Source organism: Gopherus evgoodei, chromosome 2 (genome assembly GCF_007399415.2).
Source record: "Gopherus evgoodei ecotype Sinaloan lineage chromosome 2, rGopEvg1_v1.p, whole genome shotgun sequence".
Lineage (NCBI taxonomy): Eukaryota > Metazoa > Chordata > Testudines > Testudinidae > Gopherus > Gopherus evgoodei.
In genome coordinates this window covers 58,556,761-58,700,939 of record NC_044323.1, presented here as the reverse complement: position 1 = coordinate 58,700,939, position 144,179 = coordinate 58,556,761, and the positions used below count along the sequence as shown (strand labels likewise).

The window sequence follows — 144,179 nt, the reverse complement described above, 5'->3', positions numbered from 1 at the left end:
CAGGATGAGATTCACTGTATTAGATTATCCAATCTAGAGAGATATCTATCAATTTGACTGTATAATCTGAATAATAACTGTAGCATTGCCCACAACAATTTTTATAAGTTCTTCTTCTTAGCGGATGTGCAGTGGTTTGGTCTGCTGGTTGGATCATTAGCTTCCCTGGCCCAGGCTGGGTACTGACGAGGAGTGCAACATAAATGCTGATCCATGGCCCCTTTTATAAGTTACCTACATGTATAAGATTCCACCATATAAAACTGACTTTTTATTGAAATGTCCTAACTTAGAATGGATTTCAGATGCCTCTGAAGTAGGCAGGTATTATCCCCTTACTACAGATGGGGAAAATGAGGTACAATGAGGCTAAGTGGCTTAACCAGAGTTACCAAGGCAGTTAGCATCAGAGTGGAGACAGGAGTTCTGCAGGAGAGTACATAAGGGGATCATGGCTATGGTCCTGCCTCCTATGAACTGCTGGAGTGTTTTACATTCCAGAGGATATATGGAGAGAGCAGTCTATGGGGAATGCAAGAACTGCAACTGTGCCTGTCTGCTGCGAGTAGTGGTGTTTGTTCCATGGGGTTCCTATCTGTTCAGAAGATGTCATTTTTCTACAAAACGGCATTCTCCAAACAGGTAGGGCGCATTCTGGCTCCACTTTCACTTGTTTGTCACCAGGTTCAAATAAATGAGTCACTATGTCAGAGGGCCCCTCACTGCCCCAGGGCACCCTGTGATTACATGGGCTGCAGGTGTCTAACTCCACCATTGCATACTGCCCTCCTCCTTTGCACAACCCACCAGGTAGTTGGACACACTTTGGCCCTCAATTACCTCAAGAGCCATCTGTTGCTTAAAGGTGTGGGGTATGATTGTTTTTCACTAAAGCCAATTGGTGTGACCCAGAAATATATCCTAATTTTTAGATCTGTCATCACAAATCCAGAGGATGTGCAGATGGGAAGAGTCATACTTTTTAGAGGGCTACCAGATGCGTATAAGATTTATTTTTTTCAATTCAGTTTTGTCCCTCTAATCTCTTGCAGCTACAGTGACCTTAGCTGTTGCTTGTAACAACAGCAGGAAAACATTTTCCATGCATAAAGTGTGATTTTTTAAGCTGATGGTGTCCCTTTAAAGCAACATATGAAACCTTTAGGTGGCAGCCAAGGGTACAATTTGAACTCCTAGATTTTCTCTTGTGTGCGGTTTATGGATTCTAGTTCTAACAATGTAGAGAATATCTATTAGAAGAATGAGTTTCCAGTCCACCCAGAGGCAAAATTAAATAGAAATTTAACACTTAAAGCAAGACATCCACTAAATGTAGATTTGGACACATTGGAATGTGATTGGGACCTCCCTTCCTGGCCCAGCCAGCCACCATGCCTCCATTCTGTTCTCCTGCAAATCACTTCTGAAAAAACACTTCTTCCATGAAGCCTAAAATCCTAGTGGTTCTGCTAATCTGGCCTTCTGCCTCTGGGTCAGGCTCTTATTAGTCCTGGGGCATGCGTCCATGGGTGGGGTGGAGGCATACAAGGTGGTATCTCTCTCCTCACCTCCTTCCTGCACCCTGCCCAATGGTCCATAGCAATAACAGTTATTGTGAGCTGGGACTGCCTGTCTTCTCCATTCCTCCAAGTCATCAGGAAAGGAGAAGAAGGAGGGGGTATCACTCTGCCTTCACCCCCTGCACTGGCCAACAGAGCAGGGCAAGAGCACAGTGATTTATAAGGAATAATGTAACTATACCGAAAATTATGGCCTTGTGGTCTTGGAGTGAAAGTGAGTCACCAGGGAATCATGTGTCTCAGTGCTGGCCCATTCAAGTGGGAGGGAGTTGTCACCCATCCCTGGCTAGCTGCTTATGTAATGTATTGCTTAATTGTCTGCTTTTGCAACAATCCAGAAAAATAAATGGAAAACCATCGAAGATAAACGATAAACATCAAAACCACTTGGAGGTACAAGGGAACATTTTAACAGACAGTGGATCACCCTTTCTGGGAAGAAAGACAAAAGACTGACTCAATATAGCACAGGGTGGAGAAAGAGACTCTGTATCCATTCACTGAGGAAATGTCTAGTTGAGCAAGGGTGTTTCATGAAAGATTGGATCCTGGTTCTGAGGGAGCCAGCAAGCTCTGCAGACTGAACTTTGGAGCGCTACTTTTTTAGATAGGAAAGGTAACTGTTTCTAAGCATAGGCCCTAGTTTGCATTTTATGATTTTGGTTTGGATTGTTACCATTTGTTTTCATCATTCTCTCATTTCTAGTATTCTTTCTAAATAAACCTTCTTTTGCTTTATTATAAATCCTCACAAGTACTGCGCATTATACAGGAGCAGTAATTTGAGGTTAAACTGGTAAACTGGGGTACACTGTTCTTTTGGGAGCAAAGGATCTGGGATTTCTGTGAGTAGCCAGTATCAGGGGCTGCAAATCACAGAAGAATGTTTCAAGGGGACTCAGAGACTGGGATGCACCTACTGTTAACCTGCAAGGCAAAGACAGGGGTAGCATAACCCAGACAAGGAGTGGCTGAAAGGTTGATGGTGTTAGAAAGGTAGCACCCAGTTACCACAGACGAGACTCCCTCTTGCTAGAGGCTGGGGTAACAAGGTAATTCATAGTCCTGGATACCTGAGATCTGTAACAATAAGGACTATCATAGTACCATTTTCACATAAGAAAATTCGTGACTCTGCAGTGTACACGCTGCAGTTCTAGAAATACGAAATCTGAAAGACTTTCAAATAGCGGCAAATATTTAATTTATAATCTTCAACACGCTTTTCGTAATTAACAACTATATGCGGAAAAGAATCAGTTTGTTTACTCAGTAGCAAAATGCAACTACCTCTAAAGTAAAATGCAGCATACGCTCTGTTGCTGTCTCTAGGATAAATTGCAGTATTCATTATAATGGCACTAATAACCTTACACAACAGGGATCAGTGATCCACATTCAGCAGTAATATAAGTAGCTGTATATGTTCCACATCAGAAAACATGTGTAAGGGGCCAAGCAGTTTACACCATTTTAAACATGGCTGTGCAGCTTCCATTTCAATGGCTTGCAACATTTTATGCTGGGCTGAATTTATGGGTATTTGTTAAAGTAAGAAGGGCTTGCTTTATCTGACACCTTCCACACAGTTGCTTTTTTCTTGCTATTCCTTCCACTCTGCATATTGATTAAACTCATGGTGTACACCCACTGAATTCCCAATGACTGCAAGCTTAGCAACTACTTTGCTTTTATAACCCGTTACACCCCTATTGGATCAACTCTCCCCACCTTGCAAGTCATTTCTGAATTTGGCACTGAGAATTCTGTTTATTCCTAGCTGCAATTGGCTGAATTTGGCCAAGGAAGTGAAGAATACCACATCTAATCAAAGTAACAGAGGAACTTAGGTAAGCAGAATGTTGTTATCCATTGTGGAATTTATCGAGGACACAATAAAAGGTTCCCCTACACTTACAAGAAGTGCCATAGGATATTTAAATTATTTGAAGTGGCTACTAGAGTCTTTCACCCAGAAGACATGACAACAGTTTATCTCGTGTAAATTTTCCTTGATACTGGCACTTTATGTTCACTTACCTAACAAAACATTGCAGAATGAATTCGTAGGGCTTCTCTACATTTACAGCGCTGCAGAGGTGCCACTGTAGCATTTAGTGAAGAAGCTACCCAGAGCAAGAGGAGAGCTTCTCCCGGCAGCGTAGGTACTCCACCTCCTCAAGAGGTGGTAATTGTGTAAATGGGAGAAGCCCTCCCATCAACTTAGAGCTGTCTACACTAAAAGTTAGGTTGGTATAATTACATCATTGGATTTTCCATACCCCTATGCTGACACAAGTTTGTAATGTAGGCCAAGCCTCAGAAGCAGAGCTGTTAAATGCACTTGTTTTTAATTAAATAACTTCTCACTGGGCAAACATTCTATTCAGGCATGCAGTCTCTCAAGGAATAATATTTCTTTTGATCCTTTGCTTCATATCACAGTCATAGTCCAAATACCTGTGATCAGTGGATCATTTATGTTCTCTCTCACACTGAGCTAGAATAAGTTATTGTGTGACACATTTAACTTCGTAAAGAATGGCATGCCATTTTTTGTTATGGGTGATTTTAAAATGCTAGTTTGAGAAACATGTTAAAAATAATCTCCCAAGTTACAGTATTTCTGTTGGATTGTAAGATCCTGCTTTGTTTATGAGAGATAACAGTACAGTTCTAGTGTGATGGAAAAATAATTTGGCTGTCAGCTCACATAAATAATATTAGCAGTTGAGGGTAATTGCCCTGTGGTGAAAATGCTTTCTGAAGTGGCTACATTTAAATTTCTAAGCAACTCCTACTAAACTGCCACATTTTAAGTGGCTATGGTTCTCAAGTAATAAAATACCCATGAAATACTCTACAATAGCAAGAAATGCTCTGATTTCATTTTTCTCCATTTTTCAAATCTTAAGATGACTGACTCACTTCAACAAATCCTTGTACAAGGTCTGCACTAATGAAAAAAATGGCTGCTAACAAAGCAGCACATCAAAAGATCAGTATTTTGATCTGTTAAATGTGTTGGGTCCTAACATATCATTAAATACGACTCTTGTACACTCCACTGGCACAATGAAACACTATAATAAGAGTAAAGTTAATCTGTACAGGAGGCAGAACTTTCTCATGGTCCAGTCCAAGACTGTGGAATGAACTCCCACAGCAACTAAGGACCAGCACAAACTTCACTACCTTCCACTCCAAGTGAAAGGCACATTCCTTTGTCCTATCTTTAACATAAATACATAGCAACATGTATATTTAAAAAAAAATACCAGAGCAAGATACTCCTCCGCACACACTTCTCCCTCTGTGGAGAGAATGAGAAAACAAACACCACATGACAGATGCTAGTCAAATTACTTAACGAACTACTGGAAAGTGCTCAGATAAAATGGTGGTGAGCACACTGTAAAATACTATATAGAACAGAATAGTATGTGTGTCTCTATAAAATAGATATTGTCATAGTCTTATAAATAAGAGGATGGTTCACTTTATTCAACTGACTAGTTACTGTACATGTTTACCATCCTATATGAACCATACGTACCCCAACCTTTGGTACACCATAGGTTCCAATATGACTACAGGCAAAAGGCATTTACTTGTTATGTGATCCAAAAACACACAAAATTCCCGTGGGTTTCCAATAATGTCTCCATACTTTTAGAGACAGTCTAAACAAGAGAAAGTTTATTTAACCATCACTCTACATGATTAACTAATGACCCTCCAATATTCTTTTAGCATGAAAAAGCTACTAATTCCTCTCCTTTTTACACGGGAATCTCATTGCCGTGCATGCTCCTTGTTTCATTTTTTTTTAAATTGTAAATACAGTATATTATCCACTCCAGTTTTTTGCAACATAGTCAGCTTATTGTTAATTTTGTTTTTTTCACATATTTCAAGACTTTGGGTCATGCTTTTTATCTATTTGTTTGTTCTACTTCTCCAAGTAACATAAAAAATTGTCTTTCAATGTTTCTCTGACCTACTTTTAATTTTGTTCTGTTCATTTGGTGAGTGTTCATGATTCTGCTCCACTGTGGTACGGTACATTGATGTTACACTGCATGAGATATTTGTTGAATTCAAGCATCAAGACGTCAGACACTCAAGCACTGTGGGCTGAACACAACTGTAACATCTTCAGTTTCCTCAATTCTGCTGAAAATCTTAATTTTTTCTATATTCTTCACATATCATTCAAACAAAGAATTATTGAATGACAAGCATTAAGTGGACTCTGCAAGAGAAAAATCCTTTTCTATACATTGAAGCTCAAATTTTCAAAAACAGCTTCTAATTCTGAATATTTCAGCTTTAGGATATCCAATTTTAGATAGCTAGGGCCTGATTTTCAGAAATGCCCAAGCACCCTAAGCACCAACTAAAATAAACTGGATTTCAGACTTCAAACTTGAGATATAGTGCATGCACGCACGCACGCACTCACACACACACACAGAGTCTTTTTCAGGGAAACTGATGTTCATTTCTAAGTAAGGCACCATTGCAGTTGCATGTATATTTTTTCCTAGATAAATGCTTTTGATCCTCAGTATATCCTGCTTTAAATGATTATGCTCAAAGTTAGAAATCTTTCAGTGATATTTTGATTAACAATCTAATAATTACAAACAGTTGTCCATTTCTATTATCTTTAGTTTTCACACAAGAGGAAAGCAAAGGCACCTATCTTTTTTTATATCATCACCCTTCATCATGATGAACAACACTATTTTCTTTCTTTATTAAAGATACCTAAATCATTTTCATACCATTTAAGTATACTGTCCTAATTTATATCCAGAAATTATTTTCAGAACTGTACATGTTTATCATATCAAGAAGATTTTAAAAACATTTCTCTATTGGCTGATGGTATAATAATTGATCGTGCCTGAGAGAGACAATAGTGTCTCCAGACAGGCTTTATCTAAAGTTATTAACTAAATCACAGACAGTTCATTTTCTCCTTTTTGTTCATAGTGGAAATACAATAGTGTGATTCTCTGTTATATAAAGCAGGTCCATATTTTCTTCTTGACTGTATGCCTCTTGTCAAAGAATCCACATGCCAGCACTAATGTGGAAGTGGCGTCACTGGGAAAGAATGTGCAGACAGAATAACAGTTTTATTTCTTTTGCCAAAATATTCTACCTATTTAAAGATCTTAGAGCAGGCAGATGGGAAATGCCTAATAAAAATACAGGCCAAGAGGATGTAGAGAAAGAACAGGTTAAGATAGACCATCTGTGAAAACGTTTGGAATTTCAGATGTAAGACTTGAATAGTTGGCATAAAAACAATGAAAGCCCCATTATTTCCAGATGATGCAGATGTTGGGTCTGTCTTAAACTATTACAGAGTGCTTTGAGTTTGTAGCAGTAACATAAGATAATGCTGGTAAACATTTACTATCATCATCTGAGTTGAATTCAATAGGTTAACACTCTCAGATTCCCCTGCCTGCGCAAAAAAGAGGTCTTTCCTTTATACTACCTTATAGACAGCTTTTTCAGTGTCAGTATATTGTGTAATGCAAGACGGCTGATTTTGGTCAGACAAATTTGGCAACTCTGTGAATTCCTGAAATCGTTTTAGTGAAAATCGAAGTGGATCATTTTACCACTAAACTTACAAAGACTTCTAATTCGGTACATGAAATCTTACTATAAAATAACAGAGTATATAGTTAGAGATTCAGTTTTTCTCATTTTCATTGGTTATTTTTGGCCCTAGTAAGTTTAGAATAAAATAATTTTTCTGGGTGTATCTGAATTGTGACTGAATAAATTTAAGCAAAAAAATCAGTTATTTCACTAGCATTGAAATAAACATAAAATGTTAAAAAGCAATAAAAGCTTGAAAACAATCTTACTATTTGCATCTCTCAAAACTGGATGACTGGGCAACAAAATGGCAGATGAAATTTAATGTTGATAAATGCAAAGCAATGCACATTGGAAAGCATAATCCCAACTATACATATAAAATGATAGGGTCTAAATTAGCTGTTAACACTCAAGAAAGAGATCTTGGAGTCATTGTGGATAGTTCTCTGAAAACATCCACTCAATATGCAGTGGCAGTCAAAAAAGCGAACAGAATGATTAAGAAAGGAATAGATAATAGGACAGAAAATATGTTGCCTCTATATAAATCCATGGTATGCCCACACCTTGAATACTGAGTCCAGATGTGGTCGCCCCATCTCAAAAAAGATATGTTGGAATTGGAAAAGGTTCAGAAAAGGGCAACAAAAATGATTAGGGGTATGGAATAGCTTCCATATGAGGAGAGATTAGTAAGGGTATGGCTACACTATTGGATTATTCCGATTTTATAGAAACTGGTTTTTGGAAACAAATTGTATAAAGTCAAGAGTACGCGGCCACACAAAGCACATTAATTCGGCGGTGTGTGTCCATGTACCGAGGCTAGCGTTGATTTCTGGAGCATTGCACTGTGGGTAGCTATCCCATAGCTATCCCATAGTTCCCGCAGTCTCCTCCACCCATTGGAATTCTGGGTTGAGATCCCAATGCATGATGGGGCAAAAACGGTGTCACGGGTGATTCTGGGTAAATGTCATCACTCAATCCTCCCTCCATGAAAGCAACGGCAGACAATCATTTCACACCCTTTTCCCTGGATTGCCCGGGCAGATGCCATAGCATGGCCACCATGGAGCCCGTTCAGCCTTTTTTCATTGTCACCGTATGTCTACTGGATGTTGCTAACAGAGGCGGTATTGCAGTGCTACACAGCAGCATCCCCTTGCGTTTTGCAAGTTAGCAAAGATGGTTACCAGCCATATAGTACCGTCTGCTGCTTTGCAAGTTGACAATGACGGTTACCAGTTATACTGTACTGTCTGCTGCTGTTATGGGTGCTCCTGGCCGGCCTCGGTGAGGTCGGCCGGAGGCGCATGGACAAAAACGGGAATGACTCCCCAGGTCATTCCCTTCTTTAAGTTTTGTCTAAAGGGAGAGTCAGTCCTGCCTAGACTATCAGGCAAGCCTACTAAAGAACCAGAGAGGCAAACGGCCGCTCCGGGTCACAGCCCCAGACATCCCGCAGAAATGATGAGCTGCATGCCATTCTAGGGGGCCCCTACAACAACATAATCTGTTGCTTCCCTCCTTCCCCACCCCTCCTGGGCTACGGTGGCAGTTATCCCCCCATTTGTGTGATGAAGTAATAAAGAATGCATGAATTTGAAACAACACTGACTTTATTGCCTCTGCAAGCAGAGATCAAAGCGGGGAGGAGAGGACAGCCTCCAGCTGCTATGATATTCCAGGCAGGACTGAATCCCCATTAGACAAAGCTTAAAGAAGAGAATGACCTGGGAGTCATTCCCATTTTTGCCCAGGCGTCCCTGGCCGACCTCACTGAGACCAGCCAGGAGCACTCACAGGACGACAATGACGGATATCAGTCATACTGTACCGTGTGCCGTCTGCAAGGCAAGGGAAGGGAAGGGGATGTTGCTGCATAGTGCTGCAGCACCGCGTCTGCCAGCAGCATCCAATAGACATACAGTGACATTGGAAAAAAGATGAGACAGGATTTTTTTTCTCTTTGCTTTCACAGGGGCGGGGGTGGGGGGAATGACATATACCCTGAACCAACTGCGACAATGTTTTTGACCCTTCAGGCTTTGGGAGCTCAGCCAAGAATTCAAATGGTTTTTGGAGAGTGCAGGAACTGTGGGATAGCTACAGTTGTCAGTTGCCCCTCCCTCCACGAGCATCCATTTCATTCTTTGGCTTTCAGATATGCTTGTCTCAGCTCCTTAAGTTTCAGCACTGTGTTGAGTCCCTGTTGTGGCCTCTGTCCATCATAGCCTTGGAGATTTTTTTCACATGTTTTGCATTTCATCTATTGGAACCGAGTTCTGATAGAACAGATTCATCTCCCCATACAGAGATCAGATTCAGTATCTCCTGTACGGTCCATGCTGGAGCTCTTTTTTGATTCTGGGACTGCATGGTCACCTGTGCTGATCAGCGCTCTACGCTGGGCAAATAGGAAATGAAATTCAAAAGTTCGCAGGGCTTTTCCTGTCTACCTAGCCAGTGCATCCAAGTTCAGATTGCTGTCCAGAGTGGTCACAATGGTGCACTGTGGGATAGGTCCCGGGGGGCAATACTATTGAATTGTGGCCACACTAACTCTAATTCGAAATGGCAATACCGATTTCAGCACTACTCCCCTTGTTGGGGAGGAATACAGATATTGATATTATGAGCCCTTTATATAGAAATAAAGGGCTTCATTGTGTGGACGGGTGCAGCATTAATTCAGTTATAAACTCAAAATAAACTCGTAGTGTAGACCAGGCCTAAGACTGGGACTTTTCAGCTTGGAAGAGAGATGGCTAAGGGGACATATGATTGAAGTCTATAAAATCATGACTGGTGCTGAGAAAGTATATAAGGAAGTGTTGTTTACTACTTCTCATAGCACAAGAACTAGGGATCACCAAATGAAATTAATAGGCACCAGGTTTAAAACAAATAAAAGAAAGTATTTCTTCATACAATGCACAGTCAACATGTGGAACTCCTTGCCAGAGGATGTTGTGAAGTCCAAGACCATAACAGGTTTCAAAAAAGAACTAGATAAATTCATGGAGGATAGGTCCATCAATGGCTATTAGCCAGGATGGACAGGAATGGTGTCCCTAGCCTCTGTTGCGAGAAGCTAGGAACGGGGATGGATCACTTGGTGATTACCTGTTCTGTTCTGTCCCTCTGGGGCACTAGCACTGGCCACTGTTGGAAGACAGGATACTGTGCTAGATGGACCTTTGATCTGACTAAGTAGGGCCATTCTTATGTTTTCTGTTACCATACAATAAAAAACCATATTGGCCATATTGTTGCTATGTCTGACAAATAGTGAACCACAGAAAACATGAGCAGGAAATGATACCAGCTGTAATTTACAGTGGACAATCTGAAGAGGACCTGTCTTATCTTGAAAGTCTTTTAAAAGCTATCTTGCCCTCCCCCCTCCTCTGAAATTTTTTAAACTAAGATCTTAATTTCTAATCAAAAATTGGAATCCCTGTATGATACCGCAATTAGTGAATACAATAAGTGAACCTTTCAAATTGGAATGAAAAAACAAACAGATTTTATAACAGCTCCTAAAGTCATGTTTATAAAGCTGTTCCCAGTCTGAACAGGGAAAAGAAACACGAAAGGATTGTTTATAGCAAATATCTAGGACGGGGTGAAAGAAACCCAGGCAAATAGCTGTATTTTCTGTCTTTTTATGATCTGCTTGTCCAGAATTATTCCATAAAAAACAGAATCCATATTTTAAAAATTTCAGGCTCAATTCAAAATTATTCATCTTCTTTCTCCATGGGAACAAACATGTTGCTATGGAGATGGACTGTAGCGAAGACAAAATATAGATACAGATAGATTCCCTGGAGGAACTTAATTCATGACATAAGTTAACTACTTGAATAGTATAAGTCCTGTCCAGACGTGTCTTGTTTTGGAGAACTGCTGCTTCAAAGATACAATAAAATATTCACTATCTTCCACTAGTAGTGAGAACTGCTTTACGAACAAGATTAAGCACCCTTTAAAAATAATTTCTCTCTTTTTAGATAAAATGACAGTACAACAATCTTTTTATGGCTACATCAAGCTTTATTACAATATAAGGGGCAATAAATAACAAGTGAACAACTCCCCTCCCCCCACCAGCTAGTGTCGTCTCACCCATATGTGTATGGTCTCTGGGAGGCTCTGTAATAACTGCTCAAGGATCAAGGTATCCAGGATTTCCTCGAGGGTCCGTGCCTCTGGCCTCAGCCAGCGCGTGGCCTGTCCCTCAGCCTCTGGGTAAACACCCAGGGCAGTAATACTGATGTCCATCTGGCCGACCGGAACTTCTGCCGGTACCGCTCCACTGACAGGCCGACCCTATCCAGAATGGCTGCTCTTATGGCCTCATAATGTCTGGCATGCTCCTCCCACAACGCCATATAGGCTGCTTGAGCCTCCCTGGTGAAATAGGGAGAGAGTCAAATGGCCCAGGTGCTCTCCCACCCAGCACCTGCTGCTGACTACTCAAAAGTCCCCAGGAAGACATCGGGGTCATCAACCGGTCTCATCTTACATAGTCTTCAGACCGGCAGCTGAGTGCCCTCCCCTGCCATAAGACTCACCATACATTGCAGGAATTGCCCCTGTACTCTGGTCTGCTCACAGATAAAATCATGCAGGCTCTGCTGCTGTTCTGCCTGCCAGGCCAAAAAGGCCTGTCTCTCTGCTTGTGGGCCTGCTGGAAGTTCTGCAGGGCCTGCTCTGTCTGCTCCTGCTGCTTGATGAGCCATTGTAGGGTCTCCTCCATCGTTGGGCCACCAACCAAGTGGAAAAGACCAAACATTTAGTGGTGCTCTTTGCTGCTCCTCTCAAAAACCAATCGGAGACCTCTCTGTGCAAACACCAGTGCCCTTTTATTTTTAGTGTTTGTTCCCACCATCTTTTATATACAGTTTAATTCAGTGCAGGTAGCCTCTTGGGGGACAGCTAGCTCCTGCAGCTAGCTGGGAACTCCAGCCTAAGGCTCCCCTCTTTCCTATCCTTCCTGCTCCCCGCTTCCTTCCTGTGAGCTTTATACAGCCCCCTGGCCCATAAAACCCGCAGGTTTTTCTTCTTTAGCCCAGCAACGAGCCACACCCTGCCAACTCCAATTAATTCCCCTTAATTGGAGCTGGGGCTAACAGGGCCCTGGCCAGGTCACTATGTGACTCCTTGACTACCCCAACATCCAACATGGACTGAAGCCCCTTTTGCACTGTTTACCAGTTGTGTTTTGGCAACAACTGAAAATTATCTCACACCTTTTTTCCTGGCTCAGACTCTATGTAGTACAACACCAGGTGAGTCTGACCTGGCCTCACTGAAAAGACTGCAGAGAAGACTGGATAAGCTTTTAGATCTGTTTTTCTGGTTCCGCCCATAGGCCTTCTCCCAGTGGCACTTGGTCGGAGCTGGATGATATGAAGACCTGTGGTCCAAGTTCTGGTTTGGGGAAAAATGGCTTATCAGGAGCCCTTCCCAATCCTTCCATGCTTTTAGCAAATTGATATGATACAAACTGGTGTCTTTCTTCTTTCCAGGCTGGTGAGTCTTGTAATTTACAGTGCTGATCTTTCTGATTACTTCAAAGTGGCCTTGCCATTTGGCCAACAGTTTGGATGCGGACGTGGGTAGTAGAAGTAATACCTGGTCCCCTGGTTGGAACTCCCTGATGCAGGTCCCCTTCTTGTAGGCTAGCCCTTGCCTTTGCTGTGCCTTCACTAGGTTCTCCTTTGTGAACTTTCTCTAGATCTTTAATTTTTCCCTCAGTTGTAGAACACACTGATGTTAGTTTCCTTGGAAATTTGCTCCTCCCATGTCTCATCAAGGAAGTCTGGTATTCTCCTTGGCTGCCTTCCATACAATAACTCAAATGGGAAGAACCCTATTAATACCAGTGGAACCTTGCAGATGGCAAATAGGAGGGGCGGGAGCAAATGGTACCAGTGTTGTGGTTCTAGGGCTATCAACTTCCTTAGCATGCTTTTCAAAGTCTTATTACATCATTCCACCAACCCATCAGATTGGGGATGGTACATCAAGGTCTTAAGGTCTTTATTTTTAACAGACCGCACAGGTATCTCATAAGCTGGGACATAAAATTAGTACTTTGACTGGTAATTATTTACTGAGGGATCACCACCCGGGCGAATGCTTTTATGTGCTCTGATGTGAGGGTTGTTGCCTTTATGGAGTGGACAGGGATTGCTTCAATGTATCATGTGCTGTAGTCTAGTCTACTAATATATGTTGGTAACCTGCCATGCTTTTTTCGAAGGAACCCACCAGATACATGCTGATTCTCTCAAATGGAGTTCCCACCACAGGAAGCAGTATCAATGGGGCCCAGGGTACCTTCTTTTGACTTGCCATCTGGAATTCTGGGCAGGAGTTGCAGTACTCTCACACTCCTTTGCAGTCACCTGGTGAATAGAACTGAAACATCACTCTCTCAAGTGTTTTCTCCTGACTGATGTGTTCTCCACAGGATACTACATGCACCATCCATGCTATTTCCCTCTGGTACTTCTTTGGGACGAGAAGTTGCATTGATTCTTAAGCTTTCTGGTCTCATGTTCTTTCTCCACTCTATATGCTTTAACTCCTTTTAGCTTGAAATGTGGCCATTGCTTTAGGAGCTGCAGTTCCGCCATCTCCTGATAAACCTGGGAGAGCTGTTCATAGGCTTGGATTAAGGTTGGGTCATTTCTCTGCTCCTCTATGAATTCAGCTCTGTCAGAAAATAAATCTGTCTTCATCAGCTCACTTAGTCCTTTCTGTTGCTTAATATTCCTGAGGGAAGTTTGGATAAGGTCAGGGGTCCTGTGAGGGCTGCTGCTCCTTCTCTCTCATACTCATCTAGACCAAAGTCTAAGACTCCACTTCCACCAAGTCTCCTATATTGCCATCCGCTTATTCCATAGGCTCCTTATTCTCAGATCTTATTAAGTCCCTAAAGAATCTCCAATCCTATCTGATTATTACTGGGCATGCAAGCACCCTCATAGTGGTCCTGCACCCTTCAACTGCATCCTCTTTGTGGGGTAAGAGTGTACATCCCCATGAAGGCACTGCAAGCATATAGTGTCTGTAGGATCCATTCCAGGTCCTGCCAGAATTGACCTCACCAGAGTCTGGCTGCAACCTGAATCTATGAAGTCTTGTGCCTTCATGCCATTGACTTGTTTGGGAACCCGTAACAGCCCCTTCTTGCAGGCCCTGGAGTCAGCCACCCAGACTTGGCTATAGTTATTGTCTATGTATGGGTAATCTCAGTGGAAGAGGCCTAATTGCCCACACACAAAGCAAATCTGTCACTGAGGGCAGTCTCTGCTTTGTCTCTTACAACCCCTGCTGGCTTTGGAGGAGCTGGGGGTGGGAAGGGCTTCTGCTAGTGCCAGTTGCACTTCCTAGGCCTGGGTTCTGGAGGGGTTATGCTGACACATGCTACCCTTGAGCTGTGGCCGTGGTCTTGCCATGGTCTGATTGCCATGTCCCTTTCCTATACCCCATCCCTTTCTTGCTCTCTCTTCTATGGTCTGTCTCAGCCAGGGTGGGGTTGAGTTACGTGGTGGGGAGGGGTGTCTCCACTTTGGGCCCAGTGGTGAGTATATAGTTCTTGGATAACATTAAAGCCTCCAGGGAGACTTTGGGATGGTGCTATACCCCCTACTCTTGTCCTGGCCAAGAGGGTTTGGATAAACTGCTCCAAGACAACTCTTTAAGCTACTTCGGTTCTCATTTTCTTGTTGGGCCGGAGCCACCACCAACAATGTTGTCTTGAACATTGTGCCACCCTCTAAGGTCATGACGCAGGTGGGAACTTTCCTGTTAGAAACGCTGGCGGTGAGTTTCAGATAAAATATCAAAGCCATCCAAGATGGCTGCCTTAAGCCTAGGGTAATCTTTCAAGCTGCTGTATTGAGGCTTCAATCTGCAGCCTGGGTCACCCCCATCTGGGCTAGAAAAATGGTCCAGCTATCCATGGAGCAGCAGGCCACTGTGTCAACAATCTCAAAGAATGTAACAGATATCTTATCCAGCCCCATTTTTGTTAGTTTCAGAGTGGATACTTAGGGCAGGTTAAGTCAAACTAAGTTATGCAACTCCACCTACGTAAATAACATACTGGAGTCTATGTACCTTAGGTCAACTTATTGCAGTGTCTACACCGCACCGAGTCAATGGGTGAAACTCTCCCCATCGACTTACCTTATGCTTCTCGTTCTGGTGGAGTACTGGAGTCAACAGGAGAGTGATCAGTGGTCGATTTAGTGGTCTTCTGTAGACCTGCTAAACTGACCCCACAGCATCAATCCACAGTAAGTGTAGACAAGCCCTTAGTGTGGGATTCAGACTGACACCTCCTGTACTGGGTCACCTGGCATATTCTGGGGCTATAAAATTGTGGGCCTCTGTTCTACTGGCTGTTGTTGCTGATCCCTCTGCTGTGTAGATAACTCTGTAATGAGTTGCTGCTGCTGCTAGGCTTGCTGCCAATGCTGAGTGACTAGCTGCTAGAGCAGCTGGACATGATGCTGTTGCTGCTCGATGACCAGTTGAGTAGTTCGTCCATGTCTGTCTTCAAATCCCTACCTCCTTTTTTTCTTCTCTTCTCTCTCTCTCTCTCTCTTCCCCCCTCCTCCCCACGCCCCACCCACCATGCCCTTTTCAGGTTGCCAGCATTCTCCACCAATTTGTAGCAAGTTTTACTCAGAGAACAGTATGACGGGTTCACACAGGGTTGCCACCTGGAATTGAAATACCACTGAGCCCCCTGACCCACCAGCCTGGGCTCCCTTTTACATTGTACTGCTGTGGCAAGCTGCAAAGTGCTCTCTAGCCTGCACTTTCACCAGCATACATACAGTTAGGGACACTCTGAGCCTCAGTTTCATGCAAGCAGCTCTCTGACTACCCCCTGCCTGGGAAGGCTCAAGCTAGGTTACCTTTCAGCTCCTCAAGCTCTCACCCTTTCTGGAATATAAACCCCATCTTGTGCTTCACAGGGAACTGTACAGCATAAGCTCATAAGATTCATCCCTCCCTCAATGTGGAGAGAAATATGCCACAGCTTTCTGCCCCTTGATTATGATTTCCACTTACTAGTTTAGATAAAGCAAAAACAAATGTATTAACTAGAAAAGATAGATTTTAAGTGATTATAAGGGATAGAAAACAAATCAAAGCAGATTAACTAGCAAATAAACAAAATAGCAAACAGCTTAATATACTAAATAGATTGGATATGAAGAGCAGATTCTCACCCTAAGTGATGATACAAGCAGGCTGCAGATTCCTAAGGGGAAGCTGCACTTGCTTTACAGCTTGGAATCCCCAGGTGTTCCATTCATAAGCTAAAAATCCCTTTAGCCTGGGTCCAGCACTTCCTTCAGTTCAGTCTCTGTTCCTCAGGTATTTCCAGGAGTCTTCTTGGGTGACGATCAGTGAAGAACCAAGATGATGTCACTCCTCTGCCTTATATAGCTTTTGCATATGGCGGGAACCCTTTGTTTCAAAGCTTGGCTCCCATGCCAGTTAATGGAAAAATACTGACATCACAAGATGGAGTCCAGCACCAGGCTGACCTGATCACATGTCCCTGTAGAGTCATAGCAGTCATCCCTCATGGGTTGTTTGGAGCATTTACAGGAAGGCTTACCATGTGGGAGAGAAGCTTCTCCTAAGGCTATTGTTTCTTCCTAATCGCCCATTAACCTGAATGGGCCCTTCCAAGCCTGCCATCTAGACTGAGAATATTTTGCCTAGTAGGTGTTGCCCAGGAATAACTACATGTGAAATAGATACATAGTCAATATTCATAACTTCAGATACAAAAATGATACATGCAAATGTAACCATACACTTTTCCAAGTATTCTTAAAGAATTTCAATATTGCTTTTTTATATAGGGCCCCATTTGCCTGACTGCCTTTAATAGGTTTTGCAGTGAAAATTTTGATACTTTAAAGTCTCTAAGTTTTCATATGAATACCTCCTTTTGATCAACTGGCTCCTGGACCTTGCACATCCCACATAATCCATCTTTAGGTCTGTTTCTTAGAAACAAATTACTATTTAAAACACTATGGCCAGTTAAAATTCTAAGTAGATTCACTTCACTCTGTCAGGGCCTTGGAGTATATCAGCATTTTCTACTCTTGGGAATATTTCCCAAAATATTTTCCCTTTGTTTCTTTTGCCCATATATCCTGCCATTCCTTTCTGAATTCATTTTTAATTAGATTCTAAAATTCCAGTTAATTTAAAGGGATTTTTAAAACAATTTGCTCGTGATTGATAGCATCTTTTACTACTTTGTCTGCCATCTCATTACCCACAACCTCTACATGTGCTAGGATCTATGCTATTACTATGATTACATCCAACTACATCAATTCTGTTAACAGCAATATTTCATTAAGTATATAATTTCTGCTATCTGAAGCGCCATTTCTGTTCACCAGTAATCCTGATAAGGAATCAGGGAGGATGACCATGGCAGCTGGGCGCACATCTATGACCCAATTTAATGCCAGCATTATCCTTGCCAGTTCAGCCTTCAAAACCGCTACAAAATTTGATAGCCATACCATTGTCTTGATTCTGAGCAAAGGAACACAGAATACTGTTCCCACTCTTCCTGTTATTACCCTCTCTGGAGCCATCAGTATACATTAGGCAGTAGCATCCCCACTTATCACAAAAGTATTTATTTGCTATATCTTGCACATTTAACCCCCTTTTTCCTCTTTTCATTTCAATACACAATTCCATATCTAGCTCAGAATGTAAATTTTTCCAATTATAATGGATTTTCCCAAAGCTACAGATTTTAATCTCTTTTAAGTCTTTCTTTTCACTAAGATCTTTTGTCCAAATTTTAACCCTACTCATCTGAGTCATTTTGAGTTTTTGTCCTACACACTGACAGCTTAATTCCCAGCACTGATCATATATTAATTTAGTGTTTCCTTTTTCGCAGTTTCCAATTACTTTTGCCTAAAAGGTTAAGTCTAAAAGCTTCATTCTTAAAGTAATAGGCATTTCACCCACAGCTATCTGCAGTACACATAGCAGTATTGTGTTGAAGGTACCACAAGCAATTCAGAACACCTGAACTTGGACTGAGTTGAGCTTTCTTAAATTCAGTATTGATGCCAAACTAGAAGTCTGACACCCATACTCAATAAATGGTCTTATTAGCCTTGTGAATTGTATTCCCACTGCTTTCTTAACCATCCTTGGCATCTATAGCATCTCAAAAGAGGAAGGATATATGGCTTAATCCAGAAAATCTGGTACTCTATTGTCATTCTTTCTGACAGAGACCCTTTTACATGTGACTAGGACAGCTGCTGAAGGTTTGCTTCACCTCCTCTCCTGCTGATTAACCACTAAATCATCTTATCATTACCTATACCTTCCTTTATTGCATCTTCAATCATTTCAATCAGAGTAGCATAAACTACTGCTCTGGTTTTCATCAGAAATTTGAGGAGCTGATAGCTTACTTTCAGTTTTCCTAGACCTTTAACCTTACAAAATTTCCCCTCTTGTTCTTTGTTTTTACATTCCACTAAGAAATCACCACCTGTACTTTCTCAGCTCTTACTATATCGCCATCACATTTCTGAATCCACTCTGCTACTCTCAGGGGATTAATATTCCCTCTCTTCACATCTGCTAGCAGTGATTTCACAATTATGAAGTTTTCTCCACTGCTCATTCCTTGCTGCTCCTTCTTCTGGATCAGACAGATCCACCTTTTTCTTTTTCTAACCTTTAACCAAGTCTTCTCCCTGCCATCCCCTTCAACATTTTCTGAACTAGCTTCAGTATCATTCATTAAATCTTCCATCTCTGTCTGTTCTCCTTCCTAGTCCTGTGGAGCAACTCAGTCTTCAGACCAGGCACCCCTTCCCCCACTGCCACCCCCACTGCAAACTGGGTCTGCCTTTCCCTGAGCCAGCCAGCACTCTGAGTTTCCAAGCTACTAGACCCTCAGCAGCCCAGTCATCAAGAAACCCAAGCCTCAGCTTCCCTCTCTTTACTTAACTGTCAAGTCCTCTTTTGAGCAGATCTTCCTGTGATGCTTTCTAAACAGGTTACCAGCTCTGATGCAGACAGACCATCTCAGATCAGAGAAACAGGGCAATTCACTTGTGTTTGAATATCAAAGAAGGGTTGGGTGTGTCAATATGTATTCAGGCCAATTCACTTCTGCTGACAGAAATCAAAAGAGATGCTGACAGTATTATTTTGTATGTCTGTATCTTGTACTTAATTAGTCATAGATTGAAATGTGTGTTAGGGTTTAAATGTGAATTTACTTGATGTGTAAAGCTGCATGGAAACTAATGAAGAATTGTTCCTATTTATCATATTGTGGTTAAATTATGGTTACCCACTGGAGATTGGAGCCTTTGGAATGTAAATGAAGAATTATGTTGGCCTCAAAGTGTGGGTCATTGTGTGCTCAAGAATGAGAAATCTATGAACCTGTGCTGTGATGGAAATGCTTGACAGACTGTTTTCAGCTATAAGAAGGAACCCTGGGAGCGATTCTGAATCTCTGATCTATCTGGATGTTGTCAGGGGGCATTCCAGATAAAAGACAGGGATCTCCAAAGCCATTTTGGGTAACCCTGAGAGACTATAGGAAACTAGCAGATACCACATCACTGCTATCATTTGGACTTACAACCTCTGCTTCATCTGTTATGTACTTTACCTGCTTTAACCTCTCAATAACTCATTTCTTTTTCTTGGCTAATAAATCTTTAGTTAGTTTACTAAAGGATTGGCTACCAGAGTTATTGTTGGTGTAATATCCAGAGCATCCATTGACCTGGGGTAAGTGACTGGCCCTTTGGGGCTGGAAGTAACCTAATGTGAGATGATTTTTGGTTTTAATAACCTTTCATCACAGAAGTTCAGCTTGTTTAAGTGGCAAGTGCTGGAGAGCTTAAGGGGAGTGAGTGGCTCCATGGTGAGTCTAATAGTAATCCAGAGCGTATATTTGTTACTGGCTTGTTGGAATCTAATTATAGAATTCTAAAACTCCAGTTTGGGGTCTCTGTCCTGTTTTCTGACAGTGTGACCTAAGATTGATATGTGACTCACAACTGAGAGAGCCAGACACCAGGGCACCTCCACTTGGAATATGCTCTGCAGCTGCTGAGGGGCAGGGCCCCATTGGTCCAATATTGCTCCTCTATTCCCTTAGACCAGATCTACACTATAAACTTACGTTGTTATAAGTATGTTGCTCAGGACAGGTATACTGACTGAACTCCCTGTGTAGACAGTATTATGACAACAGGAGGGCTTCTCCTGTCGACTTAGCTCCCACCTCTCGGGGAAGTGGAAGACCTACACTGACAGGAGAAGCTGTCCCTTCAGCATAGGTAGAGTCTTCACTAAGCACTACAGTGGCACTCATACAGCTGTGCTGCTGCAATGCTGTAAAGGTAGACAAGACTGTATGCACTTTGTAAATCCCAACACAAGCTTCATACAGCTCTGCTAACCTTTACTAATAGCGTTAATATGCAGGATTGCTTACAGAAGTTATTCTGTCTGAAAGTTTTTTTCCCCTCTCTTGAAAATTGTATACATGTCGCCAGACAAATAAAATCAGAAGTAAAATAATAATACAACATATTTAGCCTCTGAAAACCAGTAGCAGATACAACCCTATTAAAATTCTGTCAAGCAGAAAGTCCACACAGAATAACAGATACAGAGCAAGGCAAGAGAAGATAATAGAGTTCATCAGGCATAAACAATATATTAAAAACGATTAAGTCATCAGACAGTATATTCAGAATAAAACTATATTAGCATTAGACCAGGGGCAGGCAACCTATGGCGCATATGATTTTCAGTGGCACTCACACTGCCCAGGTCCTGGCCACCGGTCTAGGGGGCTCTGCATTTTAATTTAATTTTAAATGAAGCTTATAAACATTTTAAAAACCTTATTTACTTTGTATACAACAATAGTTTAGTTATATATTACAGACTTGTGGAAAGAGACCTTCTAAAAATGTTAAAATGTATTACTGGCACGCGAAACCTTAAATTAGAGTGAATAAATGAAGACTCAGCACATCCCTTCTGAAAGGTTGCCGATCCCTGCATTAGACAGATACAGTTTGGCCACATGCTCACTTCTTAATTCCACACAAACAATGTGGCACTGCCAGATACTTTGGAATGCACAGTTCAATTTTGTGTGTCCACATAATAAATTTTGAGTGACACTAAACCCTAGCAAATAAAATAATAATTAAAAAAGGCACTTATTTGGGAATTTCCATTCTACATCAAATTCCCCTTCCTTATATCAGACAGACCTTGAGCATTATTTGTTTAATTTGAAAGCAGAGATGAGAATAAATAAAGGAACCATTCAAAAGAGAAAGTAAATGCTAGACCATATTGACAGTTCTACAGAACTTGCCTTCCCCAATATAGACATGAAGTATGAGTCCCAGTTTCAGTAAATCCTCTCTTTAATAATGGGAGACAACTCAGTGAAATATTTCCCACCATCAGAGAACACTGAAAGTCAGTGGGCAGATCCTGGTCTCCACTGTGGCCCTTGTTTACACCCCTCTAAGAGCATATAGGGAATACATAATATAACCTAAAGGAATCTTCCTGGTGCTGAAGCAGTGCTGGGATCGTGAATATGCTCCTATGCAACCTCTCTCAGTTCCAGGGTAGAGGCTTCTGGGAACACAGAGCCTCCTACCTATTCTGTGCTGCACAGCAGCCCTTGTGGCACTCACCTCATGACTGCCTAAGTCAGAGTAGCCCCTAATAGTGGGGTGATTTTGCCACTAGGCCACTCCAGCTTCAAGCCACTTTTATCTCCCCATGCCCATCTTTCCCCTCTTGTATTTTGGCTTCTCTAGTCCCCTTCCTAAGAGGTTCAGCAAAATATCTTACTGAGTATATAGGAAATCCAAGAGGAGTTAATCGGAATATCAGATATGAAAAGATTGCTTTACACCTAGAGGCAGGGGAAGGATCCATAATATCTCAACAATTTAAAAAAACACATTGTGGGCTACCAAAAATGGAAGGCCCGATGTTATTCAGAGTATGTGTGCTATAAATACAAAACCACAAAAGGTCTAACTACAGAAAATAGAATACGACAAGGCATACAGTACTGTAGTTTGCATGAAACCTACCTGATAATGAAAGTGATTGTAAAGGATACAGTCATATCTAGAAGGACAGAAATACTAAACTAAGTAAATGGCTGACAGAATGGAAAACAATTACAGAGGAACTTTGAAAGAGGAAGTGACAGTTTGTTGATATATGTAAATTATTAGAACTGGTTGAGAATTTTCCATCAAAATGTTATTGCAACAGAAAATGTTGATTCCCCAAAATCAACATTTTCTGAGGGTAAATTTTGTTTTTGCTAAAATGTCTAAATTTTCTGTTGAGAAAATCCAAATCAAGTATTTCATTTTTGGGTTGGGTTGTCTTGAATTGAAACATTTCAGTTTGTCAAAGCATATTGAAATATTTTGGTTTGGGTCAGTTTGACATTAATCTGTGTCCGCCTGAGTTGTTGTGATGCTTCATAAGAGTTGTAGTTCAGGTAACTCATGCCCCTATTCTCCCCCATGAGTGAAGGCCCCACGACCTACCATGGAGTCTCCTCTAGTTGAATGCCATGATACATCATGGACATCCTGTGAGAGTGGTGCATCATGGGAGGCATAGTAGTCTGGACAATTAGTCTGGCATATAGAGGAGAATAGGGGCCTGAGGAACCCAAACTCCCATGAGGCACTGTGGGAGGTCAGGGGAAGCCCATATTAATGTCAAATTGACCCATATGAAACAGGTTGTTAAAACACATCAAGAATGTTACAAATTGTTTTGGAAAAGTTTTATTTTGACATTTTTCTAACAAATCAAATTTTTGGAACTTTTCTTTTCAGATTTTTTTTTGGGGAGGGATACTTCAACTTTTTGTCTAACTTGGAGGAAAAAACACAAATGTCAAAACATTAGAATTTTCTGTAGGATAAAAATTCTGATTTTCGATAATCGTTAACATGACACTGTAGGCCCAATTTTCCTCTAACTAATACCATTTCAAATCAGGAGCTGATCCACTGAGCTCAAGAGAATTATACTATTGTACAACTTGTGCATCATAGATAGGAGCCCAGGCACTAACAGTGTAAGTGACTGATGCATTTGAAAATGCATTTTAGGCTTTCAAGTAGTTTAGGTACTTCTGAAAATGTTATCTTTTGTCAAAAGGATTTACAAACCTAGCAAAAGAAGAAGTTATTTGGCAGGTGATGAACAAAGAGAGCCAGGATAAAGTTTAAAGAATTGTATAGGAAGATACATGGGAGTATAACTAGAGAGTAATGGAATGGGATGATATTGAGCAAAACAAAATTTAGGTAAATATCAGTAGAATTTTTTAAGACTAAGCATGATTTGACTGTGCAATAAAGTCCCAAGAGAAGTAGTAACCCTGCCACTCTTCAGTTCTTTGGAACTCAATTGCCTAATAATAAAGATGGTCAAATACTTTATAATGGCAGGTAAACATATCTCTATTTCACAGATAGTGAAATTTAGCCACACAGCATGACCTGCCCAAGGTCAAACATCAGCTCAGTGGCAGAGCCAGGAATTCAATCTGTGTCTCTTGACTCTCAGTTCAGTACCCAAAGAATTGGAGATTATATGGAAGCACCTGAATAAACAAGGTGAGATCATTTTTCTTTGAATATAACAACATATATATTTTATATAAGGATAATACCAACAGTGCAAGATTATTCCATCAAAATAAAGGAGACTAGAATTTAAAATATTGTCCAAACAAACAGATATCCTGAAATTCCTTTGGTAAGAATTCAATAAAGTCTTAAACCTCCTGCATCTCACAGAGAATTGGTCCAATGTACAATAAATAATGTCTAAAAGCATATGATGCAATATTATTTAGAAACAAGAGTCCAATGTCAGGACAGATTTGAATTCAATAAAGTTGCACTATTTTATATGCTACAAATGGAGCATGTGACTGAAACCACTGTGAATATTTATCCTTCCAGCCAAGCCACTGGTACTTGATTGGGTCAGCAGGTATTTCACACTTGGATGCCTTAGATTAAAAAAAGTTACAATTCTGGAAATAAAAGTTTGAGACATTAGAAATGATCAAATGGATTCTATTTACATTACATTTATACAAAGTTCAGATTACAAAATATGTACCAAAAAGTATAAGCCAAGCTCTCCAACCCCATTAACTGGCATCAGATCTCCCCCATTTCTCTGATCACCTTCTACAGGACGTCCTCAGCCTTCTCTCCTTGATTTCTTGGTCTTCCCTAAATCTAGCCTCTTCTGTTGCTTTCAGATTGTAGCAGTAACACTTGCTTGGTACATCTTTATTCTATATTCGCATGTGGATCAAGTTCAGCATCATCCTGCAACTCTGACACCAATGGAAACTCCGTTGTATCTGAATGAAGGGGAGAAACCACAATTCCATAAATCCAACAGACCTTAATCTCTTTCTGCATAGACACGTCACCACAGTACTCCCATGTAGTAATAAGAACAATTTAAAAAATATTCTCCCTTTCCCAGTTGTAGGAATAAAACTTGAAGGGATAGTAGATTGAGTGTGTGTGTGAAGGCAACTATGTATGTGGAAAGCTATTGTGAGAACATTAAGTCAAGAGATAGGCTTTGAATTCATTTCTGAACACTGAAATCCATGGCTATAACCCTACCATATAGGCAGTTCCTGTGAATATTCTGTCTCTGGCACTCAAACCTCATGCTTTTGGCTGATACATGCAATAGTTCTATAGATACATAGCTGTGGAGAAACGTAATGATCATGAAGGCAGAGAGGTGATCTTTCAGGTAGTTCAGGTCAATCCTATTGAGCACTGAGAATATTAGCACAGAAACCTTTAACAGTGCAAAGGTTGCTGTGTTGCCAAAATAGACAAACTGCTGTATTTCTACCAGTTAGAGACATTTCTGGGTGTGATGATGCTTCAGTGATATAAATGATGAGACACAGTAATCAAATCTGGAAGTCACAAACAGATGGATCATGGGGGCTAAATCTCTGGGATGTGGAGCCCTATCTACCTATAAAAGCAGATGTCTCCCCTAGAGCCCCACTTACATAAAGCTAGCGGTGAAGGGGAAGCATTGCAGTACGATTAGGAAACAGCCCTGCAATAGTTGGACAAAGTGACCTGAGGGGTCTTTTCTATCTCTAAACTTGCAGCGATGATTCTATGGAAGTTGTATTTTGGTTTTCACTTGGTCTTTCATATTATTTAATACAAAGCTGTCACTAACCAGTACTGGGTCTGAAGAGCACTGTGGTGCTATTCAACATGAGCTAATGATGTACTCCCCAAAGGATTTTTCAGGAAGAGCAAACTGTCAGTGCAATTACTGGAAAGCCTACCTCAAAATATTTCTGATAAGGAGGTGCTCCTTCCTCCCAAGAGACAGGTATCAAAAAGCAAAGCACTAAGATCAAGGAGCACTGCAAAAACTGGAATAACTAAGCATTTGCAGGGATTATATATACACCCTATGGCAAAACAGGTTTCAAAACTAATTAGAAAAAGAAGTTAGAATTTGAAGCTAAAGTTGGAGCCATAATGAATAGATAGATAAGATTAGATTAGATATCACACTGCATGGTTGATTTCATGGAAATGAAGTGAAGGAAAGCGCTGTGGAAGTAGAATTGGCTGGAAATATTCTGATGAAATATTTTCCGCACGCTCATGGCTTGCAGGGTCCTAGACAGCCTGCCTGGTGGGCTGTCAAGAAACGGAAGCCTTGGGAACCCTGCATCTAATTTCCCAGGGCTGCCCGTCTCCCTGCTCCTCAGCAGCACACCAGGCAGGCTGTCCAGGAGCAGGAAGTTGGGAAGCCTAGGAAATAAGGGAGCATATTTCATTTCAGAAATATTGTTGGTGTTGGTGAAACTGGAAGTACACAATTCTTCATTTCAAAGATTTTGGATTTTCAGCCTGATTCAGGACAAAGGTTTTTATAAAAAACAAACAAAAAACCCCACTTTTTTTTCATGAAAGTCCATTTCCTGGCCAGCTCTAGATGGATGTCTCATCACAAAACAATCAGAGCTGGATGAGAAGAAACAAGATGAACAAAACAGAGGCTTGAAAGGGGAGACTACACATCTGAGCTGTTACAGAATCAAACTCTCGCACCCTGATTTGATCCATAACTCCATAAACTCAAGCTACCTCATCTCTGTCCTCTCGTCCCTTTACCATAATTGTTTTCTGCATCATGCTTTGTTGTATTTAACTTAAGGATCAACACTGTAAACACTAGCAACATAGCAATTACTACTCTGAGTGATCCCACTGAGGTCAATGGGAGTATATTTGTGGGCTTGTGCCCCTAGATTGTAAACTTCATGGGTCAGGGCTGAAATTCTGGCTCTACTGAAGTCAGAGACAAAATTCCCATTGACTCCAATGGGGCCAGGATTTCACCTCATGTCTTTAGTTTCTATTTAAAGTGCCATGCACATCTATGACGTGAAATACAAATGTTAAAATAGTGATGTCTCTGCAAAGAGGATATTCAGTCAACAGTAAGGGTCCAATTTTCATTGAGCCTCATTTACTGAGCCCACAATATTTGCAAGTCTTATCTATTTGCATGTGAAGTTCAATTCAGATTTCACAACTGGGTAATCTTTACAAAACCCTAATCTACAGGTACTTACTTGTCCCCTATGTTTCTCATCTCCTAATTGAGAATGATAAATATTTGAAAATAAATAAGAGTTTTCCTTTTAAGAACAGTTTTCTTTATCCAGAATCCTAGTTTCTAGAAACAATCCAATGTTCTCAATGACAGCACTTACATTGATAATCATTCTAATGGGGGAAACAATTCAGCGTTAATTCAGAGTATAATAGGTAAGTGAGACACTTCCCCCCCCCCCCATAAATATGCTTCTAGTATAGGGAACTTCTTAAAATATGTTTTTGGGAAAGATATTTTAGAAGCGTTAAAAAATCCAGGAATAATTTATAAAATGTGAATATATTCTGGTGTCTCAAGCTAATCTACAGTTTTGCCTCTCCTACCTAGGCTTTGATCCAGAATTCTTCCCATCTTATGAATACATGATGCTACATTCTGGGTTGGCAAAAAAGATACCCATTTATATCCAAAACAGCATAGTGTAGCAGAGAAAGTTGTGAAGAGTTTTATACAGTGGGTACATGCCTTCACTTCTGGACTCAAACAGAAAAAATATGGTACAGTTAATATATAGTGACTGGTTTGTCTTTGTGAAACCTATAGACTCAAATAAGTTATATTACTAATAGCTGAAGAACCAAGCAGCAGGATATTACAGGACAATATGTTATGGGGCTTTACATGCTTCATGTATATTCAGTCTCTGGATTCAACCAGTGAAGGGATGTTCTATAGCCCCATAAAACACTCTTAAGCCAGATTCATTCCCAGCATTGGTAGTACAATTCCATTAAAGCCCATGGAGTTAAGCCTGCTTACACCAGTAGTGAATTTGGATCCCCAAATTCTGATGATTAAAATACAAACAAAAACTGGATCGGGAGTGGAGAGAGATCCTTCAGTGGAATGATTACCATATAGCATATTGCTCAAGTTCCCCACAATTCAATAAATGGAAGCAAGGTTCCAATATACAAACAAGGCTCAATTAGCTGGTAATGGGGTTGACAGTTTTCTCAAGATATCTAGAATAATTCAGAAGATGAGCATTGCCAGTGATTTTACTCCATTCTTAACACACAAATGAATGGCTGTTAGAGCTGTACATATGGTAACAGTCAGCTCTTCCTCTTGCTTTTTAGATAATCTCATTGAGCCAAAATTTTAGAAGTAAACCCTGAAATCCTGATGGACAGAGGGTCATGCTAATTTTCTCCTTGATGAGGTTATTACCCATAAAGTGGGTAAATTAGGATTAATCTATAGAACTACACATATACTGACCAGTGTGCCAGGAAAGTGGCAACAATTGGTCAAAAAGCTTTTGTGGAGTTGTTTTAAATGCAATTATTCCTTTGTACTGTGCATAGGTTAGTAGATGTTAAATTTGAGCTTCCCTCATGTCTTCTTTATGTGTAAATCACAACCATTATATATTTTCATATTTGCTTTCCTTAGGTGGAACTCTACCTCTGAGTTAGAACTTAACCAGAAGCCAAAAATGATGAACCAAGGACTCAAAATGGTGTCACTGTGCTGTTGGAGGTGAAATCTTTGTGACAACGCAGCAGATTGAGGTCCAAATACTGATGTTCAGTAAAGACAGTCATTTTTCCTGATAAGATCATAAAGTACACAGCTGAGGAAGGCTACAACACTCATAGGTGCTGGCTGCTTTAGCTGCACCTACACTGAAGTCAATGCATTTGCATCAACATGCAAGCAGAGTTTGTCTCATTTTACATGATTTATGCCTCACTCTGCTCTAGTCATAACACCGAGTTTTTTGACCTTTTTAATATTTCATGTTTTGAATAGCTAGTAAGGTTCTTCCCCACTGATTACAAAGGTTGAAACAAGAGAAGAACTAAAATGTCCATTGACTCAAATTAAAAAAAAGAGAAAATACCAAAAAAGTTAAAGCAACACTAATTAATACAAAACATGAGACGCTGTTACAGATTTGATCTGCTGTTCAAAGTGTTAAAGTTCATAATCAATGCAGTTACATACATTAGTCTATAGATAAATACAGATTGATTCATAGACATACGCAGAAACAGGCTTGTCTCTAGTGCACGTTTGAAGGAAGCAGTCTCAGCGTGAATCGGACCCAATTAAAAAGTGCTTATTGATTTCACAGTGGAATGAATGTATAAACTAGTACATTATGGGCCAGATTTATTCGTAAATTCCAGTGCTTTGTACTGCTCTGCTGATGCAAAACAGCTGTAAACCACCTGAGTTGGTCATTTCAGATGGTTTTACTGCTGTTTTACATCACCAGAGCAGTGTAAACTCTTCAGAAAATACTTACAAATCTGCCCCTAAGTGTATAACAAAAATGAAAAAGTAGGTCAACCGCAAGCACTGACGTGTGCACCATTACGTTATGTGGTTTCATAAACGTATTTTTGTACTGCATGAAGGATGGACAGAAATCCTTTTCTGATAAATACATATCACAGACGTGTCAGTTGTGAAAAACCATTCCATGGCTTAAGTGATGACAATTTAGTAAATGTGATCAAGATGCAGCAGCTCTGTTTGCAAGAGGTCTCGGTGTTGTACTGAACTAGTGTGCATACATGTGTATTTGCACACAACTGCCTTATACTAGAATCAAAAATGCTCATCTGTGTTCATAGGCCGTTAGTGCTAGCAGCTGACAGAAATTCTCCTGTAGAGGAGGGGAGTGTGCTTTTGGAGCAGGAGAATCTGGTTCCGCTCACCTCAGTTATTAAGAAATTTGAGTGACAATAGTGTGCAGTATAGACTTAACTGTGAACTGAGATAGCTATGGATTTGTTATAGCATAATCTATCACTTACAAATTTCAGTTACCATTAAATAGTTGTATAAATCTTGTAAATGTATGTTTTAATCTACAGTCTATTATTTTCTGTACGAGTACATTAACTCCCACTGAACTCTACATTTATTTTTACTAAAATGAAAAAAAAACCCACCCACCCAACAACAAAACCTCACTACTACCCCAAATTGTTCACCTCCGAGGGCTCTGTTGTAGATCACATTTTCCGAAACACAGAATTTACTGTTGTAATTTCTACTAGGAGGGCAGTACTGCCAAACCCAGCTGTTCAAAATTGATAAGTTACACATCCACCTCAAAATCACGAGATTAACTTAAAAATCATATTATTAAAATAATAATATGTTTGGCTCTTTTTGTTTGCCTTTTGCTTTTTAGCCTTTGGGGTTCATGTTTTCCTGAAACTGATTTAAAAAAAATATTAAAAATGAAAGCAGAGATTCTCCCTGATTACTTAACTCCAGGAACTGGAGTTTTAGAAAAAAACAACCCAATATTGCCAGACTTGCAATAAAATTGCAAAAGGTGGCAATACTGGAATGTGCGAGAGTCATGAATTCATATTCCAGCTCTGTCTCTCCCCAGTCTCCCCAGAGACTAGCTGCTGTCAAACTATACCATCCATGTTAGCATATTGAGTGGAATAACTGCAACAGAGGGGCTCCACTACAGCTCTATAGTCTTCCTGTGGGATGAATGTGTGTGTGTGTGTTCCATGCAAAGCCAGATCATTCATTGATGAATTTCAGACCAGGAACACATCAGTCCATGGTGATGAACACAAGGCAATAACCTAAATAGTATACATTCATTGTGCGCATTTTCACACACATTGTTAACACTAGCACATATACACAAATGATGGACTTTGCATATGCAAACTCATGCTCTAAAAAGTGACTATGTAAAGATAGCACCTTCTTGCCCAATAAGTCTGCTCCCTGAGTATATTCAGCATCACATCCACTTATTTTAGTGACTAATACAAAGCCGTGTCTACATGATGGAGACCATACTGGCATAGCTATGGCACCGTAGCACTGACTGTAGCATAGAGGGTTTTCCCCCTTCCATCAGTGTAGGAACACAAGCTCCACAAGCATTCTTCCATCCACCTAGATCATCTACACTGGGGGTTAGGTTTGCATAGCTATGTGGATCAGGGCTGAGGATTTTTCACATCCCGAGCGACACAGCTATGTTCATTTAAATTTTAAGTGTAGCCCAGGCCTGAGTTTTTAAAACTTTTCACTTTTTAGCCCTGTATATTTGTAAACATTTTGGGGCAGAGTTGGTCTGTCAGTACATGTGTTTTCCATACCTAGCATAATAGTAACCTAATACCCAGAGGCTAGCGGGCTACCACAGTACAAAAAATAATAAATAATAGAATCAACAAGTTCTGAGAGAGTGAGCTAGATTCTAACTTGGCTCATGTATCATGCACAGAATTGTTCATTGAGTTCTAGCTGTAGACTTTTTATTGCTGACACTGTGAGCCTGAAAGAACTCAGTTTGACTTGTGGTCCAGATAGAGTTTAATTGGCTGACAGTTAGAAAACTTTTTTATTTTTACTTTTCAGCAGGTTTCATCTGGAAATCATTGACAAGCATGCATATGATCTATCAAGTCTTAGCACATTAAGCAGCTCTAGGATAGTTCTCCCCAGGTCCAAATAAAAATACCAGTCTATTGTCTATAGACCAGAATACGCCTTTAGAAAATGTTTTACTTAAGCACAATAGACTAACTGGCCTTGAATGTAAAAAAATAAGAAACTGTGTGTGTATGCATATGTGCATGCAGGGTAGGGTGGGGTGCTCCTTTTAAGGAACCAAACCTTTAATATTTCTGATTAATGTATTGAAATGATTGACACTGGTGGTGGTGGGGCAAAGAGGGGTCAGAGAGGAAAGGAATAACTACTGCTCACTCCTCCATTGTTAGCTGTAATTTATAGCTTTCAAAAGTGATGAGCGTAAGCAAATTTCTAGTGACATCTTATTTAAAAATAGCTTTAAATGATAGCAGGCCAAAAATTAACTTACAAGTTAATGGCTGAATTCAACTGAAACACAGTGTCTGGATTTTGAAGTGTACAGACTAACTTTTTTGTTATTGTAATTTCTGATTTCATTCTCCTCTCTCTCAAGTGAGGCAAAATGTGGCGAATATATACATCAATCTGTAATGCTTCATTAACAGTGTAATTTTTGCTTATCATGGCTCCCATGATGATAGCATCTGAGTGCCTCACAGTCTTTAATGTGTTAAGCCTCACAATACCCCTGTGAGATACAGAAGTGCTATTATCCCAATTTTGGGGGAATGGAGGCACAGAGAGACTAAGTGACTTGCCCCAGGGCATATAGGAAGTCTATGACGGAGCAAGGTCTCTGGAATCCAAGCTTAGTGCCCTAACGACTGGACCATCTTTCCTATTATTGAGTAATATGTTCTTTTAGGGGATTATTTTAGGTGCCTTTTTAGGAAATCCCCTCCTCTAGAAATAACTGTATTTACTATATAAAGGTTTGATCCTGTCAGGTGTTAAGTGCCTTCAACTCCCATTGACAACAGTGGGAGTTGAAAATGCTCAACACTTTACAGGACTGGACCCCAAGTCTGTTCATTTACAAGGTCTGAATGCTTCCGTGCTTCTGTTAATACTCTGGAATGTGTTTATGCTTGTTAATCTGCCAGATGAAAGCGTGATATATAGTACTATCACTAGTCCAATGATTCTTCATTACTCTCTGTAGGAGAGTTTCCAGTCATATATTTGAGTTGTTCTTTTCTTGGAATAAATAAAGTTCCACATCTGGATTTTCCCTAAATCCTAAATATTTTGACAAATCACTTGATTAAAGACCAAATTTTCAAAAGCGGTCCAAAGATTTGAGCCCACAACTTTTCATGCCTATGGTTCTGATTGTGCTCCCAGTGGGAACAGGAATGGGCTCTTGTTTTTCACATGTACAACTCAAATCATACATACAAATGGATTAACTATCTGATTTACGTGCAGAATCCAAGTTTTTGCACATGTAAAGGTTGGACATGAAACTCTGCCAGAGGAATTGTAGAAGGCAAGATGAATGCCTTTAGGAAAATCTGACCTGAGAGGAAAAAAAATATATTTAGGAACCATCAAGACAGTTGTGCTCCTCTGAGACAATGCAGATACAAAGGCCAGAATGAAGAGTGTGAATGAGAGGCTATGAAACAAATATCTAGGGGAGATTAAATGAATAAAGACTCTGACCACCATTAGGAAATGCTGCAAACAGAGGCGCAGACTTTCTAATTTCCCCAGGAGTGCTTGACCCCTCCCCACTCCAGGCCCTGTCCCCACTCCACCTCTTCTCCCAAGGCCCCACCCCCACCTCTTCCCACCCCTGCTCAGCCTCTTCCTGTCCTGTTCTGCCCCCTCCCCCAAGCACATCCTGCCCTCACTCTGCCCCCAGTGCCTCCTTCACACTGCTGAACAGCTGATTTGCAGCAGATGGGAGTGCGGGAAGGTGCTGGGAGGGAGTGGGAGAAGCTGATCAGCAGGGCCCACCAGTGGTGGGAGGGGATGGGGGGTTGGAGGAGGAGCTGATTGGCAGGGCTGCCGATGGGTGCTGATCACTGACTATTTTTTTTCCCCGTGGGCGCTCCAGCCCTGGAGTACCCACAGAGTAGGTGCCTATGGCTGCAAAGCCTTTTTTATTAAACAGTTTTTCCACCTTAAACAGAATAATATCCACATCAGCTCCTTATATCTGCCCCCATTTTGGAAAAAAAAATACTCAGCCAAAACCTACCCCAAGCAAAGCTTTTAATAACCAAAAAGAGAACTGCCATAGACTCCATCAAGTTCACCAGGAGCTATTTTATATGGAAGACACTCAGATACTACAGTGATGGCCAAGAGCACAAAAACATAAGGTGCAGGGACGTCAGTCGTCTATAAAGATTAGTGCTATTGTTATGGCTAAAACTGTACTGCAGAGTCTTTGGCACTGATAATACTCTGGGCATCATATTGTCAGGCTAATAACTTTACTGATTTTGTTTTAAAACATGATCCTTTAATTCCATTCACAGATTAATGTGACTCTCCAGCTGGGCAACTGAAGCAGTCCCAACAGATGTACAGTAGGCTGTTGAGTGTACTAATACATTTTGGCACATTTCACTTTCATTTTACACTTGGGCTAGGGATCAGATAGTGCTGACCTGCTCTGTGGGCTAAGTCACCACAAAGTGTGTGTACACACACACACACACACACACACACACACACACACACACACACACACACACACACACACACACACACACACAATCAGACTATGCCCTGTATGTGGATTTGGGGATGTAATATTTTCCCCATAGCCTCACATGCCACCAGACAGTGGAAGTAGCCAGGCAGTCCGCCCTGAAGAAAGGCATTAGCAGTTGCACTTTCCCCTCATTTCAGGGAGCTCCAGGAGCAATTGCTCCTCCCTGAGGTGGAATGGCCCATGGAGGGCTCCCTGTAATGTGGCTGCTCTGCACTGCATCAATGCAGGTTTGCACCTAAATGGCTTGACCAGTTAAACACTGGATTTGTGTATGCCGTCTCTGCCCATGTGTCCATCCTGATGCTAATGAGAATCATAGAGACACAAAAGACTATGGGATAGTTTGTCAGTAAAAGCAAACATCCTTAATTGTCATTAGCTCATTTAACTATACAAGGCTTTGCTTGATACTATTATTAGATGACCTCAATTTACTTAGAGTTTGATCCTTCAGACACTTATTAGTGAGCGTAGTTCAGTTCCGCCACCCCCACAAAATCATATTTCCATGCTGAAGTGAGCTATTTGTCATCAAGAGCTGCAGTCACAGTCGCTAGCAATAATGACCTCTGTTGGCACTGAGATGTATGACAAAAATGTGAAACTAAAAACTGAAAAGCTCCCAAAGAAGGGAAAGGGTTGATTGATTTTCCTGTACACTGAAAAATATGTTGAACATTAATCACGCTAAAAAATGACATGTTTATAGAATGTCTGATTTAATGCAATCAACTCCTAAAACAATTTCATTTAAAAGCAACCCTCTCTGTTTCAAATCTCAGTGACAAACTGTGCACCTATTTTAGCAAGAATATCGTCCCTAGCAATGGGAGCACTTCCAAAGGTTTCTAGTTCAGTTTAATTGAGGCTAATCCTCTAAAGGGTCATAGAGTTACCGGAGGCTTGTTTGAAAGTAGGAAAAACTTTGATAAAGCCCCTCTGGACTTATTCTCCTAACAGTTCCTAACAACCCAAAGGGTCCATGACACTAGCAACCCCCCCTCCTCCTCAGAACAAGCCCCAGGTTTTCGGGAAGATACTACAGCCTGATATCTCCTCCAATATCTGTAGGGGGGCTTGGTAGTCCTTCTTTCCCACTAAGTAACATCTGATGTTGTCCCCCTCCGTCCAATGAAGGATAGGAGTGACTTGATATGGCTAATCCCTCTCCCTTTATTATTATTTCTTTAAAAAATGCTACTGAGGTTACAAAGTCAAGCACTCAGAAATTAAATGTCAGAATTAAAGTTGCCCATGCAAGCTTAATCTACCCCCATTGAATTACATGATCACATGCTTTTTCCCCCATGCCAGGAGGCCCTTTCTTTGCAGATCCTGGGGAGGCCATAAACTCCTCTAATTCTGTGCTTCACGGTGTCTCAAACTACTCCTCTAAGGACATGATATGACAGCAACTCCTCGAGGTTTCTGATTCTTTGCCTCCCTTCAATGGGTTTCTTCACAGAAGAGGGCAATGTGGTCCAGTGTCTCTATTTTTTGGACAACTCAGTTAAAACAGATGAGAAGCAGATACCTCCAAACTATAATTAGGTCTTGTAGAACAGTATTAGAATCTTTTACATTCATATGGACAACTATTACATGAACTGAACAAGGGAAAAACCCATGGATTTTACCTCACTTAAATTGCTCACTATTGCAAAAAGAATGCACAGAAAGGCTGCTTTGAGTAATTTCAGAAGATGAAAAAAAACCACTGCTCTTGTCCCTTGAGAAGACACATGGTGTCTGATTATCAAAAGAGAAGGTAGTAAAAAAGAATTAGCAAGACAGAATTTCTATTAACTGTGGGATGTTCAGATAATATTTCAGATGTTTCAGTTCTGATAACTTGGCTACGTCATTTGTAAAATCTAAGGGCTATTTCTATCTAATATTATCATAGTATCTAAGTGCTGCTATTTAGGCTTTTGTAAGCATTGACTATTGAAGTCAATGGGGTACTTGCACATGTAAGGGCTGCTTGTGGGAGTAACAGTGTGTAAAACTGGACCATAGAACAGCCCTGGGCAATGGGGGCGTAGTATAAACAATGGACCTGATTCTCCTTTCTCACCAGTTTTACAACCAGGTAACTCCATTGGCTCCAGTGGAGCCCTTCCTCATTTATACTAGCTAGTGTAAGCTAAGTGAGCATTAAGTCCAATGTGTGTAACAGCCACCAAGTCATTCCGTGACAGATACCAGAGAAAAGGTATATGTGGTCTCCTCATCCCCAAAGCCACTATGGGCAGTGAGACCTGTGGAATGTGCTGCTCAGACAGAACTGACTAGTGAACTTCTGCTGTCAGCAGTGCAAGGGCAGATGACTTTATTGCTTCGAACTGCTGTTCCATATTTCTCAGTCTGATCTTTTTAGGAAGGTGATAATAGCATTCAGTGAGTTCATCTGGGGATCATACCCAGTGCTTCCCGCAACTGGCCTATTTGCTTGTCCATGCACATTTGTAATATACATTATTCTGTTCTGGATTTCCCTGGGCTTTGGATCAGGCCCCACTTTTTTTTAAGAGCAACATTTCAGAGGCTATATTATTTTGTGTGGCAGACAGTACACTGTCAAGAAGGGGCTCCTTACGATGACATTTTGCCAATACATGATGTGGAGCTAATGTTATCATAGGGTCTTATGATTATTTATAATAACTGTAGCTCCCCCTTGCCTCCCAGGATTAGTAAAACCCCATTTATTCTTTGATCTTAAGGGGTTCTGTTGTCTACCTTTGGATCAATGAGCCCTCTGGGTCCAATGTCATCACATATTTGCTGGTCATACTGGGAAATTACTAAGGGCTTGTCTACACTACCACTTAAGTTGATGCAATTTATGTCGCTCAGCCACCCCCCTAAGAGACACAAGTTACATCGACCTAACAACAGTGCTCAGTCGATGGAAGATGCTCTCCTGCCAACATAACTTCTGCCTCTTGCTGAGGTGGCATAATTATGCTGATTGAAGAGCGCTCTTCTCTTGGCATAGCATGTCTTCACCAGACAGACTACAATGACACAGCTGCATCAGTGGAGTAGTGCAGTAGTGTAGACTAGCCTTGAATGATGAGAGGTTTTGTGACAGGGTTGGGGGGACCCCGTCTAGGGTGAGGTAAGTGTGCCTCGTCTCCCTTAGGTATAAGCATGCAGGGTATATGTCTCCATAACCAAAGTCAATATACTCACCTCTTTTAGCAGGGCAATGAGGTCTAATGGCCGAAGTCAATGTATTAGCTCTGCTAAGCGGGGCAGTAGTGCCCAATGGCCAGAGTCAATAGATTCTCCCTCTTGGCAGGGCAGTGGCCAGGGTCAATTGATTTGCCCCAGTTTGCTTGGCTATGAGGCCTGGCCCCAAGGTCCCTGTATCTGCCTCTGTTAGCACGGCAGGGTGGCACAGGGGCCAGAGTCAATAGGTTTGCCTCTCTTAGCAGGGTAGAAGAGCCTCATGGCTGAAGTCAATTAGAACTGCCCCACTTTGCAGGGCAGTAAGGGCTAGTGATCAAAGTCAATGGATTAACCCCCGTTCGCAGGGCAGTATGGCCCAGTGGCCACAGCCAATGGATTCACCGCCATTCACAGAGCAATAAGGCCTAGTGGCCAAGTGGCCTCAGTCGGGGTAGGGGGCCAGCATGTCCAGAAAGGAGGGTAGTGACTGGCCAGGAAGGGGGACCCAGGCCCTCCCTCTCCACTGGGCCCCAGCCCAGGGCCCTGGTAGTGGCAGGAGCATGTGCCACTAAGTCAGCAGGGGAGAGTCTGATCAAAACACACTGACTCCATACTCCAATTCACCAGCTACTGGGCCACTATGTGTATCCCCTGGGCTGCTTCCTACCATGTTTCTTGCCGCTTCGGTCTGGATGTCTTGGCTGTCTCTGGGTTCCCTGGGCAGTGCTGTCCCTGGCAACTCTGTACTTTTCAGAGCCTCTGTGGGTAGCCTGGCATCTGCCTAGGTTGCAGCATCTCCAGCTCCCATGGCCTCTGGCTTTGGCTGATCCGTGGCTGGAACCTGCAGCATGCATCCTTACTCTCCAGCAGTCAGCCTCAGCTGAGTGGAGCTGCTCCCTTTTATACTGGTGAGCTTGGAGTATGCTCAGTAGAGTTGAGAGGGCATGGCTTCCTCAGCCCACAATGTAGGGTTCCCCTCCCAGTCCAGTGTGGGGCGAGTGCGCGCTGTCATAGGTTTCCTTAACATGAAAATCACAGAAGAGGTTTACAGTTGCATTATTCTGATTAAGTGCTGCTGAAGTCTGATGTGCTTTCACTTGCTGAGAGGTGGGTGCAGAGGTGGAACTCTGAAAAGGTTAAGTCATGTAACTTCCTAGAAACTTTTTCTTAAAGCATAAACGTCAAACATTTCAAGACTGATATGTAAGAACTATTCTAGTGGGTGATTTTCACAGTAGCAGTTATGTTCCCAGCACCCCATGGAAGCCAATAGGAGATAGATGCTGTATGTGCCTTTGAAAATCTCCCCCCTAATTACTGGCTTTCCTGAAGGTACACAACACAGGCAACTTCATTTAATCAGCCCTGGTAGTAACATCAGTTTCGTGTCTTTTTTCTTACCACTGAGCAGTTGTCTCCTCTTGCTGCTACAGCCTGATCCCTTGCAGCCAGGTCCTTTCTCCCAAACACTGTGGCTGTCTGAACCCAGTGCATGTATCTGCCTGGACCCAGGCTTTATGCAGGCTATCTTGGGCCTACAGTTAGGTGTCACTGTATGTCAGTCAGGTTCTTGGCCTGGTAACTCTGCCTCCTTTTCCTTGGCCTAGTCCTCACAGGCTGTCCATGTCTCAAGCATACAGGTTAGACAGACCTTTGGAGTCCGTGCAGCCTCGTTCCTTTCTGAAGGCTCCAGATAAGCTTCCAGTGTTGCCAAACAAACATTTCACTTTGTCATTTTTTCCCCAGCCATTGGTTCTGAGCTGGTGCCTCTGGGAGCTGATTCTACTGGCAGGGGCTAGATAACTAAATTCCATTATTTACCAAAGTTAGATGCTCACTATGCCAGTCTGTCACTGATTTTCTCTAGAAGCCATAAGCTACAATCAGGTTTTATGCATTGCATTATTTTCTCTGACTTGAAAGAAAGTTCTGTGTCTGAAATGATGGCAGGATATAGTTCTGGGATACTTGCACTGCTTTGTATTAAATGGCCAAAACCTGCCTGATCACCCTATTCATATGACAAACCTCAGTAATGTCAATAGGATTATCTGAACTAGTGAGCATTTGGCCCTAATTTTGTAAACAGATGACTTAAATTCAGTGATGTAGCGATTACAAGTTAAATTTACCATATTGCACACTTTGAAATAAAAAATAAAAATAAAAAATAACCCCTTTTATAGTTGGAAAATTCTAAAATGTTTTAGAAGTGTTACATCAGCTTTTCATTCATGTTATTTAATTCTACATCTAGTCACCAGTATGAATCCTACATTTATAATATATATTGATTTGTTGACTAAAATACAAAATACATTTTAATATGTTTTCTTGTTTTAAAAATTGTATTTCACTTACTCGGGTCTGCAGAAATCCACTTTCTTTTCAGCTGATCGAGTATAATGTGTTCCAACCCTTGTGTTTCATTGAGAAAGATTTGCTGTCTCCATATGAAAAAGTTGGCAAAGTAGTAACCTCTGGAGCAGAATTTATTCTACTATAAAACTAATGTGAGGTTCCAACAGTTTTTGTATGTATAACAAAGCCCTTTTATAGCAACTTTTTTTATTCCAAAGTTTTTAAAATACAAATCACTAGTGTTTTGTCAATGGAAATGAGTGTAAAAGATGTTGTAGCTCTCTGTTAAAAGTGGGTCTGTTAATCCCAATTTCCACTATTTATATGCAGATCACATTCAATAATCTCAAGATACAAATAATTCTGTATATAAACTCATGAAAGAGAAATATCACTTCACATCTTCTGTGCAACATTCCACGTGGCATCTATTACAGTGTATTAAAATACTGATAATTTTTCAGCAATATTGAATCTCAGCCCTTTAATTCTGTTTGAATACTCCAATTCAGGAAAGCACATACTTAACTTTAATCACATACTTATGTTTAAAATTAAAGAAATGCTTGAAGCTGGGCCTAAAGGAAAAGGAAATTAACCATACAGTAGTACACAGATGAATTAAAGTAATTGCTAATAGAAGTGGATACTGAAAAAAATGCATAAAAGCATATTGATGCTATCCCATATTGATAAAATCATTAAGGTGTGCATTTAAAATATTAAAGACGTTGACATGCCTGCTCATGCTATAAAGTAACTTAACAATAGATAGTTGAAAAACTGAACCATACGTGGTTAGACTTTTATTGTGATTTTTAACTTATAGAACATTATTCTTTCCTTTCCACTGTATTATACATGGACCTCTGAACTTCAGCTTTATGACCGTTCACTGAACTAGAGACCATTTTTTAGTGAAATGAAAGAAGAGAAGAGGAAAGGGCGAGTTATGTTTTAGTCAGGAAAAAAATAAATGCTACTCTTTTGTTTTTTACTTTTCTAATTAGATAAAATAATTTGTCAAGGTGCTTGTGTATCTCAGATTCATCAGTATTTCTGCTGATGTTCAGTGCTATAAATGCACATTTCGCTTCTGGCTCTATTGCCCTTTCTGGTGAAGATGAACCTGAGACATTCAGCTGTGCATTACAAAAAAGAGTTTGTTTTCTTCAGACCTCACTCTTTTCCTAGTTTCGTGATTTTCAGGAACAATAAAAATGAATACAATTAGAGGAAGCTGGCACTTCAGTGAACACTTGCAGGTATAAAATTTGGAAATACAGAACTGAGAGGAAGATTAATCTTGGGTAGAAGATATTAGACTGGGATTTAGAAAATCTGGATTCAGTTCCTCAGCTCTGCTACCAACTTTCTTTTTGACCTTGAGTAAGTCACTTTAATCATAGAGCTGGTCAAAACAATTCCATCATCAAAACTTTTTTTTTTTAAAAGTGCTTAAAAAAATGTTTGTGAATAAAAATTGATTGTCATTTCTGCCCACGTGTGGACTTGTAGGTTCTAAAGTTTTACATTGTTTTATTTTTTACATAATTCTACATTTGTAAGTTCAACTTTCAAGATAAAGAGATTGCATTACAGTACTTTTATTAGCTGCACTGAAAAATACTAGTTCTTTTGTTTTTTACAGTGCAAATATTTGTAATAAAAATAAATATAAAGTGAGCACTATACACTTTGTATTCTGTGTTGTAATTGAAACCAATATATTTGTAAATGTAGAAAACATCCAAATGTTTAAATAAATGGTATTCTATTATTGTTTAACAGCACAATTAATCACCATTAATTTTTTAATCACTTTACAAGCCTTAGTTTCTACTGGGGGTTCCTGCAACCTTTAAGACTGGCCTTCCACAGGCCACCAGTGAGGTACTCCTGCTTTCTACCTGCACAAGGTACACAGAGGCTGAAGGTTGCCCCCACTCCTCCTTCTTGGCCCATTGATCACCACACCAATCATATCCCATAGGTCTTTCCTCCAGTTTACTTTGCTTCTGGCTCGTATCAACCCCCATGAATTGTCCCCCTAAAGCCACAATCTCAGAATCCTTCTCTTTTCCTTGCTTACTTTGCCCCTTGTTCAGGACTCTTGGGGTGTGTTCACCCATCAAGGCTTCCTCTCTCTTCAGTTTGTTGTCCACCTGTGCCTTGTCCATCGCTTACTTATCCTTGGAGTCAGCCAAGCCTCTGCCCTCCTTCTCCTCTAGGTGTCTCTGATCTAGCACTGCCTGCTTCACTGCTCCCTACTTGAATTGTTCTCGTCCCCACAAGTCCTCCAGTATGTTGGTTTTCTCCAGGCTTGTTACATTAGATCTAGGGTTATTACACACTGAACCAGGGTACTATTGCGTCTAGTGCCCTGTCACAGTCCTATAGAAAGAAATGTCTACAAAAAGACAATTCTAATGAAAAACATCCTCTATGATCCAAAATGTAGTCTGATGCCTGTTGCGCAGCCATGATTGTTTTGTGTGTGTGAGTTTTCTGGAAGTAGATGGTTTATTTGCAATGTTTTAAGAAAAACTTACAACTCTTTTTATTTGATGTTGTCACCAGAAATCCAACTCACCTGCGCAAAATTACCACTGGTGTAAAACATCTGAAGTCAGTGTAATGAGTAGTATCAAAGCTGAATATGGCTCAGTCTCAATTCCATCAGCCCTGAGTAACAACATCTTTCTTTCTGCAGGGCTTATGCTGTTCTTTTGAAAAATCATTTAAAAAATGCCAAGATAATTATATTCTACACTTCAAGACATTAGCTTCAGAGATCACAGATTACATTGTTTTGTTGTACAGTGTTCCCTGAAGCCACTCATGTCATTTAATAAACAAAATTCAATGTACGTAATTATTTCTTCTTATCCCTCTCCTGTGGGTGTCTACAGAAAGAAATCAATCTCAAAATGAAGACAACACACTAACAAGTGTCACTTCTCACTAAAGGCAATGGGAATTGAAAGCACTGAGCACCTGGCAGACAGTGCTCAGCAGTTCACAGAATTATTCCCATAAATAGGTCCCCCAAAATATGACAGTCCCAATTAATAAAGACCAATACATACATATGTTCATTTTGGTAGATGTCATACATTTAAAAGTACAATGAAATAAAGAACCCCCCTCCAATAGACACCTTTATGCTATCCTAGGGAACCACTTTAAGGATTTCAGATAATATTTCCAGCACAGTTTGTTTGGCCTTTGGCACACTGTACAATAACAATTGTCCTTTGTAGTCCTGAGCAGTTGTATAAAAAAGATTTCACTATATATTTATATTTTCTTTCCCAGAATCTCCCTCATAGTCCCTTTAGATTCTTACATTCATGATTCTCCTTCTCTTTCTCCTCCTTCTTCAGTTTGTTCTAGAAGCAAAAAAGCTGGCCTAATAACCCACCCCATAGCCATTCCAGATATCCAGTATACACATGGGAACTGAACTGGCATAAGAACATAAGAACAGCCATATTGGGTCAGACCAAAGGTCCATCTAGACCAGTATCCTGTCTTCCGACAGTGGCCAATGCCAGGTGCCCCAGAGATTGAACAGAACAGGTAACCATCAAGTGATCCATCCCCTGTCGCCCATTCCCAGATTCTGGCAAACAGAGGCTAGGGGCACGATCCCCATCCATCCTGGTTAACAGTCACTGATGGACCTATCCTCCATGAACTTATCTAGTTCTTTTTTGAAACTTGTTGTAGTCTTGGACCTCACAACATCCTCTGGCAAGGAGTTCCACAGGTTGACTGTGTTGTGTGAAGAAATACTTCATTTTGTTTGTTTTAAACCTGCTGCAATGGTTCAATTTCTCCTACCACAGGCCACTTTTCCATCACTCCATGTGCAAACAAACTACCTGGACAAGCAGTGACTTTTCCACATGCTGCAGTGGGTTGCTTAAGGCTTGTTCACCTTTTTTTACCTGCCAATATCAATGTACCACCTGTCTCCTCCTGCATATGGGGCAGGAAAAGAACCGTGTGGAGATTGTCAGAGATCAACCTCACTACATTCTATATATGCAAATGGCTGCATACCAGAATTACTTCATCCTGAGGCCAAGAGAAACAACTGTTGCCCAGTAACTTCACATGATGCAGTATGTCTGAACTGTATGGGCCAGAACTTGTCCTCTCAGATACCTTAGTTACTTTCACTGACTTTAAAAAGCAGTAATAATGTGGACTTAGCCACCTGTCCCACCAGCTCGGTCACATAGGGATTTGCATACTCTGTCCTTATATAGTCTTATTTGTTATATGCTTGCTGCAGGTTTTCTTCCAGTGTTTGGGAAATCGTGTTTTAAGAAATACTAAAAGCCCATCCCTTCTCCCTCAAATGTAACAGGTAAAACTCAAACCACAGGCAAGCACAAAATTGACAGAAAACCTCACAAGCACACATTACTTTCTTCTTACTAGATCCAGATGTGGAACAAAGTGGGCCCTTGCAGAGAGTGTGCACATCTCCTCCTGCCTGTGAAGCTCTTCCACAGACAGATGTGCAAATGGAGAGTTATATCACGCCCTACTTTCCTGACAGAGCAGTACTGCCAGCAATTGTGTCCATTTGCAGCAATTACACCAGATTTAGGATACGCAAAGGATCAGCAACACTCACTGGAGTCACATGATACAAACAATATTTCAATTTTCAGTTTAATATATTACAGATTAATGAGTCTCCTTTGTGAATCCTATTGGAAGTTTAACCTTTAACAGGTGGATTGCTATTATTTTCAGGATTGCAACACTTTCTACCTAGGACAAGCAGTTGATACAACTGAGACATACACTTTGTTGTTTAAATCTGTGTTCAGAAAAACACTGAAGCATAAAGTTAAAAAATTAAGTCGGATGTTTCCAACCCTATACAGCAAAGCATGTAAGCACATGATTAGCTTTAAACACGTGATTAAATTGCATTGACTTCAAAGGGATTTAAGCATGCTCCTAAGTGCTTCTCTGATTCAGGGTCTTAATTTCAACATCTAAATTCGTACATAGTTTAAATGTATTCTTATCAAAGGAACTCTCTTTTTTTCTTTACACTGTTACTGCACCCGTAGGTATACTCATTCAAGGTAAATAATGTGCCTTGCTTTATGTAACTAGTGCAGTTGTAAAAAGAGCAAGATAAGAAAAAGAGGATCAGATTCACAATTCTGCACTTAAGACCTCTGTTAAAGGCACAGAATAATTCAATTAATTACTTTATTGATATGAATATGATTGAATGATCTAGGAAAGTAAACAAGAAGTGTAACTGAATTCTGAGTATTTCATCTATGAAACTGTCTATATTATCAAAACAAATTTATATCAGCTCTGTTCAGGGGCGGCTCTAGGGATTTTGCTGCCCCAAGCACGGCAGGCAGGCTGCCTCCAGTGGTTTGCCTGTGGAGGGTCCGCTGGTCCCGCCTGGTCCACCGAAGCCGCGGGACCAGTGGTCCCTCCGCAGGCAAGCCACCGGAGGCAGCCTGCCTGCCACCCTTGTGGCGCCGGCAGAGTGCCCCCAACGGCTTGCTGCCCCAAGCATGCGCTTGGCGTGCTGGGGCCTGGAGCTGCCCCTGGCTCTGTTCTACAGATTCATGCTAGCTTTGCACAGAACTGAATAAATCTTTTTCATGCCATAGACATTTGTAATGGGATCTACAAACCCCACACTGAGGGTAGACAGAAGGGGGAGGAAAGCCTTACATGTTTACAAGCAAGCAGCTTGACCCCACCCCCACGCAGCTGCCAGAGCTGCCAATCATAGAGGCAGGCACCCATAGTTGCAGCCAATAGAGGAAACAAGCCCTGCTATAAAGAGGACAGTGCAGAGAAGGAAAGGAAGGCAGAAAGGTCTTAGACAGCAAAAGGCAACATCCTTGCTCCAGACTGCCTCCACGAACACAGCCAAGAGGCTGAAGCAGACTGCTAGACTTAATTAGAGATGAGGGTCCAAGAACTGCCTTGACCCAAGGTAAACTACGGAGGGCCAATCAGGAGCAGCAGAGACCCCTCAAAAGGCCACACCCGAGCCAGTGATACAATATTTAAACCGTTTGTTCTATTTTCAGTTGAAGCTGACATTTGAAAGGGCAACTCCTTATAGTTCCTTATCTTAAGCACCTACATGGTAAATATGACTAATGAATAGTTAAGGTGGTAGGCACATACCTGTGCAGAAAAAAAAATGTAATGGACAGATTATTCTCTCATTTATACAGATAGAGCTCTGGTATAATTCCATTTACCTCTGTTGAGTAAACACACATTAGTGTAACTGACAGCAAAATCTGGCCAAGTGATGACAAGAAGAAACTGGAAGTCAGCACTCAACTTCCGCCCTCAGCTTCACCAATGATTTGTTGTAGGGCAAGTTACTTAGGCCCCAGTTCAGCAAAGCAATTAAACTTGAACGTGTAAGTGGAGTTAAAGTGAAGCAGAAGCTTAAATGCTTGGCTGAACACGGCCTTAGCCTTTCGCATGCCTTGTTTTACCCACCTGTAAAATGAACAGTTATACTTACCTATTTTATTGGAATGTTGTGATTCATTGTTCGTAATCAGCTTTGACAGCCTCAGAATAAAGACACCATATCAAAGCACAAGTTATTTTTTCATAGCTCTAGATATTATAATTGTGCTGTGATTTATGTAAATTTAGGAAAAGTTTGTAGAACCTGGTGGAAAGTTATAATATGAAAGTACTGTGTTTTTTCAGAATTTTACTTTTATTGCTCAAAAAGAAATAAATAAAACTCCAGCTGATAAATACATGTTGTTTGCTTTCTATTATTTTGAACAAGCAAAGCAATTAGTCATTTACACAGCAAGGGCAATTTTTAATAGACATGAACACAGCAATTAAACATCTGTGGCTGGCCCAGGTCAGTTGACTTGGGTTTGCAGGCCTCAGGCTGTGTGCTATAAAATTGTGGTGGAGTTTTTGGACTCTGACTGGAACCCAAGCTCTAGGGCACTCGACTCTCGCAGGGTCCCAGAGCTTGAGCTCAAGCCTGAGCCAGAATGTCTACATTGTAATTTTACAGTCCCACAGCCTGAGCCCTAGCCTGAGCCCTGTAAACCCAAGTCAGCTGACCTGCGTCTTTTATATCCTTGTAAACATACCTACTGATGTCAATGACCCAGGTTTTCTAAACAACTCTGGGGCAGATTTTCAAGGACTCAGTTCTCATTTAGGCACTTAAACAAGTGGCCCATTGTGACACTTACAGCCAGATTTTCAAAAGAGCTCAGCACTGTAGTTGTTGAAAATCTGGCCCAATTTAACTATTCACATGGTGAAAGTTAGGTACAAGTTTACATACCTTGCTGAATCAAGGCTTCAGTCTGGAGCAATTCCATTTATTTCAGTGGAGTCACTTTGGATTTGCAATGAGATCAGATACTGGTTCCTAATTTCTACTAAAAACTGCCCTTGCAGATAGTTTGTTTGAAAAGGAAAAAGAGACTTTTTCCTGATTTATTTTTAAATAAATTGAAATGTAATCGCCTCTCCAAACAGCTTTCTAATCATCTGCTCTTTTCTAGCAGTATGCATTTGGGAACAATGGACTAATTATATCTGGAAGTATAGTATCAGAAGATAATCCAAGAGACAACAGGGCTGAGAACAGCACAGCACCTTTTGCTTCACTGGACAACTGCTATTTTAAGAGGAGAAATTCCTGGCTCAAGTCCCATTCTTTGGCTCAACGTTCTTGACAGCTGAATGTTTTTACTGTGGCACAAAAGAGCACTTGTGGTGGCGATATGTAATAAAAATGAATCACTTTCTTATAATTAAGACAAGGGAGTTAGTGAGAAAGTAGGTGAAAAACAGAGTCTATCTGTGACAAGAGCTGCTATACTTATGTAACACTGACAGAAACTGGTCATTGGCAGGTGGGCTTGAACCGGGGACATCTGAAGCTTAGTGCACAAGCCTCTACCACATGAACTAAAAGCCAACTTGCTGTTAGCTACGGCTGTAGAGCAGACTCATTTCACTCTCCCTCTTTAAGTGCTCTCATCCCAGCAGATGGGACAGAACACCACAACCAGACCGTGTGGGGGTTAAATACTTCCTCTAGCGGAGGAAGCACAACCCAAGCTTCAGAGTCTTCCCAGTTGAAATCCTGGACAGCCCCCATTTGTAACACCAGCAAACCCCAGTCGTCGGTGGGCAGGATCGAACAGGGGACCTCTGGAGCTTACTGCATGAGCCAAAAGCCAACTGACTGTTAGCTAAGGCTGTAGAGCAGACTCATTTAATGCTCTTGCTTTAAGTGGTCTCAGTGCCACTAGACGGCACAGGACAACACACCCAGATGGTGTGTGGTTTACACTTGGGGCCAATCTAACACTAAGAATTGGGACCCCACTGTCAACTCTTCCTTCATTCCATTGGCATCTCCGTGAGCCTTTGCTCACCACAGTCTTTACGGGGAGTGGGCATTTTCCTTGGGCTTTATTGACTAACATGACTGTCAGGGATTTAGATTCCAGAACCTCTTTTTCTTTAAAAAACAACAACAGCAACAACAACAACAAAAATGAGAATATGGAGTAAGCACAAAAAGAAGCAGTTTACTTAACATACCTGGATTTATAATATGTATAAATTAAATTGGCAAGGTGTTCTCAGCTTCAGTTCAAGAAAGGAAACAAAAATACTTTCATATTTCAAAAAGCATTCTCTGGCTCTCACCCCAGGGTCACAGTTCCAACCCCCTCACTGACCTCACTGACCCAAAAAAGAAAGAATTTTTTCAGTGTTCAGAGATCTCATTTTCCCTCATCTCCTCACTCTGGTTCTATGCCTCCTATAATTTAAGAAAGATATCCCCTATTTATTCTCCAAACCAGTTTTCCAGTTACCTACCCCTATAGAAGTGTTAGACTTGCTGCTCCTCTCAAAGGCTCTGTCTTCACCGGAAAAAAGGTGTGCTCTTGCCTTGAGAAAGCTAACATGTAACTGATATAGTAAGAATCCCAATGCAGACAAATGGATCACAAAACCAATGATATATCTGACATACATCAATGATATTTTCATCCTTTGGACAGATGACCTAAACTCCCTCATAGATTTCCACCATAACTTCAGCAACGCCATCCATCCATCAAATTTTGTCTGGGGCACTCCTACACCAGCATCAACTTCCTTGACACCATGATCAGCTTCAACAATGGAACCCTACAGACTATTATATACAAGAAACTGATGGATCACCACATTTACTTTCATAGATCCAGTAAACACCCTAAACACAATAAAAAATCTGTTATCTACAGCTGGGCCCTCAGATATCATAGAGTATGCTCTGAGGAAAAAGTCCGGATATACACCTTAACACACTCAAAACCACCTTCACCAAACAAGGACACTCTACCAAAGAAGCGGATTGCATTATGGAAGGGACTACCAAAATATCCTGAGAGAAGCTACTTCAATACAGGAAAGAAACCCCTCCCCTCTTATTGTCATCTACCACCCGACACTGGAACCCATATGGGTTATCATCAAACAATTATAACCCATTCTCAACAGGGACCATATCCTGAAAAAAATCTTTCCTGAACCCCCTCTTCTGGCTTTCTAACAACCCCTGACATCATCAGAAACAAGCAACTTATAGACCAGGACCCACCAACTCAAAACTTAGAATATGTGTTAACTTCTTATGCTAGATAATCTGTTCCACCCTGCATTTAGCTGTGACACTCAGTGTACTTTTCCAGTGCATGTCTAGACTGCAAAATTATGTTGACCTAAGGCATATGGCTGCCACATATTTAAATCATTTGTGTGTGTCCACACTATGCTCCTTGTGTCGGTGGTGCATGGCTTCACCAGAAGTGCTTGTACTCTCTGTACTGAAAGTGTGGGACAACTTCTGAAAGCCAGAAACAGTTGACATAAGCAATGTCTACACTGACACTGCATTGACTTAACTACATTGACAGTGACTTTATGCCTCTCATAGAGGTGGAGTTATTAAGTCAGCGTAGCAGGGCAATTATATTGCTGGAAGTGAAATTTTAATGTAGACACTTACATAGTTGACATTGTGTCACCCTAATTCTGTAGTGTAGACCGGACCCCAGGCATGAAGAAGAGCTCCATGTAACATGAAAGCTTGTCTCTTTCACCAACAGAAGTTGGTCCAATAAAAGATGTTACCTTGCCCACCTTGTCTCTCTAATGAAGACAAGGTAGTTGTAGTTTTCATATGTTAGCAGGTCAAGGTAAACACTAGAGGGAACCTAAGTTTACTTTGACCTGATAACATGTTAAAACTACAACTGACTTGTCTTCACTAGGATTTTACCTCACGTTAGTTACATTAGTTTCATGTTAGGTAACGTATTAATGAAACACCTATTTTTCTAAGTGTTTGTCAAACTCAGGTCTAAGAGATAGCCCATGGAGGATACAACAACCTAAAGCTGTTGACCCAACCATCTTAGTAACTGCATATCAGAGCCTGGTCTGCCCATCAAATAAAGGATTTCTGATAGGCAGAGGTGAAAGAAAGCTGGTATGGTCTGGTCTACCAGTAAGAGCCGGTGCACCGGACTGGCTTCCCCAGGCCAGCAATTTAAAGGGCCTGTGGCTCCTGGCAGTGTCAGGAGCTCCAGGCCCTTTAAATTTCCACCACTGGAGAGGCTTCCGGGGGCCCCAGGGCTTGGGCGGTGATTTAAAGGGCCCGGGGCTCCGCTGGCCCTAAGCTCCGGGGCTCTCAGCCACCTCTGGAGCTGGTAGCTCCAGCAGTGATTTAAAGGGCCCGGGACTCCCAGACACGGCTACCACAGCTAGAGCCCTGGGCCCTTTAAATCTTGGTTTATGACTCTAAATCTTGATTTAAAGGGCCCAAGGATTTAAAGGCCCCACCCCCTCCAATTGAGGCCACACACCCCAGCTCAGGACTCTGGCATACAGGTAAGTCCTTTAAGTTACTTTTACTCCTGGTGATAGTTCATATGCATTATTATTATTATTTAATATCAGGGTTGGAAGGGACCTCAGGAGGTCATCTAGTCCAATCCTGCTCAAAGCAGGACTAATCCCCAGACAAATTTTTGCCCCAAATCCCTAAATGGCCCCCTCAAGCATTGAACTCACAACCCTCAATTTAGCAGGCCAATGCTCAAACTACTGAACTATCCCTCCTCCCCGTGTGGGGGATGGTTGAGGAAGGTAGCTTCAGCTGGGATGGGTGGAGTTTTTCTAAGGCCAGGTCTACACAAGAATATTTTGCCAGTTTAGTAAATGCTATTTAGGAGAGTGATTTTTTGCAACATTTCTATACCAGCAAAAGCCATAGTGTAGATACAGATATAAAAAGTGTTTTTGCCAGTATAGCTTATTTCACTTGGAGACTAATATGACGTATAAGGACTCTCTTGCTGGTATAAACTGCATCTACACTAGAAAACATTTGCTGGTCTAAAGCTGGTTCTGACCTCACTTCTCTTGGTTATTGTTCTTGTTGTCTTGTCCTGTGATTATCATGGCAGTCCATGAAGTTTGAGAATGAATTTGGGAACTCATATCAGGGTCCTTTGAAAGGGCTTCATCCAAGGTGCCGCATCTAAAAAGCTTCACTTTCCTTACAATATTACATTCAAAAATTTGGGCAAGTGTTAAAGCATCTTGCAGAGTGGATATATCTTGGCCCCATCTCCGTGGATTTTCATTCCAGCACTGTGCCCTGTCTGCAGTCTCAAGAAGGTGGATGTTATTTTCCAAGATGCTTTGATATCAATCAGAGGATCTTTAATCTTTTGACCATTTATTTCAGCTAATATTTCCCTTGATAGGGCATCAATATCCTCAACCATTGTCATTCCAGCCTAAGTTTCTGATCTTCCAGTTTTGGCCAGGTCATCAGCTATATCACTTTTATATAGGCTAATATCATGGAATCCATTGAAAAAATCAATTTTTATCTTGTTTTCCCATCCTTCAAGACTCCTTATGAATTGAATTGTTGCCAAGCACTGTCACAGGTAGTTTCATAGATGTAACCAGGCATTCACTTTTGGCTCTGTATTCTTCGTTTTTTCTTAACAAGTTCACAAAGCTGATTGAGGTACAATTAGTCAAAGAAAAGCACAGTTGGTAAATACAGAAGTAGCATATATCATAAGCAAATATAGAGTCAAAGAATGGCTGCTGCTGCATGTGTGCACTTGGCTGGGGAGAGGGCATCTGTATCCTTTTCCTTTTCCACATGAGCAACCGTAATGCAGCTGCTTGCACTCTCCAAGCTTCAAGGGGTTGGCCACCACTGATGGCAGGGCTGCACAAGCCAGAGGCTGTGACTTAGTGCCATCGATTCGCTTCCAATGTGGAATAATTATTTTAGAATAAAGTCACGTTTACTCCAAGATAGAGTGTCCATGTGGGGAGCTATTCCAAAATAGCTATTTTTATGTCGGGCATTTACCCGTGTAGACAAGGCCACAGTGTGCTGCTCATGTCACTCAGGTGCTTCACATGCTTGTTCTGAAAATTCAGGCTATAAGAGCCAGAATTGAGCCCACAGATCCCATTTTGCCCTGAAATCCTCACCCACATCTCCCATTGACGTCAATACACAAAAACATATCTAAGATCTGAATAGAGCCACAGTCTAGCAAACAAAAATGTAGAAATATGCTGCCACATGGATCAGTGAACATCTGCTATTGCTTTGTCTGCATGTGGGTTTTCCCTGTATACAAATGCTGCAGTTAATTAAACAAACACATGAAATCACTTATTAACTATCAACACAATACTTAGCATTCCTAAGAGATAATGATCTAAATCTGCTTTATGGAAGAGTTTTTCTTAGGAAATGAGTCAAACTTTGTGAAAGGCAGTAGTGTCTCATCACTGGGTTTCAAAAGAAAAATGGTCTTGGGGGTGAATAGATTTCAATGTTGTCTGCAAAGAGAAGCTTGACTGGTCAAATCTATTTTTAGAGAGATAATGAAGAATGTGGGTTCTTTTGAAACACATACTGCAGATGCCTGCAATATAAGCTTCCATCGTGTAATAATATAAAAGCACCAGCACATGCAGGCCTTGCACCGGTTTCATAAAAATAAGCATATACCAAGTACTCATTCACTCCTATGCAGAGGGACCACATAAATATATGCACCACAGAAACCCTATTGTGAGACCTTAAGTGGCCCTGAAGTAGTGCATATGCAAGTTTTCTCTGCAGGGGTTAATTTTCACCCCTACTGAACAATTCCAAAACCAGGGGGAAATATGCTCAACAGATATTTACACCTGAGATGTATTTTAATATATTTATTAATAAACTGACAAAATATATACACCAGATTGGTTAAATATTTTGATTCACTTCTGGGGAAAGGAGACTGTTTAATATGAATTGAGGGGCCAATCCAAGGATTCTTCTTACTAGGTAAAACTATCATTGATTTCAATAGCTTTATTTTTTAAAATGTGAGGAAGGACTGAAAAAGTGTCTAAAAATGCCTCTCTAGGGAATGCAACATTTCTGCTCTGGGCCAGTGACCCTGCAGGGAAACCAGGAGTGGTGGGTGAGATGGTAACTGCCTGCCATGCGAAGGCTGTCAGTAAACAGAAACTTTGAAAATCATTCTGAAGGACATAAAAACGGGATGGAGCTTGATTTCAGGAGAACAAAGTCTCCTTTATTGTTCTTAATTATTATTATGGCATCACTAGGCCTTTGCTGAGGTTTGGGCCTCGTGCTAGATTCTGGGCACACACTGCAAAAAACAATCCTTGCCTCAATGAGCTTACAGTCGGAACAGAAAAGACAAACAGTCCCTGCTTCTCCAATGGCTCTGAATAAGCCAGCAGAACTGGCTGGCATTATCTTCCCTCTCCTCCCACTGGCAGTGCCCATCCCCAACTACAAATTCTCTCGGAAGGCCCTTAGGTTGGACCTTTAGAGGGGATGTTGAGGGAAAAAACCCTTTTTATTTCCATAGCAGAGTCTCAGCAGAAGACCAGGCCCTGCCTGGCTGTTTGTGGACATTGTTCTGACCATCCTCCTCATGGGAACAGAGGAGAGCCTTTCCAAGGCCTGCATCATCTGTAAAGTGGGATTTATTAATCAGGAATTCAGAACTAACTCCAACTTAAATCAAACTATGGCTGTAAACTAGAGCTTCTTATTTTCTAGATAGTGGGTTTTAATCAAATGCAAGGAATTAGGCTCAGTACTGGGAGAAATTCTTTGGTCTGTGATATAGAGGAAGTCAAACTGAATGGCCTAATGGTCTCTCCTGGCTATAAAATCCATGGAAAAAAATTAATAAAATACATGGCTGAGCTTATGTAGATCCATAAGGTATTTAGATGCCACCATGATGAATATGATATTGGCAGATTCATTTCCTTCTAGGGCTCTATCTCAGTATGACATTCTGAGTGAATGGGATTGAAAAGGAAATGAGTGAGATTTTAAATGTCTCACTGAAAAATAGGAACATTTTTTTCTTTGCTGGAAGGAGACACTAAATGAGGGAATTACTTTCCCCGAGGGCCAAGTCTTTTGACCCATGTAAGTAGCCCATGAATACAGTGAAATTGGTGCAGCTCTGCTGAGTGGGGAGGGGCAGGACACTAGTGCACACTGTGCACTGTGCAGCTATCACAGACCACTGGAGGGGAACTTGTGGGAGGCAGCATGGTCAGGGGATCTAGATGCAGTTTCACTAGCTAAATCCCTCTCCTCAACTGCTGGTGCAGACTCGTTAGAGGAAGAATGGTTTTGGAAGAAGGCAGTGGACTAGGACACAGAAGATCTGGGTTCAATTTCTGGTTCTGTCAAGAATTCCTGTGTGACATTGGTGAGAAACTATCCATTTGTGTCTCCATTCCCCATCTGTTAAACAGTCAGATTGCTGCCTCTCTCTCACCCCGTTTGTGTCGGGTCTATTTAGATTGTAGATCTTTGCGGCAGGGACTGCTGTGCCTAGTACATGGGGCTGTGATTGCACTAGGTGCTGCTGGAACACAAATAATAATAATAATTCAGGATGAGAGATTTATCTCCTCTCTGACTCATGCCAAGAACCCCCTGTTCAAAGACTATTTCCTTGGGCTCTGGCCAGGTGCAGGATTTGGACCTGAGTGCACTGAAATATGATAAGTACATTCTTCAAACTGCATGGTTGTCTGTTGTAGCCGATGATGGCTTTGGAGCAACACAGGTTGATACATGAATGCCTGTGCATGAAGTTAAATTAGAATACCCAGAGGCAATCTCACTCTCTCAGTTGCCGAAGTCAAAAACCAGTGGCATCAAAGGTTGCATTGACTGGAAACATCATTAAGTGCAATGGACAGCCATTGACATCTTTGTGCCTTGCCAAACCTTGTGTATGCCACCTACCATGGCTGCAGTGCTTTTCCATCTGTTGGACTAAAAGGTCTCCTCTGCCTGGTCTGCCAAAGCACACTAAGTTGGCTGGGGATAGACATTTTCCCTCACTATGGGTGTTTCCCAATGGCTACCCTCAACGTGGGTTAGCCCCCCAATAAACATGTTGTCCTGGAGCGTGGCCACTGCCACATACTAGCAGCTAATTGGAGCCACAGGTGAGAGCTGGGTGTGAAGTGAGGACTAATGAAAGAAAACCACTTAAGCGTGTGACTTCTCCGACTTCCAGTGGCACAACCTCTTCTTCTCAACCCCATCACCCCAAGTTCTTCCAACCAGAGTGTGTGAAGAACTGATTTTTCAGTTTGGTATCAATTAAATAATATAAATTAATTTTGGGAAAACCCAACAAAGAATTTGTTTTAGAAATTTTTGGCAAATCAAAATAGATTGTTTCTGATTAAATAAAATGTGTTTTGGTTGCAAGCTTTGCTTACATTAAGATTTTTTTAACTAGAAGGCTTAAGGAAATTTTGAAATGAAAAGTCATTGCAAATTGAAATATCAAAACATTTTATTCTTTAAGAATTTTTGTTTTTTGTGACAAATAATGTGGCAAAATCACACAAATGTGTTAAATGTTGCAGTGCTGACAAATGTGCATCTTTTATTGAAAGGAATTTCAACTGAAAAATTTCACTCATCTCCACGTCTAATAAAGGCTTCATATATTAATTTGTTGCGATGATTAAGAAAACTGCATGAACTTTTAATCTTGGAATCTTTTAGTCTGTTTTGTCAAGAAACATGGGGTCAGAAAGGCTGTTCTCTTTCCTGGAATATATTTCTGTATTTCCGCCTCAGTTGATGACTAAAGGTTTTGGAGCCACCCCTAGCTGAGCTCATTCAGTAGCTGAGATTGTGTCTCTCGCACAGATAGACGCAGAAGGAGTTATGCAGGTTTGTGCTATTTTGGATGTTGTATTATTTACTTTGAAGTTAATTGTTTTAAAATTCAACACTAGAGATTTATCTCAACACTCCCTTTATCTGCCCCTTCCAGAGAGCTCTATATATCTTCAGCATGGCACAGAAGAATACACAGAAAGTCTTCCAAATGCACAAACTGAGCATATGTTACTTTCCCTTTTCCACTTACTTCTTTCTCTCCCTCCCTAAGGTGAAACTCCAGCAGCCAGACCTGCTCTCCTGGTTTCAGGTATAATCAGAAATAAACTGAAAGCAATTATGGGTAATGTAGTTTCTGCTGTCCCCATAACCTGTTTAAACAGGTGGTGCTAAGCAGCAGAAGGACTGCAAGTCCCAGAAGGCGTTGCTCACAAGCCCTGAGAGACACAAGGTGTGTGCAGTTCAGCTAACCTAACCCTGTTGTAGTGACATTCTTCAAAGCCAGCACGGAAATGGGCGCACTTTATTCATTGCAAACCTCCATAACAATGTCATAATTTGGACCTGAATGAAAGCAGTTGCTGCTTGTTTCCATAACAGTAAGTGTTTTGCTTTTTCTAAAAAAAAATTAACGTTGTTATTGTTATTTCTATTTAAATGCGGTGAGGTGCTTGGATATTAGGGTGGGAAGAGACTGAGAACCTAGAAAGACACTTGAAAATATTGGGGGAAGATGATGCAATTTCATAAACCAGTGTGTTATAGGAGACTGTTCTGCCTTCATGAATCCAATGGAGTAAAGTCATTACTCATTTGTTAGCCTTTTAATGGTCATAGCCAAAGTCCACTGGAGTCAATGGAAAGACTCCTGTTGGCTTCAATAGGCTTTGGATTAGAAGTGGTTTTCCAACTTTTTGTATTGGTGACTGCTTTCACACAGCAAGCCTCTAAGTGTTAACTCCCATATAAATTAAAAATGGGGTAGTGGTGAGGATTTAATTTAAGGGGGGGCTCAGGACTGTCAGCCCCACAGAACTGACAGTTTGCAACCCCCCACGTAACCACCTCTCCCCCGTTTGAGAACCCTTAGTTACAAATCTGAGTCAAAGAATCATCCCAGAATCACACTGATTAGAAACAAAACAAAATCTCAGAGGCTAAAAGGACGGCAGTAAAGAAAATGTATAGATATGAACATTAAGGAAAGGAAAAAAGCTAAAATATCCTAAATATCCTCAAGAGTAAAGAAGGAAAACACTGACAGAAAATGAAAGGATATTTGCATAACTAAAACATTATGAGTAGAGCTGGCCAAAGTTTCTGATTTCAATGAAAAACTGGGTGGGGGGGATATATCTATTTTTCCATAAAACATTTTGACCAACTATAGAATCTGTCAAAAATTAATAACAAAATTTGAAACTTTGAATTTTGGTGAAAATACTAAATAATATGAACAATTTTATTTTTTTGTTTTGACCAGCTTTCATTATGAAATATTGAACAGCAATATGCACTTTGCCTCTCAAATATTTCTAGAACTAAATACCCTATCTTTAGTGGATTTTAGGAAGATAGTCTGATATCTAATATCTAGTCCTTCACAATAGCCAGTGACAGATACTCCTCTGGAAGGTGTAAAACTCTCATGTTCTACCGAATTGTACAGCATTGCACCATGGGGGAAGCATTGGGGGGAGTTTATGGGGATGCTATGAGCTGGTAATCATTTTGCTTTAGGGCATAAAATACTATTTCCCTGAGCAACATTAAAAAATGGACTGGCACTGGCATTGTGGGTATTTACCACAGTGATATCCTGTGGCACTGTGTTAACGAGGCTAATTATATATTGGATTCAAAGTCCTATTATCTATTTAAATATGTTGTCTTTTAAAGTTTAATGTTCTATTGTCCTTTATTAATGGAATGGTAAATGGGAGCATTTGACCGACTTTTTACTCTGCCATTCACATGTCTGTATAATTCTCTGTCATATCTCCTCTCCTTTTTCCACACCAAATAGTAGTTCAAATTCCCAGAAGGAGTACATTGGCTCCTCCTGGTATAAATTCTTGCATTGATCTCTGTGGTCAAACCTCCACCCTTGAACTTCAAGGGTCCACAGGGTGGGGAAATATAAGGAGCTCACCCAGTAACAAAAAATGGATGTCACTGACTGAAAAGACGCTTGATCAGGCCTGAGCAGTCAGCCAGTCCACCTAGTCAGCAGCTCTGCAGAGAATTTTCCATCAGCAGAGTTCTTGTGGAGCACCAGTAGGAATTCAAGCTATTTCCTATAATGGATAACACAGAGGGAGGAGGGAAAAAGACAACTTCCACCCCCCACACACTCCCAGAGTGGATCTCCCTTGAGATGCATGGAGCTCTTACTGTCATGATTAAGGCTACAAGTATGTCACAGAGGTCATGGATCCCCCACAGCTCCCAGCCCTGCAGGGCATGGGGGATACACTCTCCCAGCCTGACAGCTCCCACTCTGCAGGGCTGGGGGGATCCTCCAGAGCTCTCTAGCCCGACCCCATAGATCCCAGCTCCAGCGGGGGACCCCTGAGCTCCTAGCCCTGCAGAGCAGCTAGAGATCAACCCCCAGCTCCTAGCCCTGCCATCAGGTGTCCCTTCCAGCCACTGGGTAGGAGCGGGGGGCTGCAGCTCTCTGCCGTTGCATGCTGTGGGGCAGGGTGCTGGACCCTCTTTCCTCCCCATTTTGTTTTTAGTAAAAGTCAAGACAGGTCACGGCTTCTGTTAATTTCTGTTTATTGCTCGTGATCTGTCCACAACTTTTATTATGAACATTATGACAAAATTGTAGCCTTAGTCATGAGGATCTGTGCACATCTCTTTAAAATATCTCCTGATATGGAAACCCCCTTCCCTTCGCTCTCATCCTTTTCCTTATATGCCTCTGTATGTTTTCTACTTTGGCTGTGCATTTTCTGAAGTGTCCTTCCCAGAAACTGAACTCTATAGTGAAATAGGGCTATACATCAATTTGTCTACAGTAATGGCTCTAATATATTTTTCCTTATTATTTTTTGTCCACTTTCTAATACAGCCTAACATCTTATTCACTTGCACATTGAGCAAATACCCTCATTAAATTGCTCATAATGATGTTTTGACATTTTCTGAGACATTACAGTTCATTCAGAATCCATTGGTGTGTATCAGTAATTTAATTTGTCGCTTTCAAAAGTGCCTTTTCAAGCACTTATCTGCTGTGAATTTAATCTTCTGTGTTCCCCAGTTACCTAGTTGTGTTAGGCCCTTCTGAATTACTCACCTCTTTTTGAGCTTTAATTAACCTAAATAATTTGAGTCATCATTAAATATGGCCATCTCACTTTTCTCCTCCTCTTCCAGAGTTTAAAAGTATATGCACATTATGAATAGATATAGATACATCGAGTAACAAGCCCAGGTGCTGGGGCACTCTACTGTAAATAGAATTTCTTAAGATAAAACAAGGCCCAGAATCATTAAATGTCAGGAGTTTCCCCAAAATATCACTCCACTATAGGATCCTCTTAAAACACAAGGGGCTGAATTCTCAGGTGAGCTGGAACAGGTCCCACCTCTCACATCCAGGATTTTAGGAGGAACTGAGGTCTGGATCAGCCCCTGGCACAAGTGGGAGCAGACTTGGGGCTGCTCCAAGCTGCATCAGCATGTAATGGCTCCAAAGGACCTGTTTTGCTGGCAGAGACTGCCTGAACATAGCATGTTCAGCCTCAGCCCCTCCTACCCTGTATATTGGGATGGAGGACATAGTTGACTATGCTGGCTCTATGCTAGCCTAAGGATATGTCTACATTGCAATTAGACACCCGCAGTGGGCCCATGCCAGCTGGTTCAGGTGTAGGCATTCAGGCTCAGGCTGCAGCCTGAGCTCTAGGACCCTCCCACCTCACAGGCTCCCAGGGTTAATTGCAGTGTAGACATACCCTAAGATTCCCCAGTAATAGGCCTGAGACATTTTCAGCTTTAACTCCAGTGGCATAAATGAGGCCCAGAACAGGCCGGCTTCCTGATTCCAAAATCTACCACCCTCTAGCTTCCAGATAGCTCCAATCCAACTGCCAACCCCCTAGTTTCTGCCTAGCTCCTCTCTAGCCCCAATCAAACCCCTTCCTGCTCCTCCTGATCCCCAGGTCATGCCTAGCTACCTCATAGTCCTAATCCAGCTGTCCCATTCACCTGCTCCCACATAGCTTCCCACCAGCTCCCCCTGCGCCTCCCTTAGCCCTCTTTAGTTCTGCTCTAGCTGCCTCAGCCCCCCTCTAGTCCCCTTCTGTCCAACCTTCATCTCCCCCAACCCCAGTTTAATCACCTCCCCAGGCTCTTTTAACTCCCCTCCTGCTCCCTTATTACCCTGATCCACCCCACTCAGCCTTGTTTCAGGCCCCTGCAGGCCCTCCCTCAGTTCCCTGTCGATCCCCTCCAGCTCTGCTTGCATCCCTATTCCCCCAGCTCTGGACCAAACCTCCACCAAGCTCCACTCCAACTCCCTTCCCTGACTTTGAACAGCTCTGATCCAGATCCCCAGCTCTGCCCAGTTCTGTTCCAATCCCCTAATCACCCAGCTCTGATTTAGTCCCCTCAAATTGCCCCTCTGCCAACCCCCCACCAATGCAAAGCAGCTGATACTTTTACCTTGTGCTGCATCTCTATGGATGCCTCTGTGTCCAGGTTGTCTCCCACTCCTGCTCATCCCCCATTGCTGTGATCCCCCAGATGCATTCTCTGTGCATCCTTGCCAGCAGCTCATGTCCAGGGCCAATGGTGGTCCTGGATGGAGGTGCGCCCCATTCTCAGCCTTCCCCTTCACTGATTGTTCCCTACTCTCTGGTGATCTAAGAGGTGCTGAAAGCCTGAGTTTTTGCCTATCTATAATTGAGAATTCCTCTTGCCTTTGTAATATCCATTTTACAGTGATCTGCCACTTCACTTGTGTTCTTCAGTTTTATTTTATAGTTTTTAAAATATTGAACCTTTTTTTAGTTCTCATGTATCCCTCGCTACTGAGGTATCCAAACATCTAATAAGCTTTAATGTACTTATCCTCACAACATCACTGTGAGGGAGGGAAATGCTATCATCCCCATTTTATCCTGAGAGCAGGGGTAAAATGGAGATGGACTCAGGAGATTTCGGGTCAATCCCTGGCTCTGACACAAACTTTCTGGGTGACTCTGGGCAAGGTATTTAATCTCTGCATGCCTCAGTCCCAGGGAGTACATGGGCATATAACACTTCCCTGCCTCCAAAGGAAGACGAGGGTGAATTCATTAATGTTTGTGAGAGGCTCAGGCACTTCAGTGATAGGAGTCTAATAAATATTTACAAAGATACATTATCTACGCTGCCTTGGTTTCCTCAGACTCTGAACAGGAAGGGACCATTTTAAGTTAAATTTGTGTATTATCTTTTAGCTCAAACTGTAAACAACAGTGCCTGTCCACTAGGAACTGTATTGAGGCAACCCACTCATTTCATAGACCACAGAACAGCTCTTACAACAGTGTTATCATTTAACACTTGGAAAAGCACTATATACACATGAAAATTATTAGCATTACCATATTATTAATTCAACTTTGGGTCACTATTGATATGGGCTAGAATCAACCCTCTTTCTACCAGTGAAAAGCTCTATGTCCTCGTGACAGCCCCCGACTCTCCCAATACCAAACCTTTGGATATTTTTCAAGGGCAATACATTTATATAAGCATTCCAGCATCAGCAGCGCTGAAGCCTGCACAAGATTATATAATTAAGGGGAAACAGTTTCACCTATGGACTAATAATTTAGAGAAAAATTGTCAAGGAGTGCTTTTTTAAAAAAAATACATGATCTCCTCCAACACCAAACATCTGAGCATGACAGAGGAGCAGGGTGGCTGAACTCATCACAATACGTGCATCTATACCCAATGATCCATTAGTCCAAATTTAATAGTATTTCTCTAAAGGCAGTTGTTGGACAAGACTTGGAGTCTAGAATCCTCTATTTTATTCACAGAAACTGGTACAGTTCAGATAGCGCAAGCTGCCCGACCACATCCAAGAATCAAAGTTCAGTGATCTGAAGGAGAACAGATTTAGTCTCTATGCTCAGTCAATCCTCCTCCTCCCTACTGAGATTATTGAGTCTGTTTTTTTAATGTAGACTCCTGACCTGGATTGGTGACCTGTTAGAAATGAGTTAGCGGTCTCAGACAGCCATCACATTGAAACTGAAGTCAAGCAGCCAGACAGATGTGAAAACCTCATTTCCAATTTTCCAGTCCACTCACACAGTTACTCTAATAGAAGAGCTTTACAGCCACATAATAGGAAACAAGTTCAGATTTTAATCTATTTAAAAAAATACCACCTAGCCTCCTACAGTCAGAGGTGAAAGTAAGCTGGTACGGGCCGGTACGGAGGACTGGTAAGAAAAGGAGACTGACTGAGGGAGGGAGAGAGAAGCTTGCTCCCTGCATAAGAATAGTTTAAACTCAGCTGTACCCTGATGGTACAGCCACCAGGGCTAGGTTTCTGGCATCCTTGTTAATTTCACTCACAGTAGCTGTGGGGAGGGGGTCGAGGGGAAGGTGTGTTTGACCATGGCAGGGGCAGTCCTTTTCTGCCCCCGGGATGAGGGAATCTCTCCAATACTAACATACACAACAAATACAAGCATTTGGCTGCACAGCTTATATCCAGAGCTAATAAAAGCAGGTGCAAGGGGAAAACTCACTGTCACATTGGTTTCTTGGCTTCTCCCTCCCCCTCCTCCAGCCAGGCTGCAGACAAGGCTCTGCATTCCTCCTCCCCCCGTTCCCAGCAGGGGTTCTCCTCTAGGTTATAGCTTGCAATAGGCACACTGGCTGAGATGCCTGCTGCTGCTGCCTGCAAAAGAACAGCTCAGTTGTTCCCTGTGCAGTTCAGTGCCCAGAGTTAGGAGCTGTTTCTGGCATCCTTGTTAATTTCACTCCCAGTTGTTGGGTGTGTGTGACCATGGCAGGGGAAGTTCTTTTCTGCCCCTGGGATGAGGGGATCTCCTAAACACAATCCAATTCAGGAACCATTTCCAATTTCAAATCTATCCCATTCCCTCCCCAGCAGAGGATCATGGTTGTGATGTCCAAACTGCTTGCAGATCCTCTTTGAAATGTTACTGTTTTAAAAAAACAAAAAACAAAAAACATGGAGAACATGGTAGAAAGATGTGTCATGATGATTAGGGTTTATTTTGGGCAAAGCAATTTTGCTAAAGCAACTAAAGATTCACAGGGAAAGCAAATAGCCCCCATAGACAAAACCACAAAGGGATTGGAGGGGAAAACTGAATATTCAGGGAAATTATTGTGCCTCCTTTGAAAGACATAGTAGTTTTCATTCCAATCCACTCTCTTTATATATTGATTTAAACACCTGAAATGTCCTTAGGACATCGGGTGCAATCTCAGATCTCTTTTTGTTTTGTCCTGCCTGCAGAGTACAGAGGCTGAAATTGACAAAACTTTCTCTAAATATCTTGTATATTTCATGAAGGCTATTCCAGTTGTCCTTCATTCACCCCTGACTTCCCCCCATCCCCGCCCCCTTTCCCTCCATGGCTGGCTGGCTGTGGTTTTTGCCTTGGTTACTTACTCTTTGGCAGACCTTGCCCAGTGGCACCTGCTGGCTCTCTGCAGGCAGCAGCCCACAGGGGCCGGTTGCTGGGGTCACTGCTGGTCGGTGACAGGCTGCAGCTGCATTGTTTGTGACACATTCATACACATACACATACATACAGTCAGAGGTGAAAGTAAGCTGGTCGGTCCGGCGTACCGGCAAGAGCCAGTACGCCGTGCTGGACTGCATTGACTTCCATGGTGGGGATTGAAAGGGCTCTGGGCTGCCTGCGGCTGTGAGCAGCCCTGAGCCCTTTAAATCCTGGCCACGGCTGAGATTTAAAGGGCTCAGAGCCCCAGAGCCCTTTGAATTCCTGCTGCAGCTGGGATTTAAAGGGCTCAGAGCTCCCCGCAGCTGCGGGCAGCTCAGAGCTCTTTGAATCCCAGCCACGGCTCTGGCGGCTTGGCTGGGGCCAGGATTTAAAGGGCTCCGGGCTTCCCTCAGCGGCAGGAGCTCTGGGCCCTTTAAATCCCTGCCCCAGCCCACAAAGCTCGGGGTTCCCCCTGGCGGCCAGAACCCCAGGCCCTTTAATTTGCCTCTGAGCCCTGGGAGGCTCCCAGCCACCTCTGCAGCGGGGCGACCCTGGTTGATTTAAAGGTCCTGGGTCTCCCAGCCACAGCTGGTACCCCAAGGCCTTTAAATCTTGAGAGGCCACGCCTCTTCTGGATGAGGCCACACCACTCAGGACTCTGGCAATGGGACAATTATGCTTTCGTTGAGGGTGTTTCCAGTTTCTTTTGGGCAGTTGAGGGTTGCCCGCACCTTTAAATGAGCTTTGGTATGGCTGCTGGCTAAATTCAGGCAGAAGAGCCTAGCTAACCTGGAAGGGGATAAGGCATTTCCTCTGTAAATCTATTCCCTGGAGTTCCCCTATGTAGTGACTACCATTTCCAGTGAAGCCACAGCCCTGTGGGTACTAGGGAATGCTAAATTCTGTATTCAATTTGCATGCCAATGGGAGGCACTCTTTTCTTAAAGAGTAAACTTTTGAATCATATTTAGATTCCACTGGCCACACCTTAAAAATCAATCCTTTATTTCAAAGGGAGTTTTGAGACCCACAGAATGACAACCAATTTATGGCTGAACCAACCTCTTTGATCGGGAAGTTCCATATCCAGTATCAAATACACTTTTACAAGCCACAAGGAATTCTCTTTAGTACAGGTTTCTTTTCTGTATGCTGCATTTTGCCTGACGCAAACAAGCAACCAGCAGGTTTAAGCTGAATTCTTTATTCAAGCAAATGCATAAATGCACAGATCCACCATCTTGATTGATTTGTCACTCCAATTCCCTTCCCCAAGCTCCAGCTAATGTTTTCAAGCACATATTGTATCTATTGAGTCCTGCTCTATTCAAGTAGCACTGGCTATCTTCTTACAGAGTGTCAAACACTGCAGAATTTAGATGCCATACAATAGATATGTATGATACAAAGCAACATGATTGTAGGTTTGCTTTTAAAAACTGTCCATCTTATTGTATTTTTAATCAGTAATACTCAAAGTGCTTTACAAATTGGATTTGTTTGCTAACTTGCACTGAAAATATTTTGAATTTCTAAAAGATTGATTAGCAGTATTATGAGTGATAGTACAAATATGCTGGATAATATTCTCCATGGGATGTAATACGTAACAGCTCACCTAGACATGAATCATATGAGAATTTGGAAGGCACTTCCAGGTTTTAAAAAAATGAAGTCATTTTAAAAAATAAGTTTCCCAGTGATAACCGCATGGGAAGTAGCATTTTCGCTGATCCATTAGTCAAGTGCACGTGTGTTTGCTTCTATTCATTTTTTGGCAAAGCCTGTGCTAAGGCAGGGGGAGTTTTTGATGTAGCAAAAGGCTGGTTCTATTACAAAACAATATTGTTTTGAGTTTCCAGCTGATGCAATAGACTTAAGTTTAGTTTAGCCTGCAAGTAATTGCCTGCTTTGGTAGACGTAGCATTGCCTGCAAGTAATTGCCTGCACAATGCTAAACGTAGCATTGTGCCCATGGCAGTGAAGGTGGCAGCTTAAGCTAGCCATCTGAATGTGTACCCTGGGTGTGAGGCGGGACTGTAGTGGGACAGCTAGTCCAAGACACCTCCCACACCAGTAGGCACAGTGCTATTATTAGCAGGCTAGCTCAAGTAAAGTTGGGGCATGTACATCTCCCAGAGCTGGGAATTACATCTGTCAGTTGCCATGTAGGTACACCCTAAGACACAGTCCTGGCCTCAGTGAGTCTGCAATCTGCATGGATGAAAAGGAATTTTCTTCCACAGCACATTGGTAGGACTTGGGGGTGACGAGTTGGGAGAAGGTGCTAAATAGTGTTATGCCTTTCTCTCTAGGCAGGCAAATCTGTCAAGAGAGATTAACTATTAGTAGCTCAGAACTATGTAGATGTACCATTTGTATATGTTTGTACAGGCCCTGATCCTGGTAGGAATGTTGTTCTTGGGGTTAAAGTACTGGACTTGGACTCAAGAGAGCTGTGCTCCATTCTTAGCTCAGCCACAGATTTCTTGAGTGGTCTTGAACATGTCATTTGGGGTCAGATTTTTATGGTGCTCAGCATCCACTTCTCTTCTTCTCAGTTTAGGGACTGTAGCAAAATGGCTACCCAACACACCCCCTACTGGCTCGATGGGGCACTGCAGCAAGTTTTGCCCCTGTTCCCCCTACTGTCATTCAGCCCACTCCAGGTATAGGAGTGTTCTGGCCTGCCAGATAGACCACATTATAAAGTCCTGCCCCTTTCAGAGCCATGGAGTCCGTTATCAAAGTCCAACAGAAATACTCAAAACAACTGAATCTTCAGCCTAGCTGGGCTAAGCAGGCTGCCTCTTCCTCACAAGCATGCCTTGACTGCTAGAGTTTGTCTCCATGCCTAGTCCCAGGCGCCTAAGCCTCAAACAACCCGACTGTCCAGGGCCTGGCACACTTCTCTGCTCACTCAGGGCTTCAGCCACACTGCTACTCCCCAGGCTTCCTGCCTCCAGTCAGGCTCCCAGCTCATCCTGGAAGTAACCTACCTGCTTTTCTCTCCTTGCTTCATCTCAGCCTGCTTCCAAAGACAGACCATGTCCCACCTCTTCTCTTCTCTCCCACTGAGCTCACCCAGCTCTTTATGAGACAAGCCCCTTCTTTTCCCCAGCTGCATCTAATAATTAAGTTCAGCCAGCTGATCTCCAGCCAGTCAGGATTAGCTTTGGGAATGTATGGAGGTGGGCAGTAGTTGATCTATCACAGGCTGACCCTTTAAGGGCCAGCCAGCCTGTGACAGGTGCCTAAATGGGAACAGAGCCCTTTTGAAATGAGGCTATTAATCTGTGCCTCAGTTTCTCATCTGTAAAATAGGGATAATAATCCCTTTCTCCCACTCTTTATCTATTTAGATTGTTAGCTCTTTGGGTCATGGGCTGTCTCTCATTGTGTTTTTGTACAGCACTAAACACTGTGGGGTTCCTCTTTCATTTGAGACACTTGCAATACAAATACATAACAAAATATCCTGATTGGGTTTTGTGGACAATACCTCAATACAAATAAAAAATAAAATCACTTAAAGTCTACAGATGAAGAATGGATGTCTTTCTACATGGTATGCTTTGGTTCAACTTTGATTGAGGAATTAGTGGGTGAAATTCTAGGGCCTGAGTTCTACTGGAGGAAAGATGAAGATTATTAGGTTTTTGTTTAGATTTAAAGATCTATCAATAAAATCATAGTGTTGAATTCAGTCCTGCTGATGGAACAGGAGTTAATACGGTTGACTATTTAATCCCATTATTATATAGGCAATTGTCCTTTGATTTTTCTCTCAGATCTCAGTAATGTGAATTTTGATGCATTAGTATGGATTAAGAAATTAGTAGAAGGAATATTACACCAGATGATATCGGAGACACACCTGAATTGGAACCCTGGGTCTGAAACCCCTGGAGCTTTGGGGAAGGGATCTCAATCCAAGCTTTGAAGGTCTTTAAACAAATTTGAATCCAGACTGATGCTGGTATTTTGTTGGTTGGATAAGAAAACAAAGAAAATGTCACTTTATCCAAGTTTCTGCTTTAGGGCCCAATGAGTTTCTCCATTTTCAAGAGTGGAAGGGACAAAATTGGGTGCATCAGAGGGAGCAGGGTGAAAGTGGGAGGAGGAAATGCCAAACTTCATATCATGCTTGACGTTTTCGCTCAGCCCATGGGAACACCTTTGCAAATCCCCATCTATGGAGTTAAGGATTTGTGGTTAAGAGGGGGTGAACCAAGGGTTGGAGAGGTCTGGACTGCAGGAATATTTTTCTCTACAGCATTGTCCCCCATTACAGGCCTGACTCTATTCCCCTCCACATTGTGGTGTCTCTTCTAATGTGTGAACCCTCATCATGAGGGATGGGTTAGAGGCAACAGCTAGTAGGGCCTTCAATGAGCCAGGCAAGTAAGGCAGCTGGGAAGCAGTGCAGAGTGGTGAGGATCCATGCCGAAGGCTCTGAAGTTCCTCAGTTTCTCAAGATTCATGCAGATCTTAGGACATCACCAGGCTTAGAAGACTGAATCTTTTGCTAATTCATTGGGCAAATCATGTCCCTCCCATGATTTGGAGGAAACTGAGTATGTGGATAAATAGGAGAGAGTTCAGGGGTGAGTCATGAGAATGATTGAAGGATTAGAAAATATGCCTGCCAGTGATAGACTTAAATATCTCAATCTATTAGGTTTAACAAAGAGAAGATTAAGGGCTGACTTTATCACAGTCTGTAAGTATCTAGATGGGGAACAAATATTTAGTAACAGCCTCTTCATTCTAGTAGAGAAAGGTATAACACAATCCAATGGCTGGAATTTGAATCTAGAAAAATTCAGACTGGAAAAGAGTGTAAATTTTTAACAGTTAGCATAATTAACCACTGGAACAATTTATGAAGGGTCGTGGTGGATTCTCCATCGCTGACAATTTTAAAATCAAGATTGGATGTTTTATCTGGAAGATCTGCTCTGGGAATTATTTTGGGGAAGTTCTATGCTATGGCCTGTGTTCTACAGGAGGTCAGACTAGATGATCACAGCAGTGCCTTCTGGCCAGGGCCGGCTCTAGCCATTTTGCCACCCCAAGCACAGCGGCACGCCCCGGGGGGGGGCTCTGCCGCTCGCCCGTCCCGCGGCTCCGGTGGATCTCCCGCAGATGTGGCTGCGGATGCTCCACCGGAGACGTGGGACCAGCGGACCCTCCACAGGCACACCTGCGGGAGGTCCACCAGAGCCGCTTGCCATCCTCCTGGCAACAAGCAGAGCGCACCCCGCGGCATGCCGCCCCAAGCACGTGCTTGGCGCATTGTGGCCTGGAGCCGGCCCTGCTTCTGGCCTCAGAATCCATGAAAACTCTCAATTTTTTCCCCCTGTGGAGGTAATTCAGGCATAGGGTAGAATTTAAGCCTTAGAGATTTTGTACTGATCTCTAAATACCATTGAGATAAAAAAGTAATCTGTCTGCATGGACAGGGTTGATTCAGCGTACTGAATACTGAAAGAAACAGAGACAAGTTCTGCTCTCATTTACTTACTGGTGAGTCTCCACTAACGTCAATGGAGTTAATGTGAATTTGCACCACTGTGACAGAACAGAATCTGACCTCGTATCTAATTCTGCATTTTCATGTTAAAACAAATTCTACAGTTAATCTTTTTGGCAAGATACTGTGTGTATAAGTATGAATAACTTCCCAAAGATATTTCTAGCCTAGATTATCTGAAAGCATTAATAGTTGGCTTGTGTATTTCCACTAAATAAGGACAAAGATAATTTGACATGGTGTCATGGATGGCTTGCTTACTAATGCTTCATATTTCTGAAGCCAGTGGCCTAGTTATAAAATGGTGACATAAAATATTAAATCAAGTTATAACTCAGAACATTACATCCTCAACCTTTTATGGGCAGAGCTAAGTTTCTTTCACTGTATTGAAGCATCTATATGGTCTATAGACATGTGATCTTAATAGCTTTAACACTTTAATCTAGGTCAGGCCTGGTCAATACTTGGATGAGAGACCTCCAAAGAAAACCCATGATGCTTCCAGAGTAAGAGTCCTGCCTAGCCTTCAGCTGGAATAATTACATTCCGCTTAAAATTTCATTGTGATAGTATTCTTCTTCACTACTCATCTTAAAGAGTTGTGTAATGTTTGTGTGTTCTGTTATATAGTAATAGCTTTTCTATCCTCCATCCACTGGAGGATCTTGTGATTTACAAATATCCATCAGTTTAGCTTCATAGCTCCCCTGCAAGGTAGTAAAGACATGCCCGTTGTAAGTGACTTGTCCATGATAATGAACTGTTACAGGGTGTCTGGCCCTTCCAAAGGGAGATAAGTTACCCCTTCTGTGATGCAGCTGATTTACTTCCCCAGGTGAACTGGAGAGAAAGAAGTCATGTGATGTGATGTGATGGAAAGTCATGTGACTAAACCAGGCCTCTGAGGGGATAGAAAAGCAGATGCCAGTAGATAGTCAAAAGGGGTGGAACTGCTGAATGAAGCTGCAGGGAGAGTCTCCTGCAGAGGCCGCCAAGAAAGGGAATTGTGATGGGGAAGATGCAGCTGAAAGTTTTTTGTTTTCCATTTGGGAAGAAGGCAGAGCAGGCCTTGCATCTTCTCTAGCTGCTCAGAGAGCAGGAGGAGACAGTACCTAGGGAAGGAGTGTCTGTGCCCAGTTTATATCTGTTTATGGAAGACGCTCTCTTTGTTTTGGAACTTTGTTTTAATAAAATCAGATCCCAAGAAGGGCTGTTCTTGGAGTTGTGAAAGCTTTGTGTGTGCTTTTTTTTTAATAAACCAAGAGAGGAAACTGAGGCAGTGTGTTGAAGAACCACCACTGGCCACAAGAGGGCGTGTATATGAGAGGCAGCCAACCCTTTTTACACACACAGTCTGTGGCAAAGTCAGGGATACAACAGAGGACTCCTGACACTAAAGTTGTTCGGAAGCATTTTCAGTGGAACAGATTTTGGTTGAAAACTACCGTTTTGTTCTGATGTTGTTTAGATTTATTTGATATCAAAATATTAATTTTATTAATTGTATATGTTATATTTAACATCTATATAATATTTAATATAAAGGTTTAAACAAACTGAAATGAAACATTTCAATGATTACAAATAAAAAAATATTCAGAAGGTTTGTTTCTTGGGATATTTCAAAATTTTAGCTTTTCATTCTAACTGGGAGCAATTGCCTCCACCCTCACTTTCCACCAACACCTCAACTGTTGGAATCTCCCACAGAACAGAAATTTGAGTCCCCAACCAGCTCCTCCCAACAAGGTTAATCCACACCCCAAACCAAAAAACAATTATACTGAGCTTAAGTGGCTGCTGCATTTCACCCTAGAGGTGACTGTGTTTCTGTGCTGGGTGTTTTGGGATATTTCGGGATGTGCTACACTGGTACTTCTATGGTGTAACAAATAAACTACTCCATCCAAGGTGCTGCATCCTCTTCAAAGACCTAATCCTGCAAGGTACTGAGCACCTTCAATGCCTATTTCCTGCAAGAGGGCCTGAACTTCTTGAAGGATGAGGCACCAGCAGTTTTGGTTCCTGGTTTTCAGGAGACTGCTCTACCTGTGAAGATGGATATACTGTGCCAATGTCTTGATATAGCGCAGGACTGTCTAGAGTTGATAAAAAGCTGGAGAACACATACTAAAAATCCAATGACTACACTTAAGAGTTACTGATCTGCAGCCCTCATCTTCTGCTTGGGAGGCAGTAATTTCGGTCATGATGAAAAATAGTACAGCATTCTGACAAAGACTGAAGGAAGCAGAAAACCGCTCACATATTTTGAATCAAGGGTTATAAATCACAGCATGCTGAACCTGGCTCCTGAGAATTCCCTGCACGGTTATTCATAGAGTCAAAGGCCAGAAGGGATCATCAAGTCTGACCTGTTATTTGAAATGCTGATTCACACAGCAGTTTGGGGGGAGTTTACTAATGTTTTTGGCCCACCCCAAACTTCTCAAACTCCTGTCCAGTGAAGTCACATCACTATGCACCACGTCAGTTGTAGGAGTGTGGGGATGGTCAGCCAGATGATTCACTGGGAACTCACTTCATCCCAATTGAACTGACTCATTTTATACACAAAAGGAGGCTATTTTGCTGCCACCATAATATTCCTTCTATTATTATTATTTTTTTAATATGTGGGTGAAATGAATGAGTGCAATCCATCTCACTTCTCCAAAGCCGGCTACACACGAATTGGCTGGGGAAAAAGAGAACCAGAACTTCCTCCCAGGTTGGTGACACAGAAAGAAGCTGGGAAGGGGGAGGGAGGTGGAGCTTCCTTGTTCAGACAGGGATCTGCTGCTGCACGCAGTGGTTGCCAGCAGGTGTCACAGCTGAACAACTGCTGCTCTGTCAGCTACTTCTGTTCCCCTATAGCCTCCTGAACTCACTAGAGGGGCTCAACAGAGTCCAGAGAGGAAGATTTGGCAGCAGGGAAGCAGGGGAAGAATGGGGTTAGGACATCAGTATGGATGTGTAGGAGCATGTGGGTGGCCAGGGTTGTTAGGAATAGAGTGATCTCTGCATGGGGTGGGAGTGGGGGCGCTCAGGAAGGACTGGGCCAATCACGGGTAAAATCAGGGGCATAACAATGGCTTGAAGAGGGGGAAGGCATGTCACTCAAACTGTTTTTGGTGCTATAGAGCCAGACCTGCCATGCAGACAGCTTCCCCAAGCACCTCATCATATGAACCACAGGAGGCTTGTCATAGCGGCACTGCTAGCTTTGATGTGAAACATCATCCAGAGAAAGGGGTGTCACTGGGGCTCAGTGCTAAGTGGTTTCACTGGAGGGCACAGATAACTCCCCCCCACACACACACACTTCATGAGGACATTGGGGTGCAGGAACATGGGGGGAATGAGAGTAGGTAGAGCACAGGGATGTGATGGAAGAGGAAAATTGCGGATGTAGTGCCAAAAATATCCCTCCATTGCTGCTCCCATTTAATGCTCTCTCATTATAGCCCCTTCATAACTGCTGCATATGATTAGATAAGATGGGACATGAAGAACTGTACAGAATGATGAATAGTATGGAGAAGATAAGTCAGGTCCTGCCAATTCCCTCTCTTCATCATATTTGAACAAGAGGTCAGTCAATGAAACAGGAAGGTAACAACACTAAATATTGTACTATATATTTTTTGAAAACCAAAACAATTCACCCCCCTGGAACTCCTTACTGCTAGATACCATTAAGGCCAAGGTCTTAGTAAGATTCAAACAGGACTGGAGATTCTCATATGGAGAATGAGAACATCCACAATTAGATTAGGGAGGATATTTTAAAAATATAATAAGGGCTATGAGCCCTTTGTATCTCAGGATATAAAACTACCACTAAAAGACAGGCTTAAGGAGAAACGTCCCATTTGGGCAGGCTTAAGGAGAAATGTCCCTAATTGGCATAGCAGGATTTTTTGCCTTTCCGCTGAAATATTCGGTACTAGCTGTGGATAGAACACTGTGACTGGGTGGCTCGCTGGTCTGCTCTAATGTAATTCCTATTCCTGTGAATGAGCGCTAAAAAAGCAGTGTTTTAATGAGAAGCAGAGAGCCAGTTGTCACCTTAATTTAGTAGAAACAGACCAAAGTTGTGAGCAGTGCTTCTGGAAGTAAGTAGTTAAAAGCAGGATTCAGAGATTTCACATGTTTTTCATTAAGAGACAGATTGGCCATTTAACATGAATCCTGTATGACAGAGAGAAGCAGATCATTGCTTGTCTAAAGCTTGTATAATTGCTACATGAAGAAAACACTGCTACATAATGATGGCTCTGATTTTGGCTTATAGAAAAATAACATGGATAGTTGCATTTGCTTTCCCTTCTCACCTAGCTTTGCCACTAAGAATTCCATTTTTTTATTCCCGTCCTCCACAACTGCATTTTCAGCAAAGTGTGTCAAAAGTAATAGCTTTTAACTTATGAAGTTTAATTTTTCTAGTAGCAAAACAACTGGATAACCGATCAGTCCTTTTATTAACAACATGTAGGCAGATCTTCCAAAAGAAGCCAAGTCTCATTATCAGAGAAGAGCCACAACCAAGCATCAGGCATCAGTATAATTGACGTTCAGAGGAATAAACAAAATGCTTGATTTGTACAGTTTTACTCCCAAAAGTGTCACGGGGATGAGTTCTCATTTTGATACTGTGCAGAGTCTGTACTTCCAAAATATCAGTGATAAGAGGACTATTAAACAAGGTCTTCAGCTGAAACAGATCTACACACACAAACAGGCATTTTCTTTCCTGGAAAATACTATCACTGTCAGTCACATGCAATAACGTGCACTGTGACTTCTCCCCTGAGTCCATCAAGCACTCAGTATACTATTAGAGTGACACATATCACATGGCTGCATCGGGGAATTATATACCACGTTGTTTTCTTCTACAGTTAAGGGCATCATCATTTTAAACTGACATCAGGTGAGGGCCAGAGAATTCTATGTGCCAAAAGCTTGAATTCTCCTTCCATATTTAAGGGGACTACACTCCTGTCGAAGATGATTTTTCGACTGATGACATGTGATCGCATGTTGGGTGTTCTTCCTTCCCACAAATGTGCCCTCTCAAATATCACCTCCCCACAGTCCATCAGATTTTCCAGAAGAGACTGAAGGAGTGCTTGCCTGGGGCACATTTTTCTTCCACCACACATTCAACTGTGATTTTGTCTTGGCTTGTTTATTCAGTGACAGCCTCTTGGGAGCCTGACTGACACAGCTTCAGAGCTGCCAGACTTAATCCTTGTGTCCCAGCCACTGATTTAACTCTGCATTTGAGTAGAAGACCAACATCAGATGAGGTACAGGGCACTACACATCCCCAGAGTTCACTGGTCCTCTTTCTTCCTGGGAAATATTCCTCATCTGGTACAGAGGCACACGGGACAGAAGGAATTCACAGACACCTAGATGTGAGTCCTGCTGTTCTTTCCTGAGCAATCACAGTGGAGGAGCAGCCCAACCATGCCAACTACCCTGACTGCCTGTTCTGTCCCTCCCTTTAGCAAGCCTGGGATGCCACCAGTGCACAATCAGGTGAAAAAAGCATGGTTGAGACCTATCACATTCCTAACCACATGGCATTGCACCAGGGTGGATTTGCTCCAGGATCTACACTGCATTTCATGTCTATGTGTGTCAGGTGTACGTAGCTGCAATATCTTCCTACATCAGGCTACCATCTCTTTACATGACAGCTGACATGTCAGTTCAGTGGCATGTCTGGTATCCACCATGCTGGAAAGCTCAAGGCTATGTTCCATCATGAAAACTACTGCATGTTAGGCCCAACCCTTGGCTGTGGCAGCTGTATGCTAGCACAGCATGCTGCATAAGTGTGCAATGCATCCAACTTTAATAAAGACGTATACAAATCATAGTAGCAATGCAAGGGTTAAAACCCAGCTCTAAAAGTGCACTAAGTTATATTATCTTTAGTGTTTTAAATTAAAATTGCCTGAAATGGGCAGTGCGTGACGGAAGCAGTGCCCTATGTATAGAAGTGAATTCCATGTCACCTTCTCCGCCACTCAAAATGCTGTCCTGGCAATGACACAAGGGAAGTGTAATTCTTTAAGATGATTGCTATTTGTGCATCGCTGGGCTGGCAGGAATGTTTTAATGCTGAAATGGTCAAGACTTTTTGGTCTGATACGAGCAGTTAAATTACAAAGGTAATTATGTTTATGACTATGCAGCTCAGTGGCGTGCATAAATGTCAATCCCTTGTGAAGGACTAGCTTACTGCTCAACCCAAGTTTGTCTTTGTTTGGAAAATATTATAGTCTTACCCTTTGGGGGCTTTTGTAAATCACACCAGATGAACTGATGAGTGGTAGGGAATTGTATAGTTTCTCCTGCCAAAATCCAGCCTGTGGGATACAGGAAGCCCATCGTCATAGCTTCCCTCTTAATTTTGGGGACCTATAAATATAAAGGATAATCTCATGATTCAGTTTTTTTTAAAAAGCCTCTAACTCTTTTCTTTGAAAAGTCAGCTTTGAGGACGTCAGTCACTACTCCTGATACTGTGTCACTATTTTTTCTTTTAAGACCACAGTTTATTTATGGGGGTCCACTGAGAGCCATCCAGGGCTTGCCTTTGGCACCAGCATTAGTCTCTTTCTGGGAAGAGTGCTGATCAGTTCACAGTTGGGAAAGGTGGTATTGTCCAAGCTGAGCTGATGGCACTAGGGCTGCCTCAGGCTCCCTATCCCCTGGTTGCTTGCAGGTGAACTAACCTCTCTCCTGTACAACTAATATGGCCTCAGGGTACAGCTTACAGTTGTGAGAATCAGTGTGGTTTAGTGGACTAAGTGAGTAACATAGGAAGGGACTCCTGCATTCTAATCCTGACTTCCTTTGTGGCTTTAGTCTATTTATTTAACCTTTCTACCTATTATCAGAGGGTAGCCGTGTTAGTCTGGATCGGTAAAAGCAGCAAAGAATCCTGTGGCACCTTATAGACTAACAGACGTTTTGGAGCATGAGCTTTCATGGGTGAATACCCAATTCCTCATGCATCTGAGGAAGTGGGTATTCACCCACGAAAGCTCATGCTCCAAAACGTCTGTTAGTCTATAAGGTGCCACAGGATTCTTTACTGCTTTCTACCTATGTTTCCCCATCTTTAAAATGGGAACAATACTTACCTGCCTCACAGGGGTAACTGTGCCAAGCAGTTAACACTTCCACACAATTGCTGACATTGACTAGAATTCAATGAAACCCTCCATTGGCTGAGATCCTCGCAGCCTCTATTCCTCCAGCTTGTTTGGAGAATTATCGTGTGGATACATTTGTTTTTCATGTTCAGGGACCTTAGGACAAGCACCAGGATTCCACTTCTCTTGTACAAGGCGGCAGAGGTCTGTCTCTTTACATTTGTCTACAGCATGCCACAACAGTATCTGAACACTTTACTACAGCGTCACAGCACCCCCTCTTACGTAAAATGAATCTTAAATGTGAGGGAGTGACCCACAGAATCACGTCTCTGGGCTTTCCTCGAATCCAAAGGCTAACTTTCCTTGTAGGAATGGGATCTTGGTGGGTAGGAGTTTGCTTGGTTTGGTTATGGGAAAGGGAGACAATTCTCACTAAGAGAAGAAGACTCATCTACCCATCTAAAACACAGTGAGGCTTGTTATGCCTCCCATTGAAACTTATGAGGAAGGCTCACATACAAGTCAAGGAGAGTCACACCTTGGTTCGTGTCTATTTTCAACAATTTCAGGCTGTTTTGGTGATGTTCAGTAAATGGCATTCTAGGAGAATCAATGATAAACTTATGTTGTTTGCTGTTCTGCTAATTAAAAAAAGCAAACACTACTATTCCAGCCGCTTTAATTTACCTGTTAATTGGCTCTAAATAGCAAGGATACAGTTCTTCACTCACACTGCTATGCAATGTGAATGTCAGTGTAGGTTATTTTTTACATGATTGAGAAAAAAGTGCACCTCAACATTTTATCCAAGCACCTCTCCCCCAGCAATATTGACAATTAACCACACTTTTTTTTAGGTTGCTGCATAGCTGTGTTCCAGAATCCAAGCTTTCATTTAGCATAAATTAAGTCTCTAGCCCTTAAGTTTAGGAAGACATTCTTCTAAATGCTAAGCAGTGGAACTGATGCAGAGGTATTTGCCTGAGTCTGCCGAAAGCCTAAAATGCAAGCTCTGATAGAAGTGTGAATTGCCCCATTATTCCCAATAAGGCAATACATTACCATCAGAAATCTCAGCTTCAAATAGCCAGCCATCTGTGAAATAGTTAATGTAGGAACATCAAGCTAATATGCTTTTCCATTGCTGGATGTGGTGGCAGCTATTGAGGTAGGGAGCAGTGGCTGTAGGTGCTGTGTAGGATTGATGGTATGGGGAAATGTGGAATTCAAGTCACACCATACTCTCACATTCAGAGTCACCTCTTCCTCTGCTCAAAATGGAGAGCAAAAGTAAAGAGGTAGTATCTCCCTAATACCAAAAGCCTAAACTTTGTCCGGTGCACAAGGCTGGGAAAGTGGATGATATAGTCTTCACTTCTCTCACTGAACACTTTTGTTTGCTGTTTGTCTGTGATGTTATGTCCATGGTGTTAGATGTAGTGTTATGATTTAGTTAAGTAGTGAAAGGGCTAATAAATTAAAATCTTAACAGTATGTGCACAGCAACTAGTTGGATTCCATGTGAGTTATTGTGTTCCCTGGTATCTCCAGCCTGGAACAATAGAAGTGACACATTATTGCAATGAAAAAGAACAGGAGTAGTCCTGTTCTTTTTGCTGATACAGACTAACACGGCTGCTACTCTGAAACCTGTCATTATTGCAACCAATGTTTAGTTTGGACCTGTGCTTGATTTGTGAAGACAGACCTGTGCTGTCAAGCAATCCCATAGCTGCTGAAGAAGCATGTTCACTCCCAAGACCAGTAGAGTACTCTTTGGATTTCTTCTCTTCCATATATAATAGAAGTTAAGCATTAAAATAAATCAATACACAATATATATAGCCAGTCTGAAGCCATTATATTTACATCTCAATGGATAGACCTAATGCCTGGGGCTGCCCATGAGCACTGTCATTCCCAGAAGTAATTAGAAGCTTATCAAGGAAGTTTGATAGCCAGGCCTTCATTCACCACTAGGTGATGACTGAGGTGAGTCAGCCCTGTCTCTGTAATCTTTGGTTGCTTGTCATGTCTCTGCACATGCCCAGACCCTCCCCCTATTAAAAAGGTCATGGATCTTTTAGAATGGTGGCGAGATAGAGCAACATGCTGATACATAGTGTAATGTTCTGAAAAGAGTTACTACAGGAAAGTGTTGCTGTGACGCAATCTGCTTTTGAAAGAAGGCCAAACAGAGTTAAGTTTGAATAAAAGGCAGGATTCTAGTACCTTGCTGTTCTAGAATGTCGATTTTTAAGATACTGATTGTGACGCTCAAGTACAGTATGGGGCCTCTCAAGTGAATGTACTCTGTGTAGTTTTAGATGCAGAGTCAGTGATTGGGGTAGGGGAGGAGGGAACTATTTTTTTCTTTATCAGCAGTATTTTAACCCTGGCAGGACATGTTGTCTTTGGTAGCAATAATTCTGAAGAACTCACCATTTAGTTTAAAAGGATTCAAAGATTTGTAGAAGCAGAATATCTTACAAAACACCATGTGCTGAACAAGCTACCTCTTTCTGAGTTCTCTAGAATTTCATGAACTTTTTACTTTGGGAATATTCTCTCTTCCTTTTAATGCATTTTTTTCCCCTCAGCTGTTACTATAGTAAGAATTTTGGAAGTCCTGCCAGCTCCTTATTCAAGTCTTTTATGAGTCTGGTGATACCTTACTGTTAGAGCTAAAAGTGTATCACTTACCAATGTGTCTTTTGCCTTCATACAGTACAAAACCATTTTCCCTGGCTATCTCTCAGGTTCTTTCACCAATCACTTGCATGGTTAATCTCACTCCAACCTCCACATTTCAGTTCCTGCTCAGTACACACCATGTACCAACACAAATAGTTCTGTGCACTATTATGTTTCACTTTGTATCGACAGTGAAATGCTTAGCTCCCATTGCTTGCTACACATGACCTATTCTATCCAGCGGGATGTCAGCCCCTTCCCCTCCTGCTCCCTCTACTCCAGCCCGGTATGTTTCTCTCTCCTTTGGCTCCCTCACTCAGCATTCATTCCTGCACTGTCTCATCTCTCTCTCTCTCGCCTCACCACCCTGCTGATGACCAATAACATGCTTAAATCACAAAACTGTCTCAGTGCATTATCGCAGTGAGCTCTTTATAGAGAGCTCGATATAGCTCCTTACTTTTGAAAGGAGTATCTTTCCTTCTGAGTGCCTGTTTTACAGTCTTCATACTAGTCTAGTCGTGAGTAATAAAGGCATCACATGGATATTTTAAGAAGATCCCAAAGGGAATCTTTAGGGAATGGCTTGTTCCATTTGCAGTTTTTACTAGCATTATAAACAGTCTGTATGTGATACTATTGTCAGATCCATGATGTCAACATACTCCCACTGTGCATCATCTTCCCAGGCTTTTGTTTTAGGATGTGTGGAATTTACAGCAATTAGCCACTGTGCATCTGCCTGATTTGTGATGTTGTGTCTTGCTCTTCATTTATTTGGCTCTTAAACTTGTATTTGGACTTCAGCACGTCTGGCAACTTAGAGCTAAGTAACTCACAGCTAAGGCTGAAATGTTTAATACTGATTTTTATTTCTCTACGATAGACCAAGTACATTTAGACCAATTTATATTTGCATTTGTAAATGAATGGATAAATATGCTAATACTCCTAAACATTGCACTGTCTGTAGTTGCTTGTATTTTTTCTGTGCTGCTTATTTTGGGTTAGCTTGTGAAGTCCTTATTCAAGAAGTGCTCATGAATACTTACTCACCCATGTAAGATATTGACAATCTGGCCCCTTAGTGAATAAGTCCTGGAGCTAACAAAATTATAAATGTAAAGTATTTTATGTCATTAGAACATTTTGGGGCACAGATATTGTACAACAAAAATTAATACACATTGATAAATCTCTCTCACCTCTGGAAGCTTTTCTATTGTCCAAAGGGTTTCTAGCATTGGCAGGTCCTGGTATATCAGACCTTGAAATCACAGCATTCAGATTAGAAGATGGCTTTTAGTTTGCACTTCAATTCTGGCAAGATTTTAATAGCAGCTCTCATTAACTGCTAGAGTTGGGGATTAACATTTTATACCTTCCGAAAGCTGGGATTACAAGCTCAATGTTTAAGATTTCTGGTCTGAGCAATTCTTGATATAGAAGACACTAACGAAACTCATGTTGGAATTCAGGTGAAGGAGAGAGGCAAAAAAATTTAAAAAGCATGAGGGTATTGAGAACTGAGAGTTTAAGGTTCAGTATTTCAGCAGCCTCTCAGGACTAGAAATAAATGCTTTATAACTTTGGAAAGCTAAGACTCCTGGATTATAAAGTATTTGTTCATAGCCCTGATGATCTGAGAAAAAGATTTAACACTATCAGTAGCCCCTAAATCTAGAACAGAGTTTTTGGCAGACCTCAGACTAGTTTAATCCTCCCTTCTGCAGTCCTTTCTTAACACCACCGAATATTCATATCAAATGTAGTCAGGCAGTACAGTTACTTCTGTTGATTCTTATGTTAATGTAGTCAGTGCCCTAATCTCAAATAGATATAATGCAGCTAACAACAGACAAGCAGATCTAACTCCTTTTATAGATTAAGAGCCCGATGCTCATCACATAGCAGTGTAAATCAGGAATAGATCCATTGAAGTCAATGGAGATACATCAGCAGATGACAAGTTAAAATGGAGGCAAGTCAGGCCCCAAATGTATCTTGTAGTTTTGATTTCAGATAAGGCAGGGGAATCTGAAAGTCTGTCCAGCCCACTGACTGTGGGGCTGTTGTTCAGAGGACAGGCAAACCTGAACATCAGCAATGCTTCATTGCCTTTGCAGATGTCAGCGTGGGAACAGATTGTTACCTACAGCTTATGATAACTGCTGGTTAAAAACAAAAATAATGCTCTGAGCTTGTGATAAAGCAATCTGTATTTTACCATAGGATGTTGCATCATGAAATGAAGTGTAAACTGAGTCAAGCCCGTGCCAATATCTCCTCTAGCATCACTTTTTATTAATATGTTACTTGCAGTTTCATAGCCAAACACCCAGACATGCAAGGCTCCCACTTTCTAGTAGCTACAGCAAAAAGCAAACACAACACATCTTGTCTGTGCAGATGTGGAGGAGTAGTGGAAGAAGAGCTGTTTAGCTGTCACTCTTGCTCCTGCATAGGGGGGCAGCCTATAGTTCATCAGTCCCCAAAGCAGAACTGGCTTTAGTATTTTGAGATAGGCCCGGAGAACAATTCTTGCCACTGCCATAAACTTAACTGGCTCATGTCCATCACCATCATCATCATCCCACTACACACACAACCAGCTGAAGGATTTGGGGAGGGTTAGCAAGGTGGTCCTTGGAGATACAGACTTTCTATGTAAAATGAGTCTCTAGTATAGATGGTGTATCTGTGGAGGGGTTGTTAATTTCCCCCCAGCCTCCTATTGCTGCTGTGGAGCCCAGATGCTATTTTTTTTCCAGCTGTAGCACTGTGTTTACGTCTCCAGGCTTCTCTCCAGAAGGAAAAGGGATAGAACTTACACTGATTTAAATGAAAGCTGAAATTCTCCTTCATATTTCTAGCTCTCCCACCTCATGGCAAATATCGACAGGACTGCATTTGCTGTTCCTTTTAAAGATGTAGCAAGCTTCTGCAACTCCAGCAACCAGGAAACACTGCATCTTACAGCTCTCCTCTCTAGTCCTTGGGGCACTACAGGTACTACATATTCCTCCCCAACCCCCACTCCCCAGCTCTCAAAACCACAAGAAGCCGATGTGCGCACACAATGCAGCAGGGGACTGACTCCCCAGAGAGCTGAATCCCCTGGCTGCAGAAGAGCGGTGGGATTAGCTCCTTAATGCATATCTTGCTTGCCTCATTCATCTGGGTAAAGTTTATCTGGTTACTTTGGCCTGCCACGGCAGATTGCTAATACTGAGCACTCAGATGGCATCAGAGAAGGAGCGGAGCTATCACAACCAGTGTAAAGAAGAGGAGGTACCTGAATCTTGTCTCACTTATACTGGTATTAGGTCAAGATATGTCCATTAACTATAATGGAGTTGTCAGAGTGGCCCCACCCAGAGCACCCTCCTGTGGCAGGCTGTGGCAGAACAGGCGTGTCTGCCTCAGCTTCCCTCCTTTTGACTTCCCAGTAACTCTGTGCCAGGTTCTCTTGCCTCAGTAATACTTTTTCTGGTCTGGCTTATTACAAATATTCCATAACACATGTCCCCAAAGTATAGTCCATTTATCACCTGCTGTGCATGTTGTCCTCAAAATCCTAGGACATCTAGTTCCCTCTGTGCTCCACATGGCACACTCTGGTGTCTTCTGCCACACCTGGCAGTAGGACAGTCCTCTGCTGTCCTTCTGCCAGGACAGCCACCCCAGCCCTTCCTGCTGGAGTGCATTCCCACTCTCCCCACACATGTACACCCACAGCCTCTCTGCTGGGGTAACATCCCTCACTCCTGTGGTCCATTAGCCCTCTCCAACTCTCTGGCTTCACCTCTCCAGCATGGAGACATCAGCAGGTAAGCCTTTCTGCTGCTCCCCTGCCTTCACAACCCTCTCTGTCCCTCTACTTCCACTCTCCAGGTCAGATATGTCAGCAGGCAACTCCCTCTGCTGCTCTCTAGCCTTCAGCCTTCCAGCCTTGATTCTCTGGCTTGGGGAAATCAGCCAGTAAAGCAAACCCCTCTTGCTGCACATCTGCCTTTTCCTTCCTAGAGTCTCCTGGTCAATGGCAGTTATCCCCTGTTGGTCTGTTACTCCCAGGCAGCCCTCTCCTGCCTTTTCCTGACTGAACCAGGCAAGAGGAGAATCTGATCTGATGTCCACTCCAAAGAAATGCATAAAAAGAACAGCTGAGCACAAGCAGGTGGAAGTTGGTTATCTGAAACTGTCAGGGGAATGGATAGATGTGGATTTTCATTTTTAATATTTTTCTGTTCAACCCTATCTCCAAACAGGGATTGGGATGGTTATGCAAACAATAAAAGGCTTATTTTTAAAATATTTTTCCTTAGAGACACAGGAAGTTGAAGTTATTGGATTTTTTTTGTGTGGCAATCAGCCCCAATTCAACAAAGCACACACATGACCTATGGGACCTAACTGCTTTACTGGATTGGAGCTTTAATATAGTGTTTTTACTTTTAATTTACATATTGAGGCACCAATCCTGCAATGTGATGCACATAGGAAGACCCCTGCACCCAAGAGGAAACCTCAGGGTCTGCCCGCACGTGTCACACTGTAGGATTGGCGCTCAAGTATTCTTCAGTAGCTTCCCCTTTCTCAACTTGTACACTCACTAACATACCCTATTATTTCCTAGGAGGAAAAAAATGTCTGCTAGCAGAACAGCTTCCTCTCTCACTAGAGAGATAGCACGGAGTAGATCCGAGGGAACTGTGACTGACTTGGACAAGAGAAAACCTTCAACAAGCTGTGAGTTGCCAGGTCTGTTAATATTCATTACAAAGGGCCAATGCACTTGCAAGTCTCTACTCAAGCAAAACTCCCATTGGCATCAATATCCAAGCAAGAACTACTCTGCTCATAAATATGTTGCCTTAAATACAATAGGACAGCTTCTTTTCTGTATTATGTTTCCTTTGCGCTACTCAGGCAACGTAATGGGCCATATTCTAATTCCAATGCCTTGGTGTAGGGGAACTCTGCTGGGTATTATTGTACCAGATCTAGGTCTGCATTACTGCCAGCATTACAGGGGGCATGTCAGGGAAGAGAGAAAGGAAGTATAGGATCTATTAAGGATCTTACATCAGTGGTGCCATTTTGATATTTGTCCAGCAGCAGCTGTAAGTACCACTAGGCAGGAGTGGCGCCAGGGTTTTTGGCACCCTAGTCGAGGGTCCTTCCAGGCTCCCAGTTGTTGGCGGCAATTCTGCAGCAGGGGGGTCCTTCTGCGCTCCTGGTCTTCGGGGCACTTCGGCTGTGGGTCCCGGAGTGAGTGAAGGACCCACTGCAGAATTGCCGCTGCCGACCCAGAGCACAGAAGGACCCCCCGCCGCCGAATTGCCGCCCTCCCCCAAATCCTGGCACCCTAGGCGACTGCCTAGGTTGCCTAAATGGAAGTGCCGGCTGTGCCACTAGGGTCAGAGCTCATCCTGAGGATCAGGAAGCTGTAATCAGCTCCATATCACCTTATCCCACTCCTCTCCTATGCTGAGTGAAACTGGCATAATGACTGCTCAACTTGCAAGAATTACAGTAACCTTAGGGATGAAACAGTAACCTATAGGGAGGGACAACATTAAGGATGGGGCATGGGTGTGCTGAAAGAGATAAATAAAACCAGGCTGAGCTGCTGATTTCATTGGTTTTTAAATAAACATAAAGGAGCTTTACTGGCAGCCTGTGTATGGGAAGGAGGAAGAATCCCTTTCACTGCTGTTATTTATATTATTCTCTGCATGCAGAAAACCTGTATAAGGCAAAGGGAGTTGAAATCACTCAGCCAGTTCCTTGCAGGGAGCGATTAGCATCTTGTGCAATGGAGTCTTTAGTCAGCATACGCTGTCATCATGCACATTTGGATTTTGGTTTTATATGAGCTCTACATAAAAGGGTCCCCCCACATCCATAACAAATTAATGTAGTAAAATAGATTTTATTGCTTGCAATACATATTTCAATCTAAAAGGGTATTTAAATATTGTCTATATAGGAAATAAAGTTTTTCTCCTTTTTACTTCTTTTCACTAAACAAATAATCAAATGAAAAATTCACTCTTCAGTTGATTCCAAATTTAAACTGAGTACTTGAATCTATATTGGTGAGAGTTATGATCTGTTACAGTGAAAACATCAACAAATTCGTCTGAGACTGAAACCAAATGAAATTAACAATAGCATTTCTAAGGTGTAGTCTAAGGTGTAGGAAGAAAGGGAATCCTGAATGTTGGATGATCTTTTCTACAATGTGTACGTGGTAGTTTCCAAGATGTAAGCGTCAGCCACTGTATTTCTGCACACAGCAAGCCACTTAGCAAAAAATGCCAATGGCCTTTCCTAGTGGACAAAATTCATTAGAATAAACAGTCTAAGGATCTGCTCTTGATGGAACTCAGCATCCTCAACTCCCATTAATAGTACTGGGAATTGCCGGTGCTCAGCAGCATGCTGCAGATACTCCACATCTTGCAATATCAGGCCCTATTATAAGGACTAATTTATTGGCGCTTTTTTGTTAATATTTCTTCTTTAATCCTAATCTAAATACTAATACATTATTGACACTCTGTTGGTTATGTTTAAAACCTTAAAAGCAATATGAAGGTATAAACTGACCCTACCTGACTTACACACTATACAAATTTTAACTTGGGATAAATTTAGCCTTAGTGTACTGTAACTACATCAACAGGTTTACTGCAAAGATGAATTTGGCCCATTTTGTCCAATAAATAGGGTTTGAGTATGGATAGGAATAATTCTCTCTCTTTTTTTAAAAAAACAGATGATGAAGAGAATACACTGGATTCAATCATTGACTGGCCTGAGGCGTTCAAACAACATGCTCAGACTGTTTCCAAGACTAATCCTTTTCGGAATGAACTGTCCGCATCCAACCCATTTGTATATGATGTAGCTCAGTTAAGTAACAGTGACAAGAACAATAAAAACATTTCTATCTTAAAAGAAGACCCCTATCTGTTCTCCAGAGATTCAAACAACAGGGATTCTTTTGCTTCATCAGGTGATGAGCTAGATATGGATCATCTCCTAAGAAAGGCTTCAGCAGGGAAATCTGGGAGATCTAAGAGTGCCTCTGAGCTTTTGGACATTGTAGATGCCAAAAGATTTGATCCTGACACCACAGCACCCTCTGACCAGATTTTAGCTGCAGACATGGAATGGCTTCAAAATGACCGTGAAGCTTACAAGATGGCTTGGTTGAGTCATCGACAGCTGGCACGATCTTGTCTAGATTTGGATGTGATGAGTCATAGTCCAGGATGGGCACAAACACAACCTACAGACACTCACGTAGTTTGTAAACTGAATCATGAAGGGGGTTCAGTGCAGCTACCTGATTCGGATATCACCGTTCACATCCCTAAGGGTCATGTATCACCTGGGGAATTCCAAGAAGTTGGTTTAAGGGCTATTCTGAACCCTCCCCCATCACTTAATCATGATCTTTCAAGCACTGTGAGCCCACTGATAGAACTCACTTTAAGTAACCTCAACACAATGGAAGCCATTTTACTAGAAATGAAAATTGCAGCTGAAGTGAAGAAGGATCCTTTCAGTCAAGTTATGACTGAAATTATGGGTTTTTATAGTTTCAACAAAGAAGGTCCTTTTGAAAAGCTACACAACTGCTACATTTACAAAGATACCATACAAGTGAAGTTGACAGACCTAAGTCATGTAATGTACATAGTGGTTGCAGTACAAGCGAACCCAGTTCAGTCTCTGGCTACATCTGTTTGGGAATACATCCACAGAAACCTCTCCATTGGAATTTATGGGCCCAAATATATTCATCCTTCTTTCACTGCTGTTTTTACAGTCTTTGGTCATAACTACATTCCAGAAAAACTCACAGTTTGTGACATTAAAAAGGGTGGAAAGAGCATGCCACCAGTGGTGTTTAATCTGTGGGGAAAGCATACATTTTTACTTGATAAGCCACAAGATCTAAGTGTTTCTTTGATATCCTGTGATCCTGATTTTGAAGTGAAGGTGGAAGAGCAAAGCAAAGAAATTAAAGAAGGGCAATTGAAAGCAGGGGAAGTTGTCAACCAGCAGTTTCCATTTTCTGTACTGGGAACTGGGGAAATGCATTTGTTCACGTTCCTAGTTCAGATTAAAGTCCCAAACAACAATCTAGTGACCCAGTTCCCTATTACAACTCCTGATCCAGCTCCAAAGTTAAGTGGGATGACAAGTAAACCAAATCGTTTACAGAAACGCAAAGAGATCAAATCTGCTCCTTTTTTACTGATACCAACAGTTAAATACCCCAAGTTTCAAGATAAGACTTTAAATATTACCAGCTACGGAGTGGCCTTGAAAACTGTGTTTCGTCAAAATAAGATTGACTATTTACTCGAATATTTTAAAGGGGACACAATAGCATTTCTTGGTGAAGATAAAGTGAAAGCCATTGGACAAACTAAAATTAAAGAATGGTATGTGGGAGTTGTTCGAAGAAAGATTGGTCTAGTGCACTGTAAAAATGTAAAAGTGATTTTAAAAGAACAAGCTATAGATATCACTGATAGTGTGCTGCCAACCAGAAATCTTTTGGAACAAATTGCACTGCCTTTTAAGAAATTGACATATATCTATTCCTTAGTCCTCTCCACGGTATCGGAGAGAGTTTACAACTGGAAAGCTTTGGCTGATGTGCTAGGATATTCACATATGTCATTGGATGATTTCAGTGAGGTACCAGCAGATAAAGAATCAGAAAGAGTTGCATATGTGGTGAAGAAATTGAAGGAAGATTGCCATGCTAACAGACCCAGAAGGCAGTTTCTTTATGAGCTTATTGTTGTAAGTACTACTCAAGTGGACTCATCTGTTTTGTATGGATAGTAAATGAGTACTGTTTGCCAGTAATGATTTTAAGTAATGAAATATGATACTACATTAGTACTGTATTGTGAATCTTTGCAAATATGAATACAGTAACTGAAAACTGTAAGCACCCAAGTTAAAAAATTTGAGCAGATACTCGACATAAATTAATACAATATTCAATACAAACCACATAAATTTAAGTTAATTAATCCAGCCCATATATGGTCAAATTTGTAAAAATTAGAGTATTGCTCAGTAGTGATCTGGCTGGGATGACAAAAATCATGACTTTTTATGAAAAAAATACCCTTAAACCCTACACTTTCTATCACAAAAGTAGTGTTTTATAAACACTGCTTTATTGGGAACTTTTTAAACTATCAGTCCAGTCTGGATTTGAACCAGTGACCTACAAGTGAAAGCTCTATATCTCTTTACAAACCTAAATCTATCATAAACTAGCTGCTTAGAATCCTTTAAATTTTTAAGGCAAGGAAAGCATGGTACATTTATAGAAGACTTGATTTTCTGCATAAAGCTACCCATGTCTCGCATCTTGATAATCCATGTTGTTGCTGCTTAAAGAAAGGCAGTTAAGTCATTACAATTATTTTTAGAAGCTCAGATTTTCATGAGGAAGATTTCCAATTTGCTGAACAAGTCTTACTGGATTCAGTGATTTTTTCTTCAAGAACTGCTGTACTTCAGCCTTTCAGGTGAATGGTTGAATTACAAACCTTAAAATCCTCATGTAACCTACATCTGAAAATGTGAACATACACAACAGTGTTTCTGTTAAGTCAAGAAAAAGTGGAGTGGAGGGTACTGCCTGGGGCCCTTAGACTGATAAGCAGACAAAGCTCACTTAGGAATGGCAAAGAGCCAAGTTTTATATTTGTTATAATAATGGCTCTCTGATGAATTCACAGCTGAGTTTTTTCTATTAAGCCTTCCCCCTTTTCAGGGTCTTAGCTTCAGCCTGAACACGAATGTCTATCCTGCAATTAACAGCTCCATAGCCTGAACCCTGCAAGTGTGAATCAGCTAACATGCCAGCCGGGGTGCTTAACTGCAATGTAAACATGCCCTTAGCCACTCCCGTACTGCAGACACACTAAGAGTGCTATGTGACATAACTAATCCATTCCCTTTGAAAAGTCAGCATTCCAAAGGACCTCAATAAATCAGGGCTGCTCAGAGGATTCAGGGGGCCTGGGGCAAAGCGGGGGAGTTGCGGTGCTTGTACTCACCCAGCGACGGTCTGGGTCTTCGGCGGCATTTTGGTGGGGGGGCGCCTTTCAGTCATTCTGCGTCTTTGGCAGCACTGAAGGGCCCCCCACAGCCAAAATGCCGCCAAAGACCCAGACCACCTCTGGGCCAGGGCTCGTAGGGCCCCTGTGGGGTCTGGGGCAAATTGCCCCACTTGCCCCCCCCAGGTGGCCTTGCAATAAATACACCACCCAAAGGCAAGGCAGCAGTGGCCACTTGCAAACTGAGTAAAGTTCATAACATCCCAGGAGGTGATATAAAAATGAATTGGGTTCACTTATGTTTCTCTTTATTCAAGAAGAGTTAAAGGGGAAACTAGCCAACCTAGCAAATGGAGACAGAGCTGTGTGAAGACCTCCTTATAAAACAGGGGATATATACAGGTGCCAGGAAAAAACATTGGAGGACTAAGGAGATATCCTATCTGTGAATGGTGTACAATTTCCAGTTCTGAAATGCCAATTTGGCTTGCTGCCTTTATAAAAGCTACAGCTGCAAATATAAAATCACCCATGCCACTTATGGGAAGGTCTTTTTAATGTTTAAAATGAGATGAATCCCAGTTCTTCAACAGACAGGGTCCAGTGCTGCTCAATGAAGCATATGTAAAAATTGCATTTGTATTTTGAGCAATAGGTTAGACCTATCCAGCTAGCCAAAAAGTTTACAGATTAGGCATACTGGGCCAAACTCTGCTTTCCATTGTACTGACTTCAGAGGAGTTTACTGTGGTATGCACCAGCGTAGCACAACTTAGAATTTCCTAAATCTAATGTGATGGATTTAGGAACTCTGGACAAAACCTATGACTCCTCTCTTCCAAAGAGGGCACAAAACTGTCGTAACACTGTCAGTTCTGCTATGTGAGGAAGAGAGAAGTCTGAGCAAAGGTCAGGAGAAAGAGGGATGGACCAACCACTAGCTCCCTATGGAACAATGTTCTGCTATAGCTGTCTCCACAGCAATGTACAGGAGCATTTAATAGGCGATGTGAGCAGGAGGGGCAGCAATATGGCAAGTTATTTTGTTAATATGCTGATAAGCTGTCCAGAAAACCCTGTGAGAAGGAGGGCTGGATGCTACTTGAAGCCTGAGAGTGAGGTGGCAGTTTTGGGTCAGTTATGTCGATGCTTTTTGAGGTGGGAGGAAAAAGGAGGTTTCCATTCCCCCAGACCCTCATTTTTTTGTACTTTGGTCTGGGGATTCGGGATTTGGTCCTTCATATGTAACTTGTGAGATTCCCCTTCCCTACACCATTCAATGCAACAAGGAACATACAAAGTTATTTATAGAGGCAGGAACATTAAAGCAGTAAAGTGCAAAATTCATAATGGTGCTTTATTTAGTAATCTGAGCATTAGTCCTGAAATCCAGACATAGGCAAAACTCCCAGTGCTTTAAATTGGAGTTGTGCCTGAGTAAGGACTCCAGAACCAAAGCTATAATCATTCTATATGAAATTTGCAACTACCAATGAACACTATTACTATTTGTGTCAAATTACTCCTGCCCATAAAAGGTCTGGCAGCACAGATCAGGGGTTTCATTCAGCCGCACAGACTGCATCCCATTGAAAAATTTCCCTCAAAACTGCTTTTTTAACAGAAAATTTGGGTTTTTAGTTAAACAAAATTTCCTGAAAAGTATCTGCTTTCTGCAGAACATGTTGATACTTGTCAAAAAACTGAACATCTGAAAACCAAAACCTTAAATTTTTGGCTGCAATATTTTGGTTTTTGGTATTTCACTGAACAGTCGATATTTTCCATAGAAAATTTTCTGCAGAAAAAAAATGTTTTTTTTCCACCCAGCTCTAATCTAAGCCAATAAGAAAGTAGAAATATAATATGTATTCATTTCAGGACTTTTCTACTGGAACCATTTTAATTTGCTTTGTTCCAAATAACATGTTTTGTTTTCCCTTTTTGTGTCCTTGTAAGTTGGAATCATAGTCAGCAAATTATCAGGTATTTGGAGGGATGAAATTAAAATGCTATGGCCAATGTAATCAGTGATTTTCTGGAAAAGAAATGGAACAAGGACCGCACCTTATTATTCCAATGCTCTGATTTCATTTTTAAGGTTCATGAAGCTAAATTTTAGGTCCCAAATATTTATGTTGGAGAAGGCTATTTTCCCTTCAGGATCCTCAAACTTGGCAGAATTCAACCGACACTGGAATGCAGAAGCAATGGGATGTCAATTTAATTTTTTTCTTGAGCTTATGGGCACCTGTCCTATAAAAAATATTGGCAATCCCTTTTTGTACCAAAGGTGTAAACACAGTTACTTTTTTATAAAGAACCTAAAAAGGTTTAGCCTTCCTTAATGTTTGAAAAGATCTACTGGATAGTTACAGGAACAAACAATAATTATTTGCTCTCAAATACTGACCAAGCTTGATTCTAAAAATTGTGACTGCAGGCACTTCTGAAGTTAGATTGCCAAGGATTAGTAGCACGTCTTACCCAGGACACTGTCCTTTTAACTTCGGCTGTCAAGCTTGGCAAATGCTGGAGAGAGCTGGCAGAAAGATTAGCCCGACTCACAAAACAACAAATTGAGGCTTATGAAGTACCTCACCGAGACAGAAGTGGAGAAGTTGCCCTGGAGGTAAGCCTTCCTGTTCTTTACTTGCACAGCCTTGCTAAAATGTTTACAGCACATTTTTCTATGTGCAAATACTGTGTGAGCCTTTCTTCCCCTCCTTGTGTAGCCCACCCCTCCCTCCTTTGATTGTCTCCCTATTTAAACTGTAAGCTCCTCAGGGCAGGGATTATCTCTCACTATTTGTTTATAGCGTGTCTAGAAATTTCAACAGAGGCCTTTGGAACTACTGTAATCAAATAATAAATAAGAATTTACTCTGAAATCTTTGCTTCTGTCCACCTTAAACCTCAGCTGATTTCATCCACCCCATGCCCATTCTTCCTCCCTCATAATCAGCCATTTTCCTTCCCTCTCTCTTATCAGTCATCTCTGGCTCCTTTTCTTTGTCTTCAACATGTTGTTTCCTTGCATAAGTTAGCCCTCACTTCACTCTCCTTCATCTTCCTTGGGGCTTGCTTCATTTCAAAGGTCCTGAGATGGACTATCTATTCCCAGAGAACTTCTGCCTTTCATTCAAGTGTTTTCTTGATCTCCCCTTCCCCCTGTCATATTCCTGCTCTCTCCACAGTAAAGGGCCTTAACAAAAGCCACTTACTTTCTGAGTCTAAGGCAGTGATTCTCAGCCAGGGCCCCTCTGAGGCTGTGAGCAGGTTTCAGGGGTTCTGCCAAAATAAACCAGAGAGCAGGGTTGGCAATAGACTCAGTGGGACCCAGGACAGAAAGCTGAAGCCTGAGCACCACTGCCTAGGCCTGAAGCCAAAGCCCGAGCAACTTAGCTTCACGGGGCAATTGTCCTGCTTTCTATCCCCTAATGCTGGGCCTGGTTTTTAATCTACTGGATATGCAGAGAAACAGTTGTTGTGGCACAGGTGGGCCATGCAGTCTTTATAGCATGTTTTGGAGGCCTCAGAAAGAAAAAGGTTCAGAACCACTGGTCTAAGGGAGGAGGGATGGTTTAGTGGATGGGGAACTGGACTGGGAGTCAGGAGACCTGGTTCTATTCCTAACTCTGTGACTCTCCTGTCCCATTCTGTGACCTTGGGCAAGGATCTGTGCCTTAGTCTTACTCTCTGCAATGGGCCTAATGATACTTATTCTCTGCAATCAGGGGCAGCTCCAGGCACCAGCACGCCAAGTGCGTGCTCGGGGCGGCAAGCCGCGAGGAGCGCTCTGCCAGTCACTGCGAGGGCAGCAGGCAGGCTGCTTTCGGCGGCGTGCCTACCGAGGGTCCGCTGGTCCCGTGGCTTTGGCGGACCTCCTGCAGGTTGCCACCGAATTCACGGGACCAGGGACCTCCCTCAGGCAAGCCGCCGAAGGCAGCCTGCCTGCCATGCTTAGGGTGGCAAAATACCTAGAGCCGCCCCTGTTATAACCTAGTCCCAGATTTGGACCTTAGCGTCCAAAATATGAGGGTTAGCATGAAAACCTCCAAGCTTAGTTACCAGCTTGGACCTGGTAAAGCTGCCACCACCCAAAAAATTAGAGTGTTTTGGGGCACTCTGGTCCCCCCAAACCTTCCCTGGGGACCCCAGGACCCAAATCCCTTGAGTCTCACAACAAAGGGAAATAAACCTTTTCCCTTCCCCCCTCCGGGTGTTCCTGGAGAGATACACAGAAACAAGCTCTGTGAATCTAAACAGAGGGATTCCACCCTCCCCGTTTTCAGCCTTGGAAAACAGAAGTACCGAGAGCTAATCTCTCTTCCCCCCTCACCCAGAGGGAATGCAAAGTCAGGCTAGTAAATCTAACACACACAGATTTCTCCCTGACTTCTTTCTCCCACCAATTCCCTGGTGAGCAAAGACTCAATTCCCTGGAGTTCCCCATTAAAGAAAAACTCCAACAGGTCTTAAAAAGAAAGCTTTATGTAAAAAGAAAGAAAAATACATAAAAAATGGTCTCTCTGTATTAAGGTGACAAATACAGGGTCAATTGCTTAAAAGAAATATGAATAAACAGCCTTATTCAAAAAGAATACAATTCAAAGCACTCCAGCAACTACACACATGTAACTACAAAAAAACAAACCTATCTTTTTGTACTTACAACTGGGAAACAGAAGATTAGAAAGCAGGAAATAGAGAAATCCTTCCCATAGCCGAGAGGGACAGATACCAGACAAAGGACTCAGACACAAACTTCCCTCCCCCCAGATTTAAAAAAGTCTTGTTTCCTGATTGGTCCTCTGGTCAGGTGTTTCAGGTTACTTCTTTCCAGGTGAAAGAGACATTAACCCTTAGCTATCTGTTTATGACACGCCCCCCAAATTGCAGACAGTGGGGAAGCTCACTGGCGGCGATTTACTCCTAGACCTTTAAAATAAACAGATTAATACAACACATGCACCTTTACATATACCACTAAGTATATAACTAACAGACTTGTACATTTTAAGAACACCATGTCATAACCTAGTCCCAGATTTGGACCTGTTTCTTTGACCTTGGGACAGGCCACTTTGGATAGCATCCACCTTGGCCTGTAGGGGGTTTATGGTTCCTCGACCCACCTGGTGCCCCAGGTAAGTCACTCTGTTTTGGCCTATTTGACACTTTTTGGCCTTAACAGTTAGTCTGGCCTGCCTGATGCACTCAAAGACCTTTTCCAGGTGTAGTAGGTGTTCGGGCCAGGAGTCTGAAAAAATGGCCACATCATCGAGGTAGGCAACTGCATATTTGCCCAGTCCTGCTAGTAGACCATCTACCAGCCTCTGGAAGGTGGCAGGTGCATTTCGAAGGCCGAAAGGAAGGACATTAAATTCATACACCCCCGCATGGGTGACGAATGCTGACCTCTCCTTGGCAGGTTCATCTAGCGGTACTTGCCAGTACCCCTTGGTTAAGTCTATTGTAGAGATGAACTGGGCACGTCCCAACTTCTTCAATAGCTTATCGGTGCGTGGCATTGGATAGTTGTCCGGACGAGTTACTGCATTTAGCTTACAGTAGTCCACGCAAAAGCGTATTTCCCCATCTGGTTTGGGTACCAGAACCACTGGAGATGCCCATGCACTGGTAGATGAGCGGATTATACCCATCTGTAGCATGTTCTGGATCTCCCTTTCTATAGCAGCTTGGGCATGAGGAGACACCCGGTAGGGTGGGGTTCTAGTGGGATGAGCATTACGTGTGTCAATGGAGTGGTATGCCCGTTCAGTCCATCCTGGGGTGGCTGAGAACAATGGGGCGAAGCTATTGCACAGCTCCTTGATTTGTCGCCGCTGCAGACGTTCCAGGGTGGTTGAGAGGTTCACCTCTCCACGCCACCATCTTTTTTCCCTTCATAGTAGACACCATCAGGCCACTCAGCATCATCTCCCTGGACTGTAAACTGACAAACCTGTAAGTCTCTGGAATAGAAAGGCTTGAGAGAATTAACATGGTACCCTCTGGGCTTTAGTGAGGAATTGGGAAATGCTATGAGGTAGTTCACAGTTCCCAGGCGCTCTTGGACCATGAATGGCCCTTCCCATGATGCTTCCATCTTATGGGTCTGTTGCACCTTCAAGACCATAACCTGGTCTCCTACCTTGAAGGAACATTCTCTGGTATGTTTGTCATACCAGGCCTTTTGCTCTTCCTGAGCATCTTTTAGGTTTTCTTTAGCAAGGGCTAAAGAGTGTCGGAGGGTGCTTTGTAGGTTGCTTACAAAGTCCAGAATGTTAGTTCCTGGAGAAGGCGTAAACCCCTCCCATTGCTGCTTCACCAACTGTAATGGCCCCTTAACCTCGTGACCATACAAGAGTTCAAACGGTGAAAACCCTAAACTGGGATGTGGTACAGCCCTGTAGGCAAACAGCAACTGCTGCAACACTAGGTCCCAATTATTGGAGTATTCGTTGATGAATTTACGTATCATGGCCCCCAAAGTTCCATTAAACCTTTCCACCAGGCCATTGGTTTGATGGTGGTACGGGGTGGCAACCAAGTGGTTCACCCCATGAGTTTCCCACAGTTTTTGCATGGTTCCTGCCAGGAAATTAGATTCTGAATCTGTAAGGATGTCGGAGGGCCAACCTACCCTGGCAAAAATGTCTGTTAGGGCCAGGCACAAAGTGTTAGCCCTGGTGTTGCCTAGAGCTACTGCTTCCGGCCATCGGGTAGCAAAGTCCACGAAAGTCAGTACGTACTGCTTTCCTCTGGGTGTCTTTTTTGGGAAAGGACCCAGAATATCCACAGTTACTTGCTGAAATGGGACCTCAATTATGGGGAGTGGCTGGAGAGGGGCCTTGGCCTGGTCTTGGGGTTTTCCCACTCTTTGGCATACCTCACAAGACCGGACATACTTGGCAACATCCTTGCCCATCCCCTCCCAGTGGAAGGACTTCCCCAACCGGTCCTTGGTTCTGTTCACCCCAGTATGGCCACTGGGATGATCATGGGCTAAGCTTAAGAGCTTCCCCCGGTACTTAGTTGGAACCACCAACTGTTTTTGCGGCGGCCATTCTTCCCGGTGTCCACCAGAAAGAATCTCCTTGTATAAAAGTCCTTGGTCTATAACAAACCGGAATCGATTAGAAGAGCTGAGAGGCGGTGGGGTGCTCCGTGCCGCCGCCCAAGCTTTCTGAAGACTGTCATCTGCTTCCTGCTCAGTCTGGAACTGTTCCCTTGAGGCTGGGGTCACCAGTTCTTCCTCAGACTGTGGACTTGGGCTTGGTCCCTCTGGAAGCGATGTAGGTGATGGGGTTGTTTCCGTTGCTGGTGAACCGCTCTCCGCTGGTGCACCTGAGGGTATTTCAGGCTCTGGCTGAGCCTTTTGGGTATGGCTGTCTGTTGCTTCTGCCAGTTCTGGCTCGCTGGCGCCTACTGGCGTTGAGTTTGAAGATGTGGTTGCAATTGCTGGTGCTGGTTGCTGTTCCAGTTCCGGGCCTGGGACTGGAGGCGCTGTGGCTGTTTCAGTGGTTGGCATGGAATCCGGGTCCACTACCTCTGTCTGGGTCTATGGTAACACAGACGGGCGCCTGTGGATGGCTCAGGAACAGGAATGGGTCTGGAAGCTTGCCTGGTTTGGCTACGTGTAACCATTCCCACTCGCTTGGCCCGCTTCACCTGGTTGGCCAAGTCTTCCCCCAGTAGCATGGGGATAGGATAATTGTCATAGACTGCAAAAGTCCACATTCCTGACCAGCCTTTGTACTGGACAGGCAGTTCAGCTGTAGGCAAGTCTACAGCTTGTGACATGAAGGGGTAAATTGTCACTTGGGCCTTTGGGTTGATGAATTTGGGGTCTACGAAGGATTGGTGGATAGCTGACACTTGTGCCCCCGTGTCTCTCCACGCAGTAACCTTCTTTCCGCCCACTCTCAAATTTTCCCTTCGCTCCATGGGTATTTGAGAGGCATCTGGGCCTGGGGATCTTTTGGGTGATGGTGGTGTAATGAACTGCACTCGGTTGGCGGTCTTTGGGCAGTTGGCCTCGATATATCCCAGTTCATTACACTTAAAGCATCTTCCATCTGATGGGTCACTGGGTCGAGGTGAGTTACTGGAGACTGGTGAGGTGGAAGAATAGGGCATCTGTGGCTTTACTTGGGTTGTATGTGGGGTCTTTGGCTGTCCTCGGTTGTAGGGTTTATGGTCGGTGTGCCCCCTGGGGTATTCGTTCCCCTTGACAGTAGCTTTTTTGCTTTCTGCCACTTCCATCCATCTGGCTCCAATCTCCCCCGCCTCAGCAAGATTTTTGGGTTTTCCACCGTGTTATGTCCTCTGGAACACCATCCAAGAACTGCTCCATTTGTATGAGGAGGTGCGGTTCTTCCAAGGATTTAACATTGTGTCCTGATATCCAGGCCTCATAATTTTTCCCAACATAGTAGGCGTGTTTGGGAAATGACACATCTGGTTTCCACTTTTGGGTTCTGAAACGCCAACGGGCATGATCCGGGGTTATCCCCATTCTGTATCTGGCCTTGGTTTGAAAAAGTTTATAGTTGTTCATCTGCTGCTTAGGCATTTCAGCTGCCACCTCTGCTAAAGGTCCACTGAGCTGTGGCCTCAATTCTACCATGTACTGGTCTTCAGGGATGCTGTACCCAAGACAGGTTCTTTCAAAATTTTCCAAGAAGGCCTCGGTGTCATCACCTGCCTTGTAGGTGGGAAATTTCCTGTGCTGTGGAACAATCATTGGTGCAGGGTTGTTAGGGTTGGCTGTGTTTTGCTTAGCCTTTTCTAATTCCATGGCCTGTCGGTGGGCTTCCCTCTGGAGTTCCAGCTGTTTTTGGTGGTCTGCATCTTTGGCTTCTTGCTCTCTTTTGTAGGCCGCCTCTCTGGCTGCTTGTTCTCTTTGGTAGGCTGCCTCTCTTTTTCTTTTTCTTAGTTCCATCTCTTTTTGTTTTATTTTCAGTTGTCGCCTGTGTTCAGCTTCTTTGAATTGTTCTTCTGCCTCCCTTTTTTCCTTGGAAGTCATGGTTTCTGTTTTCTTGTGTTGGAGTTTCCTCTGGTGTTTGTTGTCTGAACTGCAGGTTCTCTGTTGCCTCTTGGGGTCTGCCTAGCAACATTGCCTTTTTCCCTTTCTTCCTCTAGCTAATCTTTTAAATGTAAAGTAAACCAGAAAAACCACTTTATTTGCATGTGTATAGTGCTGGTAATTGCCCCCTAATGGGAGTGCTATTGTCTGACAAAAGACCCATAATAGCTCCTTAATGGTTCCTTGCTTAATATGCAAGCCACAACTGCAAGAGAGAGCAGAGAAAAAAAAATTCTCTCTGGTTCCTTTTAAAATAAAACTGTTTTTGCTTAAAAGCCCCTAGCAGAGAAAAGAAAAATATAATATTCCTACTGGCTTCTGGATTCTATCTATCCCATCTCTGCCACCATGTCATAACCTAGTCCCAGATTTGGACCTTAGCGTCCAAAATATGGGGGTTAGCATGAAAACCTCCAAGCTTAGTTACCAGCTTGGACCTGGTAAAGCTGCCACCACCCAAAAAATTAGAGTGTTTTGGGGCACTCTGGTCCCCCCAAACCTTCCCTGGGGACCCCAGGACCCAAATCCCTTGAGTCTCACAACAAAGGGAAATAAACCTTTTCCCTTCCCCCCTCCGGGTGTTCCTGGAGAGATACACAGAAACAAGCTCTGTGAATCTAAACAGAGGGATTCCACCCTCCCCGTTTTCAGCCTTGGAAAACAGAAGTACCGAGAGCTAATCTCTCTTCCCCCCTCACCCAGAGGGAATGCAAAGTCAGGCTAGTAAATCTAACACACACAGATTTCCCCCTGACTTCTTCCTCCCACCAATTCCCTGGTGAGCACAGACTCGATTCCCTGGAGTTCCCCACTAAAGAAAAACTCCAACAGGTCTTAAAAAGAAAGCTTTATGTAAAAAGAAAGAAAAATACATAAAAAATGGTCTCTCTGTATTAAGGTGACAAATACAGGGTCAATTGCTTAAAAGAAATATGAATAAACAGCCTTATTCAAAAAGAATACAATTCAAAGCACTCCAGCAACTACACACATGTAACTACAAAAAAACAAACCTTTCTTTTTGTACTTACAACTGGGAAACAGAAGATTAGAAAGCAGGAAATAGAGAAATCCTTCCCATAGCCAAGAGGGACAGATACCAGACAAAGGACTCAGACACAAACTTCCCTCCCCCGAGATTTGAAAAAGTCTTGTTTCCTGATTGGTCCTCTGGTCAGGTGTTTCAGGTTACTTCTTTCCAGGTGAAAGAGACATTAACCCTTAGCTATCTGTTTATGACAGCCCCTGTCCTCAATAAAGCTTGTGAGCTATGTAGATGAAAAATGCTAAGTAAAGTTGAAGTATTCTTCATTTCTCAGGTGTCTTTAACATCATGTTTTTAACACCCACATCTCCTTAAGATCCTCCTCCTTTCTTCACTTTCCATAACTTCATGGTTCTCCTACTTCATGGATATGTATTCATTCAGTGGATCTTCTATCTCCTACTTGCCCTTATTAGTTGATGATTTCCAGGATTCTGTACTCAGCCAAGTTTTTCTTCTGAACAGCCTCATGCACTCCTCCAGCACTTCTAGAGATATTCAAATCTGCCACTCCATTCTGATCTCTTTCTCTCTGACTAGGCTCCCATCTCTTCTCCTCTTTCTGGCATCTCTCCTGTCTTGATATCTTGGTACTTCCACAAACTGTACATGGCAAAATCTGAACTCATCACATCTCCTGTAATGCCTCTTTTTCTCACCACCATTGGAATCTCTGCTCTTTTCTCAATCATTCAAGCTCACAATTTACAGTAATTTTTTGCTCCTCTCTTTCTTTCTCTGCTCACATGTAGTTGACAGCAATCTCATTCCTTCTCCCTCACCCCTGATGTACACCACCTGCCTTTTGGAATCCCTGACCCTTCCCCTCTTCCCTCTGTTTTATCTGCAGCATGTTGGCTAGAATGATCATCCTTTCCTGCCAGGCTGATCTTGTAACCCCAGCCCTTTAAATCATTTGAGTGGCTCAGTTTTTATCAGTGTCAAATTGAAACTCCTTGTCCCCACTTTCAAGGTTCTGTGTCTGTGCAGTCATTAGTGATTATTTTCTGTTTGGTTTTGGAATTTTAGAGGGAGGTAAGGCAAAAGTGGAACAAACAGTGCTGGGGCTGTTCAGTGGAAAGTTAGTGGGGGAGTAGGCACTAGCAGTGGAAAGCTAACTAAAAGGAGTGGGTTTGAAAAAGGATTTTGCAGGACAGAAAGGATGCAGGGAGAGCACAGCTATAAAGACATGAGGAAGAAGAGGAGGGAAAGGGAGCAGTGAGGCAAGAAGAATGGGAAGAGCATGGGATGCAACTTGGGAAATAGGTAAAAAATGAGCTCCAAGTTTCAGACAGCAGCAGAATCATCCCTTAAATGTCCATCACATTTCAGCATCTGACTTGCTATAGTGCTTATTCCTCTCTTTCCTGCCCTGCCTTCATCTGTTGACATAAGAACATAAGAATGGCCGTAATGGGTCAGACCAAAGGTCCATTTAGCCCAGTATCCTGTCTAACGACAGTGGCGAATGCCAGGTGCTCCAGAGGGAGTGAACCTAACAGGTAATCAGGGCCGGCGCTACCGTTTAGGCAGCCTATGCAAGCACCTAGGGTGCCAGGATTATTCAGGGGGCGGCATTTTGCCGGAGGGGGCGGCAGGCAGCTCTGGTTGACCTGCCGCAGTCATGCCTGCGGAGGGTCCGTTGGTCTGCAGCTCCGGTGGAGCTGCTGCAGTCGTGCCTGTGGATGGTCGGCTGCTCGTGTGGCTCCGGTGGACCGCCCGCAGGCACGACTGCGGCAGCTCCACCGGAACCGCGGGATCAGCGCGGGGAGCGGCGAAATGGCCGTGCGCCTAGGGCACGAGGAACCCTAGCGCTGGTCCTGCAGGTAATGATCAAGTGATATCTCTCCTGCCATCCATCTCCACCCTGTGACAAACAAACAGTCTAGGGACACCATTCCTTACCCATCATGATTAATAGCCATTAATGGATTTAACCTCCATGAATTTATCCAGTTCTCTTTTAAACGCTGTTATAGTCCTAGCCTTCACAACCTCCTCAGGCAAGGAGTTCCACAAGTTGACTGTGCATGGTGTGAAGAACTTCCTTTTATTTGTTTTAAACCTGCTGCCCATTAATTTCCTGTGGTGACCCCTAGATCTTTTATTATAGGAATAAGTAAATAACTTTTCCTTACCTACTGTCTCCACATCACTCATAATTTTATATACTTCTATCATATCCCCCTTTAGTCACCCTTTTTCCAAGCTGAAAAGTCCTAGCCTCTTTAATCTCTCCTCATATGGGACCCTCTCCAAACCCCTAATCATTTTAGTTGCCCTTCTCTAAACCATTTCTAGTGCCAGTATATCTTTTCTTGAGATGAGGCGACCACATCTGTACGCAGTATTCAAGATGAGGACATACCATCGATTTATATAAGGGGAATAATATATTCTCCATCTTATTCTCTGTCCCCTTTTTAATGATTCCTAACACTCTGTTTGCTTTTTTGACCGCTTCTGCACACTGTGTGGACATCTTCAGAGAACTATCCACAATGACGCCATGATCTTTTTCCTAATTAGTTGTAGCTAAATTAATCCCCATCATATTGTATGTATAGTTGGGATTATTTTTTCCAATATGCATTACTTTATATTTATCCACCTTAAATTTCATTTGCCATTTTGTTGCCCAATCACTTAGTTTTGTGAGATCTTTTTGAAGTTCTTCACAGTCTGCATAGACAACAACCTTTCTGCATATGTCTAACAGACTGTAAGCTCTCTGAGGTAGGGACAATGGGTCGGATTCTATTTTTGCCTCCACAGATGTAAATCCACTGATTTCTATGGTGTTCCTTCAGATTTTCCCCTGTGTAACTCAGAGCAGAAGCAGAACTTTTTAATTTCTCTCCAGTGCCATGCAGACTTATGGTGCTATATAAATACTAAATAAAATGATAGAGAATAAACCATTTAAAGAGAAGTAGGTGCCCATTTTCATAAAGCCCACATGGCCATGCATTGTACTAAAATTAAAGATTAACTAGGTGACAAAAACACCTTTCCTTTGGTGTAAACTTTAAAAACAGCACATGCATTATTTGTGGCAGTTGCCACACTGGCAGCCGTGGAAAATGAAATCCGTAGGTGTAGTATGTGTAGAAGCGCCTTCAGATATCCCCTTCTGGTCATCAGTGTACCTCAATCCTTTTTTTAGAGCAGCTGTTCTCAAAGTGTGGTCCACGGGCCACTGATGGTCTATGGAACAGATGCTGGTTGTCCTCAGAGAGAGTTGGCTCGGCACACACTGCTACCTTCCTTCCTTGTATCCAGATGCTCAATAGCTAATAATACACCAACACTGTATTTTGTGTGTTTGTACTTGCTACTGGGATGTTCTACAATTTCAGTTGTGGGGCAATGATTTTCATGATTGCAAATGAGACGGTCCACATTGCAGTCTCTAGGAAGATGAGGTCTACACTGTGGGTGAGGTTGAAAGTCCTTTTTCCAGAGGGACTAATTCTTGCATTAAGAAAGTAGCTCAGTCTTCATGCTCACTCAGTTCCTGGGTAGAATTACTTTTTGGAGCCTGAAAGCTGCCAAAACCTAGATTGCTGCCTTAAGACTATTTAGGTCTTAGGTCTCCTTTTCAGATACAAGACACACTGGTAATTTATGGCCTATTCAATTATATTATTTTTCTTTTCCATTTGCACGACCAAGGAATCAGTACATCTTTGAGAGACATCTTCATATTGTCATTTTTATATTAAATGATTTCCCAAAGCAGAATTCAAAAACTGCGTTATTTCATTTTAACTGATTATGTTGTTCTTCTCTTATCCAAGCAAATCTGACACAATGCAAGTAGTTTTGGGAGGTATAATAAACATTTCTCACCAGATTCACTGTCAACAACTGAACGTACACTGAACGTACAGGGAAAATGTAATAGTTATCATGTTCCCATCAAAAGTTTAAGAAGAATGCCCTTTGGGTTTTCAAATGTATGCTGCTGCTCTCATTTGTATGGCTAGGCCTATGCTTCAACACTGGCAGACTGTGACTTTGATAAGATACATTTCAAATCTTAGAAGGAAAATTACATTTAGTTTGCAGCCTGCACTATACGGAGGATATTATTTCACATAAAAAGGAACTAAATTGTACAACAGTCTTATTCCTTCTTTGGCTATAGTGACATCACGTAGAGACAATAGTCAAACTTTGATGCCAATCCTGGTAGTATTAAACTGCCACTATGAAACATCAAATGAAATATTTGCTGCAAACAAATAGCTGTCCTTGTTTAGCCAGGACTGGGGGCGGCGCAACAACACCCACACAGATTATGTTGGCTCAACACCCACATCTCTTATTTTCAAGAGATTTATATTTTCTTGATGTTAAACTACATACAAAATTCTCTGCTGTGCAGCGATGCTGGCTGCTGCAAACATAGTGTAGCTACTTGCAACATAAAAATAGCAACATATATTTTAAAAAAAGAACATTGTAGGAAAAGCTACGCCAGTCTATCAGTTTGTTTAATCATTTATTTATTGGGATGATTATGGAGCCATCCTAGATGACTGTATACTAAAAAAGCCAGCATACAACAAACAGTGTCAGTCCAAAAGAGACTTACAACGCACCAGAATGTAGGACTAAATCCAATTCTTCTTAACACCCTAATGCTTCTATATTCAACTCCTTGTGAAAAGCCTAGGAAACGAGATGGGACTTGCTGAAGGTTCCTTCTCTAAAAGTCAACAAACTTAGGGTGTCCAACACCTCACACGGTGAAAAACATTTAAAACACTGACCTCTAATTTTGTGCTCACAAAATGCCACATGCATACATGAAATTATTCATACAAAAATCAGAGGTCAGGATGAAAATGTACTATCATTAACTTCAGTAGGCGCAGGATTTCACCCTAAGTATCTTCACAATATTATCACACATCTGACAAATTATTTTAAAAGTAATTGCTAATACTCATTTCTTAATATACTTAACAGATAGCAGAGACTCCTGATACAAAACAGTGTATTACAACCCAGAGCCCTCACTCATAACTAGTTTCTAATTCATGACTGTAACTGGCCCAATAACTGGACCTGGGGTGGGAAATGATTTGTGAATACTAACTGGACAATTAACAGGAAACATTAATTGAATCGATTATTTGCTGAATACTATTTAGCCACCTGTAACATTGGCAAGATAATGAAAAAAGCATCCGTGTATTTAAATTCAAAACTAATATTAATAATGAATAATCATTCAGGGCACTTCAATCCATGAAAGATCACCTCTCATTATATGACCACTTTGGCCTGATTGACACACAAATAAATAATAATAATGATTCTTCTTACAGCTCTTGTCATCAAGACAACACAAAGATGGTTAGTATCATCATTCCCATCTTATGGATGGGGAAACTGAGGCACCAAGCGGTGAAGAGACTTCCCTGAATCAGCTGACAAAAGTGCACTAACTAAAGGTGTTATTTTAAAACTGGTTTAGTTCAAACAAGTGCAACACTGTATGTGGACGCACCTCAGCTGATTAAAAACCTGATTTATATCAGTTTAGTTAACAGCATTTTTAAAGCAATGTATGTCCACACAGGGATTTGCATTAGTGTAGCTGAACCAGTGCAAGCTTGTGCATAGACAGGACTTTATTGTAGTTTCCTTAATATCTCCTTGTAATGGACCCTATCCAAAGGCTTTGGCAAAAAACATGTTTTGTTATAAAACAGATGCTCTGTGCACCACATTTGTTCCAGAGTGAAAGATTAGCTATTTGTTTTCCTCCCCTCAGTGAATTGTTGGGCACATGCACAATGAGTTATCATAGACTCATAGAGTCATAGAATATCAGGGTTGGAAGGGACCTCAGGAGGTCATCTAGTCCAACCCCCTGCTCAAGGCAGGACCAATTCTCAACTAAATCATCCCAGCCAAAGCTTTGTCAAGACTGACCTTAAAAACCTCTAAGGAAGGAGATTCTACCATCTTCCTAGGTAACCTATTACGGTGTTTCACCACTCTCTGAGTGAAAAAGTTTTTCCTAATATCCAACCTAAACCTTCCCCACTGCAACTTGAGACCATTACTCCTTGTTCTGTCATCTGCTGCCACTGAGAACAATCTAGATCCATCCTCTTTGGAACCCCCTTTCAGGTAATTGAAAGCAGCTATCAAATCCCACCTCATTGTTCTCTTCTGTAGACTAAGCAATACCAGTTCCCTCAGCCTCTCCTCATAAGTCATGTGCTCCAGCCCCCTAATCATTTTTGTTGCCCTCCGCTGGACTCTTTCCAATTTTTCCACATCCTTCTTGTAGAGTGGGGCCCAAAACTGGACACAGTACTCCAGATGAGGCCTAACCAATGTCAAATAGAGGAGAATGATCACATTCCTCGATCTGCTGGCAATGCCCCTACTTAGATAGCCCAAAATGCCATTAGCCTTCTTGGCAACAAGGGCACGCTGTTGACTCATATCCAGCTTCTCGTCCACTGTAACCCGTAGGTCCTTTTCTGCAGAACTGCTTCCTAGCCATTTGGTCCCTAGTCTGTAACTGTGAATGGGATTCTTCCGTCCTAAGTGCAGGACTCTGCACTTGTCTTTGTTGAACCTCATTAGGATTCTTTTGGCCCAGTCCTCTAATTTGTTTAGGTCCCCCTGTATCCTATTCCTACCCTCCAGTGTATCTACCACTCCTCCAGGTTTAGAGTCATCTGCAAACTTGCTGAGAGTGCAGTCCACGCCATCCTCCACAGGGGCGGCTCCAGGCCCCAGCACACTCCAGGCACGTGCTTGGGGCGGCATGTTGCGGGGGGGCGCTCTGCCGGTCACCGGGAGGGCGGCAGGCATGTTGCCTTCAGTGACATGCCTGCGGAGGGTCTGCTGGTGTGATTTGGTCTTCCTGATTTCACTCCTGCATGCCTGAGCAATATTTTTATGCTCCTCCTGGTCATTTGTCCAAGCTTCCACTTCTTGTAAGCTTCTTTTTTGTGTTTAAGATCATCAAGGATTTCACTGTTAAGCCAAGCTGGTCGCCTGCCATATTTACTATTCTTCCTACACATCGGGATGGTTTTTTCCTGCAACCTCAATAAGGATTCTTTAAAATACAGCCAGCTCTTCTGGACTCCTTTCCCCCTCATGTTATTTTTCCAGGGGATCCTGCCCATCAGCTCCCTGAAGGAGTCAAAGTCTGCTTTTCTGAAGTCCAGGGTCTGTATTCTGCTGCTCTCCTTTCTTCCTTGTGTCAAGATCCTGAACTTGACCATCTCATGGTCACTGCCTCCCAAGTTCCCATCTACTTTTGCTTCCCCTACTAACTCTTCTCTGTTTGTGAGCAGCAGGTCAAGAAGAACTCTGCCCCTAGTTGGTTCCTCCAGCACTTGCACAAGAAAATTGTCCCCTACACTTTCCAAAAACTTCCTGGATTGTCTGTGCACCGCTGTATTGCTCTCCCAGCAGATATCAGGGTGATTAAAGTCTCCCATGAGAACCAGGGCCTGCGATCTAGTTGGTCTTCTCTCATCATGATTACAGTTTAGTGTGTGAAATTGAAAGGCTCTTTCTTTAAAGCTTTATAGGACTGCATCTTATTAATTATCTTATATGGATTGGCTTGGCTGGATTGAGTGGCTGGATTGGATCGCTTTGGTTTTTAGATCCCTAGAACTTTTAAAAATATTGTTTGGAATCTTCAGCTTTCCAATTTGATATGAAAAGTGCAATCTAACTCTCAAATCATTTTAACCCTCCAATCAACACTTTCAGCTAGTAGTGGAAATGGCACTGAACTGGAAAACATTAAGCATTAGTAGTCATAAGGATTTTTGCATGCAGACAGCAGCTGAGTTAGTAACCTCCACAAATTCATTACAGAGTTAATTTACACAACCATTTTGAACTTTTGCCACAGTGTTTGATACATACAGGTGTGTCTGGGATAAATCTTCAGCTATGTTGGAGGAGAGCTCAGCACAGCTGAAAAGAAGGAAAAGGCAAACTGTTCTCCTACCCACCTTTCTAACAATCCTCTGGCTGCCCAGGGCCAAACTAGCCTCTGGCACAATTCAGGGCAGCTTAAGGGCTGCTCTATCATTGTTTGCAATGCTGCCCTTCTCTTCCCTCCCCAAAACTAATGAGGATTACTGGGTACAGCATGCTTCAGCCCCATCTTTTTAACCATTCCCGCACTCTGGCCCTCCACCTAGTCCAGAGGGGCTGGCATAGAGCCAACATGGCTGACTGCACAATACCAGCGATTCTCTTACATCATGGGAATCCCCAGCTGCCCACTGCAGCAGCTTTCTCGATGCTTTTGCTACCTAAGCATCAGGAATGTAGCAAACATAAGATTCTACAGAGATAAACCTCTTGGGAGAGCTATGAATAAAACAAAGAATTATTTTCATGATGCTGTTAATAAATTCTTTGTTTCAGCATGTTAGAACATATGGTCTAAGGAAAAAACAAAAATCCAATTAAGATTTTATGTGTTACCTGAAATTTTTACCTGATAACATTGTGCTAGGTTGGATTAAACCTCATTGAAACTGGGTGGGTGGGGGGAAGGAGTTTACAACCATCCTTCATATGGGATAAATGTAAGAAACAATTAAGTTCCTTTATGGATTCAGGAGACCTAGATTCAATTCCTATCCTTGCCACTGGCCTGCAGGATAACCTTGGGCAAGTCATGGTCCCTTTCTGTGCCTCAGTATCCCCTTTTGTAAAATGGCAGTAATTTGAAAAGCACTTTGAGATCTACTGATGCTCTATAAGAGCGAAGTACTTCTATTATTATTATGGAACTGGATCACTGAAGCATTAGGAGCCTTCATCCAAAACACAAGGACACCCAAGGCTTGCCAGAAATAGAGCTATGTGGGTGGAGGGGATTCTCTGGGTTTTTTTTTGATAGAGGTGTGTGTCTCTATGAGAGAAATAGCAGAAAGCTACTGCCACAGAAGCACTGATGATATTGAGAAAAGGTTGAGTGAGAACTATTAGGCTAAGTGCTGGCAGGAGCTGTGAGCAAAGAAACTGTCCGCTGTGGTTTGATGCCTTCTGTGTTCAGGGAATCAGGACTGTATACAGCCTTTGTAAATAAATGTGATTGCCTCAATCTTCAATTTCTCCTCCTCAGGAGAACAAGCCTCAGAACTCTCAAAATTGGCTAGCTGGTTAGGTCAAAAAGGAATAACAATGTCCTACAACAGAAGCTTACTAAAGTGCAGGAATAATCAGAAAGTACCATTTCTGTATAGCCTCTCTCACAGAGTCCTATCTGCTTACTGCAGCGTTATACTCCCATTAACACAGCAGAGAAAGTGAGTTGGGAAAGAGAGTTGGATTCCATCCTGCCTTATGCACCAGCTATGCAATTGCTAACTAAGTTCCAGTTGCAGAATCTTTATTAGTGATGTTGATCAGCAAGCCATAGAGAACACAGCCTGACATTCACAGCCCAGTTTAAGTTTGCAGAAGTAGCAGCAAGGAAAACAATCTTTTTATCTGTAAACCAAGCAAAGGGCAGGAATTTGATCTGGAAGTCCTTCAGAGATTCCCCCCCCCCCCCCGGTGTCTATCAGCACTTTAAAAGATCTAGGGGCAGATCTTCAGTTGGTGAAAATTGTCATAGGCCCAATGACTTCAATGGAGCTCTGATCATTTACAACAGCTGCGGCCCTGCCTCATAAACTTGGCTTGTCATGAATGAAACGTGAAGGAATACTTTAGAAGGGGCACTATTGACTTGAATTTTTTAAAATTAATAGAAGTTGAGGATAGATTGTATGTCCTGATTTTTGGTTTTAAGTTTTTATAAAGGTTTTTCTACTCCCTTGCTGATATTTATAAGCATCTGATAGGCAAACCTCTACGTACGAGTGACTTCAGTGTTTCAAGGATCAAAGCCACAAAGAGCAAAATTCCAAATATGCTTACACCTACCCCTTCTTTCTTCTTTTCTGGACCCTCACCTGCCTACTGGCTCTTCAGTTTCAACCTTTCTGCTGCTTTCACCCTCTCACAAAGCTGGTATATAAGCTCCAATCTGAGTAGTGCATGAGGGAGATACCATAATTCTGATTCCCGAGACAAGAAGTGCAACTGACCATCAACAGAATAATGAAGTTCACCATCTGCAAACTGCTGTTGAATGCACACATTAAAGTGAACCAGGAAAATCCTCCCCCCCGCATCTTTTCACTGTTAATGATATTTGGCATTACTTGTAACTATACTAGATACAAATTGTTCAGGCAGAATTATGGTTGCCAATTTGATAGATTCTTCATTTAATGGGACACTATCTGTTTATTGCTACTTATTTCACTAAAACGTCCATATCTATAGAAAAGCTGACAGCATAAATGGGACATTGCAGTTTTTATCTGAACGTGCTTTACATGAGAAAGTACTTCAATGTGCTCAAAGAATAAAAGTTAATTTGTTTCCTTTTCTATAATTTTTTAATTACTATGCCCTTATAGTAGATCTAGAAAGTCATTGTACATTGTTTGTTTTCTCCTAATATTAAAAAAAAAAATTCTTTGCAGATGATGTGGAAACCAGCATACGATTTTCTGTACACATGGGGCGCTCACTATGGAGACAGCTATAGAGACGTGTTACAAGACCTGCAGTCAGCTTTGGACAAAATGAAAAACCCTTTGACCAAACAGTGGCGAGAGTTAACTGGAGCTTTGATTCTAGTGAACTGCATGGAGATCTTAAGGGCAAATGCTTTCCCCAAGAAGGAGGAAGACTAGAATCCCAAATTCTTTCATGGACTATCTGTTAGAAAACTATGGTGTTGATTTTTATACTCGTCAATTATTTTTAAGACCCTGATTTTCCAAAAAAGAATAGATCCTTTCATTTTAGCTTATTTTTTCTGCACTTATATGTGTTACATACAGCACAGACCATGTGGAACACAATTTATCTGAAGGACCTTCAGGGCATGCAGAATAATATTCTGAGGACCATGCAGGGGTGAAATTAGAGTTGGAAGGTGAATTAGGTCCTTGAAAAGAGTTTAATTCCGTGGACCAATTCCTAAATGAAAAATTCACAAGACTACAACTATAGCTTATAATAAAGGCAACTTTTTTATTTTGAGGTCTATTAAGCCCCACATGTTCTGGGCTGCTCTGATAATATTCACTCAGTATGCCCAAAATTTTCAAAAGTGACAATTTGGGCTCCAATCCTGTAAGTTACAACACAAGGATCAGCCACTGAGCCCATATAGAAGACCTACTGGAGTCAATGAGGCCATGCAAGCACGGAGGATGTTGTGAAGGCCAAGACTACAACAGGGTTCATAATGGAACTAGATAAATTCATGGAGGATAGGTCCATCAATGGCTATTAGCCAGGATGGGAAGGGATGGTGTCCCTAGCCTCTATTTGCCAGAAGCTGGGAATAGGAGACAGGGGATGGATCACTTGATGATTACCTGTTCTGTTCATTCCCTCGGGGGCACCTGGCATTGGCTGCTGTCAGAAGAGAAGATACTGGGCTAGATGGACCTTTGGTCTGAGCCAGTATGGCCATTCTTATGTTCACACTGCTGTGCCTTTTCATAATCAGTTGCAATATTGGGGGCCTCACTGCAAGTTCCTTGGGTTTTGGGTGTCCAGAAGAAGACACCTTCAGTTTGATTTTCAGGTGTGGTGAGCTCTTATAACTCCAATGGAAGTCAATGGCAGCCAAGCTGGCTGGAAAACCAAAGATCAGTTCCATTAAATTTTTTGTTTTTGGAATTTTTTCATCCCAAATCAGGATGCCTGGACTCCATCAGGAGTTTCTTGAAATTGAACCTTCTCTACAAAACACTGCAATTTTTATGAATAGACAAATTCTGCCAAAAATATTTTTTCTAACCAACTCTTAAACAGGAGCTCAGTGTTTCTGTAAAGGTCATAGGTGTCCTAAATTGGACACTCAGGGAGAGGGGCACACAAATTGATGGCCACATCTGGAAATAGCTCACTGTTTTTTGTATCACCAAGTGTGTATACATGATGCACAGTGGAATTTTACTAATCTGTCTTTACATGCTCCCCAAAAGGAGTGGAATCGGATAAAAAAGGCTGATCCATACCGAGCACTTATCAAAATGGTGGCCATGTCATATGATCCTGTATATAAGCCACTGCCTCTTATACAGCTGTTTTGAATGGAAAAGTGGGAGTTGGTGGGTAGAGGCAGAATGTATATGACATTATTGTGCATAATTCTCATCTGTGCCATTACTGAGGGAAAATGGAGAGAGGGGCAGCTAGTATTTTATCAAGAAAGATACATACTGGTCCTATTGTTAACAAAAAGGGTTTAAATTAGGTTCATTTATGATTTATTTATGCAGCAATTCATACTTGCCTGATTTACACTGATTACATGCATCCTCTGAAATAATCCAGAATAGACACTCTCAAATGAAGTCTTACCATTGGCCAGAACCAAGCTGCAGTAAACGTGGCACTGCCTTATAGATAACACTGAGTTGTGGAACAACCTCAGTCCAACCAAAATAATTCCTGGTAAATGGCATGGCATTTAAAACAAACAACAAAAACATTTGTTAGCTAGAAGGTAGTGGTAAAAAATGGAAGAAACCTGCAAATAACTCAAAGAGCAGCTCTGGTGAAGGAGCACCCAAAGGCTCATTTGGATAAACTGGCAAACTCACTAGTGGCAAACTCACTGTTTGCCAGCAGTGCTCTGGTTGAAAAGCAAGCCTGAGAGCTGGCAGTTGGAGACACAAAGCCAACGTCTGCTCTGAGAGCTGTGCATGAACATCTCAGGGCACAGCTGGTTCTTTAATTGCTTCATTTGAGATAATGTCCTTTCAGGAGGTGGAAGAACATGATGAATCCAGAACAAAATAGCACATTTACGTTTTTTTCTCCCTAGGCCTTTCTTTAACAAGTTCCATTGCACAGCCTCTAGGTGTGAAGAGCTTTGGATGAGACGACAGGGCAAAAGCCCAGAAGACTTTTGCTAAATATGGAAGGCCTGATTCCCTCACTTACAGTGATTTTCCACTCATGTAATGCAGTTGGCTTCAGCAGAGTTACTCCTGCTTTGCACTAGGGTCAGCAAAGATTTGGGTCCACTGAGTATTAATGCAAAAAGCATCTTATGTGGTGATCAAATAGAATTTGAATACATGGACCATGTAGTGTAGCCTTCTATGTCCCTGAGAGATGTTTACACCCACATTGTGCTGGCTCTATGCAGTTGCACAAGGAACTGGGGATAGAAGGTACCACAGAGCTTCCCCATTGCCTTGCACATCTATGCAGGGGCCAGCTATTGTTCCCTCTTAGTGCCACAGGTGGCAATGAACCCCCTAAGCAGAGGGGAAGAAGGGACAGGGCCATGGCCCATGTCCTCTTTCCCTCTTGCACTGCTGAGGTGTTTGAAAATGCACATGGTACCTTCTTAAAGAGTAGTAGAGGGGCTGCGACATTGTGGACTTCCAGGAAGGATTCTGGTTACATCTTCCAGAATGCCTCCTGGGGTTCCTACTTCAGCATGGCTCGCCTGTACTGCCAATCCTGCTACAGGGCAGATTTCATTATGATGCAATGGTTGACTGAGCCATGCTCAATGTCTTTGCTACTGACTGGGGTGAATAAGTACTTCATTACTCCTTACGCTCCCTAAAAGCAGACTGACTTGACTCAACTACACCATTCCTTGAACTTCACAATGCCTTCTTACACCTAGAAATGAATATGCCACCTGGCCATAACCCCTTCTTTGATGTCAAACTCTGTTCAGCTTCTCTGCTATTCCCCTGGCAGCAACCATCATGGAAATCCTCTTACATTTACTTCTGCTGCACTGCATATATTTCCAATTTCAATGCCATTTTTTGCATTTCTTCTTATCACTAATGCCAATGCTATTGCTTTTTCCTCAGCAATAATAATAATGAAAAAGGAAAACATAAGTGTTGCTTCCCAGCTAGAAGAGAGAAAAATGCAGCCAGGAGCTACCAGTTACCAAATGGCCACTTCAGGGTTCCAGCTTCTTGGTTCTGTCAAATTTAAAGGACCAACCCTGAAAAGAGGCATGTTGGGAAAAAAGATACTGTGATAGGGCGCTACACAGAGCCTTCACTACAGAGAAATCACAGTGACCAGGAAATCACTAAGGAGCATGGCTTGTTTTGATGTTTTTCCTACTGTTGCTATACCATCTCCTTTGATTTTAGCCCTGCACCAACAATGAAGTGTGACACTCTCAAACTGGAGTTGAATTTGGCCCAAATTATTTAGCAAAATATTGACATATTGAGTCAGTCAGCTCCTCAGTTTGTGATATTATGTGATTGGTCCCTGAAGTTTGTTTATATCCTGTCCAATTAGGTTGTGCTCTGGGGCCTGCAGCTGTGTCTTTTATTTGCTAATTCCACTTTCATTTTTGCTTTGTTCTTCTCCTCCTATGAATGAAATGTGCACTTGTGCAATACTTCTGTTTACTTTAGCAGCCTACGCTGAATGTAAAATAATACGTAATAAACTCCACATTTTATTGCTCAAATATTTTAAACCACAAAATGCCAGTTCTAGGTTACTGCTGAGAGTGGAAACAGCTGCTTTCAGCAGCAGCATGCAGTTAGGAACACATAGCTTTGGTCTTGATTTCTCTTAAGGGGAGAGGAGGGAGAGGAGAGGAGAACTCCAGCCAGCGCACATACCTTCTTAGGGGTCTCTGTGGGGAGGGATGAAAACAACCTCTCCCTGCTCCTGGGCAAGGAGAAGAAATCCCCTACCTAGTTACCATCCTTCAAAGACCCCAGCTTTCCCCATTTTTTTGTTGTCATTACTGTCTTTGAGGGATGGGAAGTCTAGAGATATTAGCCAACTCCTTTCACCTCTATAGTCTTCGGTGGAAAAGAGGCTTTAACCTAGCATCCCTCATCACTGGGCAAAAGAGTTCAATATTCTACCCCCTTTTTCAAGGGGAGGCTTTTATTGAGATGGGGGCCTGCCCCTGCCCTATCTGGTGGTGAGAATTGGGTCAGTCCTACTGCAGTGGCCCTTCATATGGCAGACACGTCCCACAATGCAATGGACAAAAGGAGACTCTTCTCAGATGACTGACACAGGAGCAGGTTTCCTCCTGAAACTGGGAGTCAATTCCCTAAGTCCAGTGCTGAGGTATTTCTGCCCCACAGTATTTAACAGGTCTATGTAACACGACAGGAAGAAGTTTTTCAGAATCCAACAGCTATAAGATAAGGGGTTAGAAGAAAAGTTATTCACCCTCAGAAGGTGTTCTCCTTGAGTTGGGTGGGGAATGGGGAAGCCTCCTTGATGATTTCTCTGAAAGCAGAAGATTGGGAAGGAGAAATTAGATTTCCCCCAGAAGAGAACATAAGTGAGGCGACTAGGCTACAAACCACTCCACAGAAGACATCACAGATAATAGAATAGTAGCAAGGTGTGTGATGGGGGTGGGTATTAAGGGCCCAGCCATCTTCATCCCTTCGCTCTGGGGACAAGAGGAAAGGACAGGGACTTCCACTCTCCTTTCTGATGAGGACAGGCAAATGAGTGGGACTTGGCATGAGTGGTTTTTCCAGAAGGTTTGGGTTTCACATAATGCAAATTTCTGTTATAAAACCTAAACAGTTTAAATAGTAAAGCCAGAGGATTAGAGAAACTCAAACTCCACAAGCTTGTCTCCACCCAAATAAGGTTTACTTGATTATTACGTCTTTCTGAGCTTCCTCTTAGTAAGTTATCATGTCAGTTGAGATCTTCCATACTGTAAACATTTAATTGTTTAGAGTCCTAGTGTAAATATTCTATTCTAAACTGAATCCCACTGAGCCCAGTTCTCTGCTGCCTTGCACCTTGTGTCATTGTTGACATTTATGCTAAATGAGAATAAAACACTACAGTAAAATATTACATCCACTTGGCTTCAGTATAAATTTCAGCACAAGGGGCAAGTGAACTGAGAATCAGGCCCCTAGAATTTAAAAAATAGAACATGTGCCAGGGAGACAAGGTGGGTGAGTAAATATCATTTACTGGACTAGCTTCCCTTGATGAAAGGGACAAGTTTTTGAGCTTTACATAGATCTCTTCTTCCGATCTGGGAAATGTACCTCGCCCACTTTTTTCCTCTAGTGTCAAGGGACCAACACAGCTACAACACTGCGAACAACGTGTACCAGATGTTTTCCTCCTTCCACGCTAGTTTAACTCCCATTAACTTCAACGCAGCTACTCATGATTTTCACTAGTGTGAGAGGAGACTCAAGCTATCTGAGTCTTTGAAAAGTTTCACAATAATTTTAGATCCATAAAGCCAGTGCTAATCAGATGTGAGTAATGATAACCATTTTTTTCCTAGTGGTTTTCTTGCTGTGAGTACAGGTCTGAAAATAGGCACCAATTATAGGAATAAAGGCCTTCTGGTATTATTCTTAGTACAGAAAAATTGTGATTTTGTATTTGTTAACCATTTCTTTGTTATCTGAGCTTTTTTTAAAAAAAAAATTACAGTTTGTATTTTTAAACCTAATAAACAAGGGAAAATGACTGCATACACTGGAATCTTTGCATTGGATCTACAGGATGTTAAAAAAAAGGTGACAGGGTGAGAGATTGCAGACTTTTTTAGTAATAGGGGAATGACAATAATACTTCATCCTTTAAAAAAGGAAATATGCTGCACCTTCATCTCTGTTGGTGAAATTTACTAATGTTTTTGCTACTAGGTTAACCACTACAATTTGTACCTCTGACCATAAGCAAAAATACTGCTCCTTGAAACAATAGAATAAATGTAGCATTGTAGACAGGACTCTATGTATACCATGGAATTTACTGTGGAATCCACCTTTACCACACAATTGTGCCCTAGCATCTCAGATTTTGTTAACAAATATATGTTACTGGTTCACATGGTTTTGAAGATAACTGCAAATGTGAACCAAGTGTAAACCAAAGATGTGTTGTCTTTCTGACTCTGCAAGGTGCACGAAACAATAGTTCTGGTTGCTGTGAACTGCCCCGTGCATCACTGGCTCAACCCTGAAACCTAATGATGACAATTTACAATGTCATTACTTGATCAATTTGTTGTTGTTCATTTTAGTAGACATATACAGCAAGTTTGTCTAATTAAAAACCTCCATTTTTAAATTTTAAACAAACTAATCGGTATGGCACAAGCCCATTTCTACACAGGGTGGTGATTTGGTGGGCTTAGGATAAAAGGCAAAGATGAAATATGAAATATATTCAGTTGCATCACATCATTCTGAACATTATTTATGGAGTCCCCATAATTTGCTGTTCTCCCTTGGGGAGATCTAAGCCGGTGAGACAAATCTGGAAGGAAATCTCACATTGGAAAGCCTAGTTCTTGAACAGTTCTGATAATGAGCTGTGATGCTTTGGTCTCATTGTGGTTGTTGGGTTTAGTGTGTGGATGCTGGGTGGTGTTGGTGGCCTCGATATACAGGAGTTCAGAGTAGATGATCTGGTGGTCCCCCTCTGGCCTTAAACTCCATGACTTGATGACTCTATAAGCAGCAGTGCAAGCAGGGCGGCCTGGTCCAATCTGCTGTACCAGCAAGATATTTATAGCTGGTATGATGTACTGGAAAGACAGAGGAGGAGCAGAACATGGGGCCGCACTGGAAGCTCCTCTGGCGCAGCTATATCACCCCCAGCCCTTCCACGCAGGGTCTCCTCCCTCAGTACAGCAGGCCTGCAAGAGGACAGGGCTGGGGGCAGTACAGTTACACCAGAGGAGCTGCCTGTGGGGGCTGCCCAGTGGCCTCATATTCTGCGCCTATCACCACAGCAGTTCCCAGGAGCAGAACATCAGCAGCTCTGCCAGTGGCTGTACCACCCCCAGCCATGCCCCCAGAGCCCTGTCCTCTGGCAGGGCAGCTGCTGTACAGATGGAGCCAGAGGAAATACAGTTCTGTGGAAGGGCAAGGGGTGAGGCTGGGGGTTCTGCTCCTTTCCCCAGTGCATTTCCTGGGAGATCCCTGAACTGCAGGGCTCTCCCAGGAACCGCAGTAGAGAAAGGAGCAGAACATGGGGCCACCAGGTGACCCCACTTCAGCAGCTCCTCCAGCGCAGCTGTACCAGCCCCTGCCCCTCCCCCAGCCCTGTCCTCTGGTGCAGCTGCTGTACAGATGGAGGAGACCCTGTGTGAAAGGGCTGGGAGCGATACAGCTGCGCTGGGGGTGGATCATGGGGAGGGGGAAAACATGGTGGCCTTGGGCTGGGGGCGGGGCAGGGAGGAGTCACATGGAGGGTCATGTGAGGAGGTCAAATTCCCCCTGTTAGCTGCTGCCTCCCCCCTGTACTGGTAAGAAATGTATTCCACTTGCACCACTGTCTATAAGTGGGAAGTGTTATTAGAGTATAAAACCATCTTATATAGTACCATGCTCTATTAATCCTATAAAAGCCTCTCATGCTGTTACTATAGAAGTTATAGAACGCCCTTCTAACTGATGGTTTAATAATACTGCCTATAAAATTAATTGTGTGTAACTGGAAAGATCTCCCTCGGATCACATTTGCAGCATGGCTAAATAGGATTATCAAAATGAAAAAACCTGCAGTTCCAAAAGGGAGATGTCACAAAGCAGAAGAGATCTAATGGCTTGTCTGCACTTACTGGGGGATCGATGCACGGCGATCAATGCATCAGCGATCGATTTAGCGGGTCTAGTGAAGTCCTGCTAAATTGACCGCAGACCGCTCTCCCCTCAACTCTTGCACTTCACCTGAACAAGAAGCATAAGGGGAGTCGACGGAAGAGCGTCTCTAGTCGACATTGCATAGTGTGGACCCCGTGGTAAGTAGATTTAAGGACGTTAACTTCAGCTATGTTATTCACATAGCTGTAGTTGCGTAACTTAGATCAGTCTCCCCCCATAGTGCAGACAAGGCCTAAGATTTGTAATTTATTCAATAAAATGTCTTAGACCTTGTCTTGCCTTGAATAATGTAGGCGTAGCTGAAGTCGACGTTCTTAGATCTACTTACCGTGGGATCCACACTACACTGGACATGCACTCCCATCAACTCCCTTTGCGCTTCTTGTTCAGGTGGAGTAGAGGAGTCAACAGGAGAGCGATCTGCGGACCTGCTAAATCAACCGCTGATGCATCAATCTCCGCACGTCAATCCCCTGGTAAGTGTAGACAAACCTTGAGTCATGGTACCCTGGGATAATCTGACAGAAACTGAAAACCACTATTTACGTATATCTGTGCACAACAGTAAATAATTTAGGTGGCAACAATCCTGCCACTTACTGTTTGTAAACAGATCTCTGCACCCCCAAACCCTGATCCTGCAATATGCTGCACGTACTCAGATCCCTGTGTCTGCGTGGACCTCCAGCGACTTCAAAGGGACACAAAGTTGGGGGTCTGCCTAAATGAAGTGCATTCTAGGATTAGAGCCTAAGAACAGCCAAACCTGGGGAGAAGGCTTGAGCAGAGTTTTGTGTTCTCCTAAAGTTAATTTATCTGTTAAAAAAGGCAAGCTGCAGCAGCAGAAGATGAGTATGGACTCTTCACAGCACGTGGACTTTGTTTTAGAGCAGGTCAGAACAGGCACCTGTTCACACTAGAATTTTCAGATAACATTTTGTCCATTTTTAACTGGACTTGCTGACATGTCTCTTTTTAGAGTCTATAAATATACTCTTGTCTCCCATTTTTGACAGTTTATTTAGCCTAGTAGGGCTTTTCTCCCCCTGGGACAGGTTTCACAACTAGGATTATATTTTGCAATTAGGTTACATGTGGTGAGCACAGTTGGTTCAGAAATTCACACCTTCAGAGTGTAGGAATCCTATTGACAGAGACCATTGGGGATTAATAAATGCCTATTAAACATGCAGATAGTATTATGTTTCTTTCTTCAGTAAAAAATAACTGAATACAAGATGGAGTATATGAAGTCTTGTAGCATCCTTACTTCTGTGACAGAAAAGCAAGCGGTTTCAAACCCTCCTAACGGATTGTTTTGTTTCTCTCTTTGACAGAGAGAAAAGGGGGATTACTTTGGATTATTATTAATAATTTTTGTGTTATGTTAACAACAGAGACCTTAACTGAATTTGGGGGCCCATTATGCACGCTACCGTACAGACACATGGTAGCTGCTCAGGATGGGGCTACTGAAATAGACAAGACAGACAAAACATGAAAAGGGAAACTGAGGCACAGAAAAGTGAAGAAACTTGCCTTATGGCACACTCATAGTTAGTGGCAAAGCCAGGAATAAAGCCCAAGTCTTCTAAATCCCACTGCCATGCCTTATCCACTGGGTCATGTTGCGACTGTAGCTATCTTGTCATTCATCAATATAGTAGTTTACATGACTAGCTATGCGGAAGATGCTTTTAGTGACTCCCTGCTGGCAGATGGTATAGTCAGAAATCTTTTAAAGAGATCTTGTTTTAGCCTGGGAAGAACATACATGGTTTGGTCTCTTGAAATAAGCTAAATTCGTTTTCCTTTAAAAAAAATGTTGGGGAGTATCTTAAATAGAAAATGGAATGAATATTGAAGAAGGATCCTTCCCCAAGACTCAATTAGCCAATCAGCAGGTCTGTATTTAGGGGAAAAAATAGCTACTTAACCAGCATGTCTCTTGGAAATAATGTTAGGAGAATCACTAACACATACAATAAGCAGAGTTTTAACTATTTCTTGTTAATCACCATATTATGGCCTGGTTCACATTATATGAAGGTCATTCCCACACTGGAGCGCCTCCAGGCTTTAACACTGTTTTCAGAGATACTGTCTCAACAGATTGACCCTGTTGGAAGTGAAACCCCAAAGCAACATGCTAAATATGGTTCCTCGTCATCTCATTTTCCGAAGCACAGCACTAACACTGCATTGGGCCCACATGTGGGCCTCCAACCAGGGTAGCTGCATTTCAAATAGGCTTTTCTCAACTCCAATTATTTCTGGCCTCAGGGTTGTCCATTAACTTGGAATATTGCTTCTGGCTCTCTCCCATCAAATGTAGACTGGACTCATCAGAAGAAATGTGTATAAGCCAAGGCTGAACTGTCCCTACATTATCTCAGGCAATGATATAATGAGAGACTTCCCTGTATCTATTAAAATCCTAAGCATAGTGTAGCTATATTGTCCTGTATTCTGGTGCCTTTCTGTTACCATGCAATTTAAACTCAAGCAACAAGTTTAGGAAACACAGTATGTGGTTGCACTTTAAGAACAATATCCTCTGCCTCCAAACAAAATATTAAATTCCTTACACACACACTACCTCCCCTCTTCACAGGCATATATAAATCCCCTAGGTTAAAAACCTTACATTCAAAACATTCATTTCCCCTTTCTTTTTAAAAGGAATGTAGTATTCCCTAGTTCCTTTCCTCCTCCTTTCTGTGCACCTTTGGGATATAGGATTTATTACAGAGTAAGAGAGAGTATTTTTGTGGGAGTGCTTGGTTAAAATATTGGCTGCACATTCCTGAGATTTATAATAATAAGAAAAGTATCTACACTAATGCTTAAAAGAAGCCACTGTAGTTCACTGCAGTAGGCATTGAAATAAAATGGTGGTGGTAGTAACAGGACTCCCAAATGACAAAGATTTATTACGGTTTACCAGAAACTTGCAAAACAGACGGATTTTGGAGGAAATTATCATTAACATATTTATTCTCTCTAGGAAATCACCAATTAATGAGGAGAACCAGACTGACTCTTCATCATACTGGAAACATTTTCTTCCTTCTGTGTGCCACTTAATGGAAGACACCCTATGGATTTTACACATACTTGTAGTAATGAAAAATATAGGTACTTTTTTCTAACCTTGTGTAGCTGCCACATAATCCTGTAAAATATTAATCTGTGGCTAGTACTCCCTTCAATCAAGTCAGTTAGCTCCAAACTTTGGTATAAGATGTTACAGTAACCCAGCAGGAACCTTAAACTTTAGCTTGCATAATCCTGCTTGTGATTTTATGTCTTATTCGTGTTTCGCAAGTACCAACAAAGCAGTAGCCAATAGTCACTAAAAAGACAGCATGAAGAATCTCAGACTTCCTTCCTTGTCTATCATTCTGACCTTGTCATGTCCCTCCCCTCTTTTAATTGCTCTGCTGGCTCCCCCTTCTCCATAACATTAAGTTCAAGATTTGTATTATTACTGTAAATGGCATACAAAACCCTACCACTCCCTCTTATCCATCATTTTCTTTAATCACTGTCCTCTGTCCCCCTCCCCTTACACCCTCCAGCCCCCTTCACATCATGCATGATGTTGTCTCATTGCCCTCTTAGCCCTATTCTCCCATGGCCATCCCTACACTTTCACCCACACCACCCCAGACACATAGGTCACCCCTCTGGATCTCATCCAACTCCATCTTGAAGACCTACATTTACCATGATATTTATAAAAAACTAAATCAGTTACTTATTACTTTCATGTGTGTGAACTGCTTATCCACGCAGAGGGAGGAGATAGAAAGTTGGGAGGAAGGCACGGCAGGACATGGAAACTGAAGTTGGGGATTGTTGTACAAGGGAAGATGAAGGATTTGGTTACTGTCAGGGGAGGGAAAATGAGTTTTTATATTACAAGCAAACAAATGTAAAACTAGCAACAAGCACTGTGATCATGTTGCCTATATGTCAAATCCTTTTCCATCTTGGTCTTTTCAGATTATATTCTCCTTGGGGGCAATAGGTTGCTCTGTGTTTGGAAAGTATTAGAAAATATTTAGGGGCTACTGCAAACTAAATAAATAAGCCAGTGCCTTGTCTAATGCCACTGTAGATACATGCAGTGGCTGTGTTTGTTTGTATGCTGCTGATTGCAAGAAAGGCCAATACAATATTGAAAATAAAATGTAAAATACGGGACCCCTAAAGTTCTTACAAGGGAATATAGTTTTCTTAAATAGATATGCCCCAAATATTTAAGGCCAGATTTTCTGCTGGTTAAAATTAGTGCAACTCTACTGAAATCAATAGATCTATGCTGATTTATAATAGCAAAGGATCTGGCCCTTAGGTATTATTATTTAGGCATTATTACGTAATGCCACCTTATCCCAAGATGTCTCGAGGCAGTGGAATAATACAGGCTGCGATGCCAAACTAACTGAAAACAATGGAAAAATAAGTACCTCTTCAGTTTTGATTGAACAATGGGAACTAGTTCTTGAGCTTTGTAGTCAGCTGCTGAAGAAACAAAGTTGGCACAAGGTCAAAAGGTAACCTAGACCAATATTTAAAAGGACTTTAGTGTTATTTGTTTTAGAATCCTCAGTCACAATCAGAGTCCTATTATGCTAAGCACTGTACAAACTGAGGGTGAAATACAGCTGACAAGAGCCCTTGAAGGAAACATGGAATCCAACTGTAAAAGTGTCCTATAAATTACAATCCTTTCTCTCTCCCTGTCCATGCAGAAAGGTCACAGATGTCCATTAATTTACAGCTGTCGTATTTCTTTAGATCATCACTGTATTATTTCCTTGCCATTAGTCATGTGATTCTGCAACAGTGATTTGAGCACTGTAGATTTGATTCTAATCTAATTTAGATTAGTGGGATGTGTGCGCACATATTATATACACCTCCACCCGGTATAACGCGACCCAATATAACACAAATTCAGATATAACATGGTAAAGCAGCGCTCCGGGGGGAAGGGGGCTGTGCACTCCGGCGGATCAAAGCAAGTTTGATATAATGCAGTTCCACCTATAATGCAGCAAGATTTTTTGGCTCCCGAGGACAGCGTTATATCGGGGTCGAGGTGTATATGTATATATATGGTACAGAGAGACATCTAGTGGATTGGGCTTGGGACAGGGATTCATGAGTCCTATTCCCAGCTCTACACTGATTCCCTCTGTGGCTTTGCACATGACACCTAGGACAATATTTTCCAGAAGTGTCCACTAATTTTGGGTCCCCAGCTTGACTCGGCTATCTCAAACCAGACACCTAAAATTAGTGGACTTTTTTTAAACCTTCTGCTTGATTTTTTTAACCCACTGCTTGATTTTCAGAGAGGCTGAGCTCCCACAGATCTCCCTGTGATCAACAGGAGCTCTGGGTGCTCAGTACCTATGAAAATGCCACTTCTTTAGGTGTCAGCATATGTGTTCAGATAACTAACTCTAGGCATCCAAATGGAAAGTGTTAGCCTAGGTGTCTAAAGTTGGGCAGCCACAAATGTATGTTAGAGGATACTTTTGAAAATATTAAACTGTTTGACTTTAAAATAGAAATAAAGTTTATACAGCAACCTCACATGGATTTTCAGAAGATTAAATAGTTGGCCAGATCCATAGCTGATGTAAATCAGCCTATCTTCATTGATCTCAATGGAGCTAAGCTGACTTACGGCTTACTTTTTTGTGGTTTGAAGATGCTGGCTGCAGCCATGCTTCTATTATAAGCAGCGCATGAACAGAATGATCAGCCAGCTGAGCACCAGGCCTTTTAAATCCCTGCCCAGACCCTTTAAAGCACTGCCCAAGCCTCACTGCCGGAGTTCCAGCGGTGGCGCTTTAAAGGGCTCGGGACTTCCTGCAGTGGCTGGAGCTCCAGGCCCTTTAAATCCCTCCTGAGCCTGGCTGCCGGAGCTCTGGTGGAGATTTAAAGGGCCAGGGACTCCCCGCAGTACAGGAGCACTGAGCCCTTTACATTTCCGCCCGAGCCCGGCAGCTGGGCTCCAGAGGTGATTTAAAGGGCTTGGGGCTCCCCACAGTGGCAGGAGCACCTGGCCTTTTAAATCCCTGCCCGAGCCCAGCTGTTGGGCCCTGGTGAGGATTTAAAGGGCCAGAGGCTGCAGCCGCTGTGGGGAGCCCCAGGCCCTTTAAAGCGCTGCTCAAGCCCCGCTGCCAGAGCTCTGGAGGTGATTTAAAGGGCCCGGGGCTCCCCGCAGCGGCAGGAGCACCAGGCCATTTACATTCCCACCCAAGCCTGGCAGCCGGGCTCTAGCGGTGATTTAAAGGGCCAGAGGCTCTGGCCGCTGTGGGGAGCCCCGGGCCCTTTAAAGTGCCGCCCGAACCTGGCTGCTGGAGCTCCAGCGGTGATTTAAAGGGCCCGGGGCTCCCCGCAGTGGCTGGAGCCCTGGGCCCTTTAAATCACCACCGGGGAAGCCGGTCCAGTCTGGCACGACATACCAGCTCTTGCCGGTACGCTGTACCGGACCATACCAGCTTACTTTCACCTCTGCTTGTTGGTTTTGGTAAGTTGAACTGATATGGTTAGACTTCTTTAGGACACATACATCTATGACATAGACTAGGTAATGAACTGCAAAATGTCCATCTGATGTTAGCTGCAGAAGGCCAAGAGCTCAATGCACTTAGATGCAGTTTGAAATAATGCACCTTAGAGCAGAGCTCACACTATCATCACTAATCGTTTTTCAGTAACATTTGGTTTGCTCTGCTGTTAACTCCTTCCTTTCCAAAATAGTCTCTGATCTCAAGCCGTAAACAAGGGGACTGTTTTTCCCCATGTTGCATCTTACTTGTCTTTCTATTAAAACTTCCTTTTATAGGTGTGTTTAGTCAAATTAGCTTGAACCACATGTAGGATAGTCACCGAGCAGTGCCCAGCCCCAAAGCATGCACTGCCATGCCCTGTCGCAGTCAAGAAGGTTTATTTCTTTTACAAAAGTTATCAAGCTAATGGAAACAGCCTTAACTTCGTCCTTGGTCACAGAGCCACCCCTCTCCTTTGTGCATCAATACTTGCCTGTCATTAGACAAAAGTTAGAATTACTCATAGGAGCTTATGCAGAAATCCCCAGCATTGCCTTACAGGGAAATAAAGGACAACGATAAAAGACGCACATTTCAGAATACTTTCAGTGGGCTGAATTTGGAGGGGGTGTAGCGTAACCTTTAAGATCATTTAATTATAGGTTAGTTTCACACTACAATGGTAGCAGTTGTTCAGTCTAAAGGCAACTGAGGGGTGTTAAATTGTGCATGCAGCCATATGGCTGTGGGTAAAAAGTTCCAGCAGAATTAAAATTGAATGCCTAGTTCAGGATATCTTTTGTAAATGGCCTATATGACAGGGATTTTACCTATGTGGATAGTGAGTAGACATTTTCTCAACACAGTGGGCCAAATTCTTTGCTGGTATATATAATTTCAGTGGAGTTTTGCCCATGTACACCAGCAGAGAATTTGGCTCTCTATGCTAATTATCACCTCACACCTGTGAAAATCAGGAGTAAGTCAGTGGAAGTCAATGAGCCAGATTCTATATGTTTTCGAATCTTGTGTAACTATTTGTACCTCTGCAAAGTGGATCCCAAATGCCACCAGTGCAGAATGAACAATTTACACCCATTTTGCACAGGTGTAAATGACTATACAAGGTTCAAGGCCAAGTGAATTATCTCAGTCTCAGACTGATGCAAGTAAGAAGAGAATCAGGCCCTTCATGTACGTTGACTAAATCACTAAAAGTTGTATGTCAAAGAACGTGATAATATTTATTTCATATTCATTCATTTCTGTCAGCTACCATTTTGCAGTAATACTGCATCTTTCATCCCAGGGTTTCAAAGGGTTACATGATCTCCCAAAGTCTCACAGCGCTGTCTTGGCAGAGCTGGGAGTAGAATTCCCACTCATCCTACTGCTTTTATCTGCTAGTATCAGAGGACTGGAAGAAGTTATATGGTGAGATCACTTGGTGCACTGTAGAGTCTTCTAAATGCTAACTAGGTAGATCAGCAGAGCTCAGCAGAACAGTTACTGAGCTCCTCCGCTCCTGAGGAGAAAGGAGCAGCCTTGGTTTCCCCAGAAGATGCCACCCGAGTGAATTGGAATGGTAGAGATAGATCAAGCAGGCTGATCCCTAATATTGTTGCTAGTAGAGTAGGCACTCCTAACAAGATGACAACATGATAAGAATGGGGGAATGTAGGGCTTGTTGTAGGAGGGAACTATGTGTGGACAGAAGATCCTAGGGCTCGGTTGGTACTTTCCATGTTTGAATAATTCAGACAAGTTTTAGTTAAGCATCTAAACTATTTTATGGCTATCTGGTGGTCTAATTTCAGTTACTGGGCTTAGCTGTGCAATGCTGGGCGGTGTTTGTGGCCTGTGATATACAGGAGGCCAGATCAGATGACGTGGTGATCCCTTCTGGCCTTAAACTCTATGACTCTATGAACAGAACTTAAACCTCACATGTTTAAGATGTCACCATCACCGGTTTGTCTCTAATATAGTGCCACTTCTCCCTACAAGCAACATTAGGCTCTCTCAACACGTGGAGGTCACAAAATCTCTCACTAGCACAAGGATCTTTACATGCCTTTCTGAAACACAAGGTGTGAAACAGCCTGTTAAAGACTGCCAAGAATAGCAGTGAAAAGATGCATCAATAAAGAATTAAATTACTTGGGAAAAGTTGGATTCAAGAAAACTTCAGAACCACAAGGACTGGAGAAGGCATGTAACTAAGGGTATGTCTACATCTAAAATTTTGCAGCGCTGGTTGTTACAGCTGTATTAGTACAGCTGTATAGGGCCAGCGCTGCAGAGTGGCCACACTTAAAGCAACCAGCGCTGCAAGTGGTGTTACATGTGGCCATACTGCAGCACTGTTGGGCGGCTTCAAGGGGGGTTCGGGGAACGCGAGAGCAAACCGGGGAAGGAGACCAGCTTCGCCGTGGTTTGCTCTCGCGTTCCCCGAACCCCCCTGCAAACCGCAGGGAAGGAGACCTGCTTGTTCGGGGAACGCGAGAGCAAACCGCGGCGAAGCTGGTCTCCTTCCCCGGTTTGCTCTCGCGTTCCCCGAACAAGCAGGTCTCCTTCCCTGCGGTTTGCAGGGTGGTTCGGGGAACGCGAGAGCAAACCGGGGAAGGAGACCAGCTTCGCCATGGTTTGCTCTCGCGTTCCCCGAACCACCCTGCAAACCGCAGGGAAGGAGACCTGCTTGCTCGGGGTTCGGGGAACGCGAGAGCAAACTGGAGAAGGAGACCAGCTTGATTACCAGAGGCTTCCTCAGGTATGCTGGGATACCTGTTTATTCCACGGAGGTCAAGAAAAGGGCTGGTAAGTGTCTACACTTGATTACCAGCGCTGGATGACCAGCGCTGGATCCTCTACACCCGAGACAAAACGGGAGTACGGCCAGCGCTGCAAACAGGGAGTTGCAGCGCTGGTGATGCCCTGCAGATATGTACACCTCCTAAGTTGCAGCGCTGTAACCCCCTCACCAGCGCTGCAACTTTGTGATGTAGACAAGCCCTAAGCCTTACAGCCTACAGCTGTGAACTCTGTCTCCATGCTAACAACCATAGTTACATCCGCTGCAGGGAGACTGGGGGCATGCCCCCCCCCAGCTTTCAGCCTATAGGGGATACCAATGTCTTCTTTCCAATCCCCCCAGCTTTCAGCTGCTTGATGGGGATGGAACAGAGAATGGTGTCTGCTGCTATCAAGTGCAACAGTCTCAGCAAACATTCCACCTGTCAGCTTCCAAAGGACTGACTGGTTCTATCAACAAGGCTGCTCTGATCCCTGCTGGGCAGAAAGGAGGCTGCAGCTAAGGCTCCTGGGGGAAGCCGGCCCACTTAATTCCCTGCATGGGTTTCTTTCCAGACAGCTCCCATTGTCTGAAATGTGACCAAGATTTGCCCCCCAGGAGCGGTGGCAATTTCTCCCTTCCTTTCACAGAAATGTGTGCTTCATGTCTCAGTAAAGTCTGCAACATACCCTGGCAAAGACAATGGTATTGAGAGATGATCAGAAAAAAAAATCAAACCAGTTTTCCATCAGAAAATGCTGTTTTAATTAAACTGAATCTTTTTTGTGCAAAATAGTTTTGATTTTGATAAAATTTTGTTTAGAAAAAAATTGAAAAAAAACACAGCCCAACATATTTCCACACTCTCCCTTTTCAATGTTTTCAAAATGAGTTTTGATTTTTCACTTTGAAATGATGGTTTTGTTTCAAAATCTGTTTTTTGAAATAAATAATGTTTAAAAACTAAAAAAAGAGTTAAAAATCAAAACAAAAAGTTTTGAATTTGTCAAACTGAAACCTTCTGATTGACCCCAAATGAATTTTTGGGGGTGGGGGGAGAATTTCATTTAATGAACAATTTCAAATTTTGGCTTTTTGTCTCTGTTGTGGGGCAGAGATATGTCTGAAAACTTGAAATTTTTGGCAAGACAGAAAATCCATTTTGCCATCAGCTCTAATTGTATACCCTCAGTCCCAAAAGCTAAAGTGTATCCATTCCTGTTTTTCCCTTTGATGAGATTCTCTGGCCCAGTTGAGCTACACTCAGTCCAAGGCTGGAAGTCAGGGGGTGGGGTGGTGGGCAGAAGAATCTTCAGACACCTTTGCAGCCCTCCAATCCCAGGAAAACTGGGGCTTTATCTAATCCTCAGTATAAATTACACAGCCCAGAGAGAACACTTTATGAAAATCCCAGTGATTTATGCAGCAAGTACAATTCATATCAGATGGTAAAACTGACTGTCAGAGCACCTAGTGTAATAAAGATTGCTTTTTCTACTTATATATATCTTTAAACTATGAGCAGAGCCATATATAGTCTCATATAACAGATGTAGTTATATTTTAACTAGAGTGGAACACTTTAGATGATGTATTCCTTCTACTGGCAGTACTGCAGGAATTTCAGTTTTTCAAAATTATCACTGACATTTTCCACTAAATGCCATAAGTTTCCTAATGGGACCAAAATAATGAGCTGAGTTTCATAAAAGCCAGACTCAGAATTGACTATCTTTAATCAGAGCAATGAGTCAGGATTAAGAGAGAGAATCAGAACAGTCAGGTGTATCTCAAAAACACCTCTCCAGAAAAGGACCCAAAGTTCTCTGACCTAGTTTAGCTCATTTCTTTCTGAAACTGAACTTTATAATTATACAGGAACCACCTAGGGAGGCTTGAGGATTCCTTACTTTGCGCCAGACTCTAGTCCTGGCTCCAGCCATGCAGAGCAGCCAGAAAATCAGCACAGCGGCTACCTGTCAATATCCCTTGTTTAAGGAAAATCCATTGGTAGCATACAGCTGGCACCATAGGTGCTGACTCAGCACTTACCAGCTGCTCAACACCCACCAGCCACCTGCCAATCAGCTGTTTGGGAGCGGGCATGAGGTGCTGGGGGGAGAGGGCGGAGTGGGCGTGGGAAGAGGCAGAGTGAAGGTGGGGTGCACTCTGGGGAGAAGCAGAGCAAGGGTGGGAAGAGGTAGGGTGACGATAGGGCCTTGGGGCAAGGGGCAGAGTGCGGGTGGTGTTTTGGGGTGGAGGCAGGGTGGAGCACCCAGCCGGATAGAAGAAAGTCAGCGCCTGTGGCTTGCACAGTGGCTATGTCAATGTTTGGAGCTGGGCATGTGATTCTCAGCTCGCATAGACATATGCACGCTAGCTGTTATCCATCTAGTGTGCTAAAAATAGTAGTGTAGCCAGGATAGCACAGGCAGTGGTAAGCAGCAGCAGGTGGGTTTGTAATCAGCACACATAGCCCATGCTGCGGTTAGCCACTACCCATGCTCCCCTGGGTACACTACTACTTTTAGCATGCTAGCTTGTTGAGACCTAATACAAGCATGTTTACGTGAGCTGGAAATCACACAACCAACTCCACTGTAGACATACCCATTTGACTCTCCACTGGTGTAAAAAGGCCCTAGAGAGCCTGGTGAAAGAACAGGTTAGGGGCACCCAATCTCTGGCCCTATAGCCCACAAACATTTCTACCCCAGTCCCTCACCTACTGCCCCATGACCAGCCTGACCACTCACTGGCACGCACACATACCCCCGGCTCAGTGTTTTGATGCTGTCCTTGGCAAGGGCAGCTCTTCCCAATCCTGGTGGCCCAATCGTTCCACTTGCTCCCATCACCTGCCTTGCACTCACACAGTGTCATAGTATAATTCCCAAATCTGGACCTTAGCATCCAGGATATGGGTACTAGCATAAAGTCCTCTAAGCTTAATTATCAGCTTAGATTCTGTAGCGCTGCCACCAATCAGGAATTTTTAGGGCCTGATACCCTCTGGTCCCCCCAAAACCTTCCCAGGGTATCCCAAGACCCAGATTTCTTGAGTATCACAACAAAGGGAAATAAACCATTCCCTCTCACGTCTTTACTTCCCCCCAGATCTTTCCTGCCTGGGAACACTAGGAGATACCGTGAATCAATTCCTTGAAACACAACACAGAGAGATCAAGTTTCTCTCTCCCCGTCACCCAGAGGCAATACAGATTCAAGCTGCCTGAATCTAACACAAAGAGGAAATTTACCTTTCCCTCCTTCCCACCAAGTCCCTGGTATATACAGACTCAATTCCCTAGAGCCTCAACTGGGGAAAAAAAATCAAACAGGTCTTAAAAGCAAAACTTTTAATTAAAAAAAGAAAGAAAAAAAGTTAAAGGTTTGTCTCTGCACTTTAGATGGTAAAAAGTTACAGGGTCTTTCAACTTATAAACAATAGAAAGAAACTTTCTCCAGCAGAAACACAATTTAAGCTACTTCCAGCAAGTACACATATGCAAATGAAAAAAACAAATTAAAAGACTATGACCGCCTTTTCTTACTTACAATTCTGAATAGATAAGAGACGGTAGCAGGGAGATTGGCAGAAACCTGGTTACACCTCTAGCCCCGTCCAGGACCCAGAGAGAACAAAGCCAAAACCAAAACCCACAAACAAAGGCTTCCCTCCACGAGATTTGAAAGTATCTTGTCTCCTGATTGGTCCTCTGGTCAGGTGTTTGCAGGTCACTGTTTGTTAACCCTTTATAGGTGAAAGAGACATTAACCCTTAGCTATCTGTTTATGACACACAGCATGGGCCAAATTCGACTAATGATTGACATTGTGACCTGGCACTCTAGGGTCACAGTGCAATTCATGTTTGGCCTGACACCCCCTCTGTCTGATGGAAGGGTCAAATTTGAGTGAGTCATGTTGTGACCCTGTGAGCTAGGTGAAGTGCCAGCGTGCTGCTCCATCTTGTTGGGTCCCCATAACCTTGTGGGCCTTGGCATGACTGCACTTCTTACACCATTGTAGCTACATCGCTGTGACTCTCCATGCATCCTCCTCCCCCATTCTTGGCTCCTAGTAAAAGGTGCATTCCTATGAGAAAAGTATTATGGCTGGGAGTGCCTTTGCATTCCAGTCATTTCTCATGGCATTGAGAACAGCCAGGAATAATTTAGAGCAGTATTTAGGCTGTTCTAGTTTGCATGAAGGCTTCCACATAGCCTCAGAATCCAAGGGCCACATGGTGGTCCACACAAATCTACTTTGCTCTTTTCCTTTCCTTCCTCAAGCTGTGCTAAGCATGGCTTGGGATTGCAGTTTACAGGTCTCAAACCTCTACTCAGCTTGAGAAATCCCATTCTCTGTCTTGGAAATATCCATCCATTTCTGTGTGTAGAATAATAAATCATCCTATGTTATTTGCTATCTGTCCATGTATGCATGTAAATAAATAGTTGCATGTAAACCTGATTCCAGGCTCATCCAATCAGGGAGCAAAATCATTGCAAGTGACCTCTGTTCAATCAAAACAGCCTGAACATCCAATATTAAATATTAGCAACTCACTGCTATTAACTATTATAGAGACCTAGAATTATTGAATTATTCAAGGAATACTTTTTAATAATACATAAGTTTGGAAAAAAACAGTCTATTTGTAGACAATTCATTGTGAATTATTTGCCCAGCTCTCCTCTTAATTTCTTTCCCAGTCTCATACTCTATAATTACACCTGTGTGGTCATGGTGATGCAGACTGTTAAAAGAGATAATCACACAATGCGTATTTGCATGAGAATGTTTTTTGGGGGGCTTTCTTGCTTTAATTTAAAATGAAGGTCATTCTGATGGAAACTATTTGAACTATTTGAATTCTAGTTCTAGAATTAAGCAACAAAGAGTCCTGTGGCACCTTATAGATGAAAAGATATATTGAGCATAAGCTTTCATGGGTGAATACCCACTTTGTCAGATGCATCCCATGTATTCACCCACAAAAGCTTATGCTCCAATCCATCTGTTAGTCTATAATAGGGGTCGGCAACCTATGGCATGCATGCCAAAGATGGCATGTTAGCTGATTTTTGATGGCACACAGCGGCAGGCTAAGCAGCTCAGCCCACTGCCTCTCTGGGGTTCTGGCTGCTGCCTCTTGTCAGCCGGGGTCCTGGCCGCTGGCCCCACTCAGCGCCTGCTGCTGGCCGGGGGACCCCAGGGAACCCCAGGCTGGCAGCAGGCTGAGCAGGCCAGTGGCTGAGACCCCGGCTGGCAGAAGCCGGTGGCCAGAACTCCAGAATGGCGTCAGGCTGAACTGCTCAGCCCACCGCCAGCCTGGGGTTCCATTCATTCAGCCAGTAGCGGGCTAAGCAGGGCCAGCAGTAGGCTGAGTGGCTCAATCCGCTGCCAGTCTGAAGTGCCGGCAGCACTCAGCCTGCTGCCAGTCTGGGGTTCCAGCTGCCGGCCCCGCTCAGCCTCCTGCCGGCCTGAGTGAGCAGGACCCCAGGCTGGTAGTGGGCTGAGGGGGCCAGCGGCCGGGATCCCAGCTGGCAGAAGCTGGCAGATGGAACCCAAGACCAGCAGCAGGCTGAGCAGGGCCTGGGATCCTTGTCTGGGGTTCCAGCCACCAGCCCCACTCAGTCTGCTGCCAGTCTGGGGTCCAGCAGCTAGCCCTGTTTAGCCCACTGCCAGTCTGGGGTTCTATTCACTCAGCTGGCAGCAGGCTGAGCGGGGCCAGTGGCCAGGACCTCAGACCGGCAGCGGGCTGAGCGGCTCAGTCTGCTGCCAGTCTGAGGTCCCAGCCGCTGGAATCACTCAGCCCGCTGCCAGCCTGGGGTTCCATTCACTCACACCGGTGGCAGGCTGAGCAGGGCTGGTGGCTGGTAACCAGACTGGCAGCGGGCTGAGCCACTCAGACTGTTGCTGGTCTGGGGTTCCATCCGTCAGCTCCTGCCAGCCGGGATCCTGGCTGTCTGCCCCTCTTAGCCGGTTACCAGCCTGGGGTTCTGCTCACCCAGACAGGCAGGAGGCTGAGCAGGGCTGTTGCCCTGCCCAGGACTCTGACTGGCAAGGGGCCAGCAGCCAGAACCCCAGACCGGCAGCAGGCTGAGTGCTGCCAGCAGTCCAGACTAGCAGCAGACTGAGCCACTCAGCCTCCCACTGGCCCTGCTCAGCCAGCCACCGGGCTGCTCAGCCCGCTGCCGGCTGAGTGAATGGAACCCCAGACCGGCAGCAGGCTGAGCAGGGCTGGTGGCTGGAACCCCAGGCAAGGATCCCAGGCAAGGATCACACTAAATTGATAAGATCTGCATTTTAATTTTATTTTAAATGAAGCTTCTTAAATATTTTAAAAACCTTACTTATTTTACATACAACAATAGTTTATTTATATAATATACACATAGAGAGAGACCTTCTACAAACGTTAAAATGTATTACTGGCATGCGAAACCTTAAATTACAGTGAAGTTGGCACACTACTTCTAAAAGATTGCCGACCCCTGGTCTATGAGATGCCATTGGACTCTTTGTCACTTTTTCAGATCCAGACTAACACGGCTACTCCTCTGATACAGTTCTAGAATTGGCATGTTTGCCATAATATTGTCTGATGGCGTTAGTGCCTTTCTGACTATGATTGTTCCAGACAGGAAGTACCCACTCAGCAGAACTTTTTAAATGTCAGACAATCTTCCATAATTTTAGCAGAGATGTTCATTATAGTATCTATACAATGCAGTAAAAATCCTTTATGTTATTGCTTTTAGTTACAAACAACAAACATCTTTTTGCCTGCATGGTTAAGTGTAAGTGATATTTTGGATTTGGTGATACTTGAGTAGGCAAACTTCATGAATTATTCAGGCATTATTTATAAAAATAAAAATGGACACATTTGAATGACACCTTATACATCATTTAAAGCAGAAATGTTTTTGAAATCTAACTTCAACGTAATTAACTCTCTCATTTTGAAACATAAGTATTGATGGAAATATGTGGTTACATTATAGTCACCCATAGCCTAGTTTAATCACATGCCCAGAAGCATATTTAGCAGCAAGCTCATCTATCTGATTATTTTTCAAGAGCTGAGTAAATTAGACATGTTGAGTCAAATTCATTGGTGGTGTAATTCCATTGATGTCAATGCTATAATGCAAAGTAAAAATCATTGAAGTTAATGAGTGACTGAAGTCAAGGGATGAATTTGGCACTTGATTCGTTTTCATTAGTTTAGACAAGTATCTTTAAACTCACTTTCCAGTCACTAATCATGGACATAAATGGAAGAACCTTTTGTCAATTTCTGGTTTGAAAGGAGTACTCTTTCCAAAGGCGAGATGTATTATAAAGCTAACTTCTGCATTAACCAAATCTTGTCTCAGCAGAGGCTGCCAAGTATACAAGATTGAATGAAAATGTGTGTAACAGTTTTGTGATATGGCCAAAAATCCCAACAGAGATGAAGTGAGAGCAGCAGTGCTGTTTCAAGTGCATTGTGTTGCATTTCAGGATTGATGAACTTGAAGTTTATTGATACTTTATTCAGTGGCTCTCCTATCTTTTCATGGTTTTGCATGGTGTTGTCACTGAATTTTTGTTTTGCTGCCAGGCAATCTCACAATCCAGAATATAAATCAAATTTTCCCCAGTACCCAGATTTGCAATCCAGGTTTGTGGCTCATTCGTGGCTGAACTGGCAGACCTCAATGGTGATTTAAGTTATATTCTAAGTTTTGAACAAGCAATGATGTTTTTCTGCTTCAGAGAGCAAAACATTGCCCTTACTGCATGATCAACTGGCATTCCTTTCTGATAAATTCAAAATAAAGTAATGCACTGATAAATGCTCTGGGCCATAAATGTTTTATGATCCCTCTTCAGAAATAGATAGTGGAGAAGATCTCTTATCTAGCCATGTTAAAATGAAAGCATGCATTTCCTCCATCACTGGAAATAATGTCAGATCTTGGTGCCGATTAAGATTGTTTTGTGTTACTCCATCTTAACCAGATACACAGTGATCCCCAAGAATCAAAGTATGGCCTGAAGAGTGAAGGCATATTTTGATGTACAGTGACTTTGAATATAGAGATTTTAGTGTATATATCCAAACCACACTGGAGTTTTTTGGATATTCAACTTTACAAATACATTCACGTTAATGGGAGCAGCTTCATATATGTAGTTCATACATTTAGTAACTCAGTCTAGTAAACACTCACATTGTGAGATTACTTCATTTGTTTCATTTGATAATAAAGCTGTCTAAAATAGGTCAAAGGATATCCAGTATGCCAGAAAAGCAAAAGGGAAATGTATATGGGATGAAATTCAGCCTGTGCAAATAGCCATCACAATGCCTATGCACCACTTAACAGGACTCGTGGCTAAGCATACAGGTCAAAAGAGGTAACAAAAATGGTATCTACATAATACATCATGGCTGAGGTTCTGTGCTGTGCCTCCCTGAGGTGCAGCAAAGAAAGGCTCAGTCCAAGCATAGAGGGTAGGGCAATGTGCCTCTGAACCACTTTTGTGACTCTTTGATAGAGGCAATTGTGTCTGATTGCTGCAGCAGGGCACCCTGTGCTTAGCCAAATTTGGGATGTTGCAGGGCATTCCAGTTAGGAGGAGAAATTGTTAATGGAGTGAGGTATTTTCTTGAACACAATCTTGGTTTCAAAGACTGTGCATAAAGTCCTGTTTCCTTGAACACAGTAGGAATCAAACAGTGGGAGAAAAGTCCTTTCCAGTCTGCACTCTGCCCAGAAGATTTCTCCCTTAAAGCTCTGTCTTAGGGCCACACTACCAATTCATCTGATCATGTCTGCTTGGCATTCTGGCTGCTTCTGTCTGTCTGTCCATCCTGCTTTTTACTCACTCACTCTCACACATGCTTACCCAAACAAGCAGAGCCCTGCCCACATCATTCAAATTCCTGACTGACTGTGGATGTGCCTTTGTTTCGTCCAGAGACATGGACTAATGCATGGAATGGAGGCCGTTTCACCCACCTGATGACAATGACAGTCTTTCCATTTATCCCAGCTGTAAAGCAATGATTAGGCCAGACTCACAAATAAGGTTTCACCCAACCTATCACATTGGTTTGATCTGATCAGTTAGAAGAGAATAGTATTGCATGAAAGTTTTTAATACTGTTATCTTCAGTGTAATATCTTATGCATCTGTAACCCCTACCCCTCCACCGAGCTGCAGAGGACGGGACCTGGCAGACACATGGCCGTCTCATGCTAGAGCAATCATGCTCAGGAGAATGAATGGATCCGGATTCCATGGCCATGGAACGCAGGAGTAACAGTCAGTTGGTTGAAATCTCCCAGAATTGAGTGCAAGATGAGGGTCCCTCACTATTCATTTTTAAGAAAAGAAGCACTGGTGCCTTTACTGCCTTGAAACTACTAGTCTGCTGTTGGCACTGTTTGAGACTACTCCACACTGCCTGGCTGCTATTAGTAATGGAGAAGGCTTGAGTGCTCTATCTTCCCAAGGACTGCCATAAATGCTGAGGGCCAATGGTAATATTTGGGAAAACATATTTCTGTTTTGTTTTTATGGTTCCACAAAGTAACTACCAAAACCTTATGATACATTTCATTGTATGTTATATAACTTAATTAATAAAAATTATCCATTATCATCATTATTAATCTCAGAGGACTTGGGAGCATTCGCTTTATTGCTGAGACAGTGTTGCCAACTCTCACGATTATGTCATGAGTCTTGAAATATTTGGTTTTGGTTTTTGGTAACATCCCAGCTCCCAGAGGCGTGATTAGGTGAGAATTTCAGATTTCATTTTTTAAATGAGTAAATTTCTAACCCACATGGTTGCAGAGAAGAGTTTGAAAACATGAGTCAAGAGCATACTAATGGCTCAGAAACCAGAAGGTAAATATAAAGCAATCCAATTTTTAAACCAATCTAATGATTTTCTGAGGCCTAACTCATGGCTTTTGAACCTTGGGGTTGGCAATACCTAATCCAGGTAGTATTAAAACCTAGCCAGGGCTGTGCAGCAGAGTGAATGCTTCCAAACCCTCTGAGATTAATAAAAATGATCATGGATAATTTTTATTAATTGAATTATATAACATACAATGAAATTTATCATAAGGTTTTGGTAGTTACTTTGTGGACCAGCATAAAAACAAAACAGAAATATGCTTTCCCAAATATTCTGCACTTCTGCTCTATCATGAAAATCATTTAAGAAACTGCACAGTTGCATGTTCAAAAAAGTCAGACAAGATTTTATAAACTCTCTTAGAAATCAGTAAAGAATCATAGACAATATTTGCATGGAGAATATAGAAAGACATCTCTGTGAAGAAGAAAATATTATTCACCACCACAAAAAAAATGCAAAAATATATTGGATGATGCAAGAGCATTGTCTGATGAATCAGAAGATAAACGAGAAAGTATGGGGTTATGTCTAATAAAACACCCACTCTGTCAGCTATGCAGAAATATGGGTTAGACCTAGGTACTAAATTACTGGAGCATATCAGTTTAGGAAGCAGAAGAGAAATTTAAGCAGAAAGATTAAGAATTTTAATAAACTAATCTCAGTGAAAATGTCAGTGTTTTCATTAATGAGATTAGAGACTGCAAAGAGAATGGTTACTAAACCATTAATGATACATCTAGGCCAAAAATAGGAGCCTATTTTTAGGTTCCAAATATGTCTTTATTATCTTAAATATGTTTTTAGGTGCCTAAGGGTGGGATTTTTGAAAGCAGCTCAGTAACATAGGAAAATAATTCCCATTGAGATTAGTCTTTTTTTCCCTTAAGTGTGTCATAATGAATTTCATATAGAACTTTATACTTCTTTAACTGACATTTGTCAAATGAATGCTATTAATATTTACTTATCCGATATTGAAACAACATTACACCACAATGTAGCTTAACATTAACAATAAAAGTTAACAAATAACTATCAGAGATGAGAAGTTAAATTGCAATTTTAGGGAAAAGTAATACAGAAAAACTTCTTGATGAAATGATGTGAATAAAACCATTGAGTACCCCTTTTGTCCTTTTCTTAAATAGCTCTATCCAAAAAAAAGCATTTGCTGAAATATCAATGTTTGGAAACATAGTTATTGGAAGAAATTCAAAATTTCTTCATGGAGACTTTTTAGAAAGATAGTTGCCTTTCTGACTGAAGTATATGTAATTAGTCATGCAATTTTTGAATATTCCTATAGCTTAATATAATGCATCCTCTTGTCTAACAGAAAGGCACCACTCTCCTTATTAATAATATGACATCTTTATTGCCAGTGTATTTCCTGTTATTGCCAGTGTTGCCATTCATTTTCACTATTTCTGTGAAGTAACGGGTTCGACAGTGGAAAGAACGCATCATAAATCACCTCAGTGATAGTGGGTCTTGACCTTGCATGAGCAATACTAATACAAGTTGCAAGAGGAAAGCCTGGCTTTCAGCACTAAAGGGTTAAGCGTAGTTCAGCCCTCGACAGCACTCTCTAATTGTGCTTAGTATCCCTACCCTGTATTGAGTAACCGTATTTGAGAAGCTGTTTGAAATGGACTAGTCATTTTGCCCCGGAGATTGTGTAGGTTTATTTAGTGACTTCTCGTGTTAATTCAGCTGCCACTCTTCCACTGTTTTGTAATCACTTTCTTTTAGTGAAAATGTAATTCCCCTGGTACTCTGTACATGTCCAGGTTACAAGCATCCAACCACTTACAGCTCCCTGAACAAACCCTTCTGAGCCTGCAGAGAAATAATTAGTCCAAGCTGATACAGGTTGAGCTTTATTTCTTGATTGCTATGCTTGACCACACTAGATTCTTACAAGGCTCCTGGAAATTTGTCAATATGGTCCTTGTCTGGGCAATCACACCATGAAGGGCTCTCCTTCTGACCCACTGAGTCATCCAGTTAGCATGGTCTCTTTTCAGTGAGGTCCATGACACTTATTTTCAAGAACCATTTTGAATTAATTTGTGGGACAGCCCTAGAGACTTTATCTTTTTTATCTACAGTAGACGTAAATCAAGTGATAAGACAGCAAGCTTTCCTCCTGCTCCCTCAGCCAGGTGCCTCACCCTTGACCTAGAGGGCCCAACTCCAGGGGAAAGAAGAGAGCTCAGTCTTCCATAGTCTTTAGGCTCTCCAACAAGAATGTCTAAAATGGGGATCACTTATCTGGTAGGGACTGGACTGAGAACCCACCAAATCATCTTAAATAGGCTACTGAAGTGCTGGGACTCAATTGATTGGCCCAGTGGACTGGAGACAATCCACTGAGAGGTACATGGAGTTCCAAGTTAAAATTCTTATCTTGATTCTTTGCCTTCTAGACTGGCAGAACATTGCACAAGTGATGACTTCAACAACACAGGGTGAGAAGATGGCTTGTATCACTAGAATAGCACTCCATTGGCCAGTTAAGTTGGAAGAAGAGGATCAAACCATCCTCAAATGGCGGGTGCCTCTGCTTCCTCTTCACAAAAAAACATATTCAAACTAGCTATTCCAGATAATTAATTTTTTTCCAACACTATCTTTCTTATAAAGATAAATAATACATTTATACTGTGCATTATATTCTGTGGTAGTGAGAGATGGTTGGGAAAGGTGATGTTGTCTCCATCATTGGCTCTATATTACAGTATTGATTTCATAGCACAAAGTTAACACTGAGCCAACCTTTCTATTGGAAATTCATTTTTCAGGGCCTTAGAACTGTAACAGAAGTTTCCTCTGAACTGAATCTGGCCCCAGTATGCGAGATATATAGAAGTCTCTTATGATCTCTATATTATCCAGTTGTTTGAATAAGAACTATTCAATGAGGATGATTTACTGAGTTAGGTGGTACCTGGAAAAACTTATGCATGGAAATGGCCTAACCAGGAAAACAATACAGACTCTTACTCATAATACCTCCATTGTCAGTATTGGCCACTTAGTATTTGAGTGCCTCACACCTTCCTGTGAGGTAAGGAAGTAATATTATCCCCATTTTACAGGTGGAGACATGAGGCACAGAGAACTTAAGTGACTTGCACACTATCACACAGGAAATCTGTGATAGAGAAAAGAATTTAATCTAGCTCTCCCAAGTACCAAGCTTGTAGATTAACCACTGGACCATCCTCCTTCTCTATACACCACTTCCCTTTACATCATATTGTTGGTAATGGATTAGCATTTCCTGTCCTACTATTCTAGCAATTGTCATCAGACAGACCAGATACCTGCTTTTGCCATTTTTTATATAAGCTTTTCATTTTTAAAGATAATTTACTGATTTTTCTCCTGCAGTTGTTCTATAAATCTTTCTCATCTGTCATTCCAGAGAAGTAGCATGGACTGCATGTGGGAGACATTTTGCCATCTGTGAAATGGGTATAATATGTAGCTAACTCACAAGAAAATTCTGAAAATTTAGGCTACAATTCAGCAACGCACTTAAGTATGTGCTTCAATGGAAGCTACTGAACTTAAGTGCATGCTTAAATGCTTTGTCAAGTTGGGACCTAAGTTTAAATTTAAACTGTGCACTGACCATGTATAGTGGTATTATATAAATACAAAGTAACCTGACATAGGCCTCATCATGATATTTAGAACTTGTTTTATTTCATATTAAATCAATTTATATCTCTGAAAATTATCTGAAGGCTGTCAATAATAGATTCTTATGGAAGTTTTGTTTTTGGATCAGAAAAAAAATATGAAACTAAAATACATGATATTACATAAATCCTATTTTAGCTGATAAAAATAATCCACTGTCAAACTAGTATGTTCCGTCAAGCTTTCATTCTTTAAATTTTGTGAGTGGATGTCAAAAGGTGGAATCAGCACTAAAACTTATGAAAAACAATTAACAATTAACATCCTGTTGGTTTGAGATGGCTATAATTGAGGGAGAAATGTTTATCAAAGGCATATTGTGCTTAGAAAAATATATGGATGGTGAACAAACTGTTTTTTTTTAAACTTTATTTTTATTTGTAAACTTATAGAGACTATTAATACTGGTTGTGCAGATACTATGCTTCATAACAGCAGCAGAAGGCTTAAAACACACTATTCTCTTTTTGCTTTCTCTGTTTTATGAATCTCCACTAACCAGCGATTCACAGAGAAGTTAATTTACAAGAGGCACAGTCAGATAATTGACACAAAAAATTAGGTTTAAAAATAAAATGTTTTCAATGGACCAAATAATTCATTATGCAGGAAAAAACCCACACAAGAGACAAAAACTTAGCAGGTTTCAGCTTGTGGAATTTCCCTTCTATTGTTCTATTAGATGAATATGGGTTTTCCCCAAGTGGAGCAGGTTTGGGGTGAGGCTCAAACATGCAGAGGCTCTGATATTCATAGGGAAATCCTGCAGGTCTTGGAATTCTTGTGGAGGGCGGTGCAGTTCTCAATATGCTTAGTCCTTCTGCTGTGCTTCCTAGACCCTGCCCCAGCGGCATCAGGAAACTTCTGGAGTCATCCTTCCATGCCTCACCCAAGAAGCCTTGAGGGCAGGGCCACCCAGAGGATTCAGGGGGCTTGGGACAAAGCAATTTAGGGGGCATTTTCCATAAAAAAAGAGTTGCAAAAGACTTTAACCTCCCAGACTGGAGGACAAGTGCTAGGAAGAATAATAGGGCTCAGATTTTTCTGGATGTGATAGCTGATAGATTTCTTCACCAAGTAGTTGAAGAACCAACAAGAGGGGATGCCATTTTAGATTTGGTTTTGGTGAGTAGTGAGGACCTCATAGAAGAAATGGTTATAGGGGACAACCTTGGTTCGAGTGATCATGAGCTAATTCAGTTCAAACTAGATGGAAGGATAAACAAAAATAGATCTGGGACTAGGGTTTTTGACTTCTCAAGGGTTAACTTTAAAGAATTAAGGAAATTAGTTAGGGAAGTGGACTGGACTGAAGAACTTGTGGATCTAAATGCGGAGGAGGCCTGGAATTACTTTAAGTCGCAGCTGCAGAAACTATCACAAGCCTGCATCCCAAAAAAGGGGAAAAAAAACATAGGCAGGAGTTGTAGACCAAGCTGGATAAGCAAGCATCTCAGAGAGGTGATTAAGAAAAAGCAGAAAGCCTACAAGGAGTGGAAGAAGGGTGGGATTAGCAAGGAAAGCAACTTTAGTGAGGTCAGAACATGTAGGGATAAAGTGAGAAAGGCTAAAAGCCATGTAGAGTTGGACCTTGCAATGGGAATTAAAACCAATAGTAAAAGGTTCTATAGCCATATAAATAGGAAGAAAACAAAGAAGGAAGAAGTGGGACCGCTAAACGCTGAGGATGGAATGGAGATTAAGGATAACCTAGGCATGGCCCAATATCTAAATAAATACTTTGCCTCAGTCTTTAATAAGGCTAATGAGGAGCTTAGGGATAATGGAAGGATGACAAATGGGAATGAGGATATGGAGGTGGATATTACCACATCTGAGGTAGAAGCCAGACTTGAACAGCTTAATGGGACAAAATAGGAGGGCCCAAATAATCTTCATCCAAGAATATTAAAGGAACTGGCACATGAAATTGCAAGCCCATTAGCAAGAATTTTTAATGAATCGGTAAACTCAGGGGTTGTACCATACGACTGGAGAATTGCTAACATAGTTCCTATCTTTAAGAAAGGGAAAAAAAGTGATCCGAGTAACTATAGGCCTGTTAGTTTGACATCTGTAGTATGTAAGGTCTTTGAAAAAATTTTGAAGGAGAAAGTAGTTAAAGACATTGAGGTCAATGGTAATTGGGACAAATTACAACATGGTTTTACTAAAGGTAGATCGTGCCAAACCAATCTGATCTCCTTCTTTGAGAAGATGACAGATTATTTAGACAAAGGAAATGCAGTAGATCTAATTTACCTCGATTTCAGTAAGGCATTTGCCAAGGTTCCACATGGGGAATTATTAGTTAAATTAGAAAAGATGGGGATCAATATGAAAATTGAAAGGTGGATAAGGAACTGGTTAAAGGGGAGACTCCAACGGGTCGTACTGAAGGGTGAACTGTCAGGCTGGAAGGAGGTTACTAGTGGATTTCCTCAAGGATCGGTTTTGGGACCAATCTTATTTAACCTTTTTATTACTGACCTTGGCAATAAAAGAGGGAATGTGCTAATAAAGTTTGCAAATGACACAAAGCTGGGAGGTATTGCTAACACAGAGAAGGACCGGGATATCATACAGGAAGATCTGGATGACCTTGTAAATTGGAGTAATAGTAATAGGATGAAATTTAATAGTGAAAAGTGCAAGGTCATGTATTTAGGGATTAATAATAATTTTAGTTATACATTGGGGACACATCAGTTGGAAGCAACAGAGGAGGAGAAGGCCCTTGGAGTATTGGTTGATCACAGGATGACTATGAGCCGCCAATGTGATATGGCCGTTAAAAAAGCTAATGCAGTTTTAGGGTGCATCAGGCGAGGTATTTCCAGCAAAGATAAGGAGGTGTTAGTACCGTTATATAAGGCACTGGTGAGACCCCACCTGGAATACTGTGTGCAGTTCTGGTCTCCCATGTTCAAGAAGGATGAATTCAAACTGGAACAAGTTCAGAGACAGGCTACTAGGATGAACCGAGGAATGGAAAACCTGTCTCATGAAAGGAGACTCAAAGAGCTTGGCTTGTTATAGCCTAACCAAAAGAAGG

At 42.3% G+C, this 144,179-nt stretch overlaps 1 protein-coding gene across 3 annotated transcripts; it reads left to right on the top strand.

Annotated features, from left to right (window-relative positions):
- The first annotated feature begins 56,472 nt into the window (after positions 1–56,472).
- On the top strand, positions 56,473–110,733 carry MACC1 (MET transcriptional regulator MACC1). 3 transcript variants are annotated; one of them, XM_030549317.1, is made up of 6 exons: positions 56,473–56,610; positions 82,014–82,149; positions 83,777–83,889; positions 85,925–87,972; positions 91,693–91,881; positions 109,942–110,733. In XM_030549317.1, the coding sequence occupies exons 3-6, from the start codon at positions 83,787–83,789 to the stop codon at positions 110,152–110,154; spliced, it is 2,553 nt and encodes an 850-aa protein (XP_030405177.1). In that variant the 5' UTR covers positions 56,473–56,610; positions 82,014–82,149; positions 83,777–83,786; the 3' UTR covers positions 110,155–110,733. The 3 variants fall into 3 exon arrangements, with proteins under 3 accessions (XP_030405177.1, XP_030405175.1, XP_030405176.1); XM_030549315.1 differs by having other exon boundaries at positions 83,777–83,901; XM_030549316.1 differs by lacking the exon at positions 82,014–82,149 and having other exon boundaries at positions 83,777–83,901.
- The last annotated feature ends 33,446 nt before the right edge of the window (positions 110,734–144,179 follow it).

Coding starts and splice junctions, on each gene's coding strand:
- MACC1 (XM_030549316.1), top strand. CDS start 83,787: ATGTCTGCTAGCAGAACAGCTTCCTCTCTCACTAGAGAGATAGCACGG. Junction 87,973..91,692: donor TTCTTTATGAGCTTATTGTT/GTAAGTACTACT, acceptor TTGTGACTGCAG/GCACTTCTGAAGTTAGATTG. Junction 91,882..109,941: donor GTGGAGAAGTTGCCCTGGAG/GTAAGCCTTCCT, acceptor AATTCTTTGCAG/ATGATGTGGAAACCAGCATA.